The 112,269-nt window shown below is 42.0% G+C and overlaps 1 protein-coding gene across 1 annotated transcript; it reads right to left on the bottom strand.

The window, feature by feature from the left end:
* Window positions 1-57,636: 57,636 nt before the first annotated feature.
* Window positions 57,637-111,956, bottom strand: LOC117508691 (cullin-5). The gene is made up of 19 exons (XM_034168504.1): window positions 111,933-111,956; window positions 105,065-105,174; window positions 101,119-101,218; window positions 100,402-100,578; window positions 100,068-100,209; window positions 98,354-98,499; window positions 97,855-97,935; window positions 96,927-97,020; window positions 96,236-96,366; window positions 90,336-90,443; window positions 89,295-89,359; window positions 89,006-89,138; window positions 88,737-88,868; window positions 69,867-69,990; window positions 68,512-68,687; window positions 62,963-63,124; window positions 61,886-62,004; window positions 61,618-61,741; window positions 57,637-58,856 (listed from the first exon to the last, which is right to left on the bottom strand). The coding sequence occupies exons 1-19, from the start codon at window positions 111,954-111,956 to the stop codon at window positions 58,662-58,664; spliced, it is 2,343 nt and encodes a 780-aa protein (XP_034024395.1). The 3' UTR covers window positions 57,637-58,661.
* Window positions 111,957-112,269: the final 313 nt, after the last annotated feature.

Here is a 112,269-nt window from a genome sequence, read left to right as displayed (position 1 = left end):
GTTCAAGCATGTCTGATGTAATCACACGTGATTCAAATCCATATGGTTTTTGAAAAAAATAATAAGGTCGGATACTTTTCTAATAGACCTCGTATATAGGTTTTGACTGTCTGTGACTGAATTCTACGATGTTACGGGATAAAAACAGCAAGAACAGTGACAAAGGTCAGTGTCATTTTGTACAGGGGTCAAAAGTTAAAGTTGTTCCAGTTTTGGTAAAAACTAATGCAAATTACTAGTTGAGTTAACACGGTTTTAAAAAGGAATAGTTTGGACCATGTGTCATCCTTATGTATCACGTTACGGGGTAACAGAAGTCACATGTTATAGAATCCAACAGACGTAGACCTTGTTTGACATTTACTTTGGAGACCAAGCATTCAACACTGTCAACACTATTCCATTTATTAATCCTATTAGCTCAACCAATAATTTGCATCACTTTTTACCAAAACTGGAGCAACTTTAACTTTTGACCCCTGTACAAAATTTTGAACTTTTAATTTTGACCTCTGTGCAATTCTTCAATTGACCCCTACCTGACCACCGACTGAAAAGTCAAGTGGCCAGTCAGTTTTTTCAAAGAGGAGTGTCTAGTATTTCTGCCAAATTTGATGCTTTTATCACCATTTGCATGATTGTTTCACTTATCTGTTGCACGATAAGTGCTCACCCCCTTTAATGCAACACAACTAAATCATTCCTTTCACAACCAGTCACAGAATATCTCTTGAGTGCAGTTAACTTAATCATGAGGAAATATAAGAACTTGGAAACAGTGTGGAACTAAAATCAGACTCACATGATTATACACGGAATAACGTCAAGGAGGAAAAAAACAGTGCAGGAAAAAAAAACAAAACCACAAAACCAAAACACACAAAAATACAAAAAACAAAACAAACAAACAAAAAACAAAAACAAAAACTAAAATACACAAAGACCGGGCACAAATGGTTGTACTATGACAAAACCCTACCCCTCAAGGGACAGTCCCCAACATCCTACAAATAAAAAAAGGGAAAGAGGCCATTAGGTGGTGGGGACTGGAAAGTGGGCAGGAGCAGTGCAAAGAACAAACAAAAAACAAGGGAGGGAGGAGGGGAACCAGTGGCACAGAGACCCTGTGAGAGCAGCTGGGAGGGTGCCGCAGGAGGTAACGTACACCAGAAACACAGCCAGATATCCACAGCAAGGAAGAGATTTTGGGAGGGCGTCTGCAACAGAACTGAGACATCTGGAAGGTGGTTTCTGTCATAGAGCTGACATATCTGGACTTCCACAGCACAGTGGAGATGTTAGGAGAGGGTCATTCCATGCCAAATCAACCAGATTTCAAAAAGTGCCCCACATGACCCCCTCAAAAAATTTGAAAAAAAAATTCATAGTTGTTACCCTACCAGAGAAATGGAATTTCCCCTCATTTTAATGATATAGCTTGAATACTTTAAGCTGCGTTTACACATAGGCAAGACGCTGTTGTGTGGGCCGCCAGAAGAGGATGTACTGCTGGCCCACCACCAAAGGGCGCCCTGCCTGAAGTGCGGGCTTCAGGCACGAGAGGGCGCTGCCGCCACGGACACAGCCGGGAGTGACAGCTGTCACTCATTAATTCCTGACAGCTGTCACACATTCTTCATCATCGCACTCCATAAAGACCAGACGTCATCTCCACCTCATCGCCGAGTTATCATACTTCATTGGAGGTAATACTCTCAGCCTTTTTGTGAGATTTATAAATCTGTTATTGTGAGTGTTTGCAGGAGAACTGGTCGTTTTTGCGGAGGCTGTGCAAGACGGCGCTCCTTTTCATCTGAGACCGCTGCAACATATTGAGTGAGAGGTGGAGGTGGCATTCCCACCGCTGTTGTTACTGGGTGTACACACACCCACACTTGACTGTCTTTGTTCTTCGCCAGCAGTACCAGATGCGACAGTCGGGGACGGTGATCACCTGGGAATTCGGGACTTGGCGGCTCCAGTATTCACCAGGTTCTGTGGGGGCGGAAATTGTGTGGTTCCGGCTCTTCTCAGGACAGACGTCTTCTATCCTCGAGCCTGCCCACACGTCACCTTTGTAATTTGACTGTCATGGACTCCGAGGGGCGTCACCCGGCTGTTGAACGACCAATGGGAGAGCAGGGAGCGCAGGCGTCTGCAGGAGGCATGATTGGTGAGCTACAGCACATTCTCACCGCCTTTACGGCTCGGTTGGACCAAATGACCGAGCAAAACATCCTCCTGAACCGCAGGGTGGAGGCTCTCTCCGCACAGATGGCGGCGAGCGCTCAGGGCTCTGCTGCAGCTCGTCCTCCTGCCGACCCTGTGCAGAATATGAACGTTCCAGTGGTGGTTCAACAACCCCTCCCACCATCCCCTGAAGCATACATAAGCCCTCCTGAGCCGTACGGAGGTTGTGTGGAGACGTGCGCGGACTTTCTCATGCAATGTTCGCTCGTCTTCGCACAACGTCCCGTCATGTACGCGTCAGATGCTAGTAAAATAGCTTATGTGATTGCTCTGCTTCGGGGTAAAGCACGCGCCTGGGCTACGGCGCTCTGGGAACAGAACTCACGGTTGTTATTAGCATACACTGGGTTTGTGGGGGAGTTCAGAACAGTGTTTGATCACCCTAACAGAGGAGAGACCGCTTCAACCGTGCTGCTGTCAATGAGACAGGGACGCGAGAGCGCAGCCGCTTATGCAGTCAACTTCCGCATCGCGGCTGCGAGGTCCGGCTGGAATAACGTTGCGCTCCGCGCCGCCTTCATAAACGGACTGTCGTTGGTTCTGAAGGAGCAGCTGGTAGCTAAGGAGGAACCGCGGGATTTAGATGGGCTTATCGATCTCGTTATACTGTTAGACAATCGGTTGGAGGAACGCCGTCGGGAGCGAGGCGAAGGACGTGACCGGATACGCGCCGCCCCTCTCCCTTCCGGGTTCGAAAAGGCGCCGCCCTCCCCACGCTCCACAACCACAGTGCTCCGTGGGGTAACAGCTCCCCCTGCTGACGTTGTTAGGGAAACACACAGGGCCAAAATGAGGAGGCTGATCCGCGGGGAGTGTTTTCTCTGCAGCTCAAAGGAGCACATACAGAAAAACTGTCCCAAACGGCCAAAACGACAACACTCGCCCTTAGAGACTGGGCTAAGGGGGGGTCAAAACATTCAATTGAGACACACACAGATTGCCACACGACTCCCAGTCACAATCCTGAGCGGGGATTTAACCCTTCAAGCCCCAGCACTGGTGGACACGGGGTCAGAAGGGAATCTGCTAGACAGCAGATGGGCAAGGGAGGTAGGGCTCCCTCTGGTGGCGCTTCCTTCGCCATTACAGGTTCGGGCACTAGATGGCACCCTCCTCCCTTTACTCACACACAAGACACAACCAGTAACTCTGGTGGTGTCTGGAAACCATCGGGAGGAGATTAAGTTTTTTGTAACTCCTTCTACCTCCCGCGTGATTTTGGGCTTCCCATGGATGTTGAAGCACAATCCCCGGATTGATTGGCCGTCTGGGGTGGTGGTTCAGTGGAGCGAAACCTGCCATCGGGTGTGTTTAGGATCCTCGGTTCCTCCCGGTTTACAGGCTAAGGAGGAGGTCAAAGTCCCTCCCAATCTGACGGCAGTGCCGGTTGAGTACCACGATCTTGCTGACGTCTTCAGCAAGGATCTGGCACTCACCCTTCCCCCGCACCGTCCGTACGATTGTGCCATTGATTTGGTTCCAGACGCTGAGTTCCCGTCCAACAGGCTGTACAACCTCTCAAGACCTGAGCGCGAATCAATGGAGACCTACATCCGGGACTCATTAGCTGCCGGGCTGATCCGGAACTCCACCTCCCCGATGGGGGCAGGTTTCTTTTTTGTGGGCAAGAAAGATGGCGGACTCCGTCCATGCATTGATTACAGGGGGCTGAATGAGATTACGGTTCGCAATCGATACCCGTTGCCATTGTTGGATTCCGTGTTCACCCACCTGCATGGAGCCAAAATCTTTACTAAGCTGTTATGTGTCGGACGCAGCTCGGAGAACCGACCAGCGTTTGAAGGACCCAGTATGAAATAAGCAGAGCACGGTACAAAGGCTAACTGAATTTAATACATAACAGTGATACAAAAAATAACAAAAGAAAGTGCGGTCTGGCGTGGTGCGCTCCCAGCAGCGCTAACGGTCCGGAGCCAGAAGCTGTTCGGACCCAAGGACCCCGCCGACACCCCCCAGGTGGCCGCAACAAACCGAGTCTGTGAAAGAAGGAACCATTATGTGAGTCCACACTTTACACACAGAGAGAACACTTAAAGGTGTACAAACAGCAAACACTTCCTGACTTGATTACTAATCAGCTTCCCAACCTGCAGGCATGGAACATCCAGTTCACAAAACTCCACTGCAGTGGAAGCCGATACATGACTAACATACAGCACAATATAATAAAGGTGTGAGGGACACCACATTTACTGACTGTATAAATGTTAGTCACAAAATCTAACGTACCTCAGGAAGTGTGCTGACGAGCGTGAGACCTCACCCCCTCCTCTTTCACAGACCGTGCATCAAACCCTGGACGTTCTCTGCATCCACTGATGATGAGATGGCTCCCGAGACGACGATCTCACCCGTCTGGTCACAAGGTCGAGTCTCTGGCAAATACACACTGTATACTCCAGTCTTACATGCCACCATGTTCCAATCCATATAGATGCACCTCAGCTGTGAGTCCTGACGAGCCGCAGGTGATCAGGGTGAGGTCCTGATAACCTCAGCAACACAGCCACTCAGTCCCAAATGCAAGCCACCTGGAAGGAAAAACAAAAGACAGAAACAAAAAGGCAGCCAGGCCCCCCAGCCATACAACATAAGCTGGATCTTAGAAATGCGTATCACCTGGTTTGGATCCGGAAGGGAGACGAATGGAAGACGGCATTTAACACCCCGTTAGGTCACTTTGAGTACCTGGTCATGCCGTTCGGCCTCACCAACGCCCCCGCGACGTTCCAAGCCTTGGTTAACGACGTCTTGCGGGACTTCCTGCACCGATTCGTCTTTGTATATCTGGACGATATTCTCATCTTTTCTCCGGATCCTGAGACCCATGTCCAGCATGTACGTCAGGTCCTGCAGCGGTTATTAGAGAACCGACTGTTTGTGAAGGGCGAGAAGTGCGAGTTTCACCGCACGTCTTTGTCCTTCCTGGGGTTTATCATCTCCTCTAACTCCGTCGCCCCTGATCCGGCCAAGGTTGCGGCGGTGAGAGATTGGCCCCAACCAACAAGCCGTAGGAAGCTGCAACAGTTCCTCGGCTTCGCTAATTTCTATAGGAGGTTCATTAAGGGCTACAGTCAGGTAGTTAGCCCCCTGACAGCCCTGACCTCTCCAAAAGTCCCCTTCACCTGGTTGGATCGGTGCGAAGCCGCGTTCAAGGAGTTGAAACGACGGTTCTCTACTGTGCCAGTTTTGGTGCAGCCCGACCCTAGCCGCCAGTTCGTGGTTGAAGTGGACGCATCTGACTCAGGGATAGGAGCCGTGCTGTCCCAGAGCGGAGAGACTGATAAGGTTCTTCACCCGTGTGCCTACTTTTCACGCAGGTTGACCCCGGCTGAACGGAACTATGACGTCGGCAAACGAGAACTCCTTGCGGTGAAAGAGGCTCTTGAGGAGTGGAGACACCTGTTGGAGGGAGCGTCTGTGCCGTTCACGGTTTTCACTGACCATCGGAACCTGGAGTATATCAGGACCGCCAAGCGGCTGAACCCCAGGCAAGCCCGCTGGTCACTGTTCTTCGGGCGTTTTGACTTCCGGATTACCTATCGCCCCGGGACCAAGAACCAGAGGTCGGATGCCTTGTCCCGGGTACACGAAGAGGAGGTCAAAACTGCACTGTCGGATCCACCGGAGCCCATCCTGCCGGAGTCCACTATCGTGGCCACCCTCACCTGGGACGTGGAGAAGATCGTCCGGGAGGCCCTGGCACGGAGCCCGGACCAGGTACAGGTCCGAAGAACCGTTTATACGTCCCACCAGAGGCCAGAGCTGCAGTCTTGGACTTCTGTCACGGTTCCAAGCTCTCCTGTCATCCAGGGGTGCGAAGGACCGTGGCAGTTGTCCGGCAGCACTTCTGGTGGGCGTCTATGGAGGCCGACGTTCGGGAGTATATCCAGGCCTGCACCACCTGTGCCAGGGGCAAGGCTGACCACAGGAAGGCCCAAGGACTACTCCAACCGCTTCCTGTGCCTCATCGCCCCTGGTCCCACATCGGCCTGGATTTCGTCACGGGCCTCCCGCCGTCCCAGGGCAACACCACCATCTTGACGATAGTGGACCGATTCTCCAAGGCGGCCCACTTCGTGGCCCTCCCGAAGCTCCCAACAGCCCAGGAGACAGCAGACCTCCTGGTCCACCATGTTGTCCGTCTGCATGGGATACCCACCGACATCGTCTCAGATCGTGGTCCCCAGTTCTCCTCACACGTCTGGAGGAGCTTCTGCAGGGAATTGGGGGCCACCATGAGCCTCTCGTCCGGGTACCATCCACAGACGAATGGACAGGCAGAGCGGGCCAACCAGGAACTGGAACAGACCCTCTGCTGCATCACATCCGCGCACCCGACGGCCTGGAGTAACCATCTGGCCTGGATCGAGTATGCGCATAACAGCCAGGTGTCTTCCGCCACCGGCCTCTCCCCATTTGAGGTGTGTTTGGGGTATCAGCCCCCGTTGTTCCCCATGGTGGAGGGAGAGGTCGGTGTGCCCTCGGTCCAGGCCCACCTGCGGAAGTGCCGTCGGGTGTGGCGCTCCGCCCGTTCTGCCTTGTTGAAGGCCCGGACGAGGGCGAAGACCCATGCAGACCGCCGGCGATCCCCGGCCCCTGCTTACCAGCCCGGGCAGGAGGTGTGGCTGTCCACGAAGGACATCCCCCTCCAAGTGGACTCCCCCAAGTTGAAGGACCGGTACATTGGACCTTTCAAGATCCTCAAAATCCTCAGTCCTGCCGCAGTGAAGCTCCGACTCCCACCTTCACTGCGGATCCACCCGGTTTTTCATGTGTCCAGACTCAAGCCTCACCACACCTCACCCCTCTGTGCTCCCGGTCCAGCGCCGCCTCCTGCCCGGATCATAGACGGGGAACCGGCTTGGACAGTGCGCCGGCTCCTGGACGTCCGTCGAATGGGCCGGGGGTTCCAGTACTTGGTGGACTGGGAAGGGTATGGACCCGAAGAACGCTCCTGGGTGAAGAGGAGCTTCATCCTGGACCCGGCCCTCCTGGCCGATTTCTACCGCAGACACCCGGACAAGCCTGGTCGGGCGCCAGGAAGCGCCCGTTGAGGGGGGGGTCCTGTTGTGTGGGCCGCCAGAAGAGGATGTACTGCTGGCCCACCACCAAAGGGCGCCCTGCCTGAAGTGCGGGCTTCAGGCACGAGAGGGCGCTGCCGCCACAGACACAGCCGGGAGTGACAGCTGTCACTCATTAATTCCTGACAGCTGTCACACATTCTTCATCATCGCACTCCATAAAGACCAGACGTCATCTCCACCTCATCGCCGAGTTATCATACTTCATTGGAGGTAATACTCTCAGCCTTTTTGTGAGATTTATAAATCTGTTATTGTGAGTGTTTGCAGGAGAACCGGTCGTTTTTGCGGAGGCTGTGCAAGACGGCGCTCCTTTTCATCTGAGACCGCTGCAACATATTGAGTGAGAGGTGGAGGTGGCATTCCCACCGCTGTTGTTACTGGGTGTACACACACCCACACTTGACTGTCTTTGTTCTTCGCCAGCAGTACCAGATCCGACAGTCGGGGACGGTGATCACCTGGGAATTCGGGACTTGGCGGCTCCAGTATTCACCAGGTTCTGTGGGGGCGGAAATCGTGTGGTTCCGGCTCTTCTCAGGACAGACGTCTTCTATCCTCGAGCCTGCCCACACGTCACCTTTGTAATTTGACTGTAATTATATTCTGAGATTGTCTGTATGTTCGTTGTGCACGTTTCACAACATTAAATTGTTACCTTTTGGCTCATCTATTGACCGTTCATTTGCGCCCCCTGTTGTGGGTCCGTGTCACTACACTTTCACAACAGACGCGTTATGAATGTTACATTTGCACCATTCTTGGCACATTCCAGACATTCTTAACGTGACTTAACCTATCTGAATAGGTTTCTTAATAGTGCGTGTTGGTGCGTGATATTCATTATTTTCGTGGAGCATGTTTTTGGCTGTCAAAAAAATCTTCCATGAATGAATGTCACATACCACTCTCATTTTGCTTCATGTCGTGGAGGTCACAACTGAGCGTACTGATCCATCTTGATTAGTGGGATCCTTAATAGAGCGTGACAGCGTTCTTCTCTGACGTGCGCACAATTAAACCCTGCTGCATGGCATTCAGTTTCATTGCTGCAGTATGCTGAATAAGGACAATGACACCAAGTCAGCTAAAAGTTTCGTTCCAGTGCACCTCAACGCGCTCCTGCAGGTGTTCCACCTGCTGCATGCGCCTAATGTTTGGGAAAACGAGCGAGACGAGAGCCGCGTGAAGCCACACATGTGGCTCTCTCCGTCTCCTCCTCCTTTCTGTGCCACTCCATGGCACTGAGCCCAACTAAGCATGCAGTCACAAAGTTCTTCTGCTGTGAATTTTGAGGAGCAAACTGGAGTGATCTGAATTGTTCAACAACTGACGGTTGGATGAATATGGGTGTGTGTGTGGAGACAATTCGCCTTATTCACAACGTGACAGAACTTAACGATGCGCTGTTACGCGTGATATTGCGCAGCAGTGCGCAACAACGCAGAACATTATTTTTGACCATGTGTAATGGTTCATGATAATTCTCCAGCAACACGTGCCATTAATCATAATGTGTGTTAACAGGTTGCAGCAGTTCCTGAGGACACTTGATGCCTTTGCCTCAAATCATCACATTTGTGTTCAGCAGCCAAGAATGTATACTTTGTGGCATTCCTGATGTGCCGTCGTTATGGGTAAATGCAGCATAGAAAATACAGCCCTTTCATAATCGCAGCTTTTTTGTTGTTGTTGTTGTTATTTAAAAAATGGTTTTGGGCCAACTTTGGAAAGCTATTTGTCCTAGAGTATTGAAGCTACACCCCTGAAATCAGTGCTGGGTAAAATCACACTGGAAAGGCCATATCTGGCATCAAAACAACGATTTGGGTGTGCACTGTGTCGAAATGGATGAATGCAACAACTTCTCTTTATTGGCACAGAAATGTGAATTGTGTGGGTTATTAAAACACAGGGTGGGCGAATACATGATATTTGAGTTAGAATTTTTCCTAATTTCCCAGAGAGACATCAGCTTTGTTCAAACGTTCAGCTTATATCTAGAATTTCCCAGAAATTGGATTTACCTGAACAACCTAATTTCAACCTGGTTTCCCAGAATTAGGTCAAAGCATTTGGAATTCTCATTATAATTTTATCATATTCTCATTAATCATGGAGGGAAAATGTGCTGTTGGATTGACCATGAAAGATGAATGTCATCGAAAGACACTGTCAAAGAAAGTTGCTTTCTAAACTTTGGTGATCTCAGTGAGGATGATAAGGAACTACTACAGTGGAGAAGTGGGCTGTCTCTGGAAAATTCAGACACCATCTGTCTCCACCATGAGAAAATGTATTTATGACGTCATGAGATAAGGCAACGTTTTTGCTGTGATCCAAGGAAAATCCACGAGAAGAGATGTACAACTAAGTGTTCCTTTCTTATGCATTCACCCACCCTGTATTTTAATAACCCACACAATTCACATTTCTGTGCTTATTGAACAGTATCTTACTTGTCATCATAATCCATGTGCGATTTCATGCAAAATAAATTATATTTCATTGACATATTAATTTAAAACATTCTAATGTTGCAGCTTGACCGTGAAAGTGTATGCGAAAAAACAGAAGTTTTTAAATTTATCCAGTACGACACAGTGCACACCCAAAGCGAGATGTTTGAAAAAATTGCATTTTCTGCAGTTTTGAAAGCCTGATGGATCAAACCTTAATTGTTTTGATGCTAGATATGGCCTTTCCAGTGTGATTTTACCCGGGACTGTTAAGTTTCAGGGGTGTACCTTCAATACTCTAGGACAAATACCTTTCCAAAGTTGGCCAAATACCACATTTGTTGAAATAAAAAAAAGAAATTGCTGCAATTTTGAAATGGCTGTATTTTCTAAATATTAAAGCTACATCATTAAAATGTGGGGAAATTCCATTTCTCTGGTAGGGGAACAACTGAATTTTTTCAAATTTTTTTAAAGGGTCATGTGGGGACCATTGGCTGACTTGTCATGGAATGACCCGAGAGCAAACTGAAGGCCACAGCAGAGCAGGGACATCAGGAGGATGAGCTGGACTTTGGAGACTGGAGGGTGGTGTGGAGGAGCACAAGAAACCACAGCATCAGAGACTCAAGGGGTGCTTGCAGCTACCACCGCTGAAGCTGGAGAGACATGTAGAAGTGCCACCGCTTAAGCTCAAGGGGTGTGACAATCTACTGCCTTGGAAGTTGGAGGCACAACAGTGAGCCTGACATCTCTGGACCACCAACTCCAGAGATGTCAGGCTCACTGTTGTGAGGTATTGCAGCAGACTTTGAGGCTGGTGGTGTTGCTCAGTGGGTTCTGGAGCTCATGGTACAGCTAAACCTCCTTTGTTAATTATTTGATGGGTTCCATAAGTAATGGAACACCTTGGTATAATACCTCTAAATAATCACTTTGCCAGTTTTCTTCAGATAGGTCAGTGGTGGATACATTAACATTTCCATGTCACTGAATATGTCTTGGACTTTACATCAGTCATTAAGAAACACAAACAGTATGGTGCTGTACGGTAAATCTGTATCAAGGAAGCGGTTTTCAAAAACGAAGTGTCCATGCTGGAAGGAGACTAGTTTTTGTTGTTGTGGGTCAATATATAGAAATTTGTATACTTATTTTTTACACAATAAAACGAATTATGAATTATGAGGGAAGCCACCAATCAATCAATCAATCAATGTCCTCTATTTAACCAGGTAAAAAACTCACTGGGATTAAAACCGCTATTTCAAGAGTGACCTGGCCAAGAGGGCAGCACAAAGATTACAACAAACACACAAAACACATAAAATACAGTCTCATCATTACACACTGCAGAAAAACAGGAGTGTGATTACACAGTGCAGTCACAAGATCCAACTGAGTTTATCTCTGTCTTTTATAATTGTCTTAAATTTCCCCAGAGATACAAGATGTGTAAAAGCCTTTTTGCCCAGTTTGGTTCGGACTCTCGAGACCTGCAACTATCTGACGTCCTGAGAGCGCACGCCATATCGGCTGAGGTTTCTACACATGTATGAGCACAAATATGTGGGCAGAAGTCCAAGAATAGATTTGTAAATAAAACTCAGCCAGTGAGAAAGTCTACGAACATACAAAGATGGACAATGTGCAACAGTATATAAGGAACATTCAAATACAATTACATTTTTTCTGCAAATCTGATTGGTTGAATGTGTGAGATTTCAGACTGTATAATATCAGGGTAACGGTGGCAAAATATTAGACTGTTTCACATTTGGATGTATTACTCCGCGCCCTGATCGGTGTTCTGACAAGATGTCTTTCCTGTCGAATGTCATTCTTGTCCTCCACGCAACTATATTGCGCATGTATGTGCAATATAGTCAGGACGCGGAATTGTCGATTTATGCGACGAGATGCACAATTCGACAGAACACTAGCTAGCTACTAGCTGATAGCGCTGTTAGCTGAGAGTGAGAGAAAGTCGCGTACCACCGCCGCCCCCGAAATACGTGAATTTAAGCTACCATATGAAAGTATTGATGTGGATTCTCATCCAGAATTATCGTTTCACATTTTATGGATTTTTACGTTTGATGGATTACTCCGTGCCCTGACCGCTGTTGGAGCGACGCTGCCTCAGCTCGACAGTAAGCCTCGCCGACCAAATTACCTACAGAAAAGTAAACCGTCCAAACGATGGAACTGAATTAGAATGAGAATAACCCCCTTGTGTCTGATGATTTGCAGACGTTCATGCTGTTATACGGTCGCACATAGCCGTTTTACGGCTCCGTGTCCTTTTAATCGGTTCTGCGTATGCATCACCAGTCAAGCTCAATTTGCCACTGTATAACCAGCACAAATGTCCGAAATCATCAGACACAACAGGGTTATTCCCTAAGTGATGTACATGATAACTGCAACTGGTAATCAAACTCAAAGCACAGTGGTATACAGTATCCAATTTCTTTAAAAACTTATCAGGAGCATTTATAAAAAGCAGGTCTTCATAGTACAACAAGGGTGAAAAAGTTATGGTAATCAAATGTTTTCTGACCTGCAATGAAAAACATTATTTCTAAAAAAAAAAAAAGAAGCCTAATTTCAGTTTCAGCCACAAGTTTATCAATGTGCAATTTAAGGACAGGTTCTGATCAAGCAGAATGCCTAAGTATTTATAAGATGACACCATTTCAGTTTCAACCCCAAGAACCAACTCTGAAAGAATTATAGACTTCTATGGATGTGAGTGGAGAAACTGGGAATGGTGCACCATTTTTGTTTTTTAATTTGCATTTTATGTATTGTCCCAACATGTTCTGATTTGGGGTTGAAATTACAGAACTATTCTAAAGAAAAGTGTGAACATGTAATTGTTTTTTTAACTTGTTAGAGCAAATGAAAATACCAAACTTTTATTTATAAAAAAAAAACAGAAAAAATAAACTACAGTATAAATGTCATATCTCAGTACTCTTTCCCTCTCCCTGAGCCACTCAGAAAGATGAGCATGAGACAGACGGTTTGCACATGAGCAGAGGGGGACCCAGGGTATATAGGGAGAAGGATGCTGAGGATGGAGGGACCAGGCAGGAGGAAAAATGAAGGCCAAAGAGGAGGTTTATAGATGTGGTGATGGAGGACATGCAGGTGAGTGGTGTGCTAGAAGATGTAGAAGACAGGGCAAGATGGAGACAGATAATTTTCTGCAGCAACACCGAACAGGAGCAACAACAAAAAGGAGAAAGGAGGAGATGATGGTTTTTAGCTATGGATCAATGGAGTACAGGGACACATGGCAGGAATTAAGGGGGAACACTAGGCTAGATCGCTGGTTGCCGACTCCTCCCCCACCTCCGTCCTCCCATTCCGACAATACAAAGATCTCCATGGTGAAGTTGGTGTGTGAGTGCAAATGTTCAGATGTATAAGGAGTTTGTACCAAGACAAAAACCCAAGGCCCAGCAGTCCTACAGGTATTGTGTGTATGAGTATGATGTGATGGTGCAGAGGAGGTGAGGGATGACTGGGAAAAGCCCACATCAAGCCCAGCCAGGAATGCCAGAGTCTAGCTCCACCCACTGACTCCAGCAGCATCTGAACCACCAGAACTCTCCAGGAGGAGCGCTGGGGAACACACACAGACGACAACACAACCCTGCAGATGAGGACCCACAACAGGTGCACATCAATGTAAGTGCCACTGCAGTGGGAGTCACACCGAGGACCAGAGAGAAGCAGTGGAGACACACGGCAGCTGGGGAACCCGGCCGGAGAGTCTCAGAGGTCAGGGGTCAGTGTTGAAGTTTGTGTTGTTTATGACTTTATTGTGCTGACAGAATGTTGGAAGAGAACTCACTTTTTCTGTGTGATGCTATTAATCTTTAACATCATCAGAGGATGTCATGTGAGAAACTGCACTTTACACTTTGACAGAGCGATGTTAAACAAAAAGGCTTCATCCCACAGTGTGTGTGTGTGTGTTCACACTGAAGTGGATATTAAATCTGAAGGAATAACACAAAGTGTCACAGGTAAGGACGACTGCAAACACACTTTGGATAATAACGCAGTTCAGCATTGTTTGTCTGCAGCCACACTGGAAATCATTTTGTTTTTAATTGGACTTAACCATAAACTGATTTAGAGAGAACATTGTTGAAGCGGGATTTTGTGTGCGTTCATTAATTGTTACACGGTATGTCAAATATTTAGCAATCATTTTCAAACTAACATTTATGTATTAAATTTTCATATTTACAGTTCATTAAAAAATGTTAATGTCAGGATTCACCATGTGTTGGTGTGCTGTCAGGTCCATAAGTATTTGGACAGACTAAATATGCAGATTAGCAATTCCAAATCGTGACTTTTGTGGTCAGTTTTCTTTAGACAATATTCTATATGTCTTGGACTTCATTTACATCAGCAATTAAGAAATATAAAGAGCATGGTATTGCACGGTAAATCTGTTTGGAGTAGGCAGTTCTCAAACCTGAATAACCAAGAGACTTGTAAGGGAAGCCATCAAGACACCCACGGCAACTCTATAGGCGTCTGTGGCTGTGACTGACAAAACTGTGCACAGTGCTACTGTTTTCTGTTACATCAACAGTTCAACAGCTTCATGATGGAGTGGAACAGCAAAGAATTTTCTTTAAAAAAAAAGAAAGCGAGACATAACATTTTCGCTACAGTTGCCAGATGACACGTGGTGTTGTGAAAGTGTCGTGACACGGACCCACAACAGGGGGCGTTAATGAACGGACAATGGATAAGCCAAAAAGTAACAATTTAATGTTGTGAATCGCACAACGAAGTACAGACAATAACAATATGGTGGAATGTCAATTATACACAAGGTGACGTGTGGGCAGGCTCGACGATAGAAGACGTCTGGCGAGAGAAGAGCCGGATCCCACACAGCTTCCACCACCAACGGATCTGAAGAACACTGGAGCCGCCAAGCGCTGCGCCCCAGGTGGCCACTGTCTTCAGCAGTCAGACCCAGTACTGCTGGCAGAGAACAGAGACAGTACTGATGAGTGTGAGTTCGCACACTCAGTAATCCCACAGTCTGTACACAGTTAGGAGGGAGAACCTCCACCTCCAATCACACACTCGTGCAGCTCCCGAGATAACCACTTAGCTGGGTGGGGTGGGAGGCGAAGCCGTCGCAGTCCACACCAAACGCCAACTCAGCAGACAGGGTATCCATCCCAGGAAAACGGCTGCAAAAAGAGATCAGACTAATACTCGAATTAAGGTTCAGCAGAGAATTACCTGATTGGTAGCTGATTTCTCTGCGGGGAGGTGGAGTTGCAGTCCGGCCTTTATGGTGGTGGTGATGTGTAGTGGATGAGTGACAGCTGTCACTCTCGGTCGCCCCGACGCCCTCTCGTGCTTGAAGCCCGCACTTCAAGCAGGGTGCCATCTTGTGGTGGTGGGCCAGCAGTACCTCCTCTTCAGCGGCCCACACAACACATGGCTGTCTCAAGCCTAGATTTGATCTATTTAGTTTTCTGAAAATAAGGCTGGAATCCTTGGGTTTTCTGGTCATGTCTACCTGGGTGAAAACACATATTGAAGCAAAATTACCCGTCTGACCTGGAAACACCATGGGATTGTCCACAAGTAGAATATCTGGGCTACCTCCTGCCACTGAGAACAAGCAATGTGCATGTTCCTACCTGTATAAACCCTGCACTGACTACAGACTGCAGATATGAAATTCTACTTCACTCACTTGTGTTTTAATATACTTCAACACCAAATCAACTGGAACTTTTAGAAGCAATTGTTTTGAACCCGTTGGTGATGCATGGAGACCCCATCTGACACAGCTTGTGGTGTCTCCCTTTTAATATGGACTCTGGAACAAAGCTCTCCAGTGTTTTAAGTTAAAGGCTGCTACTTTCAAAATCATAGAAAATTAATGTTTTTGATTTGTTTAGTAAAGGATTTTTACTTTGCTTATACGGCTTCACCAATAGGTGCTGCAGCCCCTTCAGTACTTCCTACTTTCAGCATCCCTACTTTCAGCATCCCTGAACACATGCAGCAGAGTTAGTCATTATATACTTTTAATTTAGTGAGCTACAAGGTGATAGCATTTATTGTTTTTGAGTTATTGTCTATATAATTTGGCTGAGATGGACTCACTCACCCACACGTGTACATTTTCTCTGTATCAGCGACGTAGGGAATTATTGGCTCTACTCATTTGTCCCAAGTTTTGTGGAAGTCTGATGGTGATGATGATTATTTTAATATATTTGTTTAACTAATCTTGCTAAAAATATAAAAAACCCAATCAGTTTTATAATGTAACGAAGTAGAAATACTCTTCTTAAGTAGAATTTTGACGTATCTGTGCTTTACTTCATTATTTACATTTCTGGCGACTTTCACTTTTACTCCACATTTCCTCAGTAAAATGTATACTTTTACTCTGATACATTTCCTTTAACCATCTTTGTTACTCGTTACTACAATATAAAAGTAGAAGAAATGTGATTGGGCAATGCGTTCGCAGAGGTGAAAGTAAGCCGAAACGCAGCAGATACAGTCCTCTACAGACGGAGTGCAGCGCCTTTCACTCCAGCACCATCAAGTGCTGTGTTTGACATAAAACACGTTTAAAAGACAAAAAAAAAAAAAAAAAATGAAGATGATAGGTTGAATCTGCACCCCCGCTGAGGAAGAGAAGACCTTGGTGGAGGGTGAAGACCATCCGCGCTTTGGACTGACGCACACACACATACACATGGATCGGCTTCTGCTGGAGTCCTGTGCGTGATCAGAGTTAACACACACTTCAGGGGGAAATGTCCGTACTGACAAAACTGGCCTGGATGTCTGTTTCTTTTTATTTTATTTGAAATTTCCGTAGAGAAGCGCTGCATAAAAGCGGTGCCGCGTTTTGGATTTAAGAGTGATAAGCGCGCTGCGTTTGGTTGCTTTGCAGTGGTTGGTGGTGGTGATGCTTGAAAAGTTGTTTATTTAAAAACAACTTTTCCTTAAATCTGGCACAACTGCTCAGCTATAAATCACTGTTCTGTTTCACAAGAGCCTGACTGTTGTGTTTAACAGAAAAGTGTGTCTGGGTCTTCCAGGACTGAACGGCAACTTTATTTACAGCTTTATCCATCCACCTGTTGCTCACTCATCCCATCACCAACACCAACTGCTCTGCCAGAGGCGGATCCAACCTCTTATAGGGGCTGAGGCCCCCTCCTGCTTTCTCCAGACACCTCACTGGCATTCTTTTCATGTTGCTGTTTCACTCCCCACTCGTTTTGGATTTTACTTTTACTTAATACTTTTACTTAAAGTACATTTTATATGAGCAATTTACTTTTGATACTTAGGTAGAGTAAATATCAGATACTTTAAAACTTTTGCTCAAGTAATTTTTTTATAGGAGACTTTAACTTTTACCAAAGTAATTTTATGCTAAGATACTTGTACTTTCACTCAAGTATCACATAGAAGTACTTTATACAAGACCGAACCCATTATACCAACATCAAAACTGAGACATTCATTATCATTTTATAGTATCATACAATTATTACACCTTCAGTTAGGAGTTACTGTTACCCTGTGTGTGGATAGCTATCCTTTTGCTCTCAATCAGCTGTTACGGTGTCGTTTTATTGCACTTAGACAATAAAAACACAGCTGACTCTAACTTCCTGTGCAGGTGAAGAATGTTTGCCCGGTGGTTAGTGACAGTGCTGTTGACAGGCTCAGTGTTTCCAGAGAGAGCAGCGACTGGTTCGGACACTCTGACCATTGCATCAACCAACAGGGTCAAAGGTCATGCAGGCACAACGCTCATTTTAAACTGTGGAGATGGAACATATGCAGGTCAGAACACAAGCATAATATGATTTTCACACACACATACAAAAATAATGTCCTTTTTAAAAATTTTTCATAAAGGTATGCAATTTATTTCCCATCATCATTTCTTGCTTGCAGTGTACAGACATTTAAACAGTGTTTAAACAGTAGTACAACCAGCAATGATGTATGGACCAGAGACGTGGGCGGTGAAGGGAGTGCAGGGGAAGGTGGACGTGTCAGAAACGAGAATCCTGATTTGGATGTGTGGAGTTATGAAAGTGGACAGAATAATAAGTGACAGCCAGAGGAACGACAGAAGTAGGAGAAATATCTAGGAAAGTACGGGAAAGTAGGTTGAGGTGTTTCGGACATGTGATGAAAATAAATAATGAATATGTTTGTAAAAGAGTGTAGAGAAAATATCGTCAGCGGCAGTCAGGGGCTGATCGTCTCTTTGCTTGCTGCTCGACCTCCTGCTGGACTCTTAGTGAAGCAAACACTGTTAATCATCTGAATTATGTCACACTTTCAGCACATCCTAATTTCTCCTCCTGTAGGTGTGGTCCAGTACTGGCACACCCCATATGGAGATATCCAGAACTTTGATCTCCATGGTAACTTGGGCCCAGTCTTTATGCTGCATGAAGGCAGCCTGGCAGTTGCGAACTTGAGCAGACTGCATAGTGGTCTGTACTACTGCCTCCTACAGCACACAGGGGGAAGGACACTGTGGCCGTATGAGCTCCATGTTGGTGACAAAATGGAGGCTGAAGTCAACCCATCTGACGCGTTCAGGACCAGGAGGGATGTCGGCTCTGAGGAACAGAAACTGGGAGGTCTGTCAAATGTTCACTTTGCAGGAGCTGTGGCGGGGTCAGTCCTCGTGACGTTTATTCTGGGTTTCACTGCTGGAGCGCTGAGCAGGACACCGATTCTCAGGTGAGTTCTCCGACCTTCCAGCTATGCCATATGTCATAGAATCCAGTGGACATTGACCTTGTTTGACCATTACATTGGAGACCAATCATTTAACAAAAATCCAAAACTATTCTAATCCTAATATCTTAACCAATCATTTGCATCTCTTTTTACCAAAAATTAGAACAACTTTAACTTTTGACCCATGACCCCTATACATACAACTTGAAACATTCAGTCATAGATAGTTCAAACTACACCTTTTTGGAATCTTTATGATCAGACAAATACTGTGGGATTTCTCAATATAAATGGAGCATCTTTAAATTTTTACCCCAGTGTTATCTGTCAAGTTGTTTGGGCATCTTAAGTGGCACAGGGACTCTGCTTGGCCCATGGACTAAACATGATCATATTCTATACACGCTGCCATCTTTAAAGTGTTGTGACAGCTAAAAGCAAAATCTCTGTCAATCTATAAACATATACAGTATGGCCCTAACTGTATTTGTTGCAATATAATTTATATTTAGTATATTTTAAAGTGTAAAATCTAATAAAGATTTTGCTCAATTCCATTAGTAGAAGATTATGTCATCTGCAAAGAAAAACACAGTGTATCACTTTATTAGTCGTGGTGACACTTTGTGAACGTCAGTTGAAGTGATAGCTGCTATCACTTCTATTGACATTCACAAAGTGTCACAACTAAAAGGTGAGGTGATGGTCTAATGGTTAAGCGTTGGGCTTGAGACCAGAGGATCCTTGGTTCAAATCCCAGCCTAACCAGAAAATCACTAAGAGCCTGTGGGCAAGGTCCTTAATCCCCTAGTTGCTCCCATTGGGCCTCATGTATCAACGTTGCGTATGGCGATATTTGAGCGTATATGGGGTGTACGCCAAAACGGCTGTGCTACTTGGCATTTATCAATGTGGTCGTTGGCGTACGCTGCGCTGAAAATATACACCAGGTCGAGAGGTGGCGTAAATTATACACCAAAATGAACCAGCGCTGGAATCCACATAAAAATGAAACTGATCAACATGATAAACAGTGCCATTATACAAATCAATGCATATGTTACATAAATAACACTTTCCTGATTATACTACATAATAATCAATACAAATCCCGCTGTTGCGGGATTGTTATGGAGCACGATCCGTGGCTACAGCGCTGACAGGAAGGAAAGCGCTGCTCGCCTTTTTCTCCAGACGTCGAGCCTGGAGCCAGAGCAGCGCTGAGCTTAACTTCATGTGGTATGATCGTTTTAGACAATGAAATTGATAATAACAACTGTAGTTTCGTCATTCCCTTAATTCGCCCGTGCTGCAACCAGGTTTTGTCGTCTCCATTCGGTTGTCACAATAAAATAAATACAGAAATACATTTAAAAAATAAAGAAATCTGACAGATTAGGCGTGTCTTATTAACTGAGCGAGCAAATATCCACGTCAAGAATTATTGACATGTGAAAAGACAATACAGTGGTCCCTCGCTATAACGCCGTTCACCTGTCGTGGCCTCGGAGTCTCGCGGAGTTTTTAGTCCAATTTTGCATGCCTTTTTTTTTTTACAGTGTTCTGTGTTCTGCGTATCTGTTTATAAGAATCTTGTTGCCCAGAAGAGAAAACAGCGCCAACAACTACTCATAACTGTGTTTGTCACACAGACACAGACACCTGCAGCGAGGTGTGAGTGGGAAAAGGCGCGGTGTCAGGACGCAGAGGCCCGATCTGTGAAATACTGATGAGTCACTATTAATAATTTCTTATGTGTCTGACCTCGTACGTTGATCGTTAAAATTAATTCGTTAGTTCTAAATGCCATCATAATTATTTATAGGAAAACGTTCTATTTTTATTTCTCAAACAAATGTTTGGGCCTGAAAACAGTTTGGTATTATTTTCCTACTAAGGTTTGAACTTTGAGAGTGTTTACACACGAGAGAAAAGTGAGAAAATGTTCATGCCTGATTGAGAAAGTGTACAAACTGTGTAGTGAGGGGTTTTACAGCTTTGAAACGTCTATAATAATTGTAAAAAATAACGCTGACTACGTCGCGGTATTCGCGTATTACGGGCTATTTTTTAGAATGTAACTCCAGCAATTAATGAGGGACCACTGTAACACTTTATTGATTAAATACTACAAAACAATTGATACGACGGCCGCTTTTGACGCTCTATTGGGACGCGTCATGATTGGTGGAGTTCTTTTTCATTGCCATCTTCCCGGCTTCCATGTCATAAAATGAGGGTGTGTCTGAAGTGGAGTCTGAATATTTATGGGCGTGTTTATTATAATTACGATCGTTTCTACCCGCCGCATTTATCAAGATCACATCAGGCGTACGCCAGAAATGGGCAGGTGTGCACTGCTTGATACATGTCACGGCGACTTTGGTGTATTTCACCGTAAATTTATGCCACAAGTGCGCAACATTGATACATGAGGCCCAATGTGTAGTGGGCGCCTTGTATGGCAGCACCCTGACATTGGGGTGAATGTGAGCAGGGTCGGACTGGAAACAAATTTCGGCCCTGGCATTTTTCCTCTGGACCAGCCCACTATTGGCCCAACGAATCCACCCCCAAACACGCACACCCACCCGTCCATACCGAACCCCCAATGAACAAATACTATACACCTAAACACCATGAACACACACCTAAACACACACTTTCACTGTCATTTCACCTTGATCATAGTACAAAACGCGGACCCGGCGCCACGAGGGGGCGTCCCGATAACATTAAAGGCAATTAAATATTTTGACGAAATTACAAGTTTAAATGACATATATATATATATATATATATACACACTCAACAAAAATATAAACGCAACACTTTTGGTTTTGCTCCCATTTTGTATGAGATGAACTCAAAGATCTAAAACTTTTTCCACATACACAATATCACCATTTCTCTCAAATATTGTTCACAAACCAGTCTAAATCTGTGATAGTGAGCACTTCTCCTTTGCTGAGATAATCCATCCCACCTCACAGGTGTGCCATATCAAGATGCTGATTAGACACCATGATTAGTGCACAGGTGTGCCTTAGACTGCCCACAGCACAATGCCACAGATGTCGCAAGATTTAGGGAGCGTGCAATTGGCATGCTGACAGCAGGAATGTCAACCAGAGCTGTTGCTCGTGTATTGAATGTTCATTTCTCTACCATAAGCCGTCTCCAAAGGCGTTTCAGAGAATTTGGCAGTACATCCAACCAGCCTCACAACCGCAGACCACGTGTAACCACACCAGCCCAGGACCTCCACATCCAGCATGTTCACCTCCAAGATCGTCTGAGACCAGCCACTCGGACAGCTGCAGAAACAATCGGTTTGCATAACCAAAGAATTTCTGCACAAACTGTCAGAAACCGTCTCAGGGAAGCTCATCTGCATGCTCGTCGTCCTCATCGGGGTCTCGACCTGACTCCAGTTCGTCGTCGTCGTAACCGACTTGAGTGGGCAAATGCTCACATTCGCTGCCGTTTGGCACGTTGGAGAGGTGTTCTCTTCACGGATGATGCGAAGGAGATGTGTTGCACTGCATGAGGCAAATGGTGGTCACACCAGATACTGATTGGTATCCCCCCCCCCCCCCCCAATAAAACAAAACTGCACCTTTCAGAGTGGCCTTTTATTGTGGACAGTCTAAGGCACACCTGTGCACTAATCATGGTGTCTAATCATCATCTTGGTATGGCACACCTGTGAGGTGGGATGGATTATCTCAGCAAAGGAGAAGTGCTCACTATCACAGATTTAGACTGGTTTGTGAACAATATTTGAGGGAAATGGTGATATTGTGTATGTGGAAAAAGTTTTAGATCTTTGAGTTCATCTCATACAAAATGGGAGCAAAACCAAAAGTGTTGCGTTTATATTTTTGTTGAGTATATATATATATATATATAAAACATCATGAGGTTTATGTCACAGAAATCCTACTTTACAATCACACTGCAGTCATTGTTAAATTATTTCCTTTTGCATTTATAATAAACACTTGTATTTAGTGTTTGTTTCTCTGGTTGAAATAACATATAAATAATCTACCAGACTTCAAAAAATATACAAGTTTCCATGTTATTTTATTTGTCTAAAAATAAATGTCTGAGGTTCTTTATGTTAAACAGGAAATTATCTAATCTGAAATAACAGGTGGTTTTAATTTACAGATGAAAGGTTTCTAAAGAACCATTTATTGATTTATTTACCTATTTAATTACAAGTGTTCTAAACTTTTTTTAACAGTAATCAGAAATTTTGAGGTAACAACAAAAAAACATTTCCAATGATTTTTCTTCAGAAAACTGCTCTATAAATGAGCAGTCCTGTCACACGTTAATGTTTTGTACAGATCAGTGGTTTCTGCACCAATCGGATTGGTCCAATCCATTTTGTAGCGATCAGTGGTTTCTGCCTCCGTTCCTGTTGGACAATGCGAAGGTACGTCACAGCTCAGAGTGTCGAAAGTTGGCACATCTCATCTTGACAGGTGTGGTATGCAAGAGATCACTTGACCGAGCGTCTATACGTTCAAATAATAATTAAAAAAAATACTGTCATCACTCTTCACTCTTAGTCAGTCTCTTACAACGGTGCAGCGTAAATACACGAGCTTTCCAGGAGCGCATGTCCCCTCCGGTGCGCACTATTTTGTGGGGGGGGGGGGGGGGGGCGACCCCGCCCCCTGTGATAAACTCATCGCCCCCTTAATATTTTTTTTTTTTCTGGCACCGGGTCTGACAAAACGGAAGCAAATGCACACAAGCGGAAAAAAGTTTTTGTGTCTCCAAAGTGAGTGAGTGAGTGAGAGAGAGAAAGAGAGATAATGTGTAACCACTGCTAGGATTCACACAGCAGCAAATTAAGGAGCTGAAGTCCGTAGCTGTTGCATTTAAAGATTAACAAAAGTAAAGCACAGTTAATTAAGATAAAAGAAACGATTCCAACCTTGTATCAGTAGAAGAGCGGAGAGAAGTCCAGGCGCCCTCAATCCATTCACAGGGGCGGGAGCGGCCGCCTGCTCTTCTGCAATCTGATTGGCCACCCTGTATGCTTCTCCATTGTCATTGGCTGTTGGTCATGTCAATCATTGTGCTCGATGTAAGTCTCCGTTGTGTGATCAAACGGAAACAAAACTGAAACCTAGAATAAGACTGTGCCGTGTATGAAACACTACAGAACTTTTATTTTGACACAAATGCAGGAAGTGGCTCTGCAGCTGCGCCGATTAAATGCTGTAGCTTCACCGATCACGGACTTTCTTCGTGTTGACAGCAGCGCGCGGTTCGTGAACACTGTATATTTCTATAATCTCTATAAATATGGGAGGGTCGGCCCACGCACGTCTAAACGTGCAGCGGCCCACCGGGCAAATGCCCAAAATCAGATTATCAGTCCGAGCCTGAATGTGAGGCATTATGTAAAAGCACGTTGAGTGTCTGATGCAGATGGAAAAAAACGCTATATAAATGCAGTCCCTTTACCATTTAACTAAAATTATATTTAAATAATTTTATTGATGTTTTGTCAGGACATTCCAAAAAACATCATGTTTCATTGTGTGGTGACAGAACCTTGACTGGTCTACTACAGGTACTGCAGGATGCATTTTTGTAAAACCTGTAACCACCAACCATAGGTATTAGTCAAGATATACATTCACATCATTCCTGAACCTATAATTCTTAAATTACAAAAATAATGACGATCATTCCACATTTTTACATTGACCATCAAGAAATTAATCATTTCTTGGTGTTATTAAGGAGGTCAGGGAGGCTGATGCTATCTCTGTATACATTGGACAAGAGGGGGGATAATCCTTTGACTTCAAGTGATATTCTGCCTCTTGTTCTATGCCTGTGCGAGGAAACCTTACAGGAATGTACCATGATATGATTCATACTGAAACGTCATTTGTACTAAAGCATGAGGGAGATGTACCGTTACACCTCCAGGGTGGTGGTGGTATGTGTCTCCCTCAAGCTTGTGTCCTCTAGGAATTTGTGGGTCTTGGTCCTGTGCAATATCTTTGCTGTTCCAAGGACTGCACTCCTCTGAACAGACAATTGAGACACTACCAAGAATCTGCTGGATCCATTTTTCCAGTTTTGGAGTCACAGCCCTGAGAGCTCCTGTTACCATTGGTACCACTGAAGCCTTTACCTTCCTACATACACTGGTACTTCTCAGTCCTTCATCACGCTTTCATTCTGCTGTTTTTGTCAGTTGGCATCGCCACAGCTATGGCATCTGCCCTCTTCTGCTCCTTGTCAAGCACTATTGTATGTAGGTGGTTGGTCAGCACCTTAACTATGATGTCCTCATCACTTGGGACATGGACATATTTGGCACAGATGTCATATCCCAACTACTAGGTCCTGCCTCTTCGTCTATGCCGTTCCAGCTCGCATCTTACCCTGCTACTAGACTGTGTCGAGGTGTCTTTGCACAGCCTGCACCTCTGGTCCTGTCTGATATGGCAGATCCTGCATCCATAGAGCGCTGAGTCTGTTATTGTACTGCAATGACCAGAGCCTCTCTGTTGTTCTTCAGCCCAGCCTTTGTTAGGATTGGTAAATGTCTTGATCTCAGCCACCGCCTCTAACTGCCCGTGGTACAGTCCATAGGGCTGGTCTTCAACCTGTTGCTTTTCACCACCCTGTCTTCTGCTTTTTGGAGTACTCAGCGATTTGTCCATGTGGGTCAGCTTCTTGATATACTGCTCTATGCTCCTTGTTTCCTTGGATACCGTTTGTGACACTTATTATACCAAGGCCATCTTCTTTTCACTGATCACGCAGGCTGAAGGTGCTGGATTTTGGGTGGGACCCTCCATTCTGTTTGTTTGGATCTGTGTTGCCAAATTCATTCATTCACTCTTTGTGAGGAATTTAAATGTGTCAACATCTGTGACTCCAGTGTCTTTCTTTGACCAGATTACTACTCCAGCAGGGTATTGAATGACGAGTAGGGCATACAGGGTGATGGCCTGGAATCTCTTTCAACCATTCTGAATACTTGCCTGAGTCGTCATTCCCAATGTCATTACTGCAAATCCTGGTGAAAGTGGATCAGTGATTCAATGTCTTGTTCACTTCTGTCATAGCTTGATGTCATCCAAGAAGGTGGCTGATGGCCATGCCAATCCTGAATTTGTATCTATGTAATGTTTGAGCTCATCTAGCAGAGGGGATCCAGGCCAGTAGGAATCATGTTAGGCTCGGAGTTGGCCAGGTCTTCATGCTGGACACACATTATTGGATATTTACTGTTGTTGTTGTCTGCTTTTGGGTCCATCAGTCACTGGGGACTGTGGTTTTATGGGATGCCTCCTCCCATATTTCTTTCCTGTATTGTTTGCCTCATTTCTGGGTGGGTCAATTCTTAGGTCATTGTTTCCTTACAGATGTCAGTACACTGGAGGTCATTTACCCTCTTGGCCTTTGCTTCCATGTTATATCTCTGACTTTGGCACTTTCTAAAGACTTCTTATACTTCTTCATCACTGTTGCCAACTAATGTCCATTGTCTTAGCTACCAACCTTTCTTCCACAGGGGGTTGTTACCTGTGGTTATGCATTATTACTGTGCTGGTGTTTGTGATGCTGGTTGTGGATTAGTAAGCAGGGATCCCTTCTTAATCACAGAGGCACAGTTCTCAATTGCAGCTTAGATTTTGGTGGCTCAAACTGACTGGCTTGTTAGCCCTCTCAGCATCTCCTCCTCAATATGCTGGAAGATTTCTACCTCCAGCTGCATTAGTAGCTTCTTTTTTGTGGTGTTTGAGCATTCATTGAAAATCATACTGATAATTCAGCATTTCTGTTCCAGTTAAAAAAAAAACATTTATAGCCAAATGCGAGAACAGGCCTTCAGGGTGTAGCTGAGGAAAGGCAATACCATTGGACATACTGTAGAACAGCGTGATGATTGATATTTTGGTAAGTTTTAGTATACTACAATATAAAATATGTAATTTTTGAAGAAACATAAAGAGCTTTACATTGCTCATAATTGCATTTAAATGTAATTCTAGTGAGAGATCAAGATGCGTCTTAACATTTGGTGGGTGCCAGTGTTTGAACCACTGCAATCTTCAACTCATTTTACCTACTTAGTACTTCATGGTAACAGAATTACAATCAGATAATCAAATAATTTTAGTAAAGTACAATTGTAACCCAATTGCCATAATTTTCACAGATTTAACTATACAGATGTATTTAAAATCGGTGGATTATTGTCCTATATTTCTTTTAAAATGTCCATCAAAAATCTTCCTCTTAGATGTTTGGCGGTCAACAACAAACAGGCTACGGAGACAAAGATGTGAAGAATCCCCAAACCAAGACTCTGACATCACCATGGCGACACTGCCACCCGTGTCTGACAACCAAACCTTTCAAATGGAACACAACAGCTCGGAGATTTGTTAGCCATGGAAGCATCAAATGTGCCAACATCACCTCCACGTCCACCGATCAAACCTCAGAGAAGCTTCCAGCATGAATCAGAGGAGCAACAGGAAACCTCTGTTTACCTGGAAAGATGTGACAGTACGGAGGAGGGAGGAGAGAGGGTGGTGACAGAGAGGTGGAATCTAACCACTTATCAGGGGATGAAAGGAGTCAACCTGAAAAGGTGATCACAGAAACAGAGGAAGATGGAGAGGGGAGAGAAGAGAGGAGCAGCAGCAGTGACAAGAAGGAGGACGAACTGCAGGAGAAAGGTGTGCAGGAAGCAACAAAGATGGAGACAAGAAAGACAGGATGGAAAAAGAAGGAAAGAGCAAGGACAGGTATGAAGAGGAAGGATGGAGCGATAAGGAAAAGACAGGTGAGGGAGATGCAGAGGAAGAAGCCAGCAGTGATGTGGAGAAGTCATCTGAAGACAAAGATGGAGAAATGAGAAGTAAAAATCTGGCTGAAGGACAACAGGACAGAGGGCATTCTTCATCTAACCAGCGTGGCATAGCTCAGCGCCGCCGTGTCATTCGTCTGTACGAGTACGACGAGGAAGGCCAGCGATACAGCCACCTACCCCACCCCAGTGCCAACGAGCCAGGCACCAAACCCGTGCTCAAGCAGCGCTCGCTCTCGCCTTAATGCCATCATGGCTGCGGCCTCAGCAGGACCCCTGGACTCTTCCAGCAAAGACACAGGGCCGGAGGAGGATGAGATTCAAATGAAGATATAAAGCACATTTATCATGTTCTCAAAAATGTAATTAAGAAGTTAAATTTCTGGCTTTCACACATTTGTCATTTGTAAGATTTAATTCATTGTTGTACAACCCCTGGCAAAAATTATGGAATCACCGGCCTCGGAGGATGTTCATTCAGTTGTTTAATTTTGTAGAAAAAAGCAGATCACAGACATGACACAAAACTAAAGTCATTTCAAATGGCAACTTTCTGGCTTTAAGAAACACTATAAGAAATCAAGAAAAAATTGTGGCAGTCAGTAATGGTTACTTTTTTAGACCAAGCAGAGGAAAAAAATATGGAATCACTCAATTCTGAGGAAAAATTATGGAATCACCCTGTAAATTTTCATCCCCAAAACTAGTACCTGCATCAATCAGATCTGCTCGTTAGTCTGCATCTAAAACATCCACAGACGAATGGACAGGCAGAGCGGCCAACCAGGAACTGGAACAGACCCTCTGCTGCATCACATCCGCGCACCCGCGGCCTGGAGTAACCATCTGGCCTGGATCGAGTATGCGCATAACAGCCAGGTGTCTTCCGCCACCGGCCTCTCCCCATTTGAGGTGTTTGGGGTATCAGCCCCCGTTGTTCCCCATGGTGGAGGGAGAGGTCGGTGTGCCCTCGGTCCAGGCCCACCTGCGGAAGTGCCGTCGGGTGTGGCGCTCCGCCCGTTCTGCCTTGTTGAAGGCCCGGACGAGGGCGAAGACCCATGCAGACCGCCGGCGATCCCCGGCCCCTGCTTACCAGCCCGGGCAGGAGGTGTGGCTGTCCACGAAGGACATCCCCTCCAAGTGGACTCCCCCAAGTTGAAGGACCGGTACATTGGACCTTTCAAGATCCTCAAAATCCTCAGTCCTGCCGCAGTGAAGCTCCGACTCCCACCTTCACTGCGGATCCACCCGGTTTTTCATGTGTCCAGACTCAAGCCTCACCACACCTCACCCCTCTGTGCTCCCGGTCCAGCGCCGCCTCCTGCCCGGATCATAGACGGGGAACCGGCTTGGACAGTGCGCCGGCTCCTGGACGTCCGTCGAATGGGCCGGGGGTTCCAGTACTTGGTGGACTGGGAAGGGTATGGACCCGAAGAACGCTCCTGGGTGAAGAGGAGCTTCATCCTGGACCCGGCCCTCCTGGCCGATTTCTACCGCAGACACCCGGACAAGCCTGGTCGGGCGCCAGGAAGCGCCCGTTGAGGGGGGGGTCCTGTTGTGTGGGCCGCCAGAAGAGGATGTACTGCTGGCCCACCACCAAAGGGCGCCCTGCCTGAAGTGCGGGCTTCAGGCACGAGAGGGCGCTGCCGCCACAGACACAGCCGGGAGTGACAGCTGTCACTCATTAATTCCTGACAGCTGTCACACATTCTTCATCATCGCACTCCATAAAGACCAGACGTCATCTCCACCTCATCGCCGAGTTATCATACTTCATTGGAGGTAATACTCTCAGCCTTTTTGTGAGATTTATAAATCTGTTATTGTGAGTGTTTGCAGGAGAACCGGTCGTTTTTGCGGAGGCTGTGCAAGACGGCGCTCCTTTTCATCTGAGACCGCTGCAACATATTGAGTGAGAGGTGGAGGTGGCATTCCCACCGCTGTTGTTACTGGGTGTACACACACCCACACTTGACTGTCTTTGTTCTTCGCCAGCAGTACCAGATCCGACAGTCGGGGACGGTGATCACCTGGGAATTCGGGACTTGGCGGCTCCAGTATTCACCAGGTTCTGTGGGGGCGGAAATCGTGTGGTTCCGGCTCTTCTCAGGACAGACGTCTTCTATCCTCGAGCCTGCCCACACGTCACCTTTGTAATTTGACTGTAATTATATTCTGAGATTGTCTGTATGTTCGTTGTGCACGTTTTCACAACATTAAATTGTTACCTTTTGGCTCATATTGACCGTTCATTTGCGCCCCCTGTTGTGGGTCCGTGTCACTACACTTTCACAACAGACGCGTTATGAATGTTACATTTGCACCATTCTTGGCACATTCCAGACATTCTTAACGTGACTTAACCTATCTGAATAGGTTTCTTAATAGTGCGTGTTGGTGCGTGATATTCTATTTTCGTGGAGCATGTTTTTGGCTGTCAAAAAATCTTCCATGAATGAATGTCACATACCACTCTCATTTTGACTTCATGTCGTGGAGGTCACAACTGAGCGTACTGATCCATTCTTGATTAGTGGGATCCTTAATAGAGCGTGACAGCGTTCTTCTCTGACGTGCGCACAATTAAACCCTGCTGCATGGCATTCAGTTTCATTGCTGCAGTATGCTGAATAAGGACAATGACACCAAGTCAGCTAAAAGTTTCGTTCCAGTGCACCTCAACGCGCTCCTGCAGGTGTTCCACCTGCTGCATGCGCCTAATGTTTGGGAAAACGAGCGAGACGAGAGCCGCGTGAAGCCACACATGTGGCTCTCTCCGTCTACTCCTCCTTTCTGTGCCACTCCATGGCACTGAGCCCAACTAAGCATGCAGTCACAAAGTTCTTCTGCTGTGAATTTTGAGGAGCAAACTGGAGTGATCTGAACATTGTTCAACAACTGACGGTTGGATGAATATGGGTGTGTGTGTGGAGACAATTCGCCTTCCTTATTCACAACGTGACAGAACTTAACGATGCGCTGTTACGCGTGATATTGCGCAGCAGTGCGCAACAACGCAAGAACATTATTTTTGACCATGTGTAATGGTTCATGATAATTCTCCAGCACACGTGCCATAATCATAATGTGTGTTAACAAGGTTGCAGCAGTTCCTGAGGACACTTGATGCCTTTGCCTCAAATTCATCACATTTGTGTTCAGCAGCCAAGAATGTATACTTTGTGGCATTCCTGATGTGCCGTCGTTATGGGTAAATGCAGCATAGAAAATACAGCCCTTTCATAATCGCAGCTTTTTTGTTGTTGTTGTTGTTATTTAAAAAATGGTTTTGGGCCAACTTGGAAAGCTATTTGTCCTAGAGTATTGAAGCTACACCCCTGAAATCAGTGCTGGGTAAAATCACACTGGAAAGGCCATATCTGGCATCAAAACAACGATTTGGGTGTGCACTGTGTCGAAATGGATGAATGCAACAACTTCTCTTTATTGGCACAGAAATGTGAATTGTGTGGGTTATTAAAACACAGGGTGGGCGAATACATGATATTTGAGTTAGAATTTTTCCTAATTTCCCAGAGAGACATCAGCTTTGTTCAACGTTCAGCTTATATCTAGAATTTCCCAGAAATTGGATTTACCTGAACAACCTAATTTCAACCTGGTTTCCCAGAATTAGGTCAAAGCATTTGGAATTCTCATTATAATTTTATCATATTCTCATTAATCTGGAGGGAAAATGTGCTGTTGGATTGACCATGAAAGATGAATGTCATCGAAAGACACTGTCAAGAAAGTTGCTTTCTAAACTTTGGTGATACTCAGTGAGGATGATAAGGAACTACTACAGTGGAAGAAGTGGGCTGTCTCTGGAAAATTCAGACCACCATCTGTCTCCACCATGAGAAAATGTATTTATGACGTCATGAGATAAGGCAACGTTTTTGCTGTGATCCAAGGAAAATCCACGAGAAGAGATGTACAACTAAGTGTTCCTTTCTTATGCATTCACCCACCCTGTATTTTAATAACCCACACAATTCACATTTCTGTGCTTATTGAACAGTATCTTACTTGTCATCATAGATCCATGTGCGATTTCATGCAAAATAAATTATATTTCATTGACATATTAATTTAAAACATTCTAATGTTGCAGCTTGACCGTGAAAGTGTATGCGAAAAAACAGAAGTTTTTAAATTTATCCAGTACGGACACAGTGCACACCCAAAGCGAGATGTTTGAAAAAATTGCATTTTCTGCAGTTTGAAAGCCTGATGGATCAAACCTTAATTGTTTTGATGCTAGATATGGCCTTTCCAGTGTGATTTTACCCGGGACTGTTAAGTTTCAGGGGTGTACCTTCAATACTCTAGGACAAATACCTTTCCAAAGTTGGCCAAATACCAATTTGTTGAAATAAAAAAAAGAAATTGCTGCAATTTTGAAATGGCTGTATTTCTAAATATTAAAGCTACATCATTAAAATGTGGGGAAATTCCATTTCTCTGGTAGGGGAAACAACTGAATTTTTTCACATTTTTTTAAGGGTCATGTGGGGACCATTGGCTGACTTGTCATGGAATGACCCGAGAGCAAACTGAAGGCCACAGCAGAGCAGGGACATCAGGAGGATGAGCTGGACTTTGGAGACTGGAGGGTGGTGTGGAGGAGCACAAGAAACCACAGCATCAGAGACTCAAGGGGTGCTTGCAGCTACCACCGCTGAAGCTGGAGAGACATGTAGAAGTGCCACGCTTAAGCTCAAGGGGTGTGTGACAATCTACTGCCTGGAAGTTGGAGGCACAACAGTGAGCCTGACATCTCTGGACCACCAACTCCAGAGATGTCAGGCTCACTGTTGTGAGGTATTGCAGCAGACTTTGAGGCTGGTGGTGTTGCCTCAGTGGGTTCTGGAGCTCATGGTACAGCTAAACCTCCTTTGTTAATTATTGATGGGTTCCATAAGTAATGGAACACCTTGGTCTATATACCTCTAAATAATCCACTTTGCCAGTTTCTTCAGATAGGTCAGTGGTGGATACATTAACATTTCCATGTCACTGAATATGTCTTGGACTTTACATCAGTCATTAAGAAACACAAACAGTATGGTGCTGTACGGTAAATCTGTATCAAGGAAGCGGTTTTCAAAAACGAAGTGTCCATGCTGGAAGGAGAGCTAGTTTTTGTTGTTGTGGGTCAATATATAGAAATTTGTTATACTTATTTTTTTACCAATAAAACGAATTATGAATTATGAGGGAAGCCACCAAGTCAATCAATCAATCAATGTCCTCTTTTAACCAGGTAAAAACTCACTGGGATTAAAACCGCTATTTCAAGAGTGACCTGGCCAAGAGGGCAGCACAAAGATTACAACAAACACACAAAACACATAAATACAGTCTCATCATTACACACTGCAGAAAAACAGGAGTTGTGATTACACAGTGCAGTCACAAGATCCAACTGAGTTTATCTCTGTCTTTTATAATTGTCTTAAATTTCCCCAGAGATACAAGATGTGTAAAAGCCTTTTTGCCCAGTTTGGTTCGGACTCTCGAGACACTGCAACTATCTGACGTCCTGAGAGCGCACGCCATATCGGCTGAGGTTTCTACACATGTATGAGCACAAATAGTGGGCAGAAGTCCAAGAATAGATTTGTAAATAAAACTCAGCCAGTGAGAAAGTCTACGAACATACAAAGATGGACAATGTGCAACAGTATATAAGGAACATTCAAATACAATTACATTTTTTCTGCAAATCTGATTGGTTGAATGTGTGAGATTTCAGGACTGTATAATATCAGGGTAACGGTGGCAAATATTAGACTGTTTCACATTTGGATGTATTACTCCGCGCCCTGATCGGTGTTCTGACAAGATGTCTTTCCTGTCGAATGTCATTCTTGTCCTCCACGCAACTATATTGCGAATGTATGTGCAATATAGTCAGGACGCGGAATTGTCGATTTATGCGACGAGATGCACAATTCGACCAGAACACTAGCTAGCTACTAGCTGATAGCGCTGTTAGCTGAGAGTGAGAGAAAGTCGCGTACCACCGCCGCCCCCGAAATACTGTGAATTTAAGCTACCATATGAAAGTATTGATGTGGATTCTCATCCAGAATTATCGCTTTCACATTTTATGGATTTTTACGTTTGATGGATTACTCCGTGCCCTGACCGCTGTTGGAGCGACGCTGCCTCAGCTCGACAGTAAGCCTCGCGACCCAAATTACCTACAGAAAAGTAAACCGTCCAAACGATGGAACTGAATTAGAATGAGAATAACCCCTTGTGTCTGATGATTTGCAGACGTTCATGCTGTTATACGGTCGCACATAGCGTTTTACGGCTCCGTGTCCTTTTAATCGGTTCTGCGTATGCATCCACCAGTCAAGCTCAATTTGCCACTGTATAACCAGCACAAATGTCCGAAATCATCAGACACAACAGGGTATTCCCTAAGTGCTGTACATGATAACTGCAACTGGTAATCAAACTCAAAGCCACAGTGGTATACAGTATCCAATTTCTTAAAACTTATCAGGAGCATTTATAAAAAGCAGGTCTTCATAGTACAACAAGGGTGAAAAAAGTTATGGTAATCAAATGTTTTCTGACCTGCAATGAAAAACATTATTTCTAAAAAAAAAAAAAGAAGCCTAATTTCAGTTTCAGCCACAAGTTTATCAATGTGCAATTTAAGGACAGGTTCTGATCAAGCAGAATGCCTAAGTATTTATAAGATGACACCATTTCAGTTTCAACCCAAGAACCAACTCTGAAAGAATTATAGACTTCTATGGATGTGAGTGGAGAAACTGGGAATGGTGCACCATTTTTGTTTTTTAATTTGCATTTATGTATTGTCCAACATGTTCTGATTTGGGGTTGAAATTACAGAACTATTCTAAAGAAAAGTGTGAACATGTAATTGTTTTTTTTAACTTGTTAGAGCAAATGAAAATACCAAACTTTTATTTATAAAAAAAAACAGAAAAATAAACTACAGTATAATGTCATATCTCAGTACTCTTTCCCTCTCCCTGAGCCACTCAGAAAGATGAGCATGAGACAGACGGTTTGCACATGAGCAGAGGGGGACCCAGGGTATATAGGGAGAAGGATGCTGAGGATGGAGGGACCAGGCAGGAGGAAAAATGAAGGCCAAAGAGGAGGTTTATAGATGTGGTGATGGAGGACATGCAGGTGAGTGGTGTGCTAGAAGATGTAGAAGACAGGGCAAGATGGAGACAGATAATTTTCTGCAGCAACACCGAACAGGAGCAACAACAAAAAGGAGAAAGAGGAGATGATGGTTTTTAGCTATGGATCAATGGAGTACAGGGACACATGGCAGGAATTAAGGGGGAACACTAGGCTAGATCGCTGGTTGCCGACTCCTCCCCCACCTCCGTCCTCCCATTCCGACAATACAAAGATCTCCATGGTGAAGTTGGTGTGTGAGTGCAAATGTTCAGATGTAAGGAGTTTGTACCAAGACAAAAACCCAAGGCCCAGCAGTCCTACAGGTATTGTGTGTATGAGTATGATGTGATGGTGCAGAGGAGGTGAGGGATGACTGGGAAAAGCCCACATCAAGCCCAGCCAGGAATGCCAGAGTCTAGCTCCACCCACTGACTCAGCAGCATCTGAACCACCAGAACTCTCCAGGAGGAGCGCTGGGGAACACACACAGACGACAACACAACCCTGCAGATGAGGACCCACAACAGGTGCACATCAATGTAAGTGCCACTGCAGTGGGAGTCACACCGAGGACCAGAGAGAAGCAGTGGAGACACACGGCAGATGGGGAACCCGGCCGGAGAGTCTCAGAGGTCCAGGGGTCAGTGTTGAAGTTTGTGTGTTTATGACTTTATTGTGCTGACAGAATGTTGGAAGAAGAACTCACTTTTTCTGTGTGATGCTATTAATCTTTAACATCATCAGAGGATGTCATGTGAGAAACTGCACTTACACTTTGACAGAGCGATGTTAAACAAAAAGGCTTCATCCACAGTGTGTGTGTGTGTGTTCACACTGAAGTGGATATTAAATCTGAAGGAATAACACAAAGTGTCACAGGTAAGGACGACTGCCAACACACTTTGGATAATAACGCAGTTCAGCATTGTTTGTCTGCAGCCACACTGGAAATCATTTTGTTTTTAATTGGACTTAACCATAAACTGATTTAGACGAGACATTGTTGAAGCGGGATTTTGTGTGCGTCATTAATTGTTACACGGTATGTCAAATATTTAGCAATCATTTTCAAACTAACATTTATGTATTAAATTTTCATATTTACAGTTCATTAAAAATGTTAATGTCAGGATTCACCATGTGTTGGTGTGCTGTCAGGTCCATAAGTATTTGGACAGACTAAATATGCAGATTAGCAATTCCAAATCGTGACTTTTTGTGGTCAGTTTTCTTTAGACAATATTCTATATGTCTTGGACTTCATTTACATCAGCAATTAAGAAATATAAAGAGCATGGTATTGCACGGTAAATCTGTTTGGAGTAGGCAGTTCTCAAACTGAATAACCAAGAGACTTGTAAGGGAAGCCATCAAGACACCCACGGCAACTCTATAGGCGTCTGTGGCTGTGACTGACAAAAACTGTGCACAGTGCTTACTGTTTTCTGTTACATCAAACAGTTCAACAGCTTCATGATGGAGTGGAACAGCAAAGAATTTTCTTTAAAAAAAAGAAAGCGAGACATAAACATTTTCGCTACAGTTGCCAGATGACACGTGGTGTTGTGAAAGTGTCGTGACACGGACCCCACAACAGGGGGCGTTAATGAACGGACAATGGATAAGCCAAAAAGTAACAATTTAATGTTGTGAATCGCACAACGAAGTACAGACAATAACAATATGGTGGAATGTCAATTATACACAAGGTGACGTGTGGGCAGGCTCGACGATAGAAGACGTCTGGCGAGAGAAGAGCCGGATCCCACACAGCTTCCACCACCAACGGATCTGAAGAACACTGGAGCCGCCAAGCGCTGCGCCCCAGGTGGCCACTGTCTTCAGCAGTCAGACCCAGTACTGCTGGCAGAGAACAGAGACAGTACTGATGAGTGTGAGTTCGCACACTCAGTAATCCCACAGTCTGTACACAGTTAGGAGGGAGAACCTCCACCTCCAATCACACACTCGTGCAGCTCCCGAGATAACCACTTAGCTGGGTGGGGTGGGAGGCGAAGCCGTCGCAGTCCACACCAAACGCCAACTCAGCAGACAGGGTATCCATCCCAGGAAAACGGCTGCAAAAAGAGATCAGACTAATACTCGAATTAAGGTTCAGCAGAGAATTACCTGATTGGTAGCTGATTTCTCTGCGGGGAGGTGGAGTTGCAGTCCGGCCTTTATGGTGGTGGTGATGTGTAGTGGATGAGTGACAGCTGTCACTCTCGGTCGCCCCGACGCCCTCTCGTGCTTGAAGCCCGCACTTCAAGCAGGGTGCCATCTTGTGGTGGTGGGCCAGCAGTACCTCCTCTTCAGCGGCCCACACAACACATGGCTGTCTCAAGCCTAGATTTGATCTATTTAGTTTTCTGAAAATAAGGCTGGAATCCTTGGGTTTTCTGGTCATGTCTACCTGGGTGAAAACACATATTGAAGCAAAATTACCCGTCTGACCTGGAAACACCATGGGATTGTCCACAAGTAGAATATCTGGGCTACCTCCTGCCACTGAGAACAAGCAATGTGCATGTTCCTACCTGTATAAACCCTGCACTGACTACAGACTGCAGATATGAATTCTACTTCACTCACTTGTGTTTTAATATACTTCAACACCAAATCAACTGGAACTTTTAGAAGCAATTGTTTTGAACCGTTGGTGATGCATGGAGACCCCATCTGACACAGCTTGTGGTGTCTCCCTTTTAATATGGACTCTGGAACAAAGCTCTCCAGTGTTTTAAGTTAAAGGCTGCTACTTTCAAAATCATAGAAATTACTGTTTTTGATTTGTTTAGTAAAGGATTTTTACTTTGCTTATACGGCTTCACCAATAGGTGCTGCCAGCCCCTTCAGTACTTCCTACTTTCAGCATCCCTACTTTCAGCATCCCTGAACACATGCAGCAGAGTTAGTCATTATATACTTTTAATTTAGTGAGCTACAAGGTGATAGCATTTATTGTTTTTGAGTTATTGTCTATATAATTTGGCTGAGATGGACTCACTCACCCACACGTGTACATTTTCTCTGTATCAGCGACGTAGGGAATTATTGGCTCTACTCATTTGTCCCAAGTTTTGTGGAAGTCTGATGGTGATGATGATTATTTTAATATATTTGTTTAACTAATCTTGCTAAAAATATAAAAAACCCAATCAGTTTTATAATGTAACGAAGTAGAAATACTCTTCTTAAGTAGAATTTTGACGTATCTGTGCTTTACTTCATTATTTACATTTCTGGCGACTTTCACTTTTACTCCACATTTCCTCAGTAAAATGTATACTTTTACTCTGATACATTTCCTTTAACCATCTTTGTTACTCGTTACTACAATATAAAAGTAGAAGAAATGTGATTGGGCAATGCGTTCGCAGAGGTGAAAGTAAGCCGAAACGCAGCAGATACAGTCCTCTACAGACGGAGTGCAGCGCCTTTCACTCCAGCACCATCAAGTGCTGTGTTTGACATAAAACACGTTATAAAAGACAAAAAAAAAAAAAAAAAATGAAGATGATAGGTTGAATCTGCACCCCCGCTGAGGAAGAGAAGACCTTGGTGGAGGGTGAAGACCATCCGCGCTTTGGACTGACGCACACACACATACACATGGATCGGCTTCTGCTGGAGTCCTGTGCGTGATCAGAGTTAACACACACTTCAGGGGGAAATGTCCGTACTGACAAAACTGGCCTGGATGTCTGTTTCTTTTTATTTTATTTGAAATTTCCGTAGAGAAGCGCTGCATAAAAGCGGTGCCCGCGTTTTGGATTTAAGAGTGATAAGCGCGCTGCGTTTGGTTGCTTTGCAGTGGTTGGTGGTGGTGATGCTTGAAAAGTTGTTTATTTAAAAACAACTTTTCCTTAAATCTGGCACAACTGCTCAGCTATAAATCACTGTTCTGTTTCACAAGAGCCTGACTGTTGTGTTTAACAGAAAAGTGTGTCTGGGTCTTCCAGGATCTGAACGGCAACTTTATTTACAGCTTTATCCATCCACCTGTTGCTCACTCATCCCATCACCAACACCAACTGCTCTGCCAGAGGCGGATCCAACCTCTTATAGGGGCTGAGGCCCCCTCCTGCTTCTCCAGACACCTCACTGGCATTCTTTTCATGTTGCTGTTTCACTCCCACTCGTTTTGGATTTTACTTTTACTTAATACTTTTACTTAAAGTACATTTATATGAGCAATTACTTTTGATACTTAGGTAGAGTAAATATCAGATACTTTAAAACTTTTGCTCAAGTAATTTTTTATAGGAGACTTTAACTTTTACCAAAGTAATTTTATGCTAAGATACTTGTACTTTTCACTCAAGTATCACATAGAAGTACTTTATACAAGACCGAACCCATTATACCAACATCAAAACTGAGACATTCATTATCATTTATAGTATCATACAATTATTACACCTTCAGTTAGGAGGTTACTGTTACCCTGTGTGTGGATAGCTATCCTTTTGCTCTCAATCAGCTGTTACGGTGGTCGTTTTATTGCACTTAGACAATAAAAACACAGCTGACTCTAACTTCCTGTGCAGGTGAAGAATGTTTTGCCCGGTGGTTAGTGACAGTGCTGTTGACAGGCTCAGTGTTTCCAGAGAGAGCAGCGACTGGTTCGGACACTCTGACCATTGCATCAACCAACAGGGTCAAAGGTCATGCAGGCACAACGCTCATTTTAAACTGTGGAGATGGAACATATGCAGGTCAGAACACAAGCATAATATGATTTCACACACACATACAAAAATAAGTGTCCTTTTTAAAAATTTTTTCATAAAGGTATGCAATTTATTCCCATCATCATTTCTTGCTTGCAGTGTACAGACATTTAAACAGTGTTTAAACAGTAGTACAACCAGCAATGATGTATGGACCAGAGACGTGGGCGGTGAAGGGAGTGCAGGGGAAGGTGGACGTTGTCAGAAACGAGAATCCTGATTTGGATGTGTGGAGTTATGAAAGTGGACAGAATAATAAGTGACAGCCAGAGGAACGGAACAGAAGTAGGAGAAAATATCTAGGAAAGTACGGGAAAGTAGGTTGAGGTGTTTCGGACATGTGATGAAAATAAATAATGAATATGTTTGTAAAAGAGTGTAGAGGAAAATATCGTCAGCGGCAGTCAGGGGCTGATCGTCTCTTTGCTTGCTGCTCGACCTCCTGCTGGACTCTTAGTGAAGCAAACACTGTTAATCATCTGAATTATGTCACACTTTCAGCACATCCTAATTTCTCCTCCTGTAGGTGTGGTCCCAGTACTGGCACACCCCATATGGAGATATCCAGAACTTTGATCTCCATGGTAACTTGGGCCCAGTCTTTATGCTGCATGAAGGCAGCCTGGCAGTTTGCGAACTTGAGCAGACTGCATAAGTGGTCTGTACTACTGCCTCCTACAGCACCACAGGGGGAAGGACACTGTGGCCGTATGAGCTCCATGTTGGTGACAAAATGGAGGCTGAAGTCAACCCATCTGACGCGTTCAGGACCAGGAGGGATGTCGGCTCTGAGGAACAGTAAACTGGGAGGTCTGTCAAATGTTCACTTGCAGGAGCTGTGGCGGGGTCAGTCCTCGTGACGTTTATTCTGGGTTTCACTGCTGGAGCGCTGAGCAGGACACCGATTCTCAGGTGAGTTCTCCGACCTTCCAGCTATGCCATATGTCATAGAATCCAGTGGACATTGACCTTGTTTGACCATTACATTGGAGACCAATCATTTAACAAAATCCAAAACTATTCTAATCCTAATATCTTAACCAATCATTTGCATCTCTTTTTACCAAAATTAGAACAACTTTAACTTTTGACCCATGACCCCTATACATACAACTGAAACATTCAGTCATAGATAGTTCAAACTACACCTTTTTGGAATCTTTATGATCAGACAAATACTGTGGGATTTCTCAATATAATGGAGCATCTTTAAATTTTTACCCCAGTGTTATCTGTCAAGTTGTTTGGGCATCTTAAGTGGCACAGGGACTCGCTTGGCCCATGGACTAAACATGATCATATTCTATACACGCTGCCATCTTTAAAGTGTTGTGACAGCTAAAAGCAAAATCTCTGTCAATCTATAAACATATACAGTATGCCCTAACTGTATTTGTTGCAATATAATTTATATTAGTATATTTTAAAGTGTAAAATCTAATAAAGATTTTGCTCAATTCCATTAGTAGAAGATTATGTCATCTGCAAAGAAAAACACAGTGTATCACTTTATTAGTCGTGGTGGACACTTTGTGAACGTCAATAGAAGTGATAGCAGCTATCACTTCTATTGACATTCACAAAGTGTCACAACTAAAAGGTGAGGTGATGGTCTAATGGTTAAGCGTTGGGCTTGAGACCAGAGGATCCTTGGTTCAAATCCCAGCCTAACCAGAAAATCACTAAGAGCCTGTGGGCAAGGTCCTTAATCCCCTAGTTGCTCCATTGGGCCTCATGTATCAACGTTGCGTATGGCGATATTTGAGCGTATATGGGGTGTACGCCAAAACGGCTGTGCTACTTGGCATTTATCAATGTGGTCGTTGGCGTACGCTGCGCTGAAAATATACACCAGGTCGAGAGGTGGCGTAAATTATACACCAAAATGAACCAGCGCTGGAATCCACATAAAAATGAAACTGATCAACATGATAAACAGTGCCATTATACAAATCAATGCATATGTTACATAAATAACACTTTCCTGATTATACTACATAATAATCAATACAAATCCCGCTGTTGCGGGATTGTTATGGAGCACGATCCGTGGCTACAGCGCCTGACAGGAAGGAAGCGCTGCTCGCCTTTTTCTCCAGACGTCGAGCCTGGAGCCAGAGCAGCGCTGAGCTTAACTTCATGTGGTATGATCGTTTTAGACAATGAAATTGATAATAACAACTGTAGTTTCGTCATTCCCTTAATTCGCCCGTGCTGCAACCAGGTTTTGTCGTCTCCATTCGGTTTGTCACAATAAAATAAATACAGAAATACATTTAAAAAATAAAGAAATCTGACAGATTAGGCGTGTCTTATTAACTGAGCGAGCAAATCCACGTCAAGAATTATTGACATGTGAAAAGACAATACAGTGGTCCCTCGCTATAACGCCGTTCACCTGTCGTGGCCTCGGAGTCTCGCGGAGTTTTTAGTCCAATTTTGCATGCCTTTTTTTTTTTACAGTGTTCTGTGTTCTGCGTATCTGTTTATAAGAATCTTGTTGCCCAGAAGAGAAAACAGCGCCAACAACTACTCATAACTGTGTTTGTCACACAGACACAGACACCTGCAGCGAGGTGTGAGTGGGAAAAGGCGCGGTGTCAGGACGCAGAGGCCCGATCTGTGACATACTGATGAGTCACTATTAATAATTTCTTATGTGTCTGACCTCGTACGTTGATCGTTAAAATTAATTCGTTAGTTCTAAATGCCATCATAATTATTTATAGGAAAACGTTCTATTTTTATTTCTCAAACAAATGTTTGGGCCTGAAAACAGTTTGGTATTATTTTCCTACTAAGGTTTGAATCCTTTGAGAGTGTTTACACACGAGAGAAAAGTGAGAAAATGTTCATGCCTGATTGAGAAAGTGTACAAACTGTGTAGTGAGGGGTTTTACAGCTTTGAAACGTCTATAATAATTGTAAAAAATAACGCTGACTACGTCGCGGTATTCGCGTATACGGGCTATTTTTTAGAATGTAACTCCAGCAATTAATGAGGGACCACTGTAACACTTTATTGATTAAATACTACAAAACAATTGATACGACGGCCGCTTTTGACGCTCTATTGGGCCGCGTCATGATTGGTGGAGTTCTTTTTCATTGCCATCTTCCCGGCTTCCATGTCATAAAATGAGGGTGTGTCTGAAGTGGAGTCTGAATATTTATGGGCGTGTTTATTATAATTACGATCGTTTTCTACCCGCCGCATTTATCAAGATCACATCAGGCGTACGCCAGAAATGGGCAGGTGTGCACTGCTTGATACATGTCACGGCGACTTTGGTGTATTTCACCGTAAATTTATGACACAAGTGCGCAACATTGATACATGAGGCCCATGTGTAGTGGGCGCCTTGTATGGCAGCACCCTGAATTGGGGTGAATGTGAGCAGGGTCGGACTGGAAACAAATTTCGGCCCTGGCATTTTTCCTCTGGACCAGCCCCTATTGGCCCAACGAATCCACCCCCAAACACGCACACCCACCCGTCCATACGAACCCCCAATGAACAAATACTATACACCTAAACACCATGAACACACACCTAAACACACACTTTCACTGTCATTTCACCTTGATCATAGTACAAAACGCGGACCCGGCGCCACGAGGGGGCGTCCCGATAACATTAAAGGCAATTAAATATTTTGACGAAATTACAAGTTTAAATGACATATATATATATATATATATATACACACTCAACAAAAATATAAACGCAACACTTTTGGTTTTGCTCCCATTTGTATGAGATGACTCAAAGATCTAAAACTTTTTTCCACATACACAATATCACCATTTCTCTCAAATATTGTTCACAAACCAGTCTAAATCTGTGATAGTGAGCACTTCTCCTTTGCTGAGATAATCCATCCCACCTCACAGGTGTGCCATATCAAGATGCTGATTAGACACCATGATTAGTGCACAGGTGTGCCTTAGACTGCCCACAGCACAATGCCACAGATGTCGCAAGATTTGAGGGAGCGTGCAATTGGCATGCTGACAGCAGGAATGTCAACCAGAGCTGTTGCTCGTGTATTGAATGTTCATTTCTCTACCATAAGCCGTCTCCAAAGGCGTTTCAGAGAATTTGGCAGTACATCCAACCAGCCTCACAACCGCAGACCACGTGTAACCACACCAGCCCAGGACCCTCCACATCCAGCATGTTCACCTCCAAGATCGTCTGAGACCAGCCACTCGGACAGCTGCAGAAACAATCGGTTTGCATAACCAAAGAATTTCTGCACAAACTGTCAGAAACCGTCTCAGGGAAGCTCATCTGCATGCTCGTCGTCCTCATCGGGGTCTCGACCTGACTCCAGTTCGTCGTCGTCGTACCGACTTGAGTGGGCAAATGCTCACATTCGCTGCCGTTTGGCACGTTGGAGATGGTGTTCTCTTCACGGATGATGCGAAGGAGATGTGTTGCACTGCATGAGGCAAATGGTGTCACACACAGATACTGATTGGTATCCCCCCCCCCCCCCCCAATAAAACAAAACTGCACCTTTCAGAGTGGCCTTTATTGTGGACAGTCTAAGGCACACCTGTGCACTAATCATGGTGTCTAATCAGCATCTTGGTATGGCACACCTGTGAGGTGGGATGGATTATCTCAGCAAAGGAGAAGTGCTCACTATCACAGATTTAGACTGGTTTGTGAACAATATTTGAGGGAAATGGTGATATTGTGTATGTGGAAAAAGTTTTAGATCTTTGAGTTCATCTCATACAAAATGGGAGCAAAACCAAAAGTGTTGCGTTTATATTTTTGTTGAGTATATATATATATATATATAAAACATCATGAGGTTTATGTCACAGAAATCCTACTTTACAATCACACTGCAGTCATTGTTAAATTATTTCCTTTTGCATTTATAATAAACACTTGTATTTAGTGTTTGTTTCTCTGGTTGAAATAACATATAAATAATCTACCAGACTTCAAAAAATATACAAGTTTCCATGTTATTTTATTTGTCTAAAAATAAATGTCTGAGGTTCTTTATGTTAAACAGGAAATTATCTAATCTGAAATAACAGGTGGTTTTAATTTACAGATGAAAGGTTTCTAAAGAACCATTTATTGATTTATTTACCTATTTTAATTACAAGTGTTCTAAACTTTTTTTAACAGTAATCAGAAATTTTGAGGTAACAACAAAAAAACATTTCCAATGATTTTTCTTCAGAAAACTGCTCTATAAATGAGCAGTCCTGTCACACGTTAATGTTTTGTACAGATCAGTGGTTTCTGCACCAATCGGATTGGTCCAATCCATTTTGTAGCGATCAGTGGTTTCTGCCTCCGTTCCTGTTGGACAATGCGAAGGTACGTCACAGCTCAGAGTGTCGAAAGTTGGCACATCTCATCTTGACAGGTGTGGTATGCAAGAGATCACTTGACCGAGCGTCTATACGTTCAAATAATAATTAAAAAAATACTGTCATCACTCTTCACTCTTAGTCAGTCTCTTACAACGGTGCAGCGTAAATACACGAGCTTTCCAGGAGCGCATGTCCCCTCCGGTGCGCACTATTTGTGGGGGGGGGGGGGGGGGGCGGACCCCCCCCCCTGTGATAAACTCATCGCCCCCCTAATATTTTTTTTTTTTTCTGGCACCGGGTCTGACAAAACGGAAGCAAATGCACACAAGCGGAAAAAAGTTTTTGTGTCTCCAAAGTGAGTGAGTGAGTGAGAGAGAGAAAGAGAGATAATGTGTAACCACTGCTAGGATTCACACAGCAGCAAATTAAGGAGCTGAAGTCCGTAGCTGTTGCATTTAAAGATTAACAAAAGTAAAGCACAGTTAATTAAGATAAAAGAAACGATTCCAACCTTGTATCAGTAGAAGAGCGGAGAGAAGTCCAGGCGCCCTCAATCCATTCACAGGGGCGGGAGCGGCCGCCTGCTCTTCTGCCAATCGATTGGCCACCCTGTATGCCTTCTCCATTGTCATTGGCTGTTGGTCATGTCAATCATTGTGCTCGATGTAAGTCTCCGTTGTGTGATCAAACGGAAACAAAACTGAAACCTAGAATAAGACTGTGCCGTGTATGAAACACTACAGAACTTTTATTTTGACACAAATGCAGGAAGTGGCTCTGCAGCTGCGCCGATTAAATGCTGTAGCTTCACCGATCACGGACTTTCTTCGTGTTGACAGCAGCGCGCGGTTCGTGAACACTGTATATTTCTATAATCTCTATAAATATGGGAGGGTCGGCCCACGCACGTCTAAACGTGCAGCGGCCCACCGGGCAAATGCCCAAAATCAGATTATCAGTCCGAGCCTGAATGTGAGGCATTATGTAAAAGCACGTTGAGTGTCTGATGCAGATGGAAAAACGCTATATAAATGCAGTCCCTTTACCATTTAACTAAAATTATATTTAAATAATTTTATTGATGTTTTGTCAGGACATTTCCAAAAAACATCATGTTTCATTGTGTGTGACAGAACCTTGACTGGTCTACTACAGGTACTGCAGGATGCATTTTTGTAAAACCTGTAACCACCAACCATAGGTATTAGTCAAGATATACATTCACATCATTCCTGAACCTATAATTCTTAAATTACAAAAATAATGACGATCATTCCACATTTTTACATTGACCATCAAAGAAATTAATCATTTCTTGGTGTTATTAAGGAGGTCAGGGAGGCTGATGCTTATCTCTGTATACATTGGACAAGAGGGGGGATAATCCTTTGACTTCAAGTGATATTCTGCCTCTTGTTCTATGCCTGTGCGAGGAAACCTTACAGGAATGTACCATGATATGATTCATACTGAAACGTCATTTGTACTAAAGCATGAGGGAGATGTACCGTTACACTCCAGGGTGGTGGTGGTATGTGTCTCCCTCAAGCTTGTGTCCTCTAGGAATTTGTGGGTCTTGGTCCTGTGCAATATCTTTGCTGTTCCAAGGACTGCACTCCTCTGAACAGACAATTGAGACACTACCAAGAATCTGCTGGATCCATTTTTCCAGTTTTGGAGTCACAGCCCTGAGAGCTCCTGTTACCATTGGTACCACTGAAGCCTTTACCTTCCTACATACACTGGTACTTCTCAGTCTTCTCACGCTTTCATTCTGCTGTTTTTGTCAGTTGGCATCGCCACAGCTATGGCATCTGCCCTCTTCTGCTCCTTGTCAAGCACTATTGTATGTAGGTGGTTGGTCAGCACCTTAACTATGATGTCCTCATCACTTGGACATGGACCATATTTGGCACAGATGTCATATCCCAACTACTAGGTCCTGCCTCTTCGTCTATGCCGTTCCAGCTCGCATCTTACCCTGCTACTAGACTGTGTCGAGGTGTCTTTGCACAGCCTGCACCTCTGGTCCTGTCTGATATGGCAGATCCCTGCATCCATAGAGCGCTGAGTCTGTTATTGTACTGCAATGACCAGAGCCTCTCTGTTGTTCTTCAGCCCAGCCTTTGTTAGGATTGGTAAAATGTCTTGATCTCAGCCACCGCCTCTAACTGCCCGTGGTACAGTCCATAGGGCTGGTCTTCACCTGTTGCTTTTCACCACCCTGTCTTCTGCTTTTTGAGTACTCAGCGATTTGTCCATGTGGGTCAGCTTCTTGATATACTGCTCTATGCTCCTTGTTTCCTTGGATACCGTTTGTGACACTTATTATACCAAGGCCATCTTCTTTTCACTGATCACGCAGGCTGAAGGTGCTGGATTTTGGGTGGGACCCTCCATTCTGTTTTGTTTTGGATCTGTGTGTGCCAAATTCATTCATTCACTCTTTGTGAGGAATTTAAATGTGTCAACATCTGTGACTCCAGTGTCTTTCTTTGACCAGATTACTACTCCAGCAGGGTATTGAATGACGAGTAGGGCATACAGGGTGATGGCCTGGAATCTCTTTCAACCATTCTGAATACTTGCCTGAGTCTCATTCCCAATGTCATTACTGCAAATCCTGGTGAAGTGGATCAGTGATTCAATGTCTTGTTCACTTCTGTCATAGCTTGATGTCATCCAAGAAGGTGGCTGATGGCCATGCCAATCCTGAATTTGTATCTATATGTAATGTTTGAGCTCATCTAGCAGAGGGGATCCAGGCCAGTAGGAATCATGTTAGGCTCTGGAGTTGGCCAGGTCTTCATGCTGGACACACATTATTGGATATTTACTGTTGTTGTTGTCTGCTTTTGGGTCCATCAGTCACTGGGGACTGTGGTTTTATGGGATGCCTCCTCCCATATTTCTTTCCTGTATTGTTTGCCTCATTTCTGGGTGGGTCAATTCTTAGGTCATTGTTTCCTTACAGATGTCAGTACACTGGAGGTCATTTACCCTCTTGGCCTTTGCTTCCATGTTATATCTCTGACTTTGGCACTTTCTAAAGACTTCTTATACTTCTTCATCACTGTTGCCAACTAATGTCCATTGTCTTAGCTACCAACCTTTTCTTCCACAGGGGGTTGTTACCTGTGGTTTATGCATTATTACTGTGCTGGTGTTTGTGATGCTGGTTGTGGATTAGTAAGCAGGGATCCCTTCTTAATCACAGAGGCACAGTTCTCAATTGCAGCTTAGATTTTGGTGGCTCAAACTGACTGGCTTGTTAGCCCTCTCAGCATCTCCTCCTCAATATGCTGGAAGATTTCTACCTCCAGCTGCATTAGTAGCTTCTTTTTTGTGGTGTTTGAGCATTCATTGAAAATCATACTGATAATTCAGCATTTCTGTTCCAGTTAAAAAAAAAAACATTTATAGCCAAATGCGAGAACAGGCCTTCAGGGTGTAGCTGAGGAAAGGCAATACCATTGGACATACTGTAGAACAGCGTGATGATTGATATTTTGGTAAGTTTTAGTATACTACAATATAAAATATGTAATTTTTGAAGAAACATAAAGAGCTTTTACATCTGCTCATAATTGCATTTAAATGTAATTCTAGTGAGAGATCAAGATGCGTCTTAACATTTGGTGGGTGCCAGTGTTTGAACCACTGCAATCTTCAACTCATTTTACCTACTTAGTACTTCATGGTAACAGAATTACAATCAGATAATCAAATAATTTTAGTAAAGTACAATTGTAACCCAATTGCCATAATTTTCACAGATTTAACTATACAGATGTATTTAAAATCGGTGGATTATTGTCCTATATTTCTTTTAAAATGTCCATCAAAAATCTTCCTCTTAGATGTTTGGCGTCAACAACAAACAGGCTACGGAGACAAAGATGTGAAGAATCCCCAAACCAAGACTCTGACATCACCATGGCGACACTGCCACCCGTGTCTGACAACCAAACCTTTCAAATGGAACACAACAGCTCGGAGATTTGTGTAGCCATGGAAGCATCAATGTGCCAACATCACCTCCACGTCCACCGATCAAACCTCAGAGAAGCTTCCAGCATGAATCAGAGGAGCAACAGGAAACCTCTGTTTACCTGGAAAGATGTGACAGTACGGAGGAGGAGGAGAGAGGGGGTGACAGAGAGGTGGAATCTAACCACTTATCAGGGGATGAAAGGAGTCAACCTGAAAAGGTGATCACAGAAACAGAGGAAGATGGAGAGGGGAGAGAAGAGAGGAGCAGCAGCAGTGACAAGAAGGAGGACGAACTGCAGGAGAAAGGTGTGCAGGAGAGCAACAAAGATGGAGACAAGAAAGACAGGATGGAAAAAGAAGGAAAGAGCAAGGACAGGTATGAAGAGGAAGGATGGAGCGATAAGGAAAAGACAGGTGAGGGAGATGCAGAGGAAGAAGCCAGCAGTGATGTGGAGAAGTCATCTGAAGACAAAGATGGAGAAATGAGAAGTAAAAATCTGGCTGAAGGACAACAGGACAGAGGGCATTCTTCATCTAACCAGCGTGGCGTAGCTCAGCGCCGCCGTGTCATTCGTCTGTACGAGTACGACGAGGAAGGCCAGCGATACAGCCACCTACCCCACCCCAGTGCCAACGAGCCAGGCACCAAACCCGTGCTCAAGCAGCGCTCGCTCTCGCCTTAATGCCATCATGGCTGCGGCCTCAGCAGGACCCCTGGACTCTTCCAGCAAAGACACAGGGCCGGAGGAGGATGAGATTCAAGTGAAGATATAAAGCACATTTATCATGTTCTCAAAAATGTAATTAAGAAGTTAAATTTCTGGCTTTCACACATTTGTCATTTGTAAGATTTAATTCATTGTTGTACAACCCCTGGCAAAAATTATGGAATCACCGGCCTCGGAGGATGTTCATTCAGTTGTTTAATTTTGTAGAAAAAAGCAGATCACAGACATGACACAAAACTAAAGTCATTTCAAATGGCAACTTTCTGGCTTTAAGAAACACTATAAGAAATCAAGAAAAAAGATTGTGGCAGTCAGTAATGGTTACTTTTTTAGACCAAGCAGAGGAAAAAAATATGGAATCACTCAATTCTGAGGAAAAAATTATGGAATCACCCTGTAAATTTTCATCCCCAAAACTAGTACCTGCATCATATCAGATCTGCTCGTTAGTCTGCATCTAAAAAGGAGTGAACACACCTTGGAGAGGTGTTGCACCAAGTGGACTGACATGAATCATGGCTCCAACACGAGATATGTCAGTTGAAACAAAAGAGAGAATTATCAAACTCTTAAAAGAGAGTAAATCATCACGCAATGTTGCAAAAGATGTTGGTTGTTCACAGTCAGCTGTGTCTAAACTCTGGACCAAATACAAACAACATGAGAAGGTTGTTAAAGGCAAACATACTGGTAGACCAAGGAAGGCATCAAAGCATCAAGACAGAAAACTTAAAGCAATATGTCTCAAAAATCGAAAATGCACAACAAAACAAATGAGGAACGAATGGGAGGAAACTGGAGTCAACGTCTGTGACCGAACTGTAAGAAACCGCCTAATGGAAATGGGATTTACATACAGAAAAGCTAAACGAAAGCCATCATTAACACCTAAACAGAAAAAAAAAACAAGGTTACAATGGGCTAAGAAAAAGCAATCGTGGACTGTGGATGACTGGATGAAAGTCATATTCAGTGATGAATCTCGAATCTGCACTGGGCAAGGTGATGATGCTGGAACTTTTGTTTGGTGCCGTTCCAATGAGATTTATAAAGATGACTGCCTGAAGAGAACATGTAAATTTCCACAGTCATTGATGATATGGGGCTGCATGTCAGGTAAAGGCACTGGGGAGATGGCTGTCATTACATCATCAATAAATGCACAAGTTTATGTTATTTTGGACAATTGAAAGGATGTTTGGGGATGATGAAATCATTTTTCAAGATGATAATGCATCTTGCCATAGAGCAAAAACTGCGAAAACATTCCTTGCAAAAAGACACGTAAGGTCAATGTCATGGCATAGGGTCAATGTCAATGAGCAGATCTGATTTGATGCAGGTGTTAGTTTTGAGGATGAAAATTTACAGGGTGATTCCATAATTTTTTCCTCAGAATTGAGTGATTCCATATTTTTTTCCTCTGCTTCGTCTAAAAAAGTAACCGTTACTGACTGCCATAAGATGTTTTTCTTGATTTCTTATAGTGTTTCTTAAAGCCAGAAAGTTGCCATTTGAAATGACTTTAGTTTTGTGTCATGTCTGTGATCTGCTTTTTTTTCTACAAAATTAAACAACTGAATGAACATCCTCCGAGGCCGGTGATTCCATAATTTTTGCCAGGGGTTGTAATAGACCACTTCCCTGCAAAGTGTAAATTTAAATGCACCCACACAGACTAAGATAGCAGCCACCACCAATGCTGCCCCCTACAGGCTTAGAACCAGATTACCTGAGTTGGCAAAGAGAATTTTGACCTTTTTTTTTTCCTGGAGGTCTAAGATTGTTTTTGGTTCAACTTTGCACTCAGGATTACACAGATTTTTCAGTATTTAGTGTGATCATTAAAACGGTCATTTATATGAACCAAATATACTGAGAAACAGCTGCAACTTGTGGCACAGATCTGCTTCCTGCTGCTGACATGTTCTCAGAGGAAGCTGCATATCATTTTGTAACATTCGTACATGCTGTCATCATGTAGACACAGAACAGTGTCAGTGAAAAATTTCTGTGAAAAGTATGAATTGAAATGTATTAGTTTTGCTTATTAACATTTTATGACGTTTTTTTTCCCACTGACATAACCACATCAGAAAATGTTGGAACAGTCTAAAATGCAAATCACACATCCTCAGTGATTCTTACGTTTACTTCTATTTCATTGCAGACCGTATGAATCCAGCATATTTCATGCTTTGTGTGGTCAGCTTCAGTTCACACATTCCACAAAGCACATTCCAAAAAAACGTTGCATCAAGGGCAACGTAGGGCTCGTAATGGGGGGGGGGGGGGGGGGGGGGGGGTGTTTCCAAACAGCTGATGTCAGCAAGCAATTGTAATCATGATTTGTTACAAGAACAGTATCCACGAAAGGTTTGAGGTGCAAAGTTGGGCAGAGGAGCTCCAGTTTGTCAACAAATATGTGACAAAATTATCGAAACATTTAAAAACGATGTTCAAAGAAACAAAGATTAGATGTGATTTGCACATTTCTCCCTCTTAAAGTGCATAATATACAACCCCTGGCAATAATTATGGAATCACCGGCCTCGGAGGATGTTCATTCAGTTGTTTAATTTTGTAGAAAAAAAACAGATCACAGACATGACACAAAACTAAAGTTATTTCAAATGGCAACTTTCTGGCTTTAAGAAACACTATAAGAAATCAAGAAAAAAAATTGTGGCAGTCAGTAACGGTTCCTTTTTTAGACCAAGCAGAGGGGAAAAAATATGGAATCACTCAATTCTGAGGAAAAAATGATGGAATCACCCTGTAAATTTTCATCCCCAAAACTAACACCTACATCAAATCCGATCTGCTTGTTAGTCTGCATCTAAAAAGGAGTGATCACACCTTGGAGAGCTGTTGCACCAAGTGGACTGACATGAATCATGGCTCCAACACGAGAGATGTCAAATGAAACAAAGGAGAGGATTATCAAACTCTTAAAAGAGGGTAAATCATCACGCAATGTTGCAAAAGATGGTGGTTGTTCACAGTCAGCTGTGTCTAAACTCTGGACCAAATACAAACAACATGGGAAGGTTGTTAAAGGCAAACATACTGGTAGACCAAGGAAGACATCAAAGCGTCAAGACAGAAAACTTAATATGTCTCAAAAATCTAAAATGCACAACAAAACAAATGAACGAATAGGAGGAAACTGGAGTCAACGTCTGTGACCGAACTGTAAGAAGCCGCCTAAAGGAAATGGGATTTACATACAGAAAAGCTAAACGAAAGCCATCATTAACACCTAAACAGAAAAAAACAAGGTTACAATTGGCTAAGGAAAAGCAATCGTGGACTGTGGATGACTGGATGAAAGTCATATTCAGTGATGAATCTCTAATCTGCATTGGGCAAGGGTGATGATACTGGAACTTTTGTTTGGTGCCGTTCCAATGAGATTTATAAAGATGACTGCCTGAAGAGAACATGTAAATTTCCACAGTCATGATGATATGGGGCTGCATGTCAGGTAAAGGCACTGGGGAGATGGCTGTCATTACATCATCAATAAATGCACAAGTTTACGTTGATATTTGGACACTTTTCTTATCCCATCAATTGAAAGGATGTTTGGGGATGATGAAATCATTTTTCAAGATGATAATGCATCTTGCCATAGAGCAAAAACTGTGAAAACATTCCTTGCAAAAAGACACATAGGGTCAATGTCATGGCCTGCAAATAGTCCGGATCTTAATCCAATTGAAAATCTTTGGTGGAAGTTGAAGAAAATGGCTATGAAATTGGGCTATTAGTAAAAACAAAAAGTAGAAAAGGGGGTGTTCACAATAATACATAGTAGTGTGGCAGTCAGTGAGTTCGTCAATTTTGTGGAACAAACAGGTGTGAATCAGGTGTCCCCTATTTAAGGATGAAGCCAGCACCTGTTGAACATGCTTTTCTCTTTGAAAGCCTGAGGAAAATGGGACGTTCAAGACATTGTTCAGAAGAACAGTGCAGTTTGATTAAAAAGTTGATTGGAGAGGGGAAAACTTATATGCAGGTGCAAATAATTATAGGCTGTTCATCTACAATAATCTCATGCTTTAAAATGGCCAAAAAAACCAGAGACATGTGGAAGAAAATGGAAATCAACCATCAAAATGGATAGAATAATAACCAGAATGGCAAAGGCTCACCCACTGATCAGCTCCAGGATGATCAAAGACAGTCTGGAGTTACCTGTAAGTGCTGTGACAGAAGACGCCTGTGTGAAGCTAATTTATTTGCAAGCCACAGTTCACAGTGAAGACAGTGAAGCATGGTGGTGCAAGCATCATGATATGGGCATGTTTCTCCTACTATGGTGTTGGGCCTATATATCGCATACCAGGTATCATGGATCAGTTTGGATGTGTCAAAATACTTGAAGAGGTCATGTTGCCTTATGCTGAAGAGGACATGCACTTGAAATAGGTGTTTCAACAAGACAATGACCCCAAGCACACTAGTAAACGAGCAAAATCTTGGTTCCAAACCAACAAAATTAATGCCTCACAGATGTGAAATCATGAAAAACTGTGGTTATACAACTAAATACTAGTTTAGTGATTCACAGGATTGCTAAAAAAAAGCAGTTTGAACATAATAGTTTTGAGTTTGTAGCATCAACAGCAGATGCTACTATTACTGTGAACACCCCCTTTTCTACTTTTTTTTTTTACTAATAGCCCAGTTTCATAGCCTTAAGAGTGTGCATATCATGAATGCTTGGTCTTGTTGGATTTGTGAGAATCTACTGGTATCTTGTTTCCCATGTAACAATAAGAAATATACTCAAAACCTGGATTAATCTTTTTAGTCACATAGCACTACTATTATTCTGAACACTACTGTAGGAAAGGAATTACTTTGGGAAACCTTTGTCAAGCACTACAATGCAGAGTTTAATTTGCAAATACTTTACTAATACTACTACTAAAACTTTACTGTGCAAATAAGAAGCCTGATGTTAACTATATCCAAAAGTGGAGTTAACTTCTCTGTGCTCAGAGGGATCTGGGTTGGACCATCACACAATGGAAACGTGTATTGTGACCAGACTCATCAGTATTCCAGATCTTTTTTGGAAGAAATGGACACCGTGACCAGACACAAAGGACCATCCAGACTGTTACCAGCAACAAGTCCAAATTCCAGGGTCTGTCATGCTATGAGGTTGTCAGTGCCCTTGGTTAAGGTAATCACTTTTATGACGGCAGCATTAATGCAGAAAACTACACTGAGATTTTAGAGCAACATATGCTGCCTTGAACATGACATCTTTCCCAGGGACATACATGCTTTTTTTTCAATAAAAATGGAAAAACCACATTCTGCACGCATTATAAAGGCACGGCACAGGCGCAGAAGAGGTTTTGTGTGCTGGCCTGCCTGCAGTACTAACCTGTCCCCAGTTGAGGATGTATGGAGAATAATGAAACGGAAAATACAACGATGATGACAACCCCGGACTGTTTCACACATTGTTATTATGGGTTTTTTCTCATACTATCTTAACTTTTCTAATTTGGGGTTATATATTGGTGTGATGATATCAATCATCATGCAATGGCATCACCTCATTTAGCAAATTGAAATAACATTGACTTGGCAGCTTCCTCTGAGAATAGCAGGAAGACATTGCTAAAGGTGGTGGACTTAACGACATTTAACGGACAGCTACAGACTAATGCTGAGCAAAGGAGCTGCCTTTCTAATGAATTTTAAAATTTTTCTTTACATTTACTGAGGTCAATATGCACGTGTGCCTCTGCAGGGAAACACTCCACACTTCCCAACATCCCTCATGACATTTTTATACTCAACAAAAATATAAACGCAACACTTTTGGTTTTGCTCCCATTTTGTATGAGATGAACTCAAAGATCTAAAACTTTTTCCACATACACAATATCACCATTTCCCTCAAATATTGTTCACAAACCAGTCTAAATCTGTGATAGTGAGCACTTCTCCTTTGCTGAGATAATCCATCCCACCTCACAGGTGTGCCATATCAAGATGCTGATTAGACACCATGATTAGTGCACAGGTGTGCCTTAGACTGCCCACAATAAAAGGCCACTCTGAAAGGTGCAGTTTTGTTTTATTGGGGGGGGGGGGGGGGGGGGGGTACCAGTCAGTATCTGGTGTGACCACCATTTGCCTCATGCACTGCAACACATCTCCTTCGCATAGAGTTGAAGAGAACACCTCTCCAACGTGCCAAACGCCAGCGAATGTGAGCATTTGCCCACACAAGTCGGTTACGACGACGAACTGGAGTCAGGACGAGACCCCCATGAGGACGACGAGCATGCAGATGAGCTTCCCTGAGACGGTTTCTGACAGTTTGTGCAGAAATTCTTTGGTTATGCAAACCAATTGTTTCAGCAGCTGTCCGAGTGGCTGGTCTCAGACGATCTTGGAGGTGAACATGCTGGATGTGGAGGTCCTGGGCTGGTGTGGTTACACGTGGTCTGCGGTTGTGAGGCTGGTTGGATGTACTGCCAAATTCTCTGAAACACCTTTGGAGACGACTTATGGTAGAGAAATGAACATTCAATACACGAGCAACAGCTCTGGTTGACATTCCTGCTGTCAGCATGCCAATTGCACGCTCCCTCAAATCTTGCGACATCTGTGGCATTGTGCTGTGTGATAAAACTGCACCTTTCAGAGTGGCCTTTTATTGTGGACAGTCTAAGGCACACCTGTGCACTAATCATGGTGTCTAATCAGCATCTTGGTATGGCACACCTGTGAGGTGGGATGGATTATCTCAGCAAAGGAGAAGTGCTCACTATCACAGATTTAGACTGGTTTGTGAACAATATTTGAGGGAAATGGTGATATTGTGTATGTGGAAAAAGTTTTAGATCTTTGAGTTCATCTCATACAAAATGGGAGCAAAACCAAAAGTGTTGCATTTATATTTTTGTTGTATATTAAGCGTTTTTGTTTGACCATTAAACTTCTTATATGTACGTAACTGTTTTCAACATTTTAGCCCAAGACAGTTATAATGATCAAACTAAATACTGGGACAAGTAGTAACCTTGAAAGTGGTTTTGAAGACACCTTATAAGGTTTCATAATGAAGCCTATTTAGTAGCCTATCATTATATTCTCTAAATGGACACCGGGTGGGACGACCACCTATGTTTTTTGGGTTACCGGCCAATATGCCACTAACTGTCATCCATTTTGTAAATTGGCAAAGGCGTAATATAGGGTCATTGACATTGTTCCCGTCTAAAAATCGCATTTGTAGATTTGTTTGTTTGGAAATAGCGGTCTTTTTTTTTTTTTAGGTCAAAAATAGCCATTTTGCGCACTTGAAGACAATTTTCTTGAAAAATGTCCAACTTTTTTTCTAATTTGTCAAGGGCATAATATGGGTCATTGACATATTTCACGGCAAAAAAAAACACCACCACCACACAAAAAAAAAACAACTTAAATTTATACATCCGTTCATTTGGAAATGGTCATTTTAATGCCAGAAACAGTCAATTTGGGTATTTGGACCAAATTTTCTCAAAATATTGGTCATCGACATTGTTCCTGTCCCAAAATTATTTGCGTAGATTTGTTTGTTTAGAAATGGTAGCCATTTTATGCAGAAAATGGCCATTTTGCCTTGGGCTTTAACTGAGCCGGTAATCCACAGGGCCCTAGGCACTCTAGTTACGTACGCTGTACATATGCACACTCCCTGATTGTATCTTCCTGTATAGCAGAGCCAGTGAGGTCTGTACAAAAATGGATTTGGTTAATAGGAACAAACTAGCAACTCCAAGCAGAACACACACTTCAAGTAAACAATGAAAAGTTTTATCTGCAGAAGCCCAAATGGGAATCACATCCACATCGGGTGAAAAGATGTTTCCACATTGTCTTAGTCCATCCAGCTGTAACTCATTGGTGACCAGATCTGTGCAGAAAAAAGTTACAATCACACATCATAACACAAAGACAACCGATTCATTTTAAACTTCAATAAAATTAATTTTAATGAAATAAATACCTGTAGCTGTGTGGTGTATTTTGAAATTCAGCTCAGTGACATTTTTAAAAGACTGACCTCTCAGTCAAATTAATGAAGGGAGAGTCTACTGAAGGAGCATCAATCTTCCCACAATGAGGGCGCGTTCATTTTTACATTTCACATCGCTCACTTAAAAGCTGGTATCGATCGTGGATCAGTCTGCGTTTCCTCCTGGATGCATTCAGATGGCTTTAAACACCAGTTTCAACATCATGTTCAATAAATAAACAGTTTGCATTCTGATTAAAAACTGAGAAGCCTCAATAGGTCATATCATCCTCGTCCCAAAAAACTCAACCAGGATCTGCAGACAATACTGCTTCAGCTGTTGGGGGAGATAAAAAAAAAAGAAGATATCAGCATATGAACAGTGCACATGGTAGCTGATTTTACTTTCCCAACCTGGCACGATATTTCACTCACAACAACCAAAACATGACAGATCATCCACTGAATGAAAAAAACTAAAAAAAAAAATAATAATTCAGAGCAGCATGCTGTTCAAAGTGCATGTACGCACACGTATACATGTACACACACACGCACACACACAGATTTGGCAAAATTCTCTCTGCAGTTTCAGAAAGTCTCTCCCTGTGTCTGTAACTTTCCCCTCACATTTGTTTTTGCTTTCCCAGTTAAAAAAAAAGAAAGTTGAATTGGAGGGATGCAAGATGGCAGCCACGAACGTGGCAGCTGTGGCACCAAGTGAAAGTAAAGGCTTGATATCAGTTTGTCCTCCCTCTGCTCCTCCACAGCAGCAGCTCATCAAAGTAAGGCAGGAAGTATTTCACAATGATGCATATTTTCCTCCCGCGCTGCTTCCAAACGGCACACTGCCATTTTTCCTCCTCTGATCGACTCTAGAGGGCATCAGAGACAAACAGCCAGTTGAGTGACTCCACACTCCACTTTGAAATGACACTCCAAAAAAACCCAGCGGCCATCACACGCACAAAGATAACCACACTTCCTCCATTTCTTCTTCTGCTGAAAGGGCTCCTCAGTATAACCCTGACACATCGTCAGCAGCCTTCCAGCTCTTCCTCACACACATCCTTTAGTTCCACTCCTCTTACATGTGGTTAAAGCGTCAGTGTTGAGCAATGCAGCAAACAGAGCAGCAAAGCACTTCCTCCTCTGCTGTCTAGGCCATGTAGATAAAGGTGTTAATGTCGGTTTCATCCCTCTTGATGTATTTGTGCTCGATGAGCCACTCGATCTGCTCCTTGATCATCTTCTTCTGAGGCAGGAACATGTTCTTCAGGATCTCAACAAGTTCTGTCTGCAGCTGGGCATTGCTGATCCTCTTCCTCATCTTCATGATCTGGATGATAGCCTCCTGGAAATGGGAAAAGCAGAAGTTAAGTTATCTCTTTACAGGATCGATCAAAAACATGTTTATTTAGGGTCTGCTCTGTTATTTCTACCTGGTTGTTTTATGTAAGATTCTGCCCCTTACCAAAAACCAAACCATTGCATTCCTCATTTTGAGTTTATTCAAGGTCATGTTAGAAACCAGGCCTGGGACCCTCACAGACAGTGTCCATCGTGTGAAAGGCCCCTAAAATGAGTCATACAACACTTTTTGTACCTTGTGGGTGTTAACATGGGTGTGGTTTAGTCTCACATTTCTAATGTTACTGGCTCTCACCAACAGGGGAAGATCTCCCTGTGTCTGAAACTTAGACACATGATAAAGTAAAACTTAACTTATATTTCTCAGAACTTCCAAATAAATAACACAAATACTTGATAGCTAACATAAAACAAAGAATTAGCACAGATATTATCTAACCGCTCCTTGCTCTGCCTCTGACCAAGGCAGCATCTACGTCTGGAGTTGGTCCCAAGGTGCTGGACTGTGGCTGCCCACTGCCCACTGGCGTGACCTAGCCAGTCTCCAGACCTCAACCCCATAGAAAATTTGTTGAGGAAGTTGAAAGTCCATGTTGCCCAGCGACAGCACCAAAACATCACTGCTCTAGAGGAGATCTGCATGGAGGAATGGGCCAAAATACCAGCTACAGTGTCTGCAAACCTGGTGAAGACTTAAAGGAAACGTTTGACCTCTGTCATTACCAACAAAGATTATGTTACAAAGTATTGAGCTGAACTTTTGTTATTGACCAAATACTTATTTTCCATCATAATTTACAAATAAATTCTTTAAAAATTATACAATGCGATTTCCTGGATTTTTTTTTTTTCTCATTTTGTCTCTCATAGTTGAAGTGGACCTATGATGAAAATTACAGACCTCTCTCATTTTTCTAAGTAGGAGAACTTGCACAATCAGGGACTGACTAAATACTTTTTGCGCCACTGTATGTGCAATGACAATAATGTTTCTATTCTATTCCATCAGTCAGGTCCATAAGTATTTGCAGTGTGACAATTCTTGCAAATTTGCCTTTGTCCACCATCACAATTGACAAAATTTCAGTTTTAATTCCAGGGGTTTAACAAAAATATCATATTCACCATTTTGAAATTAAAGCCATGTTTATTATACACAGTCCCTCCATTTATACAGTAAGTGGACAAGCTGTGTACACTATAAGGATGATTTATCTCAGCCACATGGTTTGTACAAGCCAACGCATTCTGAGTGCCTGTCCCAAGCCTGAGTAAATGAGAAGGATTATGTCAGTAAAGGCATCCAGTAGAGGTACTGACTGGCTGGTCAGATGAGTAAAAGAAGTGGCATCCATCAAAAATAAATGGTGTGTATATGAAGCATTAGAAATTTGGTGTTTGCGTTAATAAAAAACAACATAACAGTGTGTGTGTGTGTGGGGGGGGGGGGGGGGGGTCTTCAATATGACTAGTACCTAGGGCCCAGAATTTGGTGCTACACCCCTGCTCACAGTGGACATGCACCGAAGATGAAATTTCAGACCCCTCCATGATTTCTAAGTGTGAGAACTTGCAAAATCGCAGGGTGTTCAAATACTTATAACCCTCACTGTGTGTGTGTGTGTGTGGTATATATATATATATATATATATATATATACACACTCAACAAAAATATAAACGCAACACTTTTGGTTTTGCTCCCATTTTGTATTTTATTGTGGGCAGTCTAAGGCACACCTGTGCACTAATCATGGTGTCTAATCAGCATCTTGATATGGCACACCTGTGAGGTGGGATGGATTATCTCAGCAAAGGAGAAGTGCTCACTATCACAGATTTAGACTGGTTTGTGAACAATATTAGAGGGAAATGGTGATATTGTGTATGTGGAAAAAGTTTTAGATCTTTGAGTTCATCTCATACAAAATGGGAGCAAAACCAAAAGTGTTGCGTTTATATTTTTGAGTGTGTATATATATATATATATATATATATGTGTGTGTGTGTGTGTGTGGAAGTACTTTAAGATGTTGTGAACTCCATCATTTGTGTAAAAGTGGATCTTTTGATCCTTTCTCTGTTTTATTCCATATTTTCCCTGTAGAGGGCTTTATGTGTCAGTGTGGTTTACCCCAACATTTTACACATTTATTCGTTTGTCTGTTCTTATGTAATTATGTTAAAAAATGATTATGGATAGATACTACTAGATATTTGAATGCCTAATGGGTCCCTACTTTTTTTTTTTGTACTGCTTTTAAAATCTAAGACATTTTACTGTAAGCTACAGTGATACAATTGCAGATGACTAAATGAGAAGTATGTGATATATATTCTTGGACTGTATGGACCTGGAAAAGTATAATAAAATAAAAAACAATTAAAAAAAAAAGATGTTGTGAACTATACTATTTATTGCTGTGTACTGTATGTATTGCAATCATTCAGTTGTAAAATGTATTTAAATACTGATAATGTAATTTTAATGGGTGACTATTACTGCGTTGTGTACTTCACTTGTCATAAAGAATTATTTTAGTGCTTGTGGAACATGCGGGGTTCACAGATGTGGCACAGCGCCAACCAATCGCATGCCATGAGCAATGACTTCATTCTCTTGGTAGGCTGGTGGGTGCGACAGGCACACCGGGACAAACAACAGAAGTGAATCTGATCCACACAAATCCAACCAGCTAAGGATGAATGAGTGAGTACCAGCAACTGAAAGGCCACAAAGTGTACCTGAGTTCTGAGTATTCTGAGCTGAACAATGCCTTCATTTTCCTCTTCTCTCATTCGCTCTGTGGTCAGCTGCAGGCGACCAATCAGATTGATCTTTCCTCGCTTTTGGACCTTGGAGTTTTTACTGAAAAAACCCCCAAAACAAAACAAAAACAAAGAATCAATGTGCACTGGAATATGTGGCAGGTCTTTGAGGTATGTAAAAAGAATAGTGAAATATGAGCAAGACAGGATACATTTTTGAATTTTTACTGACACCTGAACATACATGAGTGAGAAATCCTGGTTGACACAGAAAAGTGTGCTGTCGGTGAAGTCTTTGGGTGAGCTAACTGGAGGATCGTAGGACAACACCTGTCTCTTCAGTTTGGGGAAAGCCACCAGAGACTGCAAAGAGAGGAAAGAGGGATTAGTATGTTAAGTGACTGAGCCTAATATAGGTCTCTGAAATCAACTGTGTGTCTCTCTGTGTGCTTTGAGTCAGAACGTGGATGCTTAATGCCAATCTTAAAAAGAGAAGATCCTGAGTGCTCAGTAATGAACATTCCCTGACCGAAAAGGACTTGTCAAGGATTTTCATACAGTGTAAATACTCTTAAAAAGATTCTAAGAAGCTTCTGGCCGCTAACAATTAAGCGGCAGACAGAACTCTGACTCTGCTGTACAATCTCATTAGGTCAGCTACTTTGAGCAGATCCAGTGCCGGTGGTCTCGTGGTGGATTCTCCAGGCAGCTGCAGAATGTCAAACAGTAGTGGCACAGCAGAGGTGATGAAACAGCTGAGGGTGGGGAAAGTGCCAACGGTTTGTGGTACTGCAGCAGAACATCTTCAGGGCAGGTGGAGATGCCACTCTCTTGGCATTGCAAACAATCCGTTTCAGTCTGGGTGATAGGTATCATCCTACTGATTGGACAAGGACTTGTTGTCGCCTCTGGAAGGAAGCAATAATCACCTGGTTACAACCATTAGGGCTTTACATTGCATCACAGAGGGATGACTACTTTTTGGAAGAGGGGTTTCACTGGTGGTTGCCATCGAGAACCCAAGGCAGGTGCCACAGTGTAGTGAATGCGGCACCAGCACACGCTCCCAGACATGACCTTGAAAACTAGCTCATGAGTGGTAGGGATGGAGAAACTTCATAGCTGCCCTGTGCACCACCAAGTACGATAAGCTGTAAGTAATAATTTTCACAACAGAAGCCTGCATAAGGAATGTAAATTAATCTTTAAGATTAACCACTTATTTAACTGTCTGTGCATCACCAATAACTACATCTGTGAACTAAACCAATGTGAAACATTTTGTTCTGACCACACAATGTATGCGTTTACTTGTTCTGACCCAGAGTGTGCGGCGTAGCTCTGCGTCGGGTAGCTCTGTGGCCAGTTTGAGGTTCTCAAAGCTGATCCTCTCTCTGGGTCTCTGGTTCCAGGCGAACAACACAGCCAGCTGGAATGTTGTCACCTCCAAGTCATATTGACCAACCTCATTTTTAAATGTGATCTGGAAATAGATGAGGTGAGAAAGAGACACAAATAAGTGATCAGACAAGAATAGAAAACTGTGGAGGGAAAAGTGAGTTAAGAAGGAAGCAAAGGTGAGGGAGAAAAAGAAAGATGAGGGAGTTGACGTTTATGAACTACAAAGATTGTTGGACTGGAGGAGTTTCAAATTATGTGAGGCATTAATTTTGTTGGTTTGGAACCAAGATTTTGCTAATTTACTAGTGTGCTTGGGGTCATTGTCTTGTTGAAACACCCATTTCAAGGGCATGTCCTCTTCAGCATAAGGCAACATGACCTCTTCAAGTATTTTGACATATCCAAACTGATCCATGATACCTGGTATGCGATATATAGGCCCAACACCATAGTAGGAGAAACATGCCCATATCATGATGCTTGCACCACCATGCTTCACTGTCTTCACTGTGAACTGTGGCTTGAATTCAGAGTTTGGGGGTCGTCTCACAAACTGTCTGTGGCCCTTGGACCCAAAAAGAACAATTTTACTCTCATCAGTCCACAAAATATTCCTCCATTTCTCTTTAGGCCAGTTGATGTGTTCTTTGGCAAATTGTAACCTCTTCTGCACGTCTTTTATTTAACAGAGGGACTTTGCAGGGGATTCTTGCAAATAATTTAGCGTCACACAGGCGTCTTCTAACTGTCACAGCACTTACAGGTAACTCCAGACTGTCTCTGATCATCCTGGAGCTGATCAATGGGTGAGCCTTTGCCATTCTGGTTATTCTTCTATCCATTTTGATGGTTGTTTTCCGTTTTCTTCCACGCATCTCTGTTTTTTTTGTCCATTTTAAAGCATTGGAGATCATTGTAGATGAACAGCCTATAATTTTTTGCACCTGCGTATAAGTTTTCCCCTCTCCAATCAACTTTTTAATCAAACTACGCTGTTCTTCTGAACAATGTCTTGAACGTCCCATTTTCCTCAGGCTTTCAAAGAGAAAAGCATGTTGTGTGGGCTGCTGAAGAGGAGGTACTGCTGGCCCACCACCACAAGATGGCGCCCTGCTTGAAGTGCGGGCTTCAAGCACGAGAGGGCGTCTGAGCAACCAGGAGTGACAGCTGTCACTCATCATCCGTACCAGCTGTCACTCATCCAATACTCATCACCACCACCATAAAGGCCGGACTGCAACTCCACCTCCCCGCCGAGAAATCAGCTACCATTCAGGTAATTTCTCTGCTGACTAACACGTTGAGTAATAATCTGAACTTCTGTTGCAGCCGTTTTCCTGGTGTTTTCCTTGTCTGTGGGATTGGCGTTTGGTGTGACAGCGACGGCTTCGCCTCACACTCCAAACCAGATAAGTGGTTAACCAGGAGCTGCACGAGTGTGTGATTGGAGGTGGAGGTTCTCCCTCCTTTACTAAACACTGACTGTGGGATTACTGAGTGTGCGAACTCACACTCATCAGGACTGTCTCTGTTCTCTGCCAGCAGTACCGGGTCTGACTGCTGAAGACAGCTGCCACCTGGGGCGCAGGGCTTGGCGGCTCCGGTGTTCTTCAGCTCCGTTGGTGGTGGAAGCTGTGTGGGGATCCGGCTCTTCTCTCGCCAGGCGTCTTCTATCGTCGAGCCTGCCCACACGTCACCTGGTGTATGATTGACAGTCCACCATATTGTTATTGTCTGTACGTCGTTGTGCGATTCACAACATTAAATTGTTACTTTTGGCTTATCCATTGTCCGTTCATTAACGCCCCCTGTTGTGGGTCCGTGTCACGTCACTTTCACAACAAAGCATGTTCAACAGGTGCTGGCTTCATCCTTAAATAGGGGTCACCTGATTCACACCTGTTTGTTCCACAAAATTGATGAACTCACTGACTGAATGCCACACTACTATTATTGTGAACACCGCCTTTTCTACTTTTTTTTACTAATAGCCCAATTTCATAGCCTTAAGAGTGTGCACATCATGAATGCTTGGTCTTGTTGGATTTGTGAGAATCTACTGGTACCTTGTTTCCCATGTAACAATAAGAAATATACTCAAAACCTGGATTAATCTTTTTAGTCACATAGCGCTACTATTATTTTGAACACTACTGTATGTATTGTATACTTGCTTTCCAAATATGACAGCAGCGTCACACCATCTACTCCATATGAGTTTCCGATGACATAAAAAAAATAAACATTTGCAGCTGCTGATAATATGCCTCTAACCAAGAATGTGTCTTTACATCATTACAGGGTTCAACATTAACATTTTTAACAACCTGCTGCTGCGTATTTCCAGTCAGACCTCTTTCCCAGATGGACTGCCTCCTCAGCGACCTGACTGAACAGCACTCTTGTTGTAATCATTTCTTTTATTTCTGTTACCTGTGTAACACTTCTGTTAGTTTTTAAGTGCAACATGAGTAAATTAAGTACTTTTATTTATTTTTTAGTGGTGTCTTGTGGCATTTTGGAAATGTGAAAATCTGCTTCTTCCTTAAAACGGCATATGTACTTGTACGCAATTTTTGGGGTGCCCTGTCACAGGGTGCGCTTGATTTTTTTCCATAGCCAGATCACTGGCCGTGGGGAATGAGCAGCTATTACTGATGCCGGCACTGGGACAAATATAAACAATGCGCATGTTTACATAATCATAATAATCAGATAACGCATTAATCAGATAACTGTAATAATCTCATCTTTCACTTTTACATGCACTTCAGTAATCCGATAATCAGAAAAATCTGGTTTACATTATATCAGTTCATAAGTTGGATTTCTTTCGAAGTGGAGAAAATGACCGGTCTTGAAAAAAACATTGACTTTATAGGGAAAAGACACTGAATACAAAATTTAAAATACAAAATTTTGATAATAGAACATAATTTATTATACATTTATCTACTCTGTATCAGTGAACCTGAGTTGTGTCTGAAGCATGATCCAATGGGTGGATTTTACAGACACATGCCATTTTGATATTTCACACAAATATTTACTAATTCATCATTGATCAATAATCATTGGATTACTGTGAATAAATCTTTTCACCTTATATCATTAACACATAAATACTTGTCAGTCATATAACAATTGAGAAATCAAATAGCTACCAAGTTAACCAAGAATACACACTCATGTGCCAAACATCCCCCCTGTAATGTGCATCATGCCATTCCACTGACTTAGCGTTGGCTTGATCAAACTGACAGACAAATTAGGAGATATTCACTGAAGCACGTCTTTGCTCTTCTGATACTGTACAAGTCATGCTACCACAATTCTGCTTTCAAAATTTCAAGCTGAAAGGTTTATTAGACCAAATACTGATGTGTTTCTTCTAGTTGAATAGTTAAGATAGAGATATGAAAAACACTCAGCTGTTACTGCAATCTACCCCCCCCCCCCCCACACACACAAAAAAAAACAACAAAACCCTACATCTGTTGACAAATTAGAAAGTAAAACAATCAATACCAAGGAGAACCGACACAACATTAGGCAGGTGGTCACACTACTCCAGGACAAGGTGAAAAGCTTGAATATCTGTGAGGGACTTGGAGTCGAGCTGCCGCTTTTTCACACTGAGCCAGTTGAGACAGTTTGTGCATCTGCTGAGAATGCCCTATGGTTGCCTCTCTAGGGAGGTCTTTCAAGCACATTCAGACGGGAAGAGGCCTTGGAGATGACCAAGGACATGCTAAAGGGATTATATCTCCTATTTGGGTTGGGAATGCCTCAGGATGCCACAGGATGAGTTAAGGGACTTGGCCAAGGATAGGGAAGATTGGGATGAGCTGCCACTGTGACCCAGACAAGCAGCAGAAAATGAATGACTGAATGGTCACAATGTTATAGTTTGTCAGTGTATATTGTTGAGGGGAGAGTTGAAGTTGGTATCAATTGGTCCCAACAGATGCAAATACCTTTAAAATGTATTTTAAACTCTTCAGAAACATAACATCCATTCCAGATCTGTAACACCACATTATTGTGCATCAGTTTTAAGAATAGGCACCCTTTCAGGCAGTGTAACTTGCCTCACACCCGATGACTGCTGAGATAGGTTCCAGCCCATTGACCCCTGACTGGAGTAAGTTGGTATAGAAAATGAATGGATGTTGCGAAGATAAACATTTCCATGGCAACTGCTATATTTGTGATTACTGAATAATCACTGGCAACATGGTGGTTCAGTGGTTAGCAGTGTTGTCTCAGAACGAGAAAGTTCCGGTGTTACTGACCGAACGGTCCGCCCTAAAAACTGGTCCGCCCTGCCTTCACTGCGCATGCATCATTTGGGACGACAGCAGCATGTCTGAGTCTGACTCTCCACACCCAAAGCCATCAAAGGGAATAATGTGATTATTAACCATCAGATGACAAAGTAAAACCTCATGACAAAGTAAAACCTCACCACAGCAGCACGTCAGATGTCTGCCGTGCTGCAGTGGCGCTCTGATTGCTTCCTCCATCTTTTATTATGAAATAATGCTTAATTTATGTGGAAATGACTGTTGTACAAAAGCTTCAGATTCTGTCGCTGAGATAGATGATGACTGGAGTGCAGCTTTAAGCAGACCCGTACCTGGAATAAGCAACTTTAGAAAATGGATGGATAGATGAATAATTATTTAATGTGCAACTTTAACTCGTAGAAACAAGTCATTATTGTTTGTCCACATCAAAATAATCGATTTTTAAGAAAAACAAGTATTTCCCTTATATAGAGCATATATTTTCAAACATAAACAAGATAAATACCATATATTCCAGAGTACAGGCCATTGTTTTTTACTAGTTTGGAAGGCCCTGCAATGTATACTCCGGTGCGACTTATATATCAAAAATTCACAAGTTTGTTATTAATAACAGTAATTATTATGACTATTTATATAGAACTTTCTCAAGAATCAAAGCACTACACAAAATAAATGGCAATAATAAAAGAATAAATGCCAGAAATAAAAAATACTCAACAATGCATAAAAATCCCAAATTAAAGACCTCATAATACAGAAAAAGTGCTACTTATAGTCCAGTGTGTCTTATATATGGCATTTCTTATTCAAGAGGCATTTTTTGACAGGTGCGACTTGTACTCCAGAAAATACAGTAGCTTTGGTCAATGGCCTATAATCCCTGTGTAACTGCATAGGGAACAGTGGAAGGATACTACTTATTTTGTTGACCTGCGAGAAATGTGACGGTTTGTTTTCCAAGTCACACCCAAAGTTTACATCAGGTTTTATGAATACCAGTACATTTGTTTTTGACCAATTCTGCTTGAAGGTATTTAAAGAAGAATGAAATAAAAATGTATCAAGATCATTTTCAAAAGCTGAGGGCAAATCCCTGTTTCCTCATTCCAGTGAATGGTAAATACTCTATGAAATCATGTGTCTAAACCTCACTCACAATGCCATTGGACATGAGGTGATGCCAGTGGAGTTTGCGGCCGCTGTGATTTCTCTTGTAGAAATCTTCCACCTCAGGAATAAGGTCCTCCAACTCTGTAGGCAGTGAGACAAATACCTTTTCGCTGCTCCTTGACCATGCACCAGCATTCAGGATCTTAATGTTCACACTGTCCGCTGCAGGGAGGAAGGCAGAACAAAATTTATGTTTGAAATAGTACAGCAATTATTATTTTAAATTATTTTTAAATTATTTTTTATGGGAGGAACTTTCTAGCCTTTATTGTAGAGATAGTCTGAGAGAGTCATATTAGAGATAGACTAATGGGGAGAGATGTAAAGCAAAGGTCATTCAGGCCACAATAATTACAGACAGACAAAAATTTGCTTTTGGCAGATTTTAGGTACACCAGAAGGATACACCAAAGAGTCCTCTGCGATTTAGGATGGTACCTACGTAACAATGGTAACTCTAGGTTTCTACTCCTCATCTGACTCAGAGTTGTCCCTGTTTTCAGTGTCACTCAGAGTTGGCCTGCCCTGCCTCCTTCATCTCTGCTGTTATTTTACTCGGCTGTTGCTTCCAAATCCGATGATTAAAGTTCTAAGAACATCTTTATTTATTTAATTAATTAGGTTATTTATTTATTTGTCTTTGGCCATCTCCATTCAACACAATTTACCTGTGATTAAATTTGGATTAATTTCAGATAATATGCACTTTGCTATTTTTATGTTTCATGAATTAAGGCACATTAGCTTGGACAATTTTTTATTCCATTTAATTTTTCTCTGCAGTGACATAGGAGTATAAGGTGAGTAACACTGAATGAAACGAAAACATCTGCAGTCACAACTGATTTGGTAGAATGGATGAACCAAAAGAACAGTGGATCAAATCCCAGACTCTCTGTGGAACAGGGTCTGTGATAAGATGGAGAAACCCAAATTATTCCTGTGTGTGCACGGCACCTTGCATGGTGTGTGTAACTATAAGTTGCTTTGAATAAGAGGTTTTGCAAAATGCAAATGTAAACTAGAAATAGATAATCAAAATGGTACAAACTGTGGTGTTCGGCTTAATACTTATGGACACCCAACAAAGTGTATTAATGATTTCACAGTAAGAGAAGCTGTAGACTCTTTTCAAGCTAAAGTCCAGTAAATGATTTTTTTATGACATTCAACAGGGACTGGGTCAGTGCTAATGGAAGTGTGTGAAGTTGAATTACCCTCAGTGGAGAAATACAGTTCGATCGTATATTGTTACACTGTATAGTAGTGTGCAAAATAAATGTATTCCTTAAGTGGAGCATGATTTCTATGCGTGTGGCTGGCGGTGATGGCTGTGGGTACCTGGCAACGCCAGCTTGTTGTGTTTGTGCATCTCTTTGAAGACCTGATTGAGATCCTCTGAGACCTTGATGTCCTGAAACATCCTGGCTAGTTTGTTCACATAGTCGGCAGGCATTCCTACTTCCTACACACACACAGACACATGCATACAAAAAACACATGAGGGGTGGAGGCAGAGGAGTCAGATTAAACAGAAGCAGAAATTTTATCCATGCTTATCTTCCTATCTGGTTTTTGACACTGTGCCAATATATTTCTATAGATTCCACATGCCAACACACTCCTTCCCACAGCCACCAGTTTGGCAAGGAAAAAAGAACTGGTCTGCACTGGTGGATGAAATAAGCAATGGCCGATATGGCAGGGTTTGCCCTATTAGGTAGCCATGATACCATCTAACTGTATATACTCTCAAGTATAAACAGTTCAAAAACAGTTTGTGTTCAGTTGCAAAACAACACACAATCCTGTTTTATTACAGCTAAATTTGTGTAGAAGAAGTGTTCTATTATTTTGTAAAGTACTTATATGTTTCTGAGCTAATAAGGTAAGATATTCCTTTATTAGTCCTGCATGGGAAAATTTGCAATTGTGTGGCAGCAATGGTCACAGTAATTGTCCAAACAGTCGGGCAAAGTAGATGTGCAAATAGAAGGCAGGGTACAGTTGTGTTCAAGATAACAGCAGTGTGTTTAAACAAGAGTCACCAGGAGATGGCATATCCCCCTGGTCCCCACAAATCACTAATACAAAGTGTCAGAAGATTACCTAGATACACCCTTATTCTAAATTTGAATGAAATGGGTCATCTGGTTCTTAAGCTATCACACTAAGAAGTGTGGCAATGACAATATCTTGAAAATCTCATTGTGACCTTGGATTTGACCCTAGGTCATCGTAATTGACTGTCTGGTCAACTGGCTTTTGAGATATCACGTTAACAAGGGGGCAATGACAATACTGTGAATATCTCGATGTGACCTTGAAATTGACCCCATGGCCACCGTAATCAACCCAGGATGAATATTTCAGTGTTTGTTGTCAAAAATGCTCTGGTGGCTTCCAAAACCTGTGGAAGATCAATTAAAAGTCAAGGTTTGGCAAATAAAAGTTCAAGGTTTGGCAAAGAAAGTTGTGAAGAAAAATTAATGTTAACACAAACACTTTTGTTACCAGGTGGAAAAGGAAGAATTTTGAGACAGGCAAATTTACTTCTAATTTGAAAAACTAGGAAATTGTTTTCAAAAAGCAGATGACTTGACTCAGGCCTTAAAATTACTGGTAAACGTTTCCAATGTTCCAGACTACGGCTAACATAAAAACACAGGATTAAAACAAATAAACAATGAAAGAAAAGCCACAAGCTTAGACTAAGGACTAAGAAAACGGAGGGTAAAGGAAAGTTAAGGGTTCAAGAGCAGAGCTTGACGAATCCAGGGAAAAGAGCTTGAGAGCGCATTCCTTTGTGTTAGGTTCTTTTAAAGAACGCTACACGCATGATTGCAAGCTCTGCCCACTTGCCATCAGGTCCTTTAACAGAAAGTTAATTGAAAAGCACATCAGATATAATAAATGACATGTACCTTCTTTTTTTTTGGTTAACAAATATAAGCTGACTGAAAGTCATTTTCTAAACCCATCCTAGAAAAAGGAAGTGATTAACAAAAGACACTGTTGACACATGATGATTCATTAATAATCAATAAATAACATTTCAACATGCACAAACAGATTTTCTTTTGTGAAAGTATAATTGTGTACTGAGGGGTCTGTGTCCTTCCACAAGGGGGCACTGTGTTCCCAATGTTGTATGACCTCTGATCTTTGGCCATCTGGCTAGTGAGGTTATATGTTTATTGAGCTGTTTTCGGTAGGATGTGTCCTGTTGGTGCCTTGGTCTCTGAATTGGACCGGTTTCATTAAACTAAAATTCTGATTGAACTGGTGTTGACAGGAAGTGTGGAGCAAGTGACTTTGGGAAAGGGAGGTTGTGAGGATTTTGTATAGGGTGATACCACAGAGCCACTTTAAGACATTCCAACCTTAGGGTCCCTTTACACATAACAAGAAAGACACAGAAACCGGAAAAAAATCTACGAATCAAAAACGAAATGGGGAACCATGAAACACTCCACCTGCTGTCCGGAGAGACACATGGTCAAACAGGCGTGCACGATACCACGGTGACAGTTTTGTGCACACTCATGTTCATTCGCACAAGCACGTGGAAAGTCACGCACACAGCAGCGGAGGAAAAAACAATTTAAAAAACACCACAACTGATAATACATGAAGAGCCGGCCGGCTCCCGTCTCATGAACAGCCCGGCTCTCGTGTCGTGAACACGTCAGCCGCCATGTCGTGTCCAGCGTGCAGTGATCTGCTGCAAATGTGATCTTTGTTTTAATTATTACAATGTGGGGAAATCCCACAGTGAAACATGCCTCACAGGGGCGTCCCGTGAGGCGATTTCCTGCATCGCATGATATTCACCAGTGCTGCGGTGCGCTGAAGGGGCGGTCAGCTGAAAGAGTATGTGTTTTAACTTATTTCCACAGAGGACAGCATGCCAACGTCCATGCTTCACGCTGTAGTTATGCAACTTCATATCCTGCAAGCCAGTACAGGTGTTCCCGAGCTGTGACTTACGAACACAGATAATTTGAACAGCTGCACGTTGACATGCCCACCTCCGTCAGCGGACCTCAGCAGCTCACAGGAAAAAAGGGCTCACACTCTGGTCCTTCATTCTGTGATTTTCATTTTATGTTTGTATTATTATGTGTTTGTCCTGCATCTGTCTGATGTCTGTGTTTGTAATTTAACACCTTGCGTGCCAAGTCCAGCTGACAGTCTGTGGTCAGCTGACAGGTGCTGTGTGTCCACAGCAAAGCATATGAGCAAAGTGATCACGAATGAGTTCACGCCTTCACCTTTATTTGTGTTATTTAATCTCCACTCTTTCTGTGTGTCATGTAAACTACAATTTACGTGGTGGAAGTGACAGCTGGCCAGGCCGGCTTCACACAGTGCCACACGCTCAAATGTTGGCTGGTCCTCATGTGATCGTGTTGGTGCGTAATTATCAGCATGTGATGACCCACACGTGCATTCTGTGTTCTCCAGCTGAGCTGCAGTCAGCTGTTTTAGCAGCGCACTGCGCTGGACAGTGACCGGACTCCGGGGCATGTCCTGTAAGCGGCGTGCCGCAGGACAGACACCGCATCGTGGAACATACCTCATGTGGGTGACGTGATATTCATATCACCTGCTGCGTGTTCACATGATCTGATGGTTCGTTTCACCTGGGACAGCCTGTCAATGTACGCGCTGTATGCTCACTCCAGCCCATAGCATAAGTGATATACAGTTGTATGTAAACGTTTGGGCACTCCTGATGAATTCCATGATTTTCCTTTATAAATCATTGGTTGTTTGGCCCAGCAATTTCAGTTAAATATATCATAGCAAACAAACAGTGATATTTCAGAAGTGAAATGAAGTTTACAGGATTTACAGAAAGTGTGCAATAATTCTTAAAAAAATTAGGCAGGGCCATAAATTTGGGCACCCCGACAGAAAAAATACATCAACATTTAGTAGATCCTGCTTTTGCAGAAATAGCCTCTAAAAGCTTCCTATAGCTTCCAATAAGAGTCTGGATTCTGGTCGAAGGTATTTTGGACCGTTCTTCTTTACAAAACATTTCAGGTTTGTTGGTTTCCGAGCACGGACAGCCCACTGATTCACTGAATCACACCACTGATTTTCAATAATATTCAGGTCTGGGGACTGAGATGGCCATTCCAGAACATTGTACTTGTTCCTCTGCATGAATGCCTCAGTAGATTCTGAGCAGTGTTTATAGTCGTGTTGTTGAAAGATGCAGCCCTGGTGTAACTTCAACTTTGTCAGTGATTCATGAACATTGTTCTCAAGAATATGCTGATACTGACTGGAATCCATGTGACCCTCAACTTCAACAAGATTCCTAGTACCTGCACTGGCCACACAGCCACACAGCATGATGGAACCACCTCCAAATTTTACTGTAGGTAGCAAGCGTTTTTCTTTGAATGCTGTATTCTTTTTCAGCCATGCATACTGCTGCCCCTTGTTATGGCTAAATAACTCAATTTTAGTTTCATCAGTCCACAGAACCTTATTCCAAAATGAAATTGGCTTGTCCAAATGTGCTTTAGCATACCTCAAGCGACTGTTTATAGCGTGTACGCAGAAAAGGCTTTCTCTGCATTACAGCATCTCTTTGTGCAAAGTGCACTGTATAGTTAAACGGTGCACAGAGACACTATCTGCAGCAAGATCATGTTGTAGGTCTTTGGAGCAGGTCTGTGGGTTGACAATGAATTTTCTCACCGTCCTTCGCTTCAGCTTATCTGAGATTTTTCTTGGCCTGCCACTTCAGGCCTTAACTAGTACTGTGCCTGTGGTCTTCCATTTCCTAAATATGTTCCTCACAGTGGAAACTGACAGCTGAAATCTCTGAGATAGCTTTTTGTATCCTTCCCCTTAAACCATGATGTTGAACAATCTTTGTTTTCAGGTCATTTGAGAGTTGTTTAGAGGCTCCCATGTTGCCACTCATTAGAAGAGATGCAAAAAGGAGAAACATTTGCAAATGGCCACCTTAAATACCCTTTCTCATGATTAGATTCACCTATGTAAGGAGGTCAAGGGTCAGTGAGCTTACCAAACCAATTTTGTGTTCCAGTAATTAGTGTTAAAGGTATTCAAATCAATAAAATAACAAGGGTGCCAAAATTTATGCACCTGCCTAATTTTGTTTAACCCATTCTAAGCCTGTATATCCCATCAATGGGAAATTTTACTTTTTGTTTGTGGGATACTGACAAGTCAAAATGAGGCGGGTGGTAGAGCGTTAAATAATTATTGCACACTTTCTGAAAATACTAGAAACTTTATTTCACTTCTCAAATATCAATGTGTTTGTCTGCTATATGATAAATTTAACTGAAATTTCTGATCCAGACAACCAATGATTTATAAAGGAAAATCATGAAAATTATCAGGGGTGCCCAAACTTTTGCATACAACTGTATGTTTTTATGTGTTTCCACGTAAGGACAGCAAGCACACACATGCGCATCACGGTGGACAGTTGTAAAGTCATGTCCTTCAAAACACGGTACAGCTGTGATGTCCAGGACCACAGATCTCAACAGCTGCTGCTGCTGGCAGACACACCCCCTGTCCATTCAGCACCAAGACCAAAGTGTCACTCTCTGTTTCTGTGTTATGTGGTCATTCATTTTAGTTTTTTGGCATGTAATTGTGTATGTCATTATTGTCGTACTTATTTATATACCTGTCCTGGCTATGGTCTCTGTGTTTTTAATATGACACGTTGTGTGCACTGAGCAGCTGTGAGTGAGTCTCTGGCCAGTGATCAGCTGAGAGGCACCTTGCCATGCTGTGTGCGCTCAGGCGTGGCTGGCCGGTCCCCATCTGTACATACATATCAGCATTTCATGTAAGTATGCCCCCCCCCCCGAACGCCACATGTGTTGGGGGGAGCCGACACTCTCGCACGCCACGTGTGTTGCTTGCTGACGCCACACTCGTGGGGCACTTAAGACAAATTTCATAGCCAGCATCTCAAAGTACTCGCCTGCTTTCTGTTTTCCTGCTAACAGCACGAATGGCACCAAATTTCCTAAGTGCTCTGCGAGTGGTACTGGATGTTCGTGTGTGACACCTGGAATTTGGCCGACACCTGCCGCAAGAGGGCTCGAATGGGCACTCACAGGGTACTCTCTGTCTTTAGGCCACTTGTGTGTGTGAATGGTTGTAGCTACAGGTATGAGGCGTTAGAGGCAGCTTTGATTTTTCATGAATGGCAATGCAATTCCTCCTTCGTGCGCTAGTCAGCTTCAATCGTGTTATGTGTGAAGGGGCCCTTAGGAATGTCTGGAGAGTCAGTTCTTTGTTAAAAGTGGAAAATTAAACCCACTTTTGTTCTGTACAGATGTCTTTGTGGCCATATTTGCTACAACAGATAATTATCGAAGATAATGTTTTCATTATCGGATTATCTTTTTAGATAAATTTAAAAATCATTGGACTAATTATCTTCCGATGAATTACCGTCCGATAACTTTTAGACCAATAACGTACTAAACTAAGCTGAACAGTGAAAAACACTTTCAAAACTGTTAAAGCTGTTGAGACCTACCTGTTAAAAGTTTCCTAATAGGCATGTTGTTCTACCCTCTGCAAACAAAAACCACTCTATCGTCTGTAAGCAAAGGAGAACTGGTGACCAAAAAAAAGTCATTTCCTTTAACACCATACTAATATAATCGCAATGTCACCAAGTCAACTTATGGTTCAAATTTTAACCACTCATTTTAGACAAGTTATTTAAAATTATTGTCATGTCTGAAGTTTATAAAGTGAAAATATCAGATATATGTTTTTGTTTTAAAGTAATGTGCTAATTTTTAAGGTTTTGTGAGCACATGCTGTGCCAGGCAGCAATGCATTATGGGTAGCATAAGGTAATCTCAGACGTTCACGACAGGACAAATGCATTTCAGACACTCTGTTCAGAGTTCACAGATAACAGCATTAAACTCTAGTGCCTAAAACTCTCGTGAATATATTTTCTGGGTTTATAGACGTTAGTGTATTTGCCTTTGTTAAATTCCACACATCTTAAATGTATCAGACACGGATTATCTGGAATTTTATTTGACATTTTTTCAAGGTCGCTACTGCCATCTACTGGCCAGGAGTGTTCATGGCAGTATTAAACGTCTGGGTACATGGCTGCTCTCAAAGTGTTGGTATTGTCCATTGTCCAGGCGCTTTTTGTGTGCATATATTTTTGTTAATTTTGTATTCTAAAACTACGGTTAGAAGTAATTCCGACTCCTTATCGGTCCACACGAATGAGACTGGCGCCATGTTTTTAGTTTTTGTGGAAGTGACGACAAGAGAATAAGGCTCCTGATTGGATAGAATTTTAATCAGTACCGCCACCCAAAGGTTTGGCAGACTAATTACAACACATTTACACAGGTCGATGTGGATGGATTTTTTTTTAAACGACGTAGTGTGGATGAAGTTTTTTCCCCAAACTGAAAGGGTAAGATATTCGGTTTTACAAATACCCGACAACGTGTGTACATGGCCTTATGTCTGTGAAAGGCACTATATAAATAAATTTACTTACTTACTAATATTGAGTGCACATTTTACAACATCATAAAAGTTTTAAAACATGCAATTGTGATGACACTTCCAGGGCTCCGTAAAAATGCCTGTTTTTACAAATAAAAATGGAATATTTTAAAAAAGCATATTTATCTTTAAACCAACACACGACACACGTCACATTAACGTGTTGCTTTACATAATGGATTACTGAACCAATCACTGTTTAGCACTTTTACCCAGAATGCTTTGCGGTCTGTGTTTGTTACAAAACCTCAGAATTAGTGCCTTATTCAACATTAAAATATATATGTTATATTTTAACGTTGTACAAATGACAGAATTGACATTAATGGAGTTATTCCATCAGTATTTTCAAAAAACCATAAGTTAGTATGACTTTATTTTTCAAGACCTCCGCCTGACCGGAGTGTTGAAATTGATAGGGAGCTGGCTTTATGGCTGCTCTCGGTGTGCCTCTGTGGTGGGAGCGCTGTTGTAAACAAGAGCTTCCAGCAGGGGCACAATGTTGAAAGAAAAATGATTATGATTAGTAAAGAGTTGATTTCGTGGGTGCTCTAAGGATTTGTCTGTGCTGTTTCCTGCAGGGACCAGCATGGTCAAACATTCTTGCTTATTCTTTAGGTCTTTTACCGCTTTTGATGCTTTCAAAAGCGATCGTGTTAAAAATCAATTTCAGCTCTTTAGTAACTGCAAATGTCCCATAGACAACACCGGAATTTATTGGTTATCGATTATCTGTAACTTCCGATACATTTTTGGGTGGTTTATCGGTTTATCTTTATCAAAGATAACTTTTCAGTTATCTTATTATCTGTTATCGAAGTTAATTTTTTGGTTATCTGTGCCCACCACTGATTGGGACATTCTAGCTGTTGCCTTTAGTTTTAGACTTTCTAATTTCTTTAAGAAGTTTAAGGAAGTAGAATTTTGCTGAAATATCTATCCATCCATAATGTATTGAAAAAAATTTCCAGTTTAGCGTTGGCTCCACAACTCGGGTATTACTCCGGCGGCAAAGGGACAAATTTTAGGGGAATCATGCACTTTTTTACAAAAGCGCCAAAACTTTATCAGAGGTACTTTATAGTGTCCTGAAGTATATAAGATCGGGAGACATTGCATCCATAAACATCTACACTCTAAAAGCTTGGGTTTAAGAGAATAACCATTTTCAGCCTTCTACAGCATATAATTCATGACAAACTCTTACCCAAATGTCTATTTAAGTTTATAATATAAACTTGAAGGTTATGAAAAATGTACTAAGGCTAAGTAGGGATGCTTCGAATGTACTTCAGTGTGCTTATACTCTTAGAAAAAGCGTTAATCTAGGGAAAGTAACTAAATATTGTATAACTCATTGTGAATATCAATATACCTATGCAATATAGCTGTTTGCGAGCATAGGGCAAAGGGAAGATGCTACTCATGCACTCTAACATATTTACACTCTAAAATAACAGTGTTTGGACGGAAAGAAATGCTTTTTTATTATTTACAAGAAATCAATTTTGTTTTTATGGCCATAACCATTTAGTTTACAATTTAAAACACTCAGTTTACCTTATGCTATATCTTCCATAACATAAAATCATGACTCTATATTTAATTTTATGGCAGTGGTAGGTCCATGACCTATACGGGATCTAGGCGCTCCCGCCATCACGAGCCTCCCAGCTGACTGAGTTATAGCAGTGGATAGATGGGACTCATTAGCCCTGTTAAGGCGGTCCACCTAGGGGAAGGAAAACCCTGATGTTAAACCCCCAGCCTGGGTTACTGCCCCCGTGCCTCCGAGGAAGGTTCTTTAGCCAGAGGCTAGGAGAAGGTCACTCTGATGTAAAACCTACAGCCTGGTGGTCGCCACAGCCATCTCAGCTTGTCTGTGCCACTGTGGAGTGCCACCTTGCCTAAAGAGTGAAATTGGTGTGCGCGAGCTGATCCCCACTTTAAGCAACGAGCGCAGGCAGGAAGGAAAGCCCTGCAGCGATGGGAAGAGGCGAAAACAGCAGGTGCATGATGGCAATGGGAGCTGCAGTCTCGATCCTGCATGCAGGCGGGTCAGGAGCTAGAAAAGGTGGTCTAAACATGGCTTGTCTCACTAGACCCGGTTGGCTCACCGCTGCCAACGGGCATCACTACACGCAGTGCGAAAAGAAAAACAAAGAACCTGAAAATCGCGTGCTGGAATGTACGCACAATGATGGACTCAGACAATAGCGATCGTCCTCGAAGACGCTCAGCCTTAGTCGCCAAAGAGCTAGCAAGGCTTGACACAGACATTGCTGCACTCAGCGAGGTGCGCTTTGCAGATCAAGGGTCACTCACCCAGGAAGGTACAGGCTACACACTGTTCTGGTCAGGGAAAGCTAAAAAAGATAGTTGACTCTCAGGGGTCGGGTTCATGATTAAGAGCGCCATAGCACATAGGTTACACAGTTTGCCAGTTGGACATTCTGACCGACTCATGTCACTTCGGCTCCCCATCAACAACAAGGATTTTGCCACTATTGTTAGTGTGTACGCCCCAACCATGCAGGCCGACATCGGAGTTAAGGAGGCTTTCTACAGCGATATGCACAACCTTCTACAGCTCGTCGACACCCAGGACAAGCTCCTCATCATGGGAGATTTCAACGCCAGAGTGGGCCGCGACTCTGATGTATGGAAGGACGTGCTAGGGAAACATGGCATAGGCAATTGTAACAACAATGGCCGCCTGCTGCTGGAGTTCTGCTCTGCACATGACTTGACGATCACCAACAGCCTGTTCCAACAGAAAGAGAGATTCAAAGCAACCTGGAGACACCCACGCTCCAAACACTGGCACCTTCTGGACTACGTTCTGACGCGACAGCGTGATAGAAGAGACATACTACATACCAGGGTGATGCCTAGCACGGACTGCTATACGGATCATCGCTTGGTCCGTTCCAAGATTGCTTTCACTTTCAAGCCCCCTCCTAAGAAGAAAGGCCCACAGGTTAAGAAGCTACAAGTCCACAAGCTGCAAGACATAGACACAAAAATGGAGTTCCAGGCCAAACTAGAGGGGAGACTGGGTGGAGAAGAAGGCCTGCCTGACGACCCTGAACAACAGTGGATGAGATTAAAGACCATCCTTCAGGAGACGGCAGCAGAAGTAGTGGGCTTCTCAGCCAGGAAAAATAAAGACTGGTTTGATGAGTCTGATGCACAGATCCAGGAACTACTAGAAAAGAAACGTGCATGCCACAAGACTCTTTTAGCTAAACTTGATGACCACTCTGCCAAGACAGCTTACAGAAATGCCTGCTCCACACTGCAAAGCAAGCTCCCCATACTGCAGAATGACTGGTGGCTAGCTTTTGCGGAGAAGACACAACAACATGCCGATGCCGGAGACATGTGCTCCTTTTATGAAGCCCTTAAGACCATCCATGGGCCAGCACATCAAGTGCAAGCACCCCAGCACTCCTCAGACGACTCCACCCGTCTGACGGACAAGGAAACCATTATGCAGCGTTGGTCAGAACACTTTGAAAACCTCTTCAGTGACAAGCGCACTGTGCAAGAGTCACCAATCGAGAAGATTCCCCAGGTGGAGATGAAATGGGAACTTGATGACCCCCCAACACTTGAAGAGATCCGAAGATTTTGGCTCGAGTGCGGCTCAACAGGCTTACCCCTACCATTGCGCATGAAAATACTCCCGAGAGTCAGTGCGGATTTCGGGCCAACAGGGGAACCACCGACATGATCTTCGTCCTGAGACAGATCCAGGAGAAGTGCAGAGAACAGAACATGGCCCTTTATGCAGCCTTCATAGACCTAACCAAGGCTTTTGTCACGGTCAGTCGTGAGGGTTTGTGGAAGATTCTTGCACGCCTTGGCTGCCCTCCAAAGCTCCTCACCATCATCCGCCAGCTGCATGTAGGCCAGATGGGACAAGTGAAGTACAACGGAACTCTGTCCGGCAGCTTCCCCATCTCAAATGGCGTCAAACAAGGTTGCATCCTCGCGCCCACTCTGTTCTCCATCTTCTTCAGCATGATGCTCGTGAGGCCAAAGAAGTCTTGACAGACGGCATCTATATCCACTTCAGAACCGACGGAAGTCTGTTTAATTTGCGGCGCCTTCTGTCCTACACTAAGATCACAGAACAGCTAATCATGGAGCTGCTCTTCGCAGATGACTGCACCCTCGTCGCCCATACGGAGCAAGCCTTGCAGCACATTGTCAACTGTTTTGCTGAAGCAGCAAGAGCCTTCAGCCTCACCATCAGCCTGAGAAAGACAGAAGTGCTATATCAACCGGTCCCCCATACAGCATATACCCCACCCCAAATCAACATCGAGGGTACCAGCCTGAATGCAGTAGAGCACTTCACATATCTCGGTAGTGTTATCTCAAACGACGCATCTATTGCCAAGGACCTAGACAGTCGCCTTGCCAAGGCCAGCAGTTCTTTTGGTCGACTCTCAAAGAAAGTCTGGCAGAATCGTGCACTGCGCCTTTCCACAAAAGTGCAGGTCTACAGAGCCATTGTGGTCCCTACCCTCCTGTATGGAGCTGAAACCTGGGTTCTGTATCGCCAGCAGATCAGATTACTGGAACGCTTTCATCAGCGTTGTCTCCGAAACATCTTCGGGATCAAGTGGCAGGACTACGTCTCAAATGAGGACATCCTTACCAGAGCCAAATTGCCCAGCATGGAGTCTATTATACTCAAACAACAGCTTCGTTGGGCAGGCCACGTAGCCAGGATGGATGATACACGCATGCCGAAATTAATTCTCTTTGGCGAGCTCAAGGAAGGGAGACGAAACCAAGGGGCCCCCAAAAAGCGCTATAAGGACCAGCTGAAGAAACAGCTCTCCCTTGCAGGCATTCAGCATCAGTCATGGCAGCATCTAGCTACAGATAGACTCAGCTGGCGTTCCAGCATCAAATCCACCAGCCTGAAGTCTGAGACAGAAAGAAGTGAGGCCTCATGCCAGAAGCGTCAAAGACAGAAAGAGTGGGCAGCAGCACAAGCCCAGCCTACTCAAGTGTTCATTTGCCCCAAGTGTAACAGGTCTTGTGCATCCTGCATTGGACTTTTCAGCCACCAGAGGGCTTGTAGAAAATAAACTAAAAAAAGGCCTTCCCACTATCCTCACAAGCGAGGAAACTGCCAACAATATTTAATTTACTTAAAGTGACTGAAAGCTGTTTACATGCATAGAAAAAGAAAGTACTCGTATGTTACAAATGCACTTAAACATAGTTTACACTCTTAAAAAATAATGGTAAATTAATGTTACAATTTAAGAACACTGTAGTTCTATAACAGTTACTTCTATAACTTAGATTCTGCATGACTATTTATGTTCAAATCCAGTAACACAAAAACTGTAGCACACTACTAGAAAGAGTAAACATTTAAACATCTTCACCACCATCACTATGTTGTTTTATTGCAGTTTTTATAGATGATATTATTATTATTATTGTTGTTGTTGTTGTTATTTTATGTTATTGGTATTAAGACGATTATCACCATATTTTCTAACTGAAAACATTGTAAATACCTGGTTGGCAAACTTCCTAGATATGCCCAAATGTGTCATGAATATTTTTAATGAACTACTCTCTACAGCTTTCATGCTAGGAAGATCACAGTGACCTAATTTTATGTCTCAGAGGTAGAGGCCTGTTAAAGATCCCTACAGGCCTGAAATGAGTCCTGTACCGCTTTCCATTTTGAAACATACCACCCTGCTAATGTATAAGGATGTACGACGACGTATGACGCCGCACAACGGACGATACATGATCACATAAGCTCAGTATAGCTTTGCACGAGTTGCAGTAGCCATTCTCTACAGCTTAACAATGTCCAATCTTGATCACTGGCCCCCTACATAATAACCATATGATCGTATTGTCATATGAATAGCAAAAGATACACTGTATTATAACCATGCAAACACCCTTTTAAAAAAAGCAGGATACAGGGCTAAAATCAAATGTCTCCCACTTTGACATGACTTAATATAACCTAAAGAGTCCCTGAACAAAGTTTGGCGCTTTTGTAAAAAAGTGCACGATTCTATCCCTTAACTGCTGGACTATATTACACTGGCACTGCCATCAAACAAGTCAAACAACACCTAGTCCCACCTGAAAACTGTCAATTTGTTTTCCATGGTGTGCGTTTTCACAGAATCAAAGAATGTAGAGTTTGAAAACAGGAAGATGGGACTTCCGGTTGGGCAATGAACAGGGCGGCTGCATAGAGAAACAGCTCCCCAACTAAAAGTTCCAAAACCCCTGAAGATCTTACTTCTCCGAATTTTTGACAAAGGCGAGTGTTAAACTTTACTAAGGGGAACAATATTATGACAAGGGGAAAAGCAAAGAAAATTGAAGGCAACGCAAGAACCGACGTTGACCAAGCTGAAAGACGACCGGAGCTAACGGCTAGCATGCAGCTAGCAGTGGGTGAACCAGCGGATAAAGAGCTTGGGGAAGAAAACATGACCGAGCTACAAACAGTGCTGCGTGAGATAAAGGACTTCAGGAGAGAACACACAGACTCATTCAAAGAGCTGAAAGAGGATATTGTAATGACGAACGTGCGTGTTGAAGAAGCCGAGCAGCGCATAATGGAGTCTGAGGAGCACATTCAAAACATGGAAGACCCCACTCTGAAGCTGTTGGAGATGCAAAAGCAGGTCATGGAGAGGCTGACGGACCAAGAGGGGAGGCTGAGACGTGAGAATATTAGGATCCATAATGTGAAAGAGGAGGCTGAAAACGGAGCTACATCAATGACCGCATTTGTCGAGCGTCTCCTCAAAGAGAATTTGGAGCTGGAACCTTCACTGGAACTACAGATAGAAAGGGCTCACCGCGCTGTGGCTGCCAAGCCACCAGAAAATGCTCCTCCGAGATCAATAGTGGTGAAGCTGCTAAGTTACAGGTGCAAGGAGGCGATTATCAAGGCGGCATGGCAGAAGAAAGGGTTCATGTATGAGGAAAGGAAGATAATCATCGATCACGATTATGCTCCGGAGGTTCTGAGGCAGCACAAAGAATATGCAGAGGCAAAAAGGCTGCTCAAGGAAAGAAAAATACGCTTTCAGACGCCATTTCCTGCAAAACTCTGGGTATTTTACAATGGAGGAACGAGGATTTATAATACAGCGGAGGAGGCGACCAAGGATATGGTAGCGAGGGGGTATGAGGTGACAGTAGTGACACCAGCGAAAAATGTGTTTGAAAGAGTGAAGCGTCAAACCTGGAGGGCGAGCCGAACACCGAGCGGAAAGCGTCAGGAGGAGGCAAGACCAGAGTTTATGAAGAAACTGGACGCTTTCAGGAGATCCCCTCAGAGACAGGATGAGTGACTTGTGTATTCAGGTTAAAAGTATAAAGGTGGGGAGTATTGTTTATGATAAATCTCCTGGAGAGTAAGAAATAGTCGGGACTGTGCTCTCGAGCTGTCAGCAGAGGCATGTTTGGGTTCTATGACAAGGGGGCCCTCTGGTGGTGTAAATCCAGAGGCTATCCCTCTGAGCCTTTTTGGGGCTCAAATAGGGTCAATGAAGAGACCCCATTTCTGGAAGTTACTTTAACTTCATTTTTCATTTTAAAGGTGAACTTTGTTCAAGTTAAGGTTATTATGTTCTTTGTTCAGTGTTGTTGTTACTGTAGCAGGGGGAATAACTATAAACTTAGAAGTATTAAAGATGGCTTTGCAAAATAATTTTATTAAAACATCTTCATACAATGTAAATGGGGTACTTAACCCAATTAAAAGAGGTAAAATTCTAAGTAAATTGAAAAAAGAGGGAGTGGGAGTGGCATTTTTGCAAGAAACACATATGTCAGAAAAAGAACATGACAAATTAAAAGGAAACCGGTTTGCACAGGTATATGCTTCATCATATAAAATGGGTCACAGGAGAGGTGTTGCTGTTTTGATATCAGACAGAATTCCATTTCAAAAATTGTCTGTAATATGTGATAAAGAGGGAAGATATGTTTTAGTGAAGGGGAGACTAGAGGGGATATTAATCAGCTTTTTAAACGTATATGCTCCTCCGGGATCTGATTGGATATTTTATAGAAAACTATTTGATTTAATGACATCTGAGGGGGAGGGAATATTAGTTGCAGGGGGAGATTTAAACCAGAGGTTGGAACCACAGTGGGATACCTCCACGGGAGGCCCTCCAAAAAGTGGGATAGCTAAAAAGACGACAGATTTAATGGGAGAGGTAGGTATCATAGATGTCTGGAGAGAATTACACCCCACAACCAAAGATTATACATTTTATTCCTCTCTGCACAATAACTACTCTAGAATTGATTATTTTATGATGTATAGCAAGGATAGATACAGAATAGAGAACTGTGAAATCGGAGTGAGGGATTTATCGGATCATTGCCCAGTTTATGTGAATCTGCTTTTGACACCTGAGAAAAAGAGAACTCTTTGGAAGCTTAATGCCAACATATTGAAAGGAGGAATAAAAGAAGAACTAAAACTAGAAATTCAAAGATACTTGAAGGAAAATGATAATGGAGAGGTGTCCCCGCCTGTCCTCTGGGATGCTTGCAAGGCTGTGTTAAGAGGGAAGATAACTGCCAAAATAGCTTTTTTGAAAAGGCAAAAACAAAAGAAACTCAAAATATTGCAATCAGAATTTAAAAAATGGAACATGATCACAAACAAAATTCTACCAGTGAATTATATCAAGAATTGCAGAAGAAAAAGGCTCAAATAAATGAGATTTATTCTGAAGAAATACAAAAAAAAAAAAGTTATTTACGAAACAAAGATATTATGAAATTGGCGGAAAATCAACTAAATTATTGGCTTACAAATTTCAAAAAGAGGAGGCAAAAGAAGCATCTACAAAATTAGGAATCCTTAAACTAAAGAAGTAAAATTTAAAACCAAGGACATTCAAAAGTGTTTTGAAGCATATTATACAAATTTATACTCAAACTCAACAACTGATAATATAACAGAAATAGACAAGTTTTTAGATAAACTACATCTACCTAAAGTTACAGAGGAGCAAAATCAGAATGAGTACACCTGAGTACACCTCAGAATGGTACAAGGCTTTTAGAGAATTATTGATTCCAGTTTTACAAAAAACATTTAACTGGGTGCTACAAAAGGGAGAAATACCATGCTCATGGCGAGAGGCAATTATATCAGTGATCCTAAAAGAAGGCAAGGATGAGCTGGAATGTTCAAATTATAGACCGATTAGTGTTCTCAATCAAGATTACAGAATATTTACAGCAATTCTGGCCAGTCGCTTGGAGAAGATTCTGCCCGATATCATACAGCTGGACCAAACGGGGTTTATTAAAGAAAGGCAAACTCTAGATAATATTAGACGGACGTTACATGTGATGCAGCATATAAATGATGGGGACTTTGAGGCAATTATCATGGGGATGGATGCAGAGAAGGCATCTGATTCAGTTAGGTGGGAATTTTTATACAGGGTGTTGCAAAAATTCAACTTCCATGAAACATTAATTAGGACAATAAGAGCTTTGTATTCTACACCAACAGCTAAAATCAAAGTGAATGGGGGGGTATCTAATGATATTAAACTACAAAGAGGTTGTAGGCAGGGTTGTTCGGCGAGCCCTTTATTATTTGCAATATTTCTGGAGCCCCTTAGTTTGGCAATAGCACAAAATAAGAATATTCAAGGGATAGACATGGTGGGAGGGACTCAAAAAACTGCTTTATGCGCAGATGATGTGTTGATATATTTATCTCATCCAAACACTTCCTTACCAGCACTCATGTCCGAATTTAAAGACTTTGGACAATTATCTGGATATAAAATAAATGTACAAAAAACACAAGTCCTTACTTACAATTATAACCCCGCGGAATCTATTAGAAATTTGTATGGAATTAATTGGAATCAGGAGTCAATAAAATATTTAGGGGTAGAGCTGACAAAAAACCTGAGTCAATTAAAAAAGGCAAATTATGATTTGTTAATGTCAAAAATAAAGGTTGATATAGAAAGGTGGAATTTAATTCCATTCATGACAATAGTATCAAGAGTGGAGGTAATTAAAATCAACATCCTCCCTCGTTTGCTATACCTTTTTCAAAACTTACCAGTAGAGATCTCAAGTGGAGAATTTACTGAATGGGACAAATGTATTTCAAGGTACATTTGGCAGGGCAGAAAGCCAAGGGTAAAATTCAAAACAATACAGTTACCCAAAGAAAAGGGGGGCTTGGCACTACCATGTCTAAAGAGTTATTTCCAAGCAACACAAATCAAAATGTTGTTAAATTTGTAATCCCTCATATAATGCTAGGTGGAAAGAAATAGAAATCAGCAGGATACGAGGGACACCAATAGAAGCAATAACAGGGGATATTAAATTATATAGACTCTTAAGTTTGGAAATAAATCCATGGCTCGAGGTAGCTTTGAAAGTATGGTATGAAGTAGTCACAAGGTATAACATGACTGGTCCCTGTAAGGTGTTAAGATGGATTGCTTTTGACACAGATTTTATATCAAATAAAAGAGACAAGCAGTTTAAACAATGGGAATTGGGCCCACATATGTGGTGGGAACTCTTGAAGAATACAAAATGCAAGAGCTTTGAGGAAATTAAGGAGCAATTTGGGTTTAGTAAATAGAGATTTTTATAGATTTTTACAAATGAGGCATTATTTAGATTATGATATTAAAAAGAAAATTGCTCATTAGACACAAATTATCTTATTTATTTCAGCATACCAATCTAAACTAAATAGAAAATTGATATCTAAGTTATACATAGGGTTAGAACACTTAAAAAACCAAGATACACAATATATAAAGCTGAAATGGGAAGCAGAAGCCAATATAAATTTAACAGGGGAAGATTGGGATGAGATCAATCAACATGTATGGAAAACAACATCATCATTAATGTGGAGAGAGCATGGATGGAAAAATATTGTACGATTCTTTAGAACTCCGGCACAGACAAAATATCGAGACACAAGTTGTTGGAGAAAATGTGGGGAAGAAATGGCACATCATGTACATGTCTTTTGGTCTTGTCCTGTAATACAAAGCTATTGGGTCTAGTTAAAAAAAATGTATAGATAAAGTATTGAGGGCTGACCTTCCTTTTACTTTTGAGGCATTTTATTTGGGAAAACTTGAGATAAATAATAAGAATTATCTCAACAATAAGATGTTCAGAATCATGCTTTTAGCTGGGAAAAAGGGGATCACCAAAATGTGGATGAAGGAAGAGACACCGAAACTTGAAAACTGGATAGAGGTGATGCACAGTATATACTGTATGGAGAAATTGACATATTATTTGAGATCTGAGGAAGAAAAATTTGAGAAAATATGGAAGGGATGGTTAGCGGTTGTAAAGTCAATAAGATCTGATTTTATATAAATCTATATTCCTCCAGGTTGTTCAGCTACATGTTTTATTTTTACTTTGTTTTGTTTTTACTTGAAAAAAATGGATGTTATGTCTGGATGAAAGGAATACATTGTAAATTGTATGTACAACTGTCCTTAAAAACTAATAAAAATATAATTAAAAAAAGAAAAGATGTAGTAATGAAGTAATGAAGATGTTCATTACTGCAGATGATTGTGTAACACTTACTCTTAGCCATTCCACCATGTTCTCCTCAATTTCACTGTCTGCTGAAATGTCCAGAATTAGTCTCCGAGTAAGATGGGCCTTGTGGTATCTCATGAACACATCTTTATTCTGAACATACTTCAACACCAGAAGCTGGAAGAACATAAGATTAAAGTCATGGAAAGAGAAACAGACTACGATGACATAGAAAAAAAAAAAATCTTCAACAACGATGATCCTGATTCAATTATGTAGTCTAATTTAGAGTAAACCATGTAACAGTTTCTCACCACTTCTTTGAGTTTGAGCTCAATTTCCTCTGATGTGAGCTTCTTGCTGAGGGGGGTCTTCCTGAGCAGCATGTCGCAGTAGTTTGCCAGCAGCTCGGGACACTTTGATTCAGGCTGAGTTTTCATTCCCACCCTGGATGGATGGGAATACACACAAAGACACACACACAAATTTATGCAATAAGACGCTCCAACATCCCAGCTAGTTTTAAGCAAAAATAAATACCAAGCCTATATTGTGCTTTTTCTGCAGCAAGTAACAATAGCACACTTCTATCAAGTCACTCACCCTTTCTGTTTCATAGGCAGCTCCAGTTTAAAGATTGTGGCATCATTGACAACAGCTTTGTAAGCCTGTAGGATGAGAGGCAACAAGATACTGTCGTGAAATAGCACTGAAGAAGATGGAAGGAGGAAAAAGGAGAAAGGAGGAGAAGAAGGAGGAAGAAGGAGTTATGAGAAGTTGATTGTTCATCCACTAGGGAGTGCTCAGTGCACAGACATAGGGGCCAGGTGTGTTCAGGGGCCAACCCTCATCACACATGTGAAGTTTCAAGTCAATCAGGCAAAGCATGAAGGAGTTATCATGACTTGATGTTCCATGGCGAAGGTTCAAAATGGCGGCACCATAGAGGCCACACCCTTTGACATAGAGAAAAGCTTTTGATAACTTTTGATCAGTATCATCTCTGAATGATCTGAAAGAAATTTGAAGTACATTGGACAAAATCCCTAGGAGGAGTTTGTTCAAATACGTGTGAAATCACGCCAAAATGACACGAAAATTCAAAATGGCTGACTTCCTGGGAAAGGGCCGAAATTTGGATTTGAAAAGTGTAAATAATAATAATAATAATAATAATAAACAGCGCAATTACAATAGGGTCCTCGTAGGACTCTTTCCTACTCGGGCCCTAAATACACCACCACCACCCCACCCCAACTGAACATGTGTGTTGTACATTCATTCTGCCACAGAAATAAGACAGTCCACAGAAATATCTGAAACCCCGATACTGCTATGACATACACAGTATCAGTTAAAGGTTTGGACACCGTGTGTCCAAACCATTCACTGGTACTGTGTATGTCCATTAGTCTATACGAGGTGGGGACAACAAACACACACTTTTAACAGATAATGAATGTTCAAGTTTACGAAGTAAAATCATTGAAGAAAATGAAACAGAGAACCAACATATACGTAGTTGACAAGTAAGAGTTCAAAATATTTAAGTAGCTGCTTTTCATTTTGCTGGTTAGCAAAATATTTTATGACTGATATTAGCTGCTGGCCTGAGTCTGCGAAGTGATGGGTAAAAACACAGACCTTATCTCTGGCAGTGAGGAAGCGTGGGTCATCCTGGAAGGCCTCTTTTACCAGCTTACTGAAACGGTTAAACAAAGTCAACAGTTGCTCCACGTACTTCTCAGAGTCCTGGATGGATGAAACAAACACAGAGGTTTTCAGGAAGTTTAGCCACCTATCATTTTGGGGGTTTGTATGACACAGTGAGATCATAGCTCTGTGTGATAAATGCAGGGCACTGTTTTTAAGAAACATGGTTCTCACCAGCATTATAACAGCGTAACGGCCCATTACACTGCTGCACGAAAAAATTACGTTGCAGTCGGGCCATTACACTGCTTCCAAGGGCGTGTAATGGGAAAATGATCATTTCTGATGATCAGAAATGATGATCAGTTCTGATTGTGGACCCGCAGCGGTTCCAAAGTCAACCTACAGAAATTATCTTTTTTTTTTTCCCATCAACCTCAGTCAAACCCATTTAAAGATGTCAACCGTGACTCACTTTTCTGCTGATTAAAGTCACTACCGGACTATCGTCTGTTATTGCGGGCAAGAAAACAAAATCGTTCCTCCGTTTCACACTGCAGTTTTTTTTCCATTCCTCACAACATGCATTTTCCATGGGACAGCGCACAAAGGTACTCTGGTGTGGATCATTGGGTGTATGGGAAACGGTCTTGGTGGAAAAGTTCTCGTACAGCCACTAAAGTTCTCCTGCAACAGTGGTGAGCACAGATAACCAAAAAGTTGCTTCCATAACTGGTAATCAGCTAACCGAAAAGTTATCTTTTGTAATGCTAAACCGATAAACTGTCTAAAAACTTATCTGAAGCTACAGACAACTGATAACTTTCAATTTTGCCTCAAATACGCTCTCAGCTACTAAGAAGCTGATTTTGAGTTTAAACACCGCCAAAGCTTCTAATAGAACCTATGGCGATCACAAACCCAAACAGCTAATGCGCCAGCGCTTCTGTCTTTGTGAGCTCTGCCCCCTGCTGTAGGAAAGCGTCATTTACCACAGGATACAGTGGTCCAGCGATGAGGCAGAGGTCTTGAAATGGAAATAGGTTTGAATTATGGTTTTGCTTTATAAATAAAATTATTCTGGATAGAATAACTACATTAGTGTAAACTCTTAAAATGTACAAAGTGATATATAACACATATGTTAATTTTAAAATAATGCACTAATTCTGAAGATTTGAACATTAACACACAGATGCCCAGAGGGGATTACGGGTAAACTAAGCATCCGCTCATACTGATTGGTTGATTCATTCATTCTATGTAAAATCCAATACAAGTGAATCAATGTAACGTGTTCGTGTTTACAAATAAATGCGCTTTTGTAAAATACGTCATTTTTTTTTCATTTTTATAAAAAAAGAAGAAAGAAATTTTCATGATCTCGCTAGACAGCACCTAAGTGCACGTGTGATGACATCACAACTCTATCCGGTTAGGGAGACAAGGTTTCTTTCAATAACAAGAACTGTCAAAAAACTTCCTCGTGTGTGGTTGCTAGAGTTGCGTGGCGATAGGAATCACCTTTTGACTGCTTGAATAATGATGTCAGTCGCACAAAGAAATTAAATAATAGTGAAAACATGTTTGTTGTGGTGTCATAACGCATCAATCAGTCACTCCGTGAGGCGTCATAACATCAAGCCTGGTTCACACGGCAAGATAATTAGGCTGATATCGGTCCCGATCTTCCCCTTCCGACAATCTTAAGGACGCCCGACAATCGTGATGACGCTAAATATAATCTTATCAGATATTCCTGCCGTGTTTGGTGTGTTAAGAAGGACATGAAGAGCTGAATGTGACATACGAGTACAGCCAATCAGAAAGCGAGGTGTCAGATCTGTCATATCTATCTATATCTCCACATGTGGGCTCTCAGGTTTTGGAAACCTACAGATAATTTTAAAATCCTGCGGTCGACAACACTGTGATATAACTGGTCGCCAGTAGATAGCAGTGTTCTATGCATTTTGACGTTGGTTATATCACACAGCCTGAATCACAATTTAACAGACTGTTTGGCTTTTGGAGGAAGCAACCTGGGCTTATTCTGGCATTTTTACATAAAACAAACACGATAACAACGTCTATAAACCCAGAGAATATATTCACCAGAGTGTTAGGCACAATAAACAAAGAGTTTAATGCTGTTGTCCATGTGGAGCCTGATCAGACCATCTCAAATGCATTTCTTCTGTCGTGAACTTTTACCCAGAATGCACTGCGCACACAACATGTCCACACTAAAACCTTTAAAATTTGTCCAATACTTTAAAACTAAAACATATATCTGATATTTTCACTTTATAAAACTTAAAACGTGACGTTAATTTAAAAAACTTGTCCGAAATTAGTTTTGGTTAAAATTTTAACCATACGTTAAAACTGTATGCCTCTGGATGACTTGGGTGATGTTGCCAGCGTATCACTCTGGGGTCAAAAGAAATTAGCTTTTTTCTTTTCTATGACCAGTTCTCCTTTGCCTGCAGAGGATAGAGCGGTTTCTTCTGGAACCAGCTCTTCTCTGTTTGTAGAGGATAGAAATGTGCATCTACTTCAAAAAGTAACATCTGCTAAAATGTTAGCGGACTAAAGATTACTGGACCAAAACTTATCGTAAGATAATTGGTCTGATGATGGTTTTCAAAGTTATCTGAAAAGCTAATCTGATAATGAAAACTATCTTCGATAATTAGCGGTTAGCAGATTAGCAGAACTGTGCCCACCACTGTGCTGCAGTGTGCCGAACACCAAGCGCTGGGGGGCGGGGGGGGATTCTGCAGCCACTAAAGTTCTCGTGCAATGTGCATCGCACCAAGCGCGGGGGGGGAGTTCTCTTACAGCCGCTAAAGTTCTCCTTGCAGCGAGCCGCGTGCTGCAGGATAGGGGAGAGTGGGCCAGCTTCCCCTGCTAGATTTTTAAATTCATAATGCTCTGAAACATCATTGCCTGCATTTTGAGCGTCAAATTGTAAAGCCATAGTTTTTTTTTTATCTTTGCTACAGCCTTACTTTAAAGCCAAAAGAAACAAGGCATCAGGCCAAAATACAGAACAGTGCAGATGTGTGTCAGGAATATCAGAACTGCTAATTTATACACATATACAAGAAAATCCTTATGTGTTTTTTTTTACTTTAAATAACTTGTAATTAAAATAGTTTTAAGTAAAAAAAAAGAAAAAGAAGATTCTTTAGAAATCTTTGATGTTTGTCTGTAAATTAAAACTATGATGATTGATTCCTTCATTTAATGTTAAAATAAGGAAAAGGTTTTTTTGAATTAATAAAATAGCTGCTGTTTGAAGAGCCTTTGTTTTATTTACAGTGAGGAAAATAAGTATTTGAACACCCTGCGATGTCCACTGTGAGAGACATAATCAAAGAAAAAAAAAAAACGGAAATCACAATGTATGATTTTTTTTATAATTTACTTGTATGTTACTGCTGTAAATAAGTATTTGAACACCTGTGAAAATCAATGTTAATATTTGGTACAGTAGCCTTTGTTTGCAATTACAGAGGTCAAACATTTCCTGTGGTTTGTGCACCAGGTTTGCACACACTGCAGCAGGGATTTTGGTCCACTCCTCCATACAGATCTTCTCTAGAGCTTTCAGGTTTGGAGTTTCAGCTCCCTCCAAAGATTTTCTATTGAGTTCAGGTCTGGAGACTGGCCAGGCCCTCCAGAACCTTGAAATGCTTCTTCCAGAGCCCCTCTTTAGTTGCCCTGGCTGTGTGTTTGGGGTCACTGTCATGCTGGAAGACCCAGCCATGACCCATCTTCAATGCTCTTACTGAGAGAAGGAGGTTGTTTGCCAAAATCTCACAATACATGACCCCATCCATCCTCCCTTCAATATGGTGCAGTCGTCCTGTCCCCTTTGCAGAAGAGCACCCCAGAGTACGATGTTTCCACCCCCATGCTTCACAGTTGGGATGGTTTTCTTGGGGTTGTTCTCATCCTCTAAACATGGTAAGTGGAGTTGATTCCAAAAAGCTCTATTCTGGTCTCATCTGACCACATGACATTCTCCCATGCCTTCTCTGGATCATCCAGATGGTCACTGGTGAACTTCAAACAGGCCTGGACATGTGCTGGCTTGAGCAGGGGGACCTTGCTGCCCTGCAGGATTTTAAACCATGACAGCATCATGTGTTACTAATGTAATCTTTGTGACTGTGGTCCCAGCTCTCTTCAGGTCATTGACCAGGTCCTCCTGTGTAGTTCTGAGCTTTCTCAGAATCATCCTTACCCCACACAAAGTGAGATCTTGCATGGAATCCCAGACCGAGGGAGATTGACAGTCATCTTGTGTTTCTTCCACTTTCTAATAAATAATCATAACAGTTGTTGTCTTCTACCAAGCTGCTTGCCTGTTGTCCTGTAGTCCATCCCAGCCTTGTGCAGGTCTACAGTTTTGTCCCTGGTGTCCTTAGACAGCTCTTTGGTCTTGGCTATGGTGGACAGGTTGGAGTGTGATTGATTGAGTGTGTGAACAGGTGTCTTTTATACAGGTAACAAGTTCAAACAGGTGCAATTAATACAGGTAAAGAGTGCAGAATAAGAGGGCTTCTTAAAGAAAAATTAACAGGTCTGTGTGAGCCAGAATTGTTGCTGGTTGGTAGGTGTTCAAATACTTATTTACAGCAGTAACATACAAATAAATTATCTAAAAATCATACAGTGTGATTATGTCTCTCACAGTGGACATGCACTTAAGATGAAAATTTCAGACCCATGATTCAGACCCATCCATGATTTCTAAGTGGGAGAACTTGCAAAACCGCAGGGTGTTCAAATACTTATTTTCCTCACTGTCGAAGCATAGCAGCAGGTGTGAGTTTGCAGAGATGACAGGTGAGGTAGACTTTCAGCACATTTAACCAGATGAAGGTTTCCTCTGCAGCTTCAACCTCAAATTGGTGGCATTTTCGGAAACAGTTTTTTCACAATTTGAAATACAGAGATGTTCTCTTCTTCTGTCTGGACACCAGATTTTGGTATATTTATTTAGACTAACAAACAAGGTCCTTTATAAGCCCATAATGCAAAACCTTAGGGGGAGGGGGGGTGTGGGTGGTAAAGCCTAAGTGTCCCCCGAACCCCCAGATTTTTAAGATAATTTTTACATCCCATTACGCTGAGAAAAAAATCCTGCTGAGAACCCTGAGTAAGTGTAATTTTGTCACTGATTCTTACTTCTTTTTTGGGGTAAACTGTGTAAGAATTGTTTAAATTTTTTAAGTATTGGTTTTTCCTACGGATTAAAAAAATTGGTTAACATAATTAATTAATGAAAAACAAAAGGTCACTGGCTTGGACATCATCAAATCATGATTTAGTCTCAGTATTCATTAAACAAACAATAAGATTCATTGACAAAATGTAAGCCTGAATCTTTAACAAAAGTCAGAAGTTCAAGTTTTATACTCACATATTTTTCGATGTTTTGGGCATCAGAACATTTTGCTGATGCTGCTATCTTTCAGATGATAATGAGAAAAAAAAGGTCTCATGGTCGAGTGGCACAGAGAAAGATTTTCAAAAAACAACCAACAAATTTAGGAGTTGCACGTGTGGAGTGAGTTATATGATGCATCAGTTAAGTGCATATATCTTCCCTTGAAGACATCAAGCCCAAATTATTTTTATTCATGCACGTCTTGTTTTATTTTTCTTTTCCTGGTTCAATATGCATAATCAAATATGAGTATCTCCTGTATAACACCCCAAGTGTGGCTTTCAAATATTTTATCTGCCACTGCTCATAACACTGTCCATGATGCCTTGAACCTTTATTCAGACACTGTAAATTACCGAGGATGTGGCCCTTATTATTATTACCACTTTAGTAAGCCAGTTATAAGCTGAAGGTGTGGTGTACATACAGTAGTGATCGTCGCTGCAGCAGCCACCATGTCTGCTAGTCCAGCACTGATGATATGTTCTTCAAGGTATTTCAACATGGGCTCAATTCCACTGGGAACCTTGTCCATTAGAGAAAACATCAGGTGCAGCTCTGTATCAGGACAAAGAAAAATGGGTTACATAATGGGCAAGAATGGGATAAAAAGATCCAAAGCTACAACGGCATAGATGTAATTATTTTTTTTTATTAGAATTGCAAACTGCTTTTAACTGTTCCATCTTAACAACAATGTGATAGCTACAAAGAAAACCCTCTGTTACAATGACTGCCATGAAGAAATGTCCCCTGCTTTCTAAGCCCCTGAGCAAGGCACTTAACACCATTAAAAGTTTCTTGTATTAGAGGATAAGAATAGGTGATCATCATAAAAAGTTAACTTTTCACCAAAAAACAACAAAGTAAAAATGGGGGGAAAAATCCCAGTAGCAATCAGTCAATTGCTGGTCAGTTATGAAAGTGATTAATAACGTGTACAACTTAACTGGCCAAAGTGGCAGCAAATAAAACAGCACCATAGAAAGCTACTGTGGTTCTATTTTGAAAATCTGATGCAACAGTGAATAATGGTGAGTTTTGAGATGTGCTTCTTACAAAAACCCTACCAAAAGCCTACTTTATCAGAGAGCATGTTTAACATGCAGGTAACTCACTGTCCGTCTCATTTCGTTTAATCATCCCAGGACATTCAGCGAGGATGGTCTCTTTGAATGACGTTACCAGAGCATTCACACAACATTCCATAAGCTGTAATGAAAATTTATATTAGCATATATTAAAATTTAAATTAAATAAAATTTATATTAAAATATATTATATTACAATCTTAAATTTATATTAGTAATATCAGCAGTACAACAACTATGCATAAAAATAAACTCAAAGACTTAAGGGTGGTGGTGGTGGTGGGGGTGTCACTGTTCTTTGTAGCAGGATAATTTGGTAAAAATTTAGAATGTAATACATATAACAGAATATTGCAAAACACAACAAGAGTTATGAAGAGATGACATATCCCCCCGTCCCCACAAATCAGTAATGCAAAGTGTCAGGGGATGACTCAAGTACACTCCTATGCTAAATATGAATGAAATTGGTCAACTGGCTGAGATATCGCACTAACAAGCGAAAGTGGATGGATTTGCAATGTCACAACACAGACTGTGATGCCAAATGTGCATGCAAAATGGGGACATGGCATGTGACTTTTTCCCACCATTCGCCTGCCATGATATTGTTGCCAATCCCCTGCAACAATATCTGCAAGCAAGCAGGATGATATTGACTGTGTGTGAGATTGTCCTTCTCTTTAAATACAGGGCTAGATATGTCTTCTGGCAGAAAGTGTAAAAAGTGGAAGCTAAGTCAAGTTAAAATAAAAGAAAAATTATCATTATGAGATGAGTTGTTTTTTTCTTCGTTCAAATCATCTGGGCAAACTATAAACAAAACGACCAAAAAAAAAAACTATTCAGATTTAAAATGTCAAGTATAAAGAAAGATGCTGACAATCTACTACAGAAATATAAATTTTAAAAAAGGCTGAGTATACATATTCAAAACCCTGTCAAAGATACTTACTGCTTGAACAGAATTACATTCACGACGTGTCTCCAGATATCTGAGTGCTCGCTTTTCTTCCTCTCTTAGCTTTGCTTCTGCCTGCAGAGCAACATAATGGAGTTAATACACAAGATCCCACTCAAACACATTAGCATTCATATCATGAAGATACTCAAATACATTCATACACACACATGTTGACGCATTTGCTTCAAGCATACAATAAGTACTGCAACGTGTAGCACCTCAAGGTTTGGGTACTTGTTTATGTTACAAATTACAGTACTTTTTTCCTTTCTGACAGGATAAAGTGTTATGGCCATGGATAGACAGGCACAACAGGGTACAAAAATACCCCTCAGAATTAATTTTGCTTGAGACAAAGGATAAATAATGGGTCATTTTTAAACATTACTTTGTTCAAGTGTTAGCAACATTTTATGTGTGTTAACATAACCATGACTGCTGACTGTTTCAATGAGTACTCACTCATACAGTAATATTTACTGTGGCATACATATTTCATGTAGTTCTGCACGCCATTCTGTTGCAGGTAGGATGGTGCCTGTGTTCGGTAAAACCTCTCTGTGGAGTCGAGGTAGGCCTTCTCAAAGTTGTCCCTGTAGATCTGCAGCTTGTCCTCTGGGTTGGAGCACAGGTTGACTGGCAGGAGAGAAGCACCAGAAATGGTACAAAGGCTGCTTGTTTTTTTTTTTTTACTTCCAACTTCTGAGCCTGAGCTTGAGACCAACAAGTCCTAGATATTTTTGAAGAACAGAAATTACCTTTAAATTAGGGAATAACCCTGTTGTGTCTGATGATTTGCGAACATTCATGCTGGTTATACGGTCGCAAATTGAGCTTTACCGGCGACGCAAAAGGGGAGCTGGTAAAACGGCTATTTGCAACCGTATAACAGCATGAACGTCCACAAAATCATCAGACACAAGGGGGTTATTTTCATTCTAATTCAATTCCATCATTTGCATGGTTTATTTTTCTGTAGGTAATTCAGTCAGCTATGGTAGCTTAAATTCACCCATTTCGTCATCGTCATCGTCGGTATGTGACTTTCTCTCACTCTCAGCTAACAGCTAGCAGTGTGTACGGCCAGTGTTCTGTCGAATTGTGTGTCTCGTCACATAAATCGACAGTTCCATGGAGGACAGGAATGATATTCGACAGGAATGACATTTCATCAGAACACTGGTCAGGGCGCGGCGTAATGCATACAAATATGAAATGGTCAAATATTTTGCCACTGTTACCCTGATATTATACGGTCTGACATCTCATATGATTAACTAATCAGATTTGCGGAAAAAATGTAATTGGTTTAGAATAATGATTACAATAGTTAACTAAAAGCACTCAGAGAGTGCAAACCTCCGCCAAGGCCATGGGGTCACTGACGCCATAACATTTACACGCCGTGGAATCATTGAACCTAAAAAAGTCTAACAATGATGTTTGCTCAGTAGTAAAAAAAGTTTCATCTGCTGTGACTGGATAGCATGTATCCTTAGCGCTTGGCATCACAGTTTATTGCAACTTGCACCTTTCCCAGAAGCTACTGTCATCTGAGCACTGATATTGATATTGCATGTGCTTATAGACAAAAACAAATAAGAGACAAAATTCAATTTATTATTCAACTAAACTGCAAATATATGAATTTTTTAACATTCATGAAACACTTCTCTAAATAAGGCCATAGGGTCACTGACCCTAAAGAGATTCCCTCCTTGGCACAGTGATCTATTTCTTTTTGTCTCTTTCTCTAAAATTGTATATAATAATCATTAGATTATTAATATATAAACAAAAATGAATGTAAGAAATATTACAATTTGAAAACAAATGCACCCAAACGTGATGACAGCTGCAACTGCTTAATGCTAACTTTTAACATTGAAAATGCCATAGACATGCTAACACGTTAGCATCGAGATCCGGATCGTGATCTGGAGCACCACTAAAATTTAATCACTTGTTCCTCTTGTCATTTCCAACTACTCCACAAAATTTCATCAAAATCAGTTCAAAACTTTTTGAGTTATCCTGCTGACAAACAGACAAACAAACAAACGCGACCGAAAACATAACCTCCTTGGCGGAGGAAAAAAACAGTATTCCTTCCCAATTTCTATCCCTGATATTTGTTTGGAAAGACATCAATCATTATTGCATTCCTCAAACTTTCTGTACGTCTTCCTGCGTTTCTGTCTTACCATAGGACTCTCGCACTCCTATAACAAGTTGAGAATCGAAGGCCTCTCCCAACCTCTCAGCATGAACTAGCTTCATGGCACTGTCTTGCAGGCGGCTCTTGATGTTTGAAAAGATCGACTCATTCCACGTGTCCAACATCAGCTAGAAAAAGACGCAGTCATTAATAAAGTTGCAAAACAAATGTTATGAATGAAAGTTGACTTTTTTTTTTTTTTGCCTTACATCAACTCACTCCCCTCACTACATATGAAATAAATGTGGAACACGCTGCTCTAACTTTGGTCCATTTTTTCACACTCCCTCCTCTTTTGGCTATTATGTGTATTAACTCACCTTGCGTACAATACTGTCCTCCATGTTTGTTTTCTTATTGCTGCCTTGTTTACCCATCAGTGTGATTTCCAGCTGGCAGAAGGGTTTTGGCAGGATGTCGCATTGAGTAAAAAATTTTCTCCACTCTACGATGTAAGCCTTCAGCAATGCCGTGTCGTCCTGGTGGCTCAATACCCGCTGTCACACCAACAAGGCCAAAAAGCAAAGGTAATAGAGACCAACAAAAAATATATTTCTGATCATCCATAGTTTGTTGTTAAAGACAGCACTATGTCCAAACTGATTTTATGCAAGTTGGTGGTACCAATGATTTCATTATCACTACATAGTAATCTTTCAAAAAGTGATTTTGAAAAATACTGCTTTTATGAACATCTGAACACTTACTTGTTATAATGTCAGGCAGCAATGCCACTTTAAGCAGTAGTCTATTCTCATTAAAAGGCAAACAACTGTCAATTTGCAATTCATAAAACTAGTTTATAATTCTTACATCTGCCCCATCACATCAGGTCAGAGGAGGTCAAGTCAGGGAGCAAACATTGGGGCAGATCATCACCACATCCACACTCTGTCATCACACACACACACACACACACACACACACACACACACACACACACACACACACACACACACACACACACACACACACACACACACACACACACACACACACACACACACACACACACACACACACACACACACACTTACAGCCTGTGCTTGTTTGATGAAATCTAGGATGTCCTCTTTGAGGGCTTGGTGGATTTTAGCTGGTCCTTTATCATCCCATAGGCACACTGCATGAACATCTCTGGAAAGAGACAACAAAGAAAATTCAGCAAGATTTATTGCACCTAGATATTATTTAATGTGCAAATGGAACTTTTTTTTTTTACATGGAAATAAAATAAAACTAATAATCAAGGTAGATACTATACCATTAAAATAATATTAAAAATGTTTGTTAACCATAATATTGTTTTTCTGGGAAGGTGGAAATACTTTTTTTTATTTATACAGTGGCACAAAAGAAAGAAAAAAAAAGCTTTGGAACCATTATGTCAGATCATAAGGAGAGGTGACTCAATTGGCTAATGTCTAGTGCTTAACAAGTTCTAATTTGCTTATCTATCCATGTCATCATATCTGTCTATAGCACAGGAAATATGATAAGCAGGATTTAGATCACCAAAATGCATGGGAACATGTATACATTTATAGTATTTATGTACAGTATGTACAGTGAGGCAGCATTTTCTGACAACATAAAAATGTACAACTTCAAATGCTGCAGAAAAGTGAATTATTATGATGAACTGATTACATTTCAGATGATCTACTTATAATCATGAGATACTGATGAATTACCAATTACCACTGGAAGAGTTTTGAAACTGGGTGCAACCTCTTAATGATATGCCCTATTATATATTTGTTTTAGATCCTATGCATTACATGCAGCATGGCATGCTAACAAATACCCTCTGTCTGGAAAATTTTAAATTTTCTGGCAGTAAGTAGTTGTTCAGCAAAAAGGAGAAAAGCATTCAACAACTAAAATAACCAAGGTTTTCCTGAGAGTAATGTAGGCAGGTGACAAAATCTACTGTGCGTCAACCAGATTTCAGTATCTTATATGTTAACAGGAAAACATTGAAATCTGTAGATTCAGATAAGTTAGTACTGGAGTTATATGATTAAATATAATTCCAAAACCTGAGCAGCTGTCTTATAGTTTGCTTGAAGAACTCTAATGCTATCATGTGGCAAGCCAGGAAAAAAAAAGAGCTCTGTGATCAAGCTCTCTCTCTCTCTCTCTTACACACACACACACACACACACACACACACACACACACACACACACACACACACACACACACACACACACACACACACACACACACACACACACACACACACACACACACACACACACACAATTCCAGTTGCTTACATGTATTATAGCTGTCTCTTGTGATGAAACAACTGCCCAACCTTTAAAAATGTAACTGATAAATCTGACGTATTATAAAAAGAACAACCGTACAAGTATCTCCCCTGGAAGATGATGGATCAAAGTTATTTTTTTCATGCACATATTCACTTGGTGTGCTACCAATGTGTGAAGTTCCAGTGATATCCATTAATTTATATCAGAGTATGATGCATCAATTAAAAACAAAATTTCAATTATCTCCCCTTGAAAAAATCAGACCTGAATTATTTTCCTTAAGACACATCTTCATGTGGTGCACTACCACTGTGTGAAGTTTCATTGAAATCCAGTTTAGGAGGAATTCAATCAATCAATATCCTGTGATCGATCAAGTCAGAACAAAATTCCAATTATTGCACCTTGAAGTTGTTGGACCAAACTTACCGGTACTTTCCATTGCTTAAAATTGGCAGTAGAAAAAAAAAAATCACGCTGAAAAAACAACAGATTTTAGCTTCCGCTTAATATGCAGTGGTGTCCAAAGTACAGAAAGGGCCAAGAAGGTGCAGGTTTTCTTTGCAGCCACTGACTCCAGCAGGTGAGTTCACTAATTAACATCACTTTGATCACTTTTATTATTAAGATCCTGTTGTTTTACATAAAACAATATTTACATTTTAATGGCATCTGCAGTCGGGATGCGTGTGTGCATACATGTGCTTTTGACAAGAGTGGAAATTAGCTTTGAGTTAGCGTGCACGCTGATGTCTACGAAATGTCTTGTAAATCGCTCCAGAGGTGTTATCAGGTTACAAAAACAGCGTTTTCAGTTTTAGAAGTGTTCATTTCTCCCTAGCTTTTACATTATATATGACAAAGAGGTTATATTTGCACACAAACAAAACAGAGTTTGCAGCTAGCTAGACCAGCCACTGACATCAGTGCTGCTCTACTCCGATTGGCTGTCACGCCCGCCCTCAAAAAAAAACAAAAAAACAACAACAACACAACAAAACCAAACAGAATGAAATAGAATGTGACGTTTTAACCTCTTAACATACCTCTTAAAATAGGTCATTGTAAGCCGTCTTTGAACTTGACAAAGGTCTGTGCCCCAAGAATGTTCCCTGTGAATTTGAAGACTCTGGCAGTAATACGACTGAACTTATGCTGAGCACAGACAGACGGACAGACACAAAGTCTTCACAATATCCAATGGCCATATTTGACGGCCTCGGGTAATGATAGAAAAATGTCAAAAAAGTAATTTATAACTGACCACTGTGTTTCTGGAGGAATTGTACCTTGGATAATTGTCACACTATAAAGAAAAAAATTACAATATCTATATTATAATAGCTAAGTGGCCTCTGTGTGTGTGTGTGTGTGTGTGTGTGTGTGTGTGTGTGTGTGTGTGTGTGTGTGTGTGTGTGTGTGTGTGTGTGTGTGTGTGTGTGTGTGTGTGTGTGCATGGCCTCAATCACGCAAAAACTGCAAAGAGCTGACATTTGCCGTTTGGTATACCTATGTATTTTAGGTCATGGATGAATGTTGTGAAAACAGAAAGTTGATATGCCAAATATTTTTGGAGAAATTAGCAATTTTAGGTAACCAGTAAACAATGGACACTGTGCTGTAATGCACCGTGGGACTTCAGGGTTTTGAGGTTTAAATATTGTTATTGTGGTTCATGTTAGTTTAACAGTGTTGTTAGTGTTACTGATTTATTGTGTTTTTGTAGTTCACTTGGTTTAGTCAGTTTAGCTAAGTGTTATGTTGCTCTTACCATGAGTGAGTTAAGTCTCGTGTTGGTACCATGAGTGAAATGTATAATGGTTTTAATTTCTTCTGCCACAGTCCTTTTCTGTCAAATTAAAAGCACCTCCTTACAGCAGCTGTGTGTGCATGCATGCGTGCAACTTTGATCACAGAAACCAGTGGACAGCTGACATTTGCCATTTGGTATGCTTGTGTTTTTTGGGTCAAGGATGAATACTGTAAAATAGAACGTTGATAGGACTAATATTTTGGAGAAGCCATGGATATTAGCTAACAACACTGAAGAATGGATGTTGTCAAATACTTTCTGGACTCACACTATTCCAGCAGAGGACAGTAGAGTGTGGTGGGTGATTTTAAATAATAAGTTCAATGTAAGTATATAATATAATTGTAAATATGTTAAAAATACATGGATGACACAAGAAAGTGAAACCACTTTCCATTGTGGTCCATTTAAAAATCAAATAACATAGAAGTAAAAATAAAATAACAACAGTGTGTATATGATACCAGAACCTAAACAATTTATAAGACAGTAAATTAACATTAAAAATATTACATAATCAACAATAATGTAAAAAGGGGTGAGTTCCTCGTCGAAAAATTCTTGAGGTCTAAGGTTCTAAAAACATTCTGGAATCACACGCCATTCCAACTCATTTACCACCATCCTGAAAAATGTCAGCTACCTATTTTATAAATACTACTCAATCTGGAACCTGTGGATCCCCACAGGCAACACACTAGTAATTATTTATTTCATTTTATGAAGCAACACTTTCTTGGAAATATATTCTTATAAATCTAACCTGTGTAATGCTTTATCAAAGGCTACCCACTGAGAGTGTACTGGTATTTAATGCAAGCTAACTTTAACAACAGTAAAACTGTAGCGTCAAGCCACTTAATCATGGAGCAGAAAGTGAGGATCTCTTACGAGAACAAGTCGAACCACTGTTGCTTGGTAACAGCTTCCTGTCTGAGTAGCTTGAGAACGATCGGTCGCATGAGATCCCACTTGTCCTCAAACTGCAGGGAGCCCTTGTTCTGGAAGAGAGAACAGGTGTAGAGAGAAGGATAATGAGTGTGAAGATGACAAACTGGAAGCAGCGTGTCACACTGTGTCCAGAAAAAGCAACGGGAGAGAAACACAGACACAGTGCTCCACAAAGGTTGTCTTGCTGACCCAGTGGTCAGACTCAATGTAGCAAATAATTCAAATCTAATACTTAAGCTGGCACATCATTTTTTTTTATAACTTGCATAAATAAAAATATAAATAAATCAAGAAGATCCTGTCATCTTTTCCCAGTGACATTTTTTTTATCCTATACAAGATCGTTAATCTCAAGTACTATGAGCCATCGTGATACATTTAAGCAGGGGCGTAGGTTTGCATATGGACCATAGGGACAAGTCACAACCAATATTTTGGGATGGCAAAATAGTCCCTACCAATATTTAGCATTTTTGTTTATATAACAAAATCATTCACTATTTTTTTGCGAACTCGATACTATAATTTTAGTCGTCACGTTTTGTGTTTTCGACGTGCCAGAATGACAGGGTTACCCATGTTGCAATTTCATTGGCTCACGTTCTTCTCACATGGACGTAAACAAAGCGCATCTCGTGGCAGGCAGTGCTTAATTTGTAAAGTGGGAGGTCCCGGAGCGCAGAGGATGGGTGGCTCCGGTGCAGTGTTGCCAGATGTACGATAATTATCGTATTTGTACGATAGTTTTGCCATCTGTACGATGTACGATCTATAATGGGAAAAAACCCAATATGTACGATAATTTCAGTTGGTTGCCCAAACACGCATCTCTCTCTGACACCCAAGAATCATTTTGCAGGCGTTGCACTCAGGCGGCATCAAAGACACACCACACACAGGGCTGCTGCTGGCTTTGGGCTGCCGGGACAGTCATTTGAAAGCCCGCCCCCTCCCCATACAAAGTAATGAGTTCCCATCCAATCTCTGCAGGACAGGACAGGAAGATTCCCCAACCAACATCTTTTTTTTTTTCGAAACTGTATTTCAACAAATGCAATAACAAACGAACAAAACACAAGAGCAAAGAGATATACAAGAAAAATGAAAAAAAGTTCAAGTTCCTTATGGAGGTGTCAACATTTTTTCTGTGTTCAACAAAATCTGCACAAGTGGCCATGGCATCGGATGACGACAGCGACCTCGAGGTTGAATTCAACTCTTTCTAGTCTGGTAATTAACACGTTTGTGTTACTTCACAGTCTTGCTTGTGCATTTGCGTTCTTTTTGTGCCATAGTTTCCCCATTACTATAATTACTGTTTAAAAATGTGACATAAAATTCTTTGTAAATTAAAAAAAACGCTAAAATAGCTACGTTGTATGCGTTTGTTTGTGTACGATAATTTCTCCCAAAATACGATAATTTTGAGGTTTTGGTACGATAGTTTCATATTTCATATCTGGCAACACTGCTCCGGTGCAGAAAAACAAGAAGGGTGGGGGGGAGGGGTTGCGAACAATGCTGTGCGCCACACTTAAAATAAACTGCACACACCTTCACAAATGACACTAATACCCTGCCTTTTCCTCACAAAATACTACATTTATGTTTGCTGTCTGTACTTTTCTGTCACTTTTGCGCTCTTTTTCATACTTTTCCCTCGTTTCAAAAGTCACCGAACGCACTTTACTGTAATATATGCAACATATAGCACACTGTTGGAAAGCACGGGTTCTTGGCTTGCTGTCAGTGTTGAAAATTTTCAGAGTGAGGGCTTACATGAGAACTTACGGTAATGAGAATCAGCGGCGCACTAGTGTGAAACTTCCGTGTTTTTCCTCTGCGTTATGACATCACAGGCTTACGTTTACCGTAATACACCATATATATCATTGGAAATCCCTTTTTTTTTTTTTTTTGGCAAATTAGGTTGCCAGATACCTACAACTGCATTACTGATGAAGAGAATAGATTATACATCTTGTTTGCAAAAACTTTTTTTTTTTTTTGTTAGCTCCACAAGTATTTTTTTTTTGTTGTTGTCTTGTTCTCTCAGCTGTAGGCCTATAGAATACATTCGTGATTTTGGGTGCAATTTTGTTATTTAAGCTATTTGTTTGTTTGCCTACACACTTAATATTGTAAATAAAGTGTTAAATTATTCAACATTATGTCGTCATATGTTATGTATTATGCTGTACTTGTGCGTCTAATGGTATGAGTGGGTTAGGGGGTGATGGTGGTGAGCAGGAGGGCCGAGGGGGGGGGTGGTGGTGGTATTGTCCCTACCAAAGCTGAGACCAAACCTACGCCCTTGCATTTAAGTATTAATTCTTCCCATGTAATAAGCTGTTATGGATTCATAAAGGTGTTAGAAAGAGGTGTATGGCAACTCCAGTACTTTTGAAAAAGAACATACAGTTAGGACCAAGTAGTTGGACAGTGATCATTTTTTTGTATTTTTGCTCCTACACTAGACCCCAACTGATATATCGGTTGGCCGATAATATAAGCCTTTGACAAATATATCAGTATCAATGTTACTTTTACAGATATGAAAACATACCCCCTCCCCCCAAAAGAAAAACAAACAAAGAAACACTTTAACTATATGACGTGTCATTACGCAGTTTGCCAGCATAGTTTACAAAGCTGTCAAGCATGGCTGGGACCCCATCACCTCTTTGTCACATTAGATACAAGAGACAGAGGCAAAGTGGCCAGATGCCATTCATTTTTGTTCAGAGTGGGTGTTTTACAGTGACAAGAGACAAGTGGTCACTATGCCTCCAGCAAGGTAGGGCCAAAATAAAGTCTAGCTATTTTACGCAAATGCTGAGTGATGTGATAACGTGATTACCGATCCAAGCAAATGCAGCATGACATATATTGGTTGGTTATATTTATATTTATTTATGAGAAAGTTCATGTTTAAACTGTAACATATATTACATCAGTTACATTTCTTTGACATAAGGTTTTGACAGTGAAATGTTAGGAATTAGTCATTTTTTACGTACATATTGGCAGATATATTGGTATTGTAAATGTTTTTACTTCTTAATATTGGTGTATTGGCACCCCAAAAACCTGTATCAGTTGGGCTCTAGTCTACACCGCCACAATGGAGAAGAAATTAAGTGATCAGTATTTGCTGGTAGGGTCGGCACGAAGCTGATGGCGCAGCAAAAGCGCCTTCGTGTTGAATTCTCACAGGACATGTTCTGACATGCTCACCTCTTCCACAATTTCTCGGATAGTCACACGACTGAAAAGCCACCGAAAGCCGTCTGAATCTTCCGAATGGTGGAAGATTGGCCACCAGCTTCGTGCTGATGAATTTTGCTGCAACTCTTTTCATGGCCAAATCTTCTGTCACAGTGGAATGTGCCGAAAAGTGCTGATGTCCACCTCTTCCGCAATTTCTCGGATAGTCACACGACAGTCCCACATCACCACAGCGTTCACTTTGGAAATGATCTGGTCATTTCAGTATGTTGATGGCCGCCCGGAGCGCGGCGCGCTCTCCACCGTTGTGCGGACGTCTTTAAACCGGTTGTACCGCTCCTTAATCTGTGTGATGCCCATAGCATCATCACCGAAAGCCATCTGAATAATCCGAATGGTTTCCACCTGGTTGTCGCCCAGTTTCTGGCAAAATTTGATGCAGTCGCGCTGCTCCAGTCGTTCCGCCATTTCCTTGCAAAGAAAAAACGACGAGAGACAACACCCATCCTCACACAAAGGCTGCTTACAAGCAAATGACGCAATCGACAGGTGTGAAAAAATTCACGCATGCGCACGAAGGTTCAAGGTTGGCTCATGTAAGCACACATGATTCAAATCCATCAGGTTTTTGAAAAAAATAAAAAGGTCGGATACTTTTCTAACAGACCTCGTATGTCCCAAAACTGCCATAAAAATTCACCGCTGCTGACACCCCCCACCACTACTCTCCATGTGCATTTGCTTTTACACAATCCATGGAACAGTTTCAAGAAAGTGACAATCCACAGAAATACACAGAGAACCGAGTTTAGCTCAGGCAGATCTCTCTCTCTCTGCATCTCTCTTTCTCACTCACTCTCTGCATCTGCATCTTTCTTGCACTCTCTCTGCCTGTCTCTCTCTCCATCTCTTTCTCTCTCCACCTATTTCTCACTCTCTCTGTGATGATGCGCTGTGAGCAGTGATGCATAATATGCATAATAGTGAGGAAATATGATGTCATGCTTTCAATCAATGGTAAAAGCTTCCCCCCAGCAACAGGAAAGCAGGTCTGTACCTATTTTTCGCCACTTCTTTATCCATTATTCCAAGAAAGCCAGACCGAGGTTGACCAGTGTGTGACCCTTCGCTCTGTCACACTGTTTTCCCCTCTTCCTCTGACAGTGTTTTTTTTCTCTACTTTTTTGCTGGCCCTGTCATGATTATGAACATGTATGGAATAAAGCCTTCATTAGCTTATTCTTGCTGGTGCCTTGATAGGAGGAGGGTATGCCGTATTGTATTGCCATAAAGCAGTTTGTGTTTCTCAAGAGACCCAAGACACAGGACACCTGGTGTTCACAAAGACACCAGGTCAGTGTCTCTGAAGTTGCAAGGCTGGTTTTCCACGAGACCCTTGGTGGCAGAGAGAGCCCCCATTCTCCCCAAAACAAGTCATTTAATCATTACAATTACTCCAAAACTATGAAATTAAGGTTAAAAAAAACAAAAGCTCCTTACTTCCCGTTGAAAGTAAATGTAAGGATCAATGTCTTTTTTCTTTGGCATGTTCCATATCATCCCAATTTTTTCTGATTTGGGACTGTCCGTATAGACTCACTATCAGCCATTTCTTTGTTAGATTATTTTTCCTAATCCATATCCTGTGAGTCATAAAATGTCAAAGGTCTTATTTATTTAATGTTGCCGGTATGATGTCAAAATAATTCCTGTGCTCGATGCCCTCAAGTCAATTCATACATGGCCATGATCGATAAATTGCTCGAGCTGTGATGCAATCATTGCACCACTTACTTTCTGACACATAGTTCTGCATGGAGTCTGATGTTACAATAATGGTGCAATAAGGGCATATTGACGAGGGGAGACCTATCCAAAAATGATCAAAATTTCTGTCTTGCACAATAAGCGTTTTCAATGACGCATCTGTATTTATGCCTGTTTTCAAAAACTTCAAGGGCCTTGAATTTCTTTTTCAAGTTCACAAACTTTTAAGGATTTCAAGGACCCATGGGAGCCGTGATTCACAGGTAACCCAAAACAGACTTTCAGTAATATATTTTATGGGATTCAGCCATATGACGTGTTTTATTCTCATCTTTCATTGTCGTGTGCGTGTAGCCCGAACAGCAGCCAGCAGCTTCACTGATATACTACAAAACTCAGAATATGTCTGTCATCAAGATCATGTCACCAGATTGCTATGTAGGTCACCCGATTGTAGCAACACCCCATAACACAAAGTACATGATCAATCAAAGTTTAATGGTAAATGGACTGTTTCACATCTACATCAGACACTCAAAGACGCTTTACAATTATGCCTCACATTCACCCATTCACACAAACAAACTCGTACACTGATGTCAGGGTGCTGCCATGCAAGGCGCTCGCTACACACCGGGAGCAAGTTGGGGATTAAGGACCTTGCCCGAGGTCCCTTAGTGATTTTCCAGTCAGGCTGGGGTTTGAACCAAGGATCCTCTGGTCTCAAGCTCAACCACTAGACCATCACCTCCCCTTAATCCAGACGAATATACATCTTACCAAAACATTTTAAAAAGCCACTGCTATTGATACAGTTCTGTACGCAACCGTGAAGTGCAACTAGTACAGCACCTGTTATTTTAATTACCCAGTGTCACAGTTCATGCACAACCCTAATCATGGGTTTTGAGCTTGAAATTCATCAGTTACCTCCTATAGAACATCAGTGCAATGATGTCCCTCTTTATCTGACAATAACCACTCTGGGTTCCTATCAGGTGCCGTACAATCATGGCATTTTTTTATTGGATGCTGTATGAAGTGGAAGAATATGGTTAACATATCAATATGCTTATCATATATCATATAGTTATTTGTTTTACTCTTCATAAAGATGGAGCTACCGCGTTTGGAATTCAAGCAGCTCGGCTGTGACAATACAGTCACTGTTACTGCAGTAATTATCTTGTGCATTTATGATAACCTTCTCCTTCAAACTTTATAAGCACAGCATAATCCAATGACATCTTTCGATACTTCACGGGCTTTCCAGTTTGTCATGAGCACAATTTGATAAAACGAACAAATGTATCAGCATATGCATTGGAAAATGCCTGCGCAATGAATGTAGAATTTGCCAAGCCAAGTTTGCCAACAGTAACCATAAGTACAGCCTGTGTCAAAGGGGGCGGGCCGCCTGTCAAAGCTACACGGCTAATTATTTTGCTAACGAATCATTCCGGCAAGAGTAAGCACAAACCTCACGTCTGTCCAATCACAGTTTGGCGAAAATGCGTAAGGAACCCCACCATTTACAAAGTCAACATTCAACAGTAACATGCGGGTAAAGAGTTTTTGATTTATCAGTTTGGATTAGAGAGGAGGTTGTTTTACCGGCTCATAAGTAGCTAACACGTTAGCAACCTCAGATAGCTTTGCAGTTGTGCAGCGTCAAGACCTTAAAAAACGACGACCCCGGCAGCACTTGCTTGTAGACGTGTTTATTAGTCCGGTTTACTAAAGTACATGCCAACTCATCCTTTCGACTTAGGGCCCAAACTGTCAAACGCGACATGCTTGAAGTGTTGCTTACCTTTAACAAATTAGGCGTCGCCATGTTTCTCCAACTTAACACCTCGTATCATCTCGCGAGACAAGACAGCTGGTTCAGATGAGGTAATGGATCGTCCAAAAACCATCAAACTCAAGGATTCATTCAGATCAGTTGGTTAACCCAGAAACCTGGAAAGAATAGAACAATACCATATAATATATAAACTATGACTTCATTCATCATTCATTTAATATATATATGTCGCTGACATGACAAGCGAAGCTCCTCAGCATCTCACCATGTCATTTAGGTCCTTCAGACTCTACCATGGGATTAAGGCTTTTTACAACGTGTCCGGTTTGTGGCTTCATCTGAT

This window comes from Thalassophryne amazonica, chromosome 4, assembly GCF_902500255.1.
Source record: "Thalassophryne amazonica chromosome 4, fThaAma1.1, whole genome shotgun sequence".
In the NCBI taxonomy this organism is placed as follows: Eukaryota; Metazoa; Chordata; class Actinopteri; order Batrachoidiformes; family Batrachoididae; genus Thalassophryne; species Thalassophryne amazonica.
The sequence above is the reverse complement of the archived record's forward strand: the minus strand, read 5'-3'. Positions and strand labels throughout refer to the sequence as shown.

What these genes read in the sequence shown, in the direction of transcription:
- LOC117508691 (XM_034168504.1), bottom strand. Translation starts at nt 111,956, where the DNA reads ATGGCGACGCCTAATTTGTTAAAG. An exon ending in ACATGGTGGAATGGCTAAGA is followed by an intron (nt 69,991 to 88,736) that starts GTAAGTGTTACA and finishes GTGTGTGTGTAG; the next exon opens with GAAGTAGGAATGCCTGCCGA. An exon ending in CAACAAGCTGGCGTTGCCAG is followed by an intron (nt 68,688 to 69,866) that starts GTACCCACAGCC and finishes TCCTCCCTGCAG; the next exon opens with CGGACAGTGTGAACATTAAG.